Raw genomic sequence first — 144,179 nt, forward strand, 5'->3', positions numbered from 1 at the left:
TAGGGTGTGACAAACCCCCAACCAATGTGAGAAGTCTGCTCAAAAGCAATCAGGTCAGGAGACTATCTGAGAGCTTACCTGCAAGCGATGAAAACAAAAGAACATGGTGGCGGTTTTTCCCGATACTTCAGGCAATGGTTTAGCCTGCATTTAGTGCAAGACAGCTATCCTGATAGCGTGAAGTTGGGAGTGCCACTCAGAGGATCAGTAAGGGGCTGATAGGCAATGAAATCATCTGCTATTCCTCATTAAAGAGGGTGCACATCATTTTGGTCGGTAACGCATCATTTAACAAACTCTCCTAAACAAGCTGAACAGGAGGATTTCGAGCACTACGTACAGCACACACAGAGTATAAGGAGCAAATTGAATGAATTTCCGACACAAATTCAACTTTGAGGGTCCAGCATGGCGACAAGACAGAACTGGGAACTGAATATCCCAGGTTATAAGGACTACTGGAAGGACAGTGGGGAGGAGTAGCACTAATAATTAAGGATGAAATTATTTCTATGATGAGCTGGTGTAACAAGCAGGCAGTGGAGACTTCATGGGTAGAATAAAGAAATGGAAACGGTTTTAAAACTGTTATAGCAATTGCGTATGGGGGCACTGCTAACAGCTGCGAAGTGACAATGTAGTAATGCATAGCTTAAACAAGCATGTAGTAAAGACAGTGGTTTTAATGGGGGGATTTTAACTTCCAGATAGATTAGAATAAGACTACTAGCTCATGTCAGAAAGGGCGCATTTTTTGAGCATATTTAAGGGCAGTAATGAAACAAACTTAATTAACAGCCTAACGTTGTATAAACATTTAATAATGACCATAATACGATTGAGTTCAATGTTGTGTTTGAAAGGGAGAAACAAGAAACAGCTACTAAGGTCAGATTCTAGATTTATATAGGCAGTAAACTGGGCAAATATGTTAATGGGTAAAAGCACAGAAGATCAGTGAGAGGTGTCAAAAACTAATCTGACATGATACAGAACCTGTTTATATCCCTAAGGAACAAGAGCTCTCCTTGCCAATAAAAAGCCATGGACGACTATCAAAGAAGTAAAGTACAACAAAGGAAAGAAAAAAACATGACGAATGCAAAAAAAAACCCACAGATCTTGGCGAATGGGAGATCTCTTTGGTATTACTCCAATTCACCAGGATCTGTGCTACTTTTTGCAATCTTATATGCTTCTCCTGACAGAGAGAATCACATATTCATGTTTGCTAATGATACAAAGATAGGCAACAGTGTAAGCAGTGAAGATGGAAGCATAAAATGACAAGGGTATATTAATAGGTTGAGTAAATGGACAAAGCTGGAGCAAATGGATTTTAACAGAAGCAAGTGTGAAGTCATCCACTTTGGATCTAAAACTGGATCTGGTGAAAAGCCAGAAAGAAGAAGCAAAGGTCCAACGAGACTTAGGGGTCCAAGAACACAGAGAATTAAAATGTCAAACAGGTACAGAAAATAATCAAAAAGGCTAATGGAATGCTAGCCTTCAACTCTTACCACTACTAATTGTAATGAAGGGTTGCCAGTGCTAGTATTACTGAACTATGCTAGCTGTGAAATATATATGAAAGCACAGCTTGCCTAGGAGTAGCATGTATCACTTAATCCCGTTGTCCAACTTGGTTTAAAAGTCATATTTGGAAACCTCCGTGACTGTGAACCTATTTACATATCAATGGCATAAAATCATACAATCATTGAATGGTTACAGCACAGAAAGAAGCCATTCAGCCTGTTGTGTTTGTGCCGGCTCCCTGCAGGGGCAACTCAGTCAGCCCCACTCCCCTGCCCTTTTCCCCGTAGCCCTGCAAATTTCTTTCTCTTCAGGTGCTTATCCAATTCCCTTTTAAAAGCCACAACTGAATCTGCCTCCACCACACACACACACACACACAATCCTATCAAATCTCCTCTCAAACTTGTCTAAGGTGAAGAGGCATTTCCCTTTATAATTAGAGGAATAGAATACAAGGAGTTAGAAGTCATGCTACAACTACACAAAACTCTGGTTAGACCACACTATGTTCAGTTCTGGGCACCACATCTTAGGAAGGATATATTGGTCTTGGAGGGACTGCAGTATAGATAGACCTGGACTCCAAGGGTTAAATTATGAGAGATTACATGAACAAGTGTTGTATTCTATGGAATTTAAAAGATTAAAGGATGATTTGATCAAAGTTTTTGAAATATTAAGAGATCGGGTTGGTTGAAACTATTTCCACTGACTGGGGGAGTCTAGGACTAAGGAGCATGGTCTAAAAATTACAGCCAGACCCTTCAGGAGTGAAATTAAACACTCCTGATACACAAAGGGTGGTAGGAGTTTGGAACTCTCCTGCAAATGGCAGTTCATGCTGGGTCTGCCATTTTAAATCTGAAATTGATAGGTTTCTGTTAACCAAAGATGTGAAAGGACAAGGGGCAAAGGTGGTCTATGGAGCCGATCGCAGATTACCCATTGAATGGCTGAACAGGCTCAAGGGACACTTTGTCAAGACCTTCAGCAACACTTTCCTGGAAATTCTCTTAGCACTTAAGCTAAAAAGAGTAAATGCCATATTACTTTGAATTTTTAATAGAAGTCACCCAGGGAAAGGGAGTGCTATGCATGAGGAACTGGAGGAGGGGATGAGGCCAGGCAGAGCAGCACCAGCACCAGATGGACAAGAGAAACGGGGGGGCAAAGATGTCAGCAGGAGGGCTTATTCACCCAGGGTATTCAGAGATTACCGCTCCCACATTTACATGGCCCAAGACAAGTGCATGAAGAAACTGTGCTTTACTAAGGAGGTCATCACAGAAATCTGAGGTGTTCTCGACTGAAGACTCAGACATCACAACACAGCCAGGATGACATTGCCCCAGGCATATGTCACAATTGTCTCTGTACTTCTGCATAAGGGAGATCTCTGCAGCTCTACACGCTCTCAGGAATTACTATATATCATTCCCTATTGCCAGAGAAGACCAAAGGCAGAGTGCTCTAGGGTTCAACAGGATTGTGGGTGTCCCCATGGTCTAGGGAGCCATTGACTGTACACATGTGGCCATGTGAGCCCTTCATTTAAACTCGGAGCTGTTCAGGAACAGGAAGGGATTCCATTCTCTTAATGTGCAGCTTGTCTGCGACCACCAGCAGTGCATCATGCAGCTGAATACCTGCTATTCACGGAGATGCCATGATACTTTTATAATGAAACAGCCATCCGTCCCGCAGATCTTTGAACCCCAATGCAATGTGCCTTGTCACAAGGAGTACCATCTCATGCCACGACTCGAGTCCCCTGAGAAACCCTTAGACACCAGCTGAGCCCTCGTATAATGTGAGTCACTCAGCCACCAGAAATAGTATCAAGCAGTCCATTGTGTGGTCTTCCACCCATCTTGGTGTTTACTGCATGCTCCATAATGTGGCTATCAAGAGAGACCATTTGTTACCACCAGCAATAGTGCCAGAGGGTCAAGCTGAGAAGCCCCATGAGAAGGAGGAGAAAAAGGAAAAGGGAGGAGGGGGAACCAGGGGGAACACCAGAGGCTTTCAAGACACACATCACCATCTAACTGAACAATGCTTTAGAGATACGTACACCACTGCCACACTCCAGAGCACTGCTGCCACAATATGGACCTTCCACGACTTAGGATCCATCAAGAAGTCCATCACCTGCACTCAATCCTTTCAACCTCTTCACCATGAAGATCACCATAAAAAAACACTGATTCTCACCAATACCCATTACTATGATCACTCTTTATATACATTAAAAACAAGCCATATCGACAGCACTTACTAACATTAAACTATTCGCCCAGGGACTTACCCTTAGTGGCTATCTACATGCGCTCTTGCATTATTAATGCTTCTATGAAGTGAAACCCCAATGGTAGCAGCAGGTGAGGTGGATGCTGCTGAGAATCTGAATCTGGGATGACCTCGAGATGCAGTTGGCCTTGATGGCCCTGTCTCAAGATGGGCTTCAGCAATCTGGGCCACCTGAATGACAGACAGCGGAAATTGTGGAACAGCAGTGGGGAGGGAGCAGCAATGTTGGCATCAGGAGAAAGAGCCCAGTTGTTCCTGCTCCGTGATTCCCACATCACTACCTCAGGTTCTCCATCAGCCTGCCTGGTAATCTAGTGGCCATTGGAGACACTCCACAAGCTCCTTTCAACCAAGGAGCCCAAAGCCACCATGGTAGCTGCCTGAGCTTCCATTACAGCAATTTGCCATTCCATGGAAGGTGCAGGTGGTGCAATGGTAGCTCTTTGGGCTTCCATTGCAGTACTTTGTCACCATGGGAGCTGCAATGACTGCAGTGGAAGCTGTGACCTCAGTCATAAACTCTGCCTGCTGTCAGGCTCCACAGGTGGATGGCTGGAACTGAACAGCCTCTCCACCATGGAGACGATGTGCTCCAAGCTCTGAGCCAAGCCACGGACCAAGGTAGAGGCGGACTCTTCCACCGCCCCGACCCCCACCGCTAGCCATGAACCATAAGCTTTCAGGGAAGCTTTGTATTGCACCAAGCATTTGGTTTGTCAAACCCATCAGCCTTCTTCTGAAGCATGGCCAGCATTGCCTCCTTGAGGAGAGTGATCTCATGCAAACATGGTTGACTTTCTCCGGTCAGGTTCTGCTGCCGCCTGTTATGAGCTATCTTGTCCTGGAATAGAAAGAGTCGTGAATGAGTGGTGAATGGCAGGTATGTTTGTGTGCATGTGATGCCTCACATGGTTAAAATGCTGTGAGATGTATCTGAGGTGTGAGTAGTGCCTGTGAAGATGGTGCATGTTGAGGTTTGAGGCTGGTGGTGGTGCAATGGGAGCTTACCTTGACCATCCCATGTCAAGTTATTAAATTTCTGTGGCACTGCAGCCATGTCCTGGGGCCAATGCTCCTGGCTGCGACCTCCTAGGCGATCTCCTCCCCAATGCGCCGCATTAACTGCCTTTATGGCCTCCTTCTCCTCTGCGGGTAGCAGACATCCCTCCTCCTTGGTGCTTCCTCCAGGACCTCCAGTGCTGCATTGGAGAACCTGGGCACCCTCTCTCTAGGTCCATGAACCATCCTTTCATCTTTGCCTCTCGCCTAGCCAGCACACTCCACACCTTCAGTGGATGTGGGTGAGGAGAGGCTGGATGTGCATCTCCAGGAAAATTGGGTCTGATCAGCACTTGAGAGCTAAACCTGCAGTTGTCAGTTTCAGTGCCTGTCGTCACGATCAAATCATGATAACAATTAATTAGCCTGAAAATTGTGGGCTATTTCCAGATTTTCAAACAAGTATCTCTTAGTAGCACAACTCCCATTTAGTGCCTGCTGTCACTCTTTGGCCAAAGTAATGCCTATTGCATTTATATAGTGCATTTCACAACTTCAGGACAGCCACTGAAGTACAATTGCAATGTAGAAAAAGCAACCAATTTGTGCAGAGCAAGCTCCCACAGACAGCAATGTGACAAGTGAGCAAAGAATCTGTACTGCTGGTTGAGTCGAGGGATAAATGTTGGCCCAGGAAGTCAGAATAACTCTTCTGCTCGTTTTCAAATAGTGCCAGTGGATCTTTTACACCCACCTGAGAGGGCAGTCAGAGCCTCAGTTTAATGCATCATCTGATAGACAGCAGCTCTGACAGTGTAGCACTCCCTCAGTACTATAATGGAGTGTCAGCATGGATTATGGGCTTAAGTGTCTGGAGTGGAACATGAAGCCACAACCTTCTGACTCAGAGGCAGAGTACTACCAGTAAGGCCACAGCTGACCCCAATGAAGAATGAAGATGGACATTCAAGTGAACTGATGTCAAACGTCCAAGAAAGTCAACATTTTATGCTGTCAGCAAACTTTTGTGAATTGTTTTCAACATTGCAATCATTATGATAACTAAGAAACAGTCATAAAAATAATTGGATGATGAAAGGCACATGGATTTTGACACTGGCCCTTTTTAGCTCTGGGGCCTTTTCTGCTTATATGGCAGGATTCAATATAAGATTGTGCCGTCCTAAACGAGTGCTATACAAAGGTAAGTTGCTGTTGATCTCAGAATCTCCAGCCCTTACAACCTGCAACTGAATGAAGTGAGATTGTGTTACAAAAAAATAATAACTGAGCATCATAACGGTGGCTGGCTGACTGCCCCCAGGGACAGGCAGGCTGCAACCAGTCTGTTGAAAGCTTTCAATTATTCAGCACTAACTTATATCAGCTTTCTGAGGAGGAACAAGAGCAACATAAAAAATAAAAATCTCGCAAATGCATCACCACTAATCTGATCAGTAGATGTGCTTCAATAACCAGCAAGAAAGAGTGCCCATGGTAGCAGCTGCTGCAGCATTTGTCAGCTCGCTCGCTCAGATGGGCACAGGGCACATGGCAAACAGGAAAGATGGGTGCAGCAGGTGAGGCAAAGCCCACTTTGACAAGTCTCCAACCGATGCCTGCCCACGTCTGTTAAAGCGGGGAGGGGCGCGACATCTTCAGGGTATTGTGCTCTGGAAAGCAAATCCAAATAGGTCATGTTGTCGCCACGAAAGTTGTTGGGCAGGGTCTGTCTTTTTTTTCAGTTGTTCGTGGGATGTGGGCATCGCCACTTAGGCCAGCATTTATTGCCTCTCTCTAATTGCCCTTGAGAAGGTGTTGGTGAGCTGGCTTCTTGAACCGCTGCAGTCCATGTGAGGTAGGTACGCCCACAGTGCTGTTAGGAAGGGAGTTCCAGGATTTTGACCCAGCGACAGTGAAGGAACGGCAATATCGTCCAAATTGGGTGCCTCCGTAGGCCTGCCTACCTACCAAATCCATGGGGATAGTAGTGTACTTGTTAGTTACTGGACTTGTAATCCAGAGTACAAAAGCAAAATACTGCAGATGCTGGAGATCTGAAAGAAAATTCATTTTTTTATATTAGTAATCCACAGTCTTGGACTAATAATCCAGAAGACATGAGTTCAAATCTATCTTAAATGTAAATGGAATATAGGAGCAAATGGATTAGGGTTGGACGGTTGCTGGGTACAGATACACAAATCACTAAAAGTAGTGACAGGTTAATAAGGTCATTATCTAGAGGGATAGAACTAAAGAGCAGAGAAGTTACATTAAACAGGGGAAGAGTTATGGGGAAAATAGCACAAGTCTGAAGCAACAAAAAAGGAGAGTAAAGATTAGACCAAGGAAAGGAATGAGTACCAGAAACAGGTCAAGGAAGAAATGCAGCTAGGAGCATAGGAACATAGGAGCAGGAGTAGGCTATTCAGCCCATCGAGCCTGCTCCACCATTCAATTAGATCATTGCTGATCATCTACCTCACTTTCCTGCACTATCCCCATATCCCTTGATATCATTAGTATCCAGATATCTATCAATTTCTGTCTTGTACATTCTCAGTGATTGAGCTTCCATAGCTCTCTGGGGTAGAGAATTCCAAAGATTCACCACCCTCGAGTAAAGAAATTCCTCCTCATCTCAATCTTAAATGGCCTACCCCTTATTCTGGGACTATGCCCCTGGTTCTAGACTTACCAGCCAAGGAAACATCTTATCTGCATCCACCCTGTCATGCCCTGTAAGAATTGTGTACGTTTCGATGAAATCACCTCTCATTCTTTAAAACTCTAGAGAATACAGGCACAGTTTCCTCAATCTCTATTCATAAGACAATCCTGCCATCCCAGGGATTAGTCTGGTGAACCTCTGTTGCACTCCCTCTATGGCAAGTATATCCTTCCTTAGATGGGGAGATCAAAACTGCACACAATACTCCAGGTGTGGTCCCATCAAGGCTCTATACAATTGCAGCAAGACTTCTTTACTCCTGTACTCAAAACTCCTTGCGATGAAGGCCAACATACCATTTGCGTTCCTAATTGCTTGCTGCACCTGCCTGCTAAATTTTAGTGACTCATGAACAAGGACACCCAGGTCGCTTAGGACACCAATACTTCCCAACCTCTCACCATTTAAGAAATACTCTGTCCTCCTGTTTTTTCTACCAAAGTGAATCACTTCGCACTTCCCCACATTATATTACATCTGCCATGTTCTTGCCTATTCACTTTAACCTGTCCAGGTCCCCTTGAAGACTCCTTGCATCCTCCTTACAACTTACATTCCCACCTAGTTTTGTGTCATCAAAAGTTGGAAATATTATATTTTGTTCCAACATCCAAATCATTGATATAGGTTGTGAACAGCTGTGGGCCCAACACTGATCCTTGCGGTATCCCACTCATAACAGCCTGCCATCCTGAGAATGACCCGTTTATTCCTACTCTCTGCTTTCTCTCTGTTAACCAATTCTCAATCCATACTAGTACATTACCCCAAAACCCATGTGCTCTAACTTTGTTTCCTAACCTCCTGTATGGTACTTTATCAAAAGACCGCATTTGTTGACAACGCGAACGGTAGGTGGCGCTGTTTTGGCACATGCGCAAATACAGCATGTGCCACGAAAACGTCACAAATTGCGACTGTAGCAGCTGCCAGGACTAAAGATGGCGCTGCTCAAAGAATCACACAGAGACAACCTAACGAACACGTGGCAGTATACAATGGCTGGAGTGAGAGAGCAGCGCGGGGGCCGGGGAGAGCAGCGCGGGGGCCGGGGAGAGCAGCGTTGAGGGTGTCGGGGGGGGGGGGAAAGAGAGGGGGGGGAAAAGAGAGGAAGGAGGGGGGGAAAGAGAGGAGGGGGGGAAAGAGAGGAGGGGGAGAAAGAGAGGAAGGGGGGGAAGAGAGGAAGGAGGGGGGAAAGAGAGGAAGGAGGGGGGGAAAGAGAGGAAGGAGGGGGGGAAAGAGAGGAAGGAGGGGGGGAAAGAGAGGAAGGAGGGGGGGGAAGAGAGGAAGGAGAGGGGGGAAAGAGAGGAAGGAGGGGGGGAAAGAGAGGAAGGAGGGGGGGAAGAAAGGAAGGAGAGGGGAAGAGAGGAAGGAGGGGGGGGAAGAGAGGAAGGAGGGGGGGAAAGAGAGGAAGGAGGAGGGGGAAAGAGAGGAAGGGGGGGAAAAGAGAGGAAGGGGGGGGAAATAGAGGAAGGAGGGGGGGAAAGAGAGGAAGGAGGGGGGAAGAGAGGAAGGAGGGGGGGAAAGAGAGGAAGGAGGGGGGGGAAAGAGAGGAAGGAGGGGGGAAAGAGAGGAAGGGGGGGAAAGAGGAAGGGGGGGAAAGAGAGGAAGGGGGGGAAGAGAGGAAGGAGGGGGAGGAAAAGAGAGGAAGGAGGGGGGGAAGAGAGGAAGAAGGGGGGGGATAAAGAGAGGAAGGAGGGGGGGAAAGAGAGGAGGGGGGGGAAAAGAGAGGCAGGAGGGGGGGAAAAAGAGAGGAAGGAGGGGGGGAAAGAGAGGAAGGGGGGGGAAAGAGAGGCAGGAGGGGGGGAAAAAGAGAGGAAGGAGGGGGGGAAGAGAGGAAAGAGGGGGAGGGGAAAGAGGGGGAGGGGAAGAGGGGAGGGGAAAAGAGAGGAGGGAGGGGGAAAGAGAGGAGGGAGGGAGGGGGGTAAAGAGGAGGGAGGGGGGAAGAGAGGGAGGGGTGGGAGTGAAGGGCGGGAGTGGGGGGGTGGGGGAGAGTGGGGGGGGGGAGCAGCGGAGCGGAAGAGGAGTGCCTTTTTCTGTGCATGCGCCAGAAACACAACAGCAAAAGACTTACCGGCCAGTCCCTGGTCCCGGCGACACCGATGTCTTCGCACACTCGCTCCCCGCAGCTCTCTACGGCCTCTCGCTTCCGGCCTTCTCCATTCAGCCGTTCCCTCCAGCTGCGGATGCCCAATCCAGTTGCTTCTCCCCTACTTCTCCACAGTACTTCAGGCATTGCAACTGTCTGGTCCCTGCATTTTGCATGCTCCCTCTCCCCACCCCTCCCTGCTCTCCCCACCCCTCCCCCCTCTCCATCTACCCCCCTACCTTCACCCCTCCCTCCACCCCTCCCTCTACCCCCTACCTCCACCCCTCCACCACAGTTGAATATCTGAAGTGCAGTTGCAAAGTCGGGGAAATAGCATGCAAAACAAAACCTCAACAATTCTGGGGTTAATTATTGAGAAGTTTTATTAAGTTCATTAAGCATCCGAGGAACTGCTGTGCATGGATAAATGAGTGTTGTGTTCCCAGCATTCCTGTTAGACAGACAGGCCAAGTCTCTGCTATGCACAGCTAAAGAGATTGTTCCTGGAGAGCCCTGTGGTGAATGAACGCTTGGCTCTCTATTCCACTACTGTATTGTCCATGTGAAGAAGACAAAGTCACAAGAGTCTGAGCTCAGTCTATTCTTGTTGAATGTTCCCCAAACGCATCCCAATGTGCACTCCCAATTCATCCATAAATGCAATGTTCCTTTCCACATCGTGACCAGCTCCACAGCATGATCCAGTTGCCTTCGTTGCTTGAATGCTGACCTTAAGTCTCAAGGATTGTTTTCTTGACGGCATGTTTTACATGAAAAGAAATAAAGCAAATCAGAGTCAGAGCTTGCCTCCCTCCATCCACTGAAATTACTGTTGTGCACACCTTTTTAAGTTCTGCAGTGAAGGCACCAATTGATAACGTCGCCAATGAAGCACTTATTACCCACCTCAGATGCAGGAATCAGCGCATCCTTGCGTCCTCTCCTGCACTGCCTCCTTTGCTTGAATGCCGTCCTTAAGTGTCAAGGATTGTTTTCTCAAGGGCACGTTTTACATGAAAGGAAATAAGGAAAGAACATCAGAGTCAGAGCTTCCCTCCCTCCAATGGAATTACTGTTGAGCATGCTTTGTGTTCTGCGGTAAAGGCATGTACTGATAACACCGCCAATGAATCACTTAGTACCCTGCTCAGCTGTAGGAGGCAGGATGATGTTACTGCCCCTATCTCGTGATGGTTCAATGCTGCTCTCAGGGAAAACATGAATGATGTGAGGGTGCTGGAAAAGAAGCACATTTCTTTTGGGCTATGAACATAAAGCTGGCCATTAGCCCAGCAGTTCCCTACTAGTGGTTATGTTACTCGTGCGTCTTCCCATCTATTCCCATTTAATCCTGCCTATTACTATCACCAGTTGTGTTCACAGCAAGAGCATTCACATTTCTGCTACCACTGGACACGGCATGCTTGTTTCGTTTAGTGCTCAGTCTCTTCTTGCTGAATGTTCCCCAAGTGCTTGGCCCCTTTGGACGCCCTCTCTGCTTGACAGGCAGCAGCTGGCAATTGCGGAGTCTCACAAGGCTCTGCATGCTTGTTTCAAAGGCGGATGGGGAAACAGGTGGCTGTGTGCCCATGTGCGCTGCTCTGATGGGTGTAGGAGCAGGTAACTGTGTGCCCATGTGCACTGCTCTGATGGGTGTAGGAGCAGGTGACTGTGAGCCCATGTGCACTGCTCTGATGGGTGTAGGAGCAGGTAACTGTGTGCCCATGTGCACTGCTCTGATGGGTGTAGGAGCAGGTGACTGTGAGCCCATGTGCACTGCTCTGATGGGTGTAGGAGCAGGTGACTGTGTAACTGAGCAGCAAGGAGAGGGTACCGCAGGTAGGGGAAGTGGAGCTTTGAACAGGCAGGCATATGCATGGTCCATCAGATCATTAGGCCAGGGGGTGAGACGCTCAGGATCCAGGGTTTGTGATATGTGACTGATGTCCAGCGCGTGGCCACCTCCATCCGAAGGTGCTTCCGGGCAATTGTTGGGCATAGTAAATGGCTCCATCTCATCAGCCAGTCCTTGCTGCCAGCGGAGAATCTGTTGCCGCAGCCAGTCCAGTCTCCTCACAGGAAACATGAGATGAGATAAGAAATACAGAATGCACTCCATTAAAACGTTACAAAAACGAAAGTGACCGTTAAGACGGTAGGTTGCAGCACATGTACTGCCTGCACACAGCAACTCACAACAGGGACTGGAGAACATGCGGTGGCCCAGACAATGGAAATGTTTTCAAAGCAACTTACAAAGGCAGAGCAACTTACCTTGGAACAATCTCCTGTGTCTAATAAAAATGAAGCAAGTCTCCAAAACGAATAAATAATTCAGATAAAATGCGAGAAAATGCCCGACGAAACCTCTCCTCCTTCCACTTTCAAAAAGTCGCGCCGAAGCTTTGACGCATGCGCAGAGGCCAACCTGGCGCGTTGCCCGAGGAAGACGACGTAACGCGATGACGTCATCTGGCAAGCCGGACCGCAGCGCATGCGCAGAGATCAGGAGACCGTGTGCACATGTATGTACCGCGTCATCTGCGCATGCGCAACGCGGTCCTGGCAAGCCGGACCATAGCGCATGAGACCGTCTGCGCATGTGTGCACCACGGCGCATCCTGATGACGTCGGCGATGACGTAGCGTTGTCATGAATTACTTTGTTATCGTCAAAAGCCTTCTGAAAATCCAAATACACCACATCCACTGGTTCTCCTTTATCTATGCTACAAGTAACATCCTCAAAAAACTCCAATGGGTTTGTGAAAGATGATTTCCCTTTCATAAATACATGCTGACTCTGCCCAATCATATTATTTTCTAAGTGTCTAGTTATCACATCCTTTATAATAGATTCTAACATTTTCCTTACTACTGAGCATTAAACTAAAGGTCTGTGGTACCCTGTTTTCTCGCTCCCTCCTTTCTTAAATAATGGGTAGGAACCAATCTGTAGGAACCTTTCCAGAATCTATAGAATTTTGAAAGATAACTACCAATGGATCCACTATCTCTATAGCCACCTCCTTCAATACTTTGGGATGTAGCTCATCTGGTCCAGGGGATTTATTAATTTTCAATCCAGTTAATTTTTTGAGTACTACCTCTTTATTAATACTAATTTCTTTCAGTTCCTCATTTTCACATCCCTTGGTTCTCTAGTATTTCTGGGAGACTTTCTGCATCTTCCTCCGTGAAGACAGACCTGAAGTAATTGTTTAATTTCTCCGCCATTTCTCTATTCTCCATTATAAAGTCTCTTGTCTATGCCTGTACTGGACCCATATTTGTTCCTGCTAATCTTTTCCTTTTCACATACCTAAAAAAGTTTTTGCAGTCCACCTTTATGTTCTTCGCTAGTTTGCATTCATATTCTCTTTTCCCTTTCTTGATCAGTTTCTTGGTTATCCTTTGCTGGACTCTAAATTGCTCCCAATACTTGGGCTTACCACTTTTTCTGGCAACCTTATAAGCCACTTCCTTTGATCGAATACAACCTTTAATTTGTTTTGTTAGCCACAGTTAATTCATCTTTCCTGATTTTTTTTGTATCTTACTGGAATGTATATTTGTTGTGGACCATATTATACTTCTTTAAATACTAGCCATTGCTTGTTTACTGTCAAATTTTTTAACGTATTTTCCCAATCCACCATAGCCAACATGCCCCTCATACTTTCATAGTTTCCTTTGTTCAGATTGAACAGCCTAGTTTCAGAATGAATTATATCACTTTCAAACTTAATGTAAAATTCTATAATATTATGGTCACTATTTCCCAAAGCTCTTTTACAACAGCTTACCAATTATCCCTTTCTCATTACATAATACTAAATCTAAAATAGCCTGATCCCTAGTTGGTTCTTCAGTGTACTGCTCCAGAAACCCATCTCGTATAGATTCCAGGAATTCATCTTCCACAGCATTAGTGCTGATAAAGTTTATCCAGTCTATATGTAAATTGAAGTTGCCCATTATTATTGTATTGCCCATGTTCCAGGCACATCTAATTTCCTGATTTATATCATGCCTAACATTACCACTAATATTTGGTGGCCTATAAACAACTCTCACCAATGTTTGCTGCCCCTGCTGTTTCTTTGCTCCACACAAATTGATTCTACATCTGGATCCTTTGATCTAAGATCCGCTCTCACTAATATACTGATCTCATTCCTTATTAAGAATGCTATTCCACCTCCTTTTCCTTTTTGCCTATCCTTCCTAAATGATTAATGTCCTTAAATATTCAGTTCCCAGTCTTGGTCACCCTCCAATAATGGCAATTATAACATACTCATTTACTTCTATTTGTGCTTTCAAATCATATACCTTGTCATGAATTCTGCGTATATTCAGATAGAGTGCCCTTAACTTTGTCTTTTTAACATTATTCTGCATTCTTATCCTATTTGATGCTTGCCTTTGCTTTGTCTGTCTTCCAATTTTGCTTACTACTTTTCTACTTCCTGTTACCAGATATCCTTCCCTCCAATCTTCCCATCCTGCCACATTCAGATTATCAATTCCCTATTGCTACTTTGCTCTCTTGCCTTGTCCTCTCTCTTTAAATTATCACATCTTCCCTCACTTGATTCCTCGCCCCCACAATTTAATTTAAAGTCCTCTCTACCACCCTAGTTATACGACTTGCCAGAACACTGGTCCCAGCACAGTTCAGGTGAAAACTGTCCCAACGGTACAGCTCCCACTTTCCCCAATACTGATGCCAATGCCCCATGAATCAAATCCCATTTCTCCCACACCAATCTTTGAGCCACGCATTTAACTCTGTAATCTTATTTACCCTACTCAAAATTACTTGTGGCTCAGAGATAATCTTTGAGGATCTGCTTTTTAATTTATTCCCTAGCTTCTCACACTCTCTATGCAAAACCTCTTTCCTCGTCCTATCGATGTCATTCGTACCGACGTGGATGGTGACCAATTGGATCCTCCCCCTCCCACTGCATGTTCCTCTCCAACCCTGAGCAAATGTTCCAAACCCTGGCACTGAGCAAGCAATACAGCCTTCTGGACTCTCGTTCTTGGCTGCAGAGAACTGTGTCTATTCCCCTGACTGTACTGTCCACTACTTCCATTACATTTCTATTTACTCCCCCTGCTTGAATGTCTTCCTGTACGCATGGTGCCATGGTCAGTTTGCTCATCCACCCTGCAGCCCTCACTCTCATCTATGCAAGCTGAAAGAACAATTGCAAGGGCTGAGGCTCCGCTACATCTTCCTTCTGGATCCCCTTTCTTGCCTCACTTGCAGTCACACCCTTACTGTCCCTGGCCACTGACCAAATCAGATGACCCTATCCTAAGGGGTGTGACTGCCTTCTGGAATGAAGTGTCCAAGTAACTTTCCCCCTCCCTGATGCATCGCAGTGTCTGTAGCTCAGCCTCCAGCTCATTGACTCTGAGCCGAAGCTCCTCTGGCCGCAGACACTTACTGCAGCTCCTACATGCTACAGCCACAACACATCACCTGCCCTGCCATCTTGATTGTGTTTTAATTAACTATTTGATTAATTAATTTATAATTAATAAACCTCACTACTGCTAAGCCTCACTCCTAATAAGCTTTACTACTGCTGGTAAATCAAGCTGTTACAAATAAAACCTTACTAATAAATTATCTGAGTCTCAGTAGATTCTTATTATTTCAGTTAATGTTACACTAATTCCAATTAAAATTCCTTAGTTTAGATAACTATAAAACTTATACTTATGAAACTTAAGTATAAAATGGCAGTTAAAAATAAATTGAGCTGAACAATTAATAAAAACAAATTAAATTGCCAGTACAGCAATGTGCACAGTATTTTTACCCATTTCTAATTGCCCTTGAAAAGCTGGTGATGAGCTGTCTTCTTGAACTGCAGGATTTTGGCCCATCAACAGTGAAGGAACGGCGGTATAGTTCCAACTCAGGATGCTGTGTGTCTTGGAGGGGAACTTGCAGGTGGTGTTCATATATGTCTGCTGCCTTGTCCTTCTAGATGGTAGAGGTTGCGGGTTTGGAAGGTGCTGTCAAAGGAGGCGTGGTGAGTTGCTACGGTGCATCTTGTAGATGGTACACACTGCTATCACTGTGTGTCAGTGATGGAGGGAATAAATGCTTAAGGTGGTGCTGATCAAGCAGGCTGTTTTGTTCTGGATGGTGTCCAGCTTCTTGAGTGTTGTTGAAGGTGCTCTCATCCAGGCAAGTGGAGAGTATTCCATTAGACTCCTGATTTGTAGATGGTGGACAGGCTTTGGGGAGTCAGCAGGTGAGTTACTCACTGCAGAATTCCCAGCCTCTGACCTGCTCTTGTAGCCACAGTATTTATATGGCTGGTCCAGTTAAGTTTCTGGTCAATGGTAACCCCCCCAGGATGTTAATAATGGGGGATTCACCGATGGCAACGCCATCGATTGTCAAGGGAAGATGGTTAGATTCTCTCTTGTTGCAGATGGTCATTATCTGGCACAATTCTTACTTATTACTTATCAGCCCAAGCAGAAAGTTGTCCAGGTCTTGCTGCATGTGGGCACGGTCTCCGTCAGTATCTGAGAAGTTGCGAATGGTACTGAACGCTGTGCAAGCATCAGTGAGCTTCCCCACTTCTGACCTTACGTTGGAGGGAACACCATTGATGAAGCAGCTGAAGAGGTTGGGCCGAGGACACCACCCTGAGGAACTCCTGCAGTGATGTCCTGGGGCTGAGATAATTGGTCTCCAACAACCATAGCCATCTGCCTTTGTGTTTGGTATGACACTAACCAGTGGAAATTTTTTCCCCTGATTCCCATTAACTTCAGTTTTGACAGGGCTTCTTGATGTCACACTCGGTCAAATGCTACCTTGATGCCAAGGGCAGCCACTCTCACCTAACCTTTGGAATTCAGCTCTTTTGCCCATGTTTAGACCAAGTCTGTAATGAAATCAGGAGCTGAGCAGCCCTGGCAGAACAAAAATTGAGCTTCAGTGACTAGTGGTGAGTAAGTGCTGCTTGACAGCACAATTCCGTCACTTTGCCGATTTTTAGTTTTATTCCTTCATGTGATGTGGGCCTCGCTGGCTATGCCAGCATTTATTGCCCGTCCCTAATTGTCCTTGACAAGATGGTGGTGAGCCGCCTTCTTGAACTGCTATTGATTTTGAAGCGGTTGGATATAACTGAGTGGCTTGCTGGGCCATTTCAGAGGGCATGTAAGAGTCACCACATCGCTGAGTCTGGAGCCACATGTAGACCAGACCAGGTAAGGACATCAGATTTCCTTCTCCATAGGACATTAGTGAACCAGATGGGTTTTTATGACAATCGGCAATGGTATCATGGCCATCTTTAGACTAGCTTTTAATTCCAGATTGAGAGTAGATTGATGGGGCAGTTGTTGCAGCTCTCCCATTGAAATCAAGCAATCAAACGGATGAAAAACAACAAAGCCTGTGGCCCCGATGGTATTCCAGCTAAGGTCTTCAAAGCTGGTGGGCTTTTGCTCACTTCAAGACTCCATGCACTCATCCTATGGATTTGGGAAGAAAAGAACTACCAACCCCCACCCCCACCGATTTCAGGAATGCGACAACTGTAACTATCTTCAAGACGGGAGATAAATCATGCTGTGGGATCTATCGAGGTATTTCCCCCTTGTCCATAACAGGAAAATCCTGACACGCACTCTCCTGAATCGCCTACATCCTGTGACTGAGGAAATCCTCCCAGAGACAGTGTGGCTTTAGACCTTCCAGGGGAACCTCCGACATGGTCTCTGTTGCCCGACAAATCCAGGAAAAATGCTGAGAACACCAGGAACTCTTCATTGTATTCATCGACCTGACCAAAGCATTTGACTCAGTAAATCTCGAGGCTCTGTGGATTGTGCTCCAAAGATTTGGATGTCCAAGAAACTTCATCACAATCCTGCGATTACTCCATGATAATATGACTGCAACTGTCTTGAGTGGGCAGACACCTGCAAAATCGGGACCGGGGTCAAGCAAGGCTATGTGATAACCCCCGTACTATTTACAATCTACCTGACAGTGGCTATTCACCTCATCAAAGACCAGCTGCCCTCTGGTGTCAGTATTATAGAGATACATGATCTGCAGTTTGCGGATCACTGCAGTGTTGTTGTCCACTCTGCACCAGATTTGCAAGGTGCTCTCAATCTCTTCAACTCTGCATACAAGAGACACGGCCTGTCCTTCAATGTTGCCAAAACAAAACTCATATATTAACCCACACCTGGTCAGCCATATATATGCTGAAGGAGTTTGGAATATGTTGAGCACTTCCCATACCTTGGAAGCCACCACTCCCAAAAGGCCACCATTGATGAGGAGATCCAATACCAAATCAACTGCGCCAGCTCAGCCTTCTACAAACACAAGCGAGTGTTTGACAAAGACAACAAAACAAGTCAACAAAAGTCCTATGTGCAGAGCAGTTGTCGTCACCACACTCCTGTACTGCAATGAGACCTGGACTGGGTACCAATGACACATAAGGAGCTTAATTTTAATGGGGCTCTGCCGTCCGCGGCAACGCCCTTTGAACTCAGCGTGGCGCCCGCATTTAGCTGCCGCCGCAGAGGCCCCGCAATATTACGTGCGGGGCTCATTAGCATCACTGTGCCGAGCCTCTCCCCCCATATTATATGGGGAGAGGTGGGACATTCGGTGCAGTGAGGAACCCTTTGACAGTTGTGCAGCAGGTGTTGGGGCCCTATTTTAAGCGCCCCAGCACCTGCTTCCTGACAGCTGTCAAAGAAATACTTACCTGACGGCTGAAGAGTGGGGCGGCTGTCAATCGGCAGCAAAGCAGAAAGTGCTGCAGAAATCCAGCAAGTCAGGCAGCATCTGGGAGAGAGAAATAGAGTTAACTTGTCCAACTTCACAGACCTGAAAGTTAACTCTGCTTCTCTCTCCACAGATGCTGCCTGACCTCCTGAGTGACCCCAACACTTTCTGCTTTGCTGCCAAATACTTACCCTGCTGTGTCCCCAGTGTCCTGTGAAGTTTCAATCCTCTTCTCCCACTCAAGTGTAACATTCCTTCTTGTAGGCGTGCTGCACCTGGGTGAATAATCTTAAATTTGCACATTCCAGGACGTGAGCCTTAAATACACCATAAAAGGTATTACAGAGGTTTACAGAGAACTTTTATTTCTTTCTTTGGCCTCCTTGTCTCGAGAGGCAATGCTTAAGCACCTGGAGGTGGTCAGTGGTGTGTGGAGCAGCGCCTGGAGTGGCTATAAAGGCCAATTCTAGAGTGACTGACTCTTCCACATGTGCTGCAGATAAAATTGGTTGTCGGGGCTGTTACACAGTTGGCTCTCTCCTTGCGCTTCTGTCTTTTTTCCTGCCAACTGCTAAGTCTCTTCGACTTGCCACTCTTTAGCCCCGCCTTTATGGCTGTCTGCCAGCTCTGGCGATCACTGGCAACTGACTCCCACAACTTGTGATCAACATCACAGGACTTCATGTCGCATTTGCAGACATCTTTAAAGCGGAGACATGGACGGCCGGCGGGTCTGATACCAGTGACGAGCTCGCTGTACAATGTGTCCTTGGGGATCTTGTCATCTTTTATGCGGCTCACATGGCCAAGCCATCTCAAGCGCCGCTGACTCAGTAGGCTGTATATACTGGGGATGTTGGCCGCCTCGAGGACTTCGGTGTTGGAAGATGGTGCCAAGGATTCTCCGGAGGCAGCGAAGATGGAATGAATTGAGACTTCGCTCTTGGCTGACATACGTTGTCCAGGCCTCACTGCCGTAGAGCAAGGTACTAAGGACACAGGCTTGATACACTGGCAACACGCTGACACAAATGGGAATGCACGGGTGTCACAGCAATGTAAATACGTCTTTCACTAAATGTTCCTCACCAACATGTGTGTCCTTTTCTCTGTGTGAATAATGTGTGCCAGCATGTAGCGTCAATGTCCCATCCCTTTGCACCGTTGGCCCTTCAGGAGAGCCAACGTATGCAATAACATCATTGCCATGCCATCATTACTGATGAGCGTCTCCACGGATGCAGTGACTTGGACATTGCCTCAGTCAGCTGCTTCCTCTAATGGTTTACACAGGGATGCTGCAGATGTGGACTGGTGCACAGCAGGTGAGCGAGGGTGGTGTTTGGCTTGCAGAGCTCATGTCGGTTCCTATGGAGCAGACAGCCTTTGTCCGATAAGCCACTTCCGTACATCCCTACCTCACTATTAGCCCTGCGTGCAGAGCCTGGGTGCCATATGCCCTCCCATGCATCTTTCATATTGTAGGTCCTCAGTGTCGTCATAGTCCGAGGAGGAATCCTGTTGACATCTCTCCTCATCATGTCAGGCCTATAGGGTGCGTTGTTGTGCAGAGCAGCAAAGAAAGGAGCTGATCTTTTCAGCCTGTAGTACAGGGCATCACACTTTCCATGTAAGCACTGGAGGCACTCGTTCAGCGTGCCGATCTCCTGCTCAATGGTGGCTCATGTAGCTCAGTGGCTGGCGTTGTATCTCTCCTCTGCAGCAGTGGTGGGGTCTCTCACTGGTGTCGGGAACTATGTTTGCGAAGGATAGACATTATCACCAAGAAGACACCCTCCATCTGAGCCAGTTCAGTAAATAGCGGTGGCAGCCGTGACTGGCGCAAGACCCAGGTGTCATGGCAGCTGTCTGAGAAGAGGTCACGGATTTGCTGCAAGCATCTGCGGTGTTCACATACCAGCTTCACCTAGATTGAGAGTGCTCCTTTAATGGTGATGTCTGCAGGTGGTAGCCTGGCAGTAGGCCTGATGGCCACATGAGTGCAGTCTATGAACATTACAACCTATGGTTCTCCGGCAATGGTGCCAGACCCACTGACCCTCTGGGCCTGGCTGTGAGAGTCCGTCCTGAAGCGGACGCACTCACTGGCCCTCCGGTGCAGGGCATTGGTGACCTCCCTGATGCAGCAGTGCACTGCTGATTGTGTGACCCCTCAAAGGTCTCTGGTGGGCCCCTAAAAGGCTGCAGATGCGTCAGGCTTGAGAACCGCTGTCACTATGAGGAACAAAGGTATGGGATGTCCACTGAAGCCCATGGGCTGCAGTCATCCTTGAGCAGGGCACAGAGACGTGTCACCACCCTCTCTATATGAGCAATCCCCTCTGACACTGGTGCTCTGACATCCAATGGCATGTCATGTGGGGCCTGTAGGTGCACAGCAACCATAATGGCGGGCTCCCCTTGGGGGCTGCTGCTCACATCCAGGGCCCTCTACGTGAATCACACCTGCCTGTTGATATTGCCTCTGGCGCATACAGATCCTCATGTGCAGAGGATTACACAATGTAGGATGAGCCACACCTATTTCCATGTGATAAATAAAGTTGAATCCTGCATGTATACGAAGGTTCCGAACAGGGCATGGATTGGTGTTGACGGGTATATCAGCTACTTTCCTGGATCAACAATGTGGCGTGCCTTGGCATTGCACATCTTGGCCAACACTCAGAGTGGCACAGCATGACAATATCAAGATCCTACCAGCTGAATTGATTGCCCCCATCATTTATAAAACCTTAATACTCCTTCCCTTTCTGGCACCCTCCCCATACACAGGGTGCCTAGTGTGCAATTGCCCCCTCACAAACACAGAGCGTAAACTGTTAACGGAGGGATGGTACACGGTACCTCCCTTCATGCCAGCATAGCTTTCCCTCCAGTAATCCCAGACCCCCTCCCTTTCAGAATGCAGAGTGCGACCCCTGTGTCTCCCCCCCCCCACCCATCCTCCCTTCAAGAATGCAGAGAGAGGACCCTCCGGCTTTTCAGATCGTGAACGAGGCGGCATGTGACGGCTGCCCGTTCAACAAAATATTTGGCAGTGTCGGTAGAGAGGCGAAGGGCTGCATAATCAGCATTGGTAAGTAATCATTACCAAATGTTGATAGTGGTGCCGCCGCCATGTGGCAGGGGGCTGCCCCAAGGTCCCGCCACCGCCGGTAAAATGTGGTGGGCCCATCTCAACATCGCGGGTTGAGATGGGCCTCTCCCCGCAGCATTTTACCGCTCCCTGTGCCGCGATATGCTGTATTGAGGGGCTGGTAAAACTGAGCCCAAGAGGACTAGAGAAATTCCATCAGCAATGCCTCTGCCACATCCTCCAGATTCAATGGGAGAACTGCCGAACAAATGCGAGTGTCCTTCTTGAAACCAGCTCTACAAACATTCAGACAAAACTCCTGCAAAACAAACTTTGATGGATTGGACACTGAATCCAGATGGCCAAAAACCATCTCCTTCCGCCAGGTCCTGTTTTCTCAACTCTCAAATGGCCAGCATTCCAGGGGTGGCAAAGAAAATGCTTCAAAGACACTCTGAAGCTCTCTTTGAAGCACGGCAGCACTGACATTGATGACTGGGAGAAGCTTTCTACCAATCATTCAAAATGGCGACAACTTGTCCATCAAGCTGTATCATGCTTTTAGTCCAAACGCCTTAATGATGAGGCAGAGAAGGAAAGAAAAGAAAGCAAATCCTGCACTCCGGATCCCACTACCTTGTGGGATATCCTGCCCCATGTTCCCAAAGATCTGCAGGTCGAGAATCAGCCTGTTCAAACACCTGAAGACCCATGGCAGAAACTGGTGACCTTGAGCAGACGTCATCCTCGAATCGAGGGACAGCTGATGACACGACGATGACGATGGGGCAATAATTGGCCGGGTTGGATTCGTCCTGCTTTTTGTGGACAGGACATACCTGGGTAATTTTCCACATTTCCGGGTAGATGTCAGTGTTGTAGCTGTACTGGAACAGCTTGGCTAGGGGGTGTGCCTTGTTCTGGAGCACAAGTCTTCAGTACTATTGCCAAAATGTTGTCAGGACTGGCATCTATCCGGCAATGTGGAAAATTGTCCAGGTATGTCCTGTACACAAAAAGCAAGACAAGCCCAACCTGACCAATTACCGCCCCATCAGTCTACTCTCGATCATCAGCAAAGTGATGGAAGGTGTCATTGACAGTGCTATCAAGCAGCACTTGCTTAGCAATAACCTGCTCAGTGATGCTCAGTCTGGGTTCCGCCAGTGCTACTCAGCTCCTGATTTCATTACAGCCTTGGTTCAAACATGGACAAAAGAGCTGAACTCAAGAGGTGAGGTCAGAGTTACTGCCCTTGACATCAAGGTAGCATTTGACTGAGTGTGGCATCAAGGAGCCCCAGCAAAACTGGAGTCAATGGGAAGCAGGAGGAAAACTCTCCGCTGGTTGGAATCGTACCTAATGAAAAGGAAGATGGTTGTGGTTGTTGCAGGTCAATTTTCTCAGCTCCAGGACATCACTGCAGGAGTTCCTCAGGGTAGCATCCTAGGCCCAACCATCTTCAGCTGCTTTATCAATGACCTTCCTTCAATCATAAGGTAAGAAGTGGGGATGTTCACTGATGATTACACAATGTTCAGCACCATTCGTGACTCCTCAGATACTGAAGCAGTCTGTGTAGAAATGCAGCAAGACGTGGACAATATCCAGACTTGGGATGATAAGTAGCAAGTGACATTTGCACCACACAGGTACCAGGCAATGACCATCTCAAACAAGAGAGAATCTAACCAACATCCCTTGATGTTCAATGGCATTACAATCGCTGAATCCCCCACTATCAACATCCTGGGAGTTACCATTGACCAGAAACTGAACTGGAGTAGCCATATAAATACCGTGGCTACAAGACGAGGTCAGAGGCTAGGAATGCTGCGGCGAGTAACTCACCTCCTGACTCCCCAAAGCCTGTCCATCGTCTACAAGGCACAAATCAGGAGTGTGATGGAATACTTTCCACTTGCCTGGATGGGTGCCTCTCCAACAATACTCATGAAGAATGACACGATCCAGGAGAAAGCAGCCTGCTTGATTGGCACCCCATCCACAAACATTCACTCCCTCCACCACTGATGCACAGTGGCAGCAGTGTGTACCATCTACAAGATGCACTGCAGCAATGCACCAAGGCTACTCAGGCAGTACCTTCCAAACCCGTGAGCTCTACCACCTGGAACGACAAGGGCAGCAAATGCATGGAAACACCACCACCTGCAAGCTCCCCTTCAAGCCACACACCATCCTGACTTGGAACGTTATCGCCGTTTCTTCACTGTCGCTGCGTCAAAATCCTAGAACTCCCTTCCTAACAGCATTGTGGGTGTACCTACTTCACATGGACTGCAGCGGTTCAAGAAGGCAGCTCACCACCACCTTCTCAAGGGCAATTAGGGATGGGCAATAAATGCTGGCCTGGCCAGCGATGCCCACATCCCATGAAAAGAATTTTTATAAAAGGACCCATAGTCTTTGTTGTACACAGTGCCTTCAGCTGTTTCTTGATATCATTTGGAGTGAATTGAATTGACTGAAGACTGGCATCTGTGATGCTGGGGACCTCAGGAGGAGGCCGAGATAGATCATCCACTCAGCACTTCTGACTGAAGATGGTTGCAAGTACTTCAGCCTTCTCTTTTGCACACTGATTTGCTGGGCATCCCCATCATTGAGAATGAGGATATTTGTGGACCCTTCTGCTCTGGTTTGTTGTTTCATTGTCCACTACCATACATGAGTGGATGTGGCAGGACTGCAGAGCTTTGATCTGATGTGTTGGTTATGGGATTACTTAGCTCTTGTCTATAGCATGCTGCCTCCACTTTTTAGCAAACATGTAGACCTGTGTTGCAGCTTCACCAGGTTGTAATCTCATTTTTAGGTATGTCTGGTGCTGCTGCTGGCATGCTCTCCTGCACTCTTCACTGAACCTGATTTGATCCCCTGGTTTGATGGTAATACCAGAGTATGGGATATGCCGAACCATGAGAGTACAAATTGTGGTTGAATACAATTCTGCTGCTGCTGATGGCCCACAGCGCCTCATGGATGCCCAGTTTTGAGTTGCTAGATCTATTCTGAGTCTATACCATTTAACGGAGTTGTAGTGCTACACAACACGATGTTGTAAGGATAGCTGAAACATGGTTATATAAAGAGCATGGCAGTTAAATATTGCAGGATATAATGTATTTAGAAAGGATAGAGAAGGAAGAAGGGGGTGGGGTAGCTGTACTAATCTGAGTTAAAATAATGGCAGCAAAAAAGGGAACATAACTCACATTAAATACAAATAGAATCAATATGGATTAAGATAAAGGAGAAGAAAGGATTGCTAACATAAATAGGGTATTCTACAAGACCATCTAATAGTAGAAGGGAAGTGAAGGGAGAAATATGTAGGTAAATCTATGAAATGAGTAAATTTCATTGGATAATAATCAGGTGAGATTTCAAATAAACTGGTGGGAAGAGGTAGAGAAAAGGGAAAAATCAGGTTTTTACAGTGTGCTCAGGGCTCCTTTCTTACACACTACATAAGAAGCCCAACCAGAGAGGAATCACCGCTGGACGGATCTCATAATTGGAAATGAATCAGAGTAGATAAGAAGATTAAGCTTAGGGGAACATCTAGGCAGTTGCAATCAGAAACAAACAAAGTTTAAAATAATGATGGCGAAAGTTGTAAGTAAAAAGATCAAAGTACTAGTTGGAAAAAATTCTAATTTTAACGGGATGAGGTTGGAACTAGGAAAGGTAAATTGGAAAATAAATTGACAAAGAGAAATATTTCAATCAATGATCAATAGAGTTTAGGAGAAATATATTTTTCTAAAAAACAAGAACAAACTAGCCAATAATGAAATACTTTGGATGAATAAAGATGTTTTCAGTTGGTGTCACCAAGGGGCAGCATGTAGATGAGAAATAGGAGAGGATCAAGGATAGATTCTTGGGGGACACCGGATGTAACAGTGCAGGAAGAGAAGTCATTGCAAGTTATACTCTGGCTACGATTAGATAGATAAGAATAGAGCCAGGTTAGAGCAGTCCCACCCAGCTGGACAACAGCGGAGAGGCTTTGAAGGAGGATGGTGTAGTCAACCGCGTCAAAGACTGCAGGTCGAGAAAGACAAGGAGGGATAGTTTACCTTTATCACAGTCACAGTCATTTGTGACATTGATAAGAGCAGCTTCGGTACTGTGGTGGGGCAGATTGGGTGATTCACTCCTTCTGGTAGCGAGTTCCATATTCTCACCACTCTCTGGGTAAAGAAGTTTCCTCTGAATTCCCTATTTGATTTCTTGGGGACTATCTTATATTGATAGCCTCTAGTTTTGTTCTTCCCCACGTGGAAATATTCTCTCTGTTTCTACTCTATCAAAACTGTTCGGTCACCCCTTAGACTTCTTCTTACAAGATAAAAGGTACCGTGCCTTTTCATCCTCACCCAATAGGTATACCCCCACATTTCTGGTATCATCCTTGTAAATCTTCTCTGCACCCTCTCCAGTGGCTCTGTATCTTTTTTTACAGTATGGCTGACAAGGCCAGCATTTTATTGCCCATCCCTAATTGCCCTTGAACTGAGTGGTTTGCTAGGCTATTTCAGAGGGCATTTAAGAGTCAACCACCTTGCTGTGGGTCTGGAGTCACATGAAGGCCAGACCAGGTGAGGACAGAAGATTTTCTTCCCTAAAGGACATTAGTGAACTTTCCTACTTTTATACTCAACTGCCCTTGCAATAAATGACAACATTTCATTTGCCTTCCTAATCACTTGCTGTACCTGCATACTAACTTTCTGATTCATGTACTGGGACACCAAGATCCTTCTGTAACACAGAGTTCTGCAGACTCTCGCTATTTAAATAATATAATTCTTTTCTATTCTTCTTGCCAAAGTAGGCAAGTTTGCATTTTCCCACATTATACTCCATCTGCCAAATTTATGCCCACTCACTTAACCTATCTCTATCCCTTCGCAGACTCCTTATGTCCTCTTCACAACTTACTCTCCTACCTATCTTTGTGTCATCAGCAAATTTAGCAAACCATACAATCAGTCCCTTCATCCAAGTCATTGATGTAGATTGCAAATAGTTGACGCCCCAGCACTGATCCCTGTGGCACTCCACTAGTTACAGCTTGCCAACCTGAAAATGACTCATTTATCCCTACTCTCTGCTTCCTGTTAGCTAACCAATCTTCTTTTCATGCTAATATGTTACCCCTACACCATGAACTCTTACTTTGTGTAGTAGCTTTTGATGTGGTACCTTATCAAATGCCTTTTGGAAATCCAAGTATACCACATCTACAGGTTCCCCTTTATCCACCTTGCTTGTTATTTTCTCAAAGAACTCTAATAAATTAGTTAAACACAATACCCCCTTCACAAAAGCATGTTGACTCTACCTGATGGCATTAACATTTTCTAAGTGCCCTGCTATCACCTCTTTAATAATACATTCTAGCATTATCCCTATGACAGATGTTAGGCTAACTGGTCTGTAGTTTCTTGCTTTCTGTCTTGCTCCTTTTTGAATAGAGGAATTGCATTCGCTATTTTCCAATCTGATGGGACCTTTCCAGAATCTAGCGAATTTTGGAAAGTTATAACCAATGCATCCACTATGTCCGCAGCCACTTCTTTTAAGACCTCTGGATGCAGGCCATCAGGTCTTGGGAACTTGTCAGCCTTTAATTCTAATAGTTTTTTCAGTACCCTTTCTCTGGTAAATGTAATTGTATTAAGTTCTTCCCTCCCTTTCACCTCATGATTTACATGTATTTCTGGGATGTTATTTGTGTCTTCTTCAGTGAAGACACACACAAGGGGCTGGATTTTAAAGCTCCTCCGCTGTCTGGAAAAGTGACGGGGGGCAATGAAGATCGGTATGGCGGAGGCACGCCATCGACCCCGATGGCAGCAGGCCCCTTGCCCATCTCGGCGTCGGCTGCCCCACCACTCAGCGACAGGACCCCCATTTCAACAATGTAAACTAATTTATATATCTGATTTAATGAGGATCCTGTCGCCTCCTTAATCACCGTACCGATTTTCATTTGGGGGGCTGACAATGCCGTGCTTTCGAATCCCCGTTCGGGGAAACATGACACAACACCTGTGGGGAGGGGGGAGGAGGGTTTTTTCTCCATGCGGGAGGGAGGGAGTGGGGTAACATCGCTGCGGATTGGTCTGGGGGGTGATGGGAAGGGGTGAAGGGCAAAGGTGTTGAACTTTTTTGGGGGAAAGGTCAAATTCTTAATAAACGAATTCTAGGGGGAAAAGGGTAGGAATGTTTGGAGATGCCTTTGGGGGGGTGGGGGGTGGGTGGGAAAAGGAATTTAAAGGTAATTTATTTCTGATTTTTGGTAATTCAACTGACCTGGCCCTTAAATCTCCATTAAGGGCTGCAAGCGCTTTAAAAATGGCGCCGGCGCCTGTGACAGCTCACCTGCCCCCTCCACGTCATTGCGGGGGGCGGGCGCCACACCCATCCAAATGAGCCACTGCGTTTGAAATCGCAGCGGCTCTGTGACGCGGTGCCCGTGAGGGTGCGGCGCATTTTTTTACGTCTGCTGCCAACTTGGGCAGCGGACTCTTAAAATGTAGCCCATAATATCTGTTCAACACTTCTACCATTTCCTTATTTCCCATTATTAATTCCCCAGTGTCACCCTCTAAGGGACCAGGCTCATTTTAGTTACTCTTTTCCTTGTTAAATACTTGTAGAAACTCTTACTGCTTTTATATTTCTAGCTAGCTTTCTCTAATACTCTAATTTCTCCCTCCTTATATTTTTAGTCATTCTTTGCTGATTTTTAAATCACTAATCTTAGCAGAATTGTACGCTTTTTCTTTCAATTTGATACTACCTTTCACTTCCTTAGTTCAAAGTGAGAGAAGAGATAGCCAAGGCACTATTACATATATAGTTATGATGTATGAAAATTCATTAGAAAAGGGAACAGTGCCAGAGAATTGGTGGACAGCTAAAATGATTCCTATATTTAAAAATGGTGACAGAACAAGTCCAGGGAATGATAGACCAGTTAGCTTAACATCAATGATAAGAAAGGTAATGAAAGGTAATTGAAAAACATCTAAAAACCAAAAATATAACAAAGAGTAATTAGCATGGTTTTTAAAACAAAAGGTTATGTTTGACCAACCTTATTGAATGAAGAATTAGCAGAAAGTATGGACAAGAGTAACATAGTAGATGGAAAATATTTTGATTTTCAAAAGGCCTTTAGACTCTCAGCTGTCAGAGCATGTGGAGTCAGGGGAAAGGTATCAGAATGTATAGAAAGCTGGTTTTAACACTCAAAACAGAGAGTAAGGTCTATGGGTAGCCATTTAGATTGGTAAGACGTGGGATGTAGTGTCCCACAGGGATCAGTGCTGGGACCACTGTTGTTCATATTTACATTAATGATTTGAACTCGGGAATTGGAAATACAATTTCAGGATTCGCGGACACCACCAAATTGGGAGGTATAGTTAAGACACAGGAAGAATGCAACAAAATACAAGAAGACATTAGTAAACTTGCAGAATGGGCATGTAATTGGCAAATTCACTTCAAAATTTATAATTGCAATTTGGTAGGAAAAATAAAAAGGCCCCATACTACCTGGATTATAAGGATCTAAATAGGATACAGGAGCAAAGGGGCACATATTTTTGAATCACTAAAAATTTCATTGCAGGTTAATAAGGCCATAAGAAAAGCAAACCAAACACTCAAAGTACTGTGCACATATTGGGCTCCATATTACAAAAAGGATATGGAGGCACTAGTTAGTACATGCAAAAGAAATTACAAGTATGATTTACAAGTATGACTAGAACTGAGGGGATACACCTATCAGGAAATATTGAACAAGCTGAGATTCTATTCTTGAGAAAGGAGAAGGCTGACAGATGCCCTAACAGAAGTCATTTAGATGATGAAAGGGTTTGATAGGATAGACATAGAAAAGTTGTTTTCACTTGTAGGGCAGACTGAAACCCAGGGCCATAATCATAAGATAGTCACTACTAAATCCAATAAGGAACTCAGGAAAAACTTAGTTACTCAACGAGTGGTAAGAATGTGGAACTTGTTACCTCAAGGGATATTTGAAGTGAATAGCATAGGTGTATTTAAGAGGAGGCTGGACAAACACATGAGGGATAAAGGAATAGAAGGTTATGCTAAAAGAGTTTGATGAAGAGGGATAGGAGGACGCTGGTGTGAACCATAAACACGGGCATAGCCCAGTTGGGCCGAATTACCTCTTTTCACACATTCTGTGTAAAATCCCACTGTGGCAGTTTGTGAATTTGAATTCAGTTCGAGTATATCTGGAAATAAAAAGTTGGTATCAATAAAAGCCATCAAGAAGCTGTCAGACTGTTGAAAACCCAACTCATTCACTAATGTCCCTTTAGGGAAGGAAACCTGCGATCTTTAACTGTTCTGGGCCTATGTGTGACTCCACTCCCACAACTGACTCAAATGTCCTCTGTTATGGGCAAGCAAGACCCTCATGTATCAAACCTATGAGGTATTATTGGATGAGAGAGAGAAAAGAGACTGAGGAGTTGAACAACCAAAATGATTCTGGGAATTAGGAATCAAAGTTACGGTAGAAAATTAAGGAAAGTTTGAGAGGATTTAAATGGAATTTCTAGATTATGAAGGGAACCAAGGAAAACAGTTGCTCACCACAGTGCAGAGTTCAAACAGCAGGGAACATTGGTTTAAAATAAGCAATAAAATAAAAGCAAAATACTGCCGATGCTGGAAAACTGAAATAAAAACAGAAAGTGCTGGAAATACTCAGCGGGTCTGGCAGCATCTGTGGCGAGAGAAACTGAGTCAATGTTTCAGGTCAGTGACCTTCCATCAGAACTGGCAAAGGTTAGAAATGTAATGGATTTTGAGCAAGTGAAAGGGGGCGCGGGGTGGTGGGGGGAGAGAACAAAAGGGACGGACGGGCATAAATTTATATAGCACCTTTTTAATGACCTCAGGATGTCCCATAGCACTTTACAGTTAATGAACTAATTTTAAAATGTAGTCACTACTGTAGGCAGTACAGCAGCCAAATTGTGCACAGCAAGCTCCCACTAACAACAATAAGATATTCACATAAAATTTTACAGCATAGAATTAGACCATTCAGTCTAGTAGGTCTGTGTGGTGTTTATGCTCCAAAACAGCCTCTGCCCACCTTACGTGATTTCACCCTATCAACATATTCTTCTGTTCCTTTCTCCCTCATTGCACCTATTTAGCTTCCCAGTCTATGTCAGGTGTTAAATATTAGCACTATACACATAGAAAAGAAGAAAACAATACATCTAATGCTGCTACAATATCATAATTTAAACAGAGTCAACAATCATACAAATATAATTAATGGGCACAGGAAACTAAATTTATGACAAGGTTATCTGTTTTAGTGAAGTCCTTTGAGGGATAAATATTGGCCAAGACACGAGGAGGATTCCCTTGCTCTTCCACAAAATAGGAACATAGTTTCATAGGAGCAGGAGTAGGCCATTCAGCCCATCGAGCCTGCTCTGCCATTCAATACAATCATGGTTGATAATCCACTTCAATGCCTTTTTCCCACGCTATCCCCATATCGCTTTATGTCATTGGTATTTAGAAATCTGTCAATCTCTACTTTAAACATACTCAGTGACTGAGCTTCCACAGCCCTCTGGGGTAGAGAATTCCAAATTTTCACAATCCTCTAAGTAAAGAAATTTCTCCTCATCCCTGTCCTAAGTGGCTTCCCCCTTATTTTGAAACAGTGTCCCCTGGTTCTAGACTTCCCAACCGGGGAAACATCTTACCTTCAGGTAATAGTACTGCGGGATCATATATATATTCAACTGTGAGGGAAGATGGAGCCTTGGTTTACCATCTCATCTGAAAGACGACACCTCAGACAGTGCAGCATGCCTTCAGGCTTGGCACCGGGAGTGTCAGGCTGGATTACGTGCTCTAATCTGAGCAACTGCACAAATTCCAGAAGAAAGCCTCTGGAAATTTGGGATTGTGCAGAACCGATGCTGTAGCACCATCTGCTGGAGTCAGGCCAGACTAACGCAGATCACCAGACCTGTATTACACCACTGGAATGTTCACAACAACTTGCATTTATATAGCATGACTTTAACACGGCAAAACATTCCAAACTGTCAAACACTTTGCTCTTGCACCAAGAATGCATCGGCAGATCAACAGAGGAACAGATAGATGGGATGTGATCACAGCAAATACTGATTGAGCGAGCTGCCACTAGTAAATCCTTCCACTCAACAGCATATCTGATAACAATCAAATTTCTTTCATTTACAGCAATAACTTGTATTTATTTAGCACTTATAATTCAGGAAAATGTCCCAAAGTACTTCACTGGAGCATAATCCGCCAAAAAAGAGATATTAGGAAGGGTGATTAAAAGCTTAGTCAAAAAGGTAGCTAGACAGCTGTACATAGATTTAAGGTGGTATAGTCAAAGTGAGAGGAGAATTACTGGAGTGGTACCAGGGGGGAGTGACTTCAGTTCTGCGGAGAGACTCGAGAAGCTGGGATTGTTCTCTTTAGAGCAGAGAAGGTTAAGGAGAGTGTTACTACAGGCATTCTAAATTATGGGGGGAGAGGGCGGGGGAGGGGGTTGGATAGAGGAAATAGGAAGGAACTATTTCCACTGGCAGGAAGGTCAGTAACAAAAGGATACAGACTTATGCTAATTGACAAAAGAATCAGGAGAGAGATGAGGAGAAATGTTTTTACGTAACGAGTTGCTACGAGCTAGAATGCACTGCCTGAAAGAGGGGAAACAGATTCAATAATAACTTCCAAATGGGAATCAGTTTTATACTGAAAATGGAAAGTTTTGCTAGGCTATGGGATAAGAGCTAGGTAGTGGGACTAACTATATAGCTCTTTCAAAGCGCCAGCACAGGCACGATGGGACGAATGGACTCCTGCTGTGCTGTATAACTTTATGATTCAATTTCTGAGATGAGGGTGAGGAAGGCTTCACCATGTAGTTGTAGGGATTTGGAGCCATCTGCAAACATCAAATAACAACTTAGATAGATCAGAAGTAACGATCCATGTTGTCCTCTTTCATTTGAGTTTAGCATACTGCCAGCAGCCTGTGGATCTGATTTGTGAGTTTTACTCCAAAGCAATATACTGTATATATTCACAAAACATGCTGCTCATCATCAGTTCCAATTGGTTAGTGGCCTCAGAGTTAGAGGGCTTCCACTTACATCAGTATCTGCCAACTCCTACCGGAAAGTGTAGATTGTAACGAAGGCAGGATCAGGCTCAGCCGTGATGCCTCTGTGGTTGAACTGCTTGCCAATGCGTATGAAGAATAAGTTTCACCTGCTATGGCTTCTCTTCCCACTCCCGCACTGTTATATCTGGTGCCTCCCAAGCATCTATCATTATCCTCCTCATATTTCCCCTCTAACTCTGCCCTTCAGTGACATCATCTGACACAGTGTCAGTTTGCAGACTTAAGCCCAGCTCTACCTCTACGCAGCGAGGCCTGGACAACGTATGCCAGCCAAGAGCGACGTCTCAATTCATTTCATCTTCGCTGCCTTCGGAGAATACTTGGCATCAGGTGGCAGGACTATATCTCCAACACAGAAGTCCTTGAAGCGGCCAACATCCCCAGCTTATACACACTACTGAGTCAGCGGCGCTTGAGATGGCTTGGCCATGTGAGCCGCATGGAAGATGGCAGGATCCCCAAAGACACATTGTACAGCGAGCTCGCCACTGGTATCAGACCCACCGGCCGTCCATGTCTCCGTTATAAAGACGTCTGCAAACGCGACATGAAATCGTGTGACGTTGATCACAAGTCGTGGGAGTCAGTTGCCAGCATTCGCCAGAGCTGGCGGGCAGCCATAAAGACAGGGCTAAATTGTGGCGAGTCGAAGAGACTTAGTAGTTGGCAGGAAAAAAGACAGAGGCGCAAGGGGAGAGCCAACTGTGCAACAGCCCCAACAAACAAATTTCTCTGCAGCACCTGTGGAAGAGCCTGTCACTCCAGAATTGGCCTTTATAGCCACTCCAGGCGCTGCTTCACAAACCACTGACCACCTCCAGGCGCGTATCCATTGTCTCTCGAGATAAGGAGGCCCAAAAGGAAGGATTTCCCCTCTAACTCTGCCCTTCAGTGACATCATCTGACACAGTGTCAGTTTGCAGACTTAAGCCCAGCTCTACCTCGCCAGCAACTCCCTCAACCCCTCCACTGTCTCTAAATTATCAGACTGCTTGCCCATCATCCAGTACTGGATGAGCAGAAGTTGCCTCCAATTAAATATTGGGATGATCAATGCCATTGTCTTTGGACCCTGCTACAAACTCTGTTCCCTAGCTACCAACTCCATCCCTCTCCTTGGCAAAAGCCTGAGGCTGAATCGGACAGTTCACAATCTTGGCTTCATATTTGCTCTCAAGATTATCTTCTGAGTATATATTCACCACTAAGATTGCCTATTTCCAACCCTGTAACATCGCCCAACTCTACCCCTGCCTCAGCTCATCTGCTGCTGAAATCCTCATCCATGCCTTTGTTACTGTCAGATTTGACTATTCCACACACTCCTGGCTGGTCTCCCACATTCTACCCTCTGTCAACTTGAGGCCATCAAAAACTCTGCTGCCCTTATCCTAACTTGGATCAAGTTCTGTTCACCCATCAATCCTGTGCTCACAGACCTACATTGGCTCCCAGTTAGGTAACATGTTGATTTTAAAAGACCGCATTTGTTGACAACGCGAACGGTAGGTGGCGCTGTTTTGGCACATGCGCAAATACAGCATGTGTCACGAAAACGTCACAGATTGCGACTGTAGCAGCTGCCAGGACTAAAGATGGCGCTGCTCAAAGAATCACACAGAGGCAACCTAACGAACACGTGGCAGCATACAATGGCTGGAGTGAGAGAGCAGCGCGGGGGCTGGGGAGATCAGCGTTGAGGGTGTCAGGGGGGGGGGAAGAGAGGAGGGAGGGAGGGGGGGAAAAGAGAGGAGGGAGGGAGGGGGGGAAAAGAGAGGAGAGAGGGAGGGGGGAAAAGAGAGGAGGGAGGGAGGGGGAAAAGAGAGGAAGGAGGGAGGGAGGGGGAAAAGAGAGGAAGGAGGGAGGGAGGGGGGGAAAAGAGAGGAGGGATAGAGGGAGGGGGGGGAAAGAGAGGGGGCGGGAAAGAGAGGAGGGAGGGAGAGGGGGAAAATAGAGGTGGGAGGGAGGGACAGGGGGAAAAGAGAGGAGGAAGGGAGGGAGGGGGGAAGAGAGGTGGGAGGGAGGAGGGGGGAAAGAGGAGGGAGGGAGGGGGGAAAAGAGAGGAGGGAGGGAGGGGGGGAAAGAGAGGAGGGAGGGAGGGGGGGAAGAGGAGGGAGGGAGGGGGAAAAGAGAGGAGGGGGGGAAGAGAGGGAGGGGGAAAAGAGAGGAGGAAAGAGAGGAGGGAGGGGGAAAAGAGAGGAGGGAGGGAGGGGGAAAAGAGAGGAGGGGGGGAAAGAGAGGAGGGAGGGAGGGGGGGAAAAGAGAGGAGGGATAGAGGGAGGGGGGAAAAGAGAGGAGGGATAGAGGTGGGGGGGGAAGAGAGGGGGGAAAGAGAGGAGGGAGGGGGCGGGAAAGAGAGAAGGGGGAAAGAGAGGAGGGAGGGGGGGAAGAGAGGAGGGAGGGGGGAAAGAGAGGAGGGAGGGAGGGAGGGGGAAAAGAGAGGAGGGAGGGAGGGGGAAAAGAGAGGAGGGAGGGAGTGAGGGAGGGGGGAAAGAGAGGAGGGAGGGAGGGAGGGGGAAAAGAGAGGAGGGAGGGAGGGAGGGGGAAAAAAGAGGAGGAAAAGAGAGGAGGGAGGGAGTGAGGGAGGGGGAAAAGAGAGGAGGGAGGGGGGAAAGAGAGGAGGGAGGGGGGGAAAAGAGAGGAGGGAGGGAGGGGGGAAAGAGAGGAGGGATAGAGGGAGGGGGGAAAAGGGAGGAGGGATAGAGGGAAGGGGGGAAAAGAGAGGGGGGGGGAAGAGAGGAGGGAGGGGGCGGGAAAGAGAGGAGGGGGGGAAAGAGAGGAGGGAGGGGGGTGGAAAGAGAGGGAGGAGGGGGGGAAAGAGAGGAGGGGGAAAAGAGAGGAGGGATAGAGGGAGGGGGGAAAAGAGAGGAGGGATAGAGGGAGGGGGGGAAAAGAGAGGGGGGAAAAGAGAGGAGGGAGGGGGCGGGAAAGAGAGGAGGGGGGAAAGAGAGGAGGGAGGGGGGGGGAAAGAGAGGAGGGAGGGAGGGAGGGGGAAAAGAGAGGAGGGAGGGAGGGGGAAAAGAGAGGAGGGAGGGAGTGAGGGAGGGGGGAAAATAGAGGAGGGAGGGAGGGGGGGAAAAGAGAGGAGGGAGTGAGGGGGGGAAAGAGAGGAGGGAGGGGGGGAAAGAGAGGGAGGGGTGGGGGTGAAGGGCGGGAGTGGGGGGGTGGGGGAGAGTGGGGGGGGGAGCAGCGGAGCGGAAGAGGAATGCCTTTTTCTGTGCATGTGCCAGAAACACAACAGCAAAAGACTTACCGGCCAGTCCCTGGACCCGGCGACGCCAAGGTCTTCGCACACTCGCTCCCCGCAGCTCTCTACGGCCTCTCGCATCCGGCTCTCTCCATTCAGCCGTTCCCTCCAGCTGCGGATGCCCAATCCAGTTGCTTCGCCCCTACTTCTCCACAGTACTTCAGGCATTGCAACTGTCTGGTCCCTGCATTTTGCATGCTCCCTCTCCCCACCCCTCCCTGCTCTCCCCACCCCTCCCCCCTCTCCATCTACTCCCCTACCTCCACCCCTCCCTCTACCCCCGTACCTCCATCCCTCCCTCTACCCCCCTACCTCCACCCCTCCCTCTACCCCCGTACCTCCACACCTCCCTCTACCCCCTACCTCCACCCCTCCCTCTACCCCCCTACCTCCACCCCTCCACCACAGTTGAATATCTGAAGTGCAGTTGCAAAGTCGGGGAAATAGCATGCAAAACAAAACCTCAACAATTCTGAGTTTAATTATTGAGAAGTTTTATTAAGTTCAGTAAGCATCCGAGGAACTGCTGTGCATGGATAAATGAGTGTTGTGTTTCCAGCATTCCTGTTAGACAGACAGGCCAAGTCTCTGCTATGCACAGCTAAAGAGATTGTTCCTGGAGAGCCTTGTGGTGAATGAACGCTTGGCTCTCTATTCCACTACTGTATTGTCCATGTGAAGAAGACAAAGTCACAAGAGTCTGAGCTCAGTCTATTCTTGTTGAATGTTCCCCAAACGCATCCCAATGTGCACTCCCAATTCATCCATAAATGCAATGTTCCTTTCCACATCGTGACCAGCTCCGCAGCATGATCCAGTTGCTTCGTTGCTTGAATGCTGACCTTAAGTCTCAAGGATTGTTTTCTTGACGGCATGTTTTACATGAAAAAAAATAAAGCAAATCAGAGTCAGAGCTTGCCTCCCTCCAGTGAAATTACTGTTGAGCATGCTTTGTGTTCTGCGGTAAAGGCATGTATTGATAACACCGCCAATGAATCACTTAGTACCCACCTCAGCTGTAGGAGGCAGGATGATGTTACTGCCCCTATCTCGTGATGGTTCAATGTTGCTCTCAGGGAAAACATGAATGATGTGAGGGTGCTGGAAAAGAAGCATATTTCTTTTGGGCTATGAACATAAAGCTGGCCATTTAGCCCAGCAGTTCCCTGCTAGTGGTTATGTTACTCGTGCGTCTTCCCATCTATTCCCATTTAATCCTGCCTACTACTATCACCAGTTGTGTACGCAGCAAGAGCATTCACATTTCTGCTACCACTGGACACGGCATGCTTGTTTCGTTTAGTGCTCAGTCTCTTCTTGCTGAATGTTCCCCAAGTGCTTGGCCCCTTTGGACGCCCTCTCTGCTTGACAGGCAGCAGCTGGCAATTGCGGAGTCTCACAAGGCTCTTCATGGTTGTTTCAAAGGCGGATGGGGAAACAGGTGGCTGTGTGCCCATGTGCACTGCTCTGATGGGTGTAGGAGCAGGTAACTGTGTGCCCATGTGCACTGCTCTGATGGGTGTAGGAACAGGTGGCTGTATGCCCATGTGCACTGCTCTGATGGGTGTAGGAAGAGGTGGCTGTATGCCCATGTGCACTGCTCTGATGGGTGTAGGAGCAGGTAACTGTGTGTCCATGTGCACTGCCCTGATGGGTGCAGGAACAGGTGACTGTGTAACTGAGCAGCAAGGAGAGGGTACCGCAGGTAGGGGAAGTGGAGCTTTGAACAGGCAGGCATTTGTATGGTCCATCAGATCATTCGGCCAGGGGGTGAGACGCTCAGGATCCAGGGTTTGTGACACGTGACTGATGTCCAGCGCGTGGCCACCTCCATCTGAAGGTGCTTCCGGGCAATTGTTGGGCTTAGTAAATGGCTGCATCTCATCAGCCAGTCCTTGCTGCCAGCGGAGAGTCTGTTGCCGCAGCCAGTCCAGTCTCCTCACGGGAAACATGAGATGAGATAAGAAATACAGAATGCACTCCATTAAAACGTTACAAAAACGAAAGTGACCGTTAAGACGGTAGGTTGCAGCACATGTACTGCCTGCACACAGCAACTCACAACAAGGACTGGAGAACATGCGGTGGCCCAGACAATGGAAATGTTTTCAAAGCAACTTACAAAGGCAGAGCAACTTACCTTGGAACAATCTCCTGTGTCAAATAAAAATGAAGCAAGTCTCCGAAACGAATAAATAATTCAGATAAATGCGAGAAAATGCCCGACGAAACCTCTCCTCCTTCCACTTTCAAAAAGTCGCGCCGAAGCTTTGACGCATGCGCAGAGGGCAACCTGGCGCGTTGCCCGAGGAAGACGACGTAACGCGATGACGTCATCTGCGCATGCGCACAACGGTCCTGGCAAGCCGGACCGCAGCGCATGCGCAGAGGGCATGAGACCGTCTGCGCATGTGCGCACTGCGGCGCATCCTGATGACGTCGGCGATGAAGTAGCGTTGTCATGAATTACTTTGATTTTAAAATTCTCATCCTTGTTTCCAAATCCTTCAATGGCCTTGCCATCTGTGATATCTGTGCTCCACTCTGCAGTACCGGCAGTCGCCATGGCTCCTGGTGGCTCTGCTGATACTGTTGAGCTGCCGGCCCTGTGATTGACCAGCAGCTCTTGGAGGCGGGATCCCCATCTTTAAAGAGATGGAGATCCCGGCGCCAGAAACTTCACTTCCGGAACAATGGAGGATTGCGCCAGGGGGACTCGAAAAGGCTGAGGCGGGGCCTCCCCGTCTTTTCAGCCTAGCCAGCTACACAAAATCCAGCCCTTGGTGGCTGTGCTTTCAGCTTCCAAAGCCCTAAGCTCTGGAATTCCATCTCTAAACCTCTTTGCCTCTCTATGCGCCTTTAAAACCCACCTCTTTGACCAAGCTTTTGGTCACCTGCCCGAATATCTCCTTACATGGTTCAGTGCCAACGTTTTCTTTATAACACTCTCCTGTGAGGTGCCTTGGGACATTTTATTATGTCAAAGCTGCTATATAAATATAAGTTGTTGTTGCTTATTCATTTTCAGGACGTGAGCATCACTGGCAAGGCCAGTATTTACTGCCCATCTATACTTGCCCTTAGAAGGTGGAGGTGGAGGTGCTTCTTGAACTGCCAGTAGTGAGTTTCATACAATTGAGTGGCCACATCAGAATCAGAGTCAACCACATTCAGTGGAGGGACTGGAGTCACATATAGGCCAGGCACAACAGGTTTCCTTCTCTAAAGGGCATTAGTGAACCAGCTGTTTTAAAAAAAAAATTACAGTCAGACACCTTCAGGTCACTTTTTCTGATATTAGTAATTCTCACTGCCGTGGTGGGGTGTGAACTCTCATTCTCTGTGTTAGAAGTCCATTATGCTACCCTGCCCTGGTTAATACAATGAAGTTTGAGGGCATCAGATCTCTCTTCCCTCATTCTCCTGCTTACACGTAAATTAGCAAAGCTACATGTATTGCACAAAACTCTCTGATTGAAAGATGTATACCTTGGAATTTTGATCAGGTCTAAACAAGCTCTCAGCGACATCAGTATTATTCGCATACCATTAGGAGTCACCTGACCTGAGTTTAAAGAGCCTTTTATGACATCTATAAACATAACATGCCCAGTGACGCCCAGAGAGATTTGTTATTACACACAGTGAGAGGGATTCACAGTTCCAGTTTCACTCTATGAACAGGCCTGTCTCATTATTTTTAACAAGGCAGTACAGCTCCTCACCATTACCCCCAGTGCTAACACATCTTTGGATCTGCTGCAGTTTGACCCAAACCACCTAGCTCCATGAGCTTTAGCTCATCTGCCTTAATATCGCCTTGTGTGGCTTGGTGTCAAATTTTGTTTGATAATGCTCCTGTGAAGCACCTGGGAACATTTTACTACAATAAAGGTGCTGTATAAATGCAAGATGTTGTTGTGACCAGCGTGAGTGTCAGTTTGCACACTGATCCCTGAGACCAGCCTGAGTGTGAGGTCGCACACTAATCCCTGAGACCAGCCTGAGTGTGAGGTTGCACACTGATCCCTGAGACCAGCCTGAGTGTGAGGTCGCACACTGATCCCTGAGACCAGCCTGAGTGTGAGTTCCCACACTGATCCCTGAGACCAGCCTGAGTGTGAGGTCCCACACTGATCCCTGAGACCAGCCTGAGTGTGAGGTCGCACACTGATCCCTGAGACCAGCCTGAGTGTGAGTTCGCACACTGATCCCTGAGACCAGCCTGAGTGAGTTTGCACACTGATCCCTGAGACCAGCCTGAGTGCGAGTTCCCACACTGATCCCGGAGACCAGCCTGAGTGTGAGGTCGCACACTGATCCCTGAGACCAGCCTGAGTGTGAGGTCGCACACTGATCCCTGAGACCAGCCTGAGTGTGAGGTCCCACACTGATCCCTGAGACCAGCCTGAGTGTGAGGTCGCACACTGATCCCTGAGACCAGCCTGAGTGTGAGTTCGCACACTGATCCCTGAGACCAGCCTGAGTGAGTTTGCACACTGATCCCTGAGACCAGCCTGAGTGCGAGTTCCCACACTGATCCCGGAGACCAGCCTGAGTGTGAGTTCCCACACTGATCCCTGAGACCAGCCTGAGTGTGAGGTCGCACACTGATCCCTGAGACCAGCCTGAGTGTGAGTTCGCACACTGATCCCTGAGACCAGCCTGAGTGAGTTTGCACACTGATCCCTGAGACCAGCCTGAGTGCGAGTTCCCACACTGATCCCGGAGACCAGCCTGAGTGTGAGTTCCCACACTGATCCCTGAGACCAGCCTGAGTGTGAGGTCGCACACTGATCCCTGAGACCAGCCTGAGTGTGAGGTCGCACACTGATCCCTGAGACCAGCCTGAGTGTGAGTTCGCACACTGATCCCTGAGACCAGCCTGAGTGTGAGTTCGCACACTGATCCCTGAGACCAGCCTGAGTGCGAGTTCCCACACTGATCCCGGAGACCAGCCTGAGTGTGAGTTCCCACACTGATCCCTGAGACCAGCCTGAGTGTGAGGTCGCACACTGATCCCTGAGACCAGCCTGAGTGCGAGTTCCCACACTGATCCCTGAGACCAGCCTGAGTGTGAGTTCCCACACTGATCCCGGAGACCAGCCTGAGTGTGACATTACACATTTTTTTTTATTCTTTCATGGGATGCGGGCATTGATGGCAAGGCCAACATTTGTTACCCATCCCTAATTGCCCTTGTCAACTGAGTGGCTTGCTAGGCCATTTCAGAGGGCAGTAAAGAGTCAATCATGTTTCTGTGGGTCTGGAGTCACATGTCGACCAGACCAGGTAAGGACAGCAGATTTTCTTCCCTGAAGGGGATTAGTGAAACAAATGGATTTTTATGACAATCGGTAAGAGTCTTGTGGAACCATTACGGAGACTAGCTCTAGATTTTTAAAAATTAACTAATTAATTAAATTCCAACAGATGTTGTGGTGGGATTTGAAGCCATGTCACCAGGGTCTCTGGATTACTAGTTCAGTGACATTACCACTACACCACCATCTCACACTGTACTCTCTTTGACCAACCTGAGTGTGAACTCACACAAAGTTCCCTGTGATCACTTCATCTGTGATTTGACATGACGCTAACTTAGTCCAGTTAGGTTTTAATTCAGTTTCTGGAATCAAATCTGACTTTGTTGCTCCATTTTCAAATCCCTCCATGGCCTTGCCCCCGCCCTATTTCTGTAACCTCCTCCAGCCCTACAACTCTGCGAGAGCTCTGTGCTTTCCAATTCTGGCCTCTTGTGCATCCCCAACTTTAATCGCTCCAACATTGGTGGCAGTAGTTTCAGCTGCCTAGGCCCCCAGCTCTGGAATTCCCTCCCTACACTTCTCCATCTCTCTATCTCCCTCTCCTCCTTTAAGACACTCCTTAAAAGCTACCTTACTAATCTTTTGGTTCCCTGTTCTCATCTGTCCTCATGTGGTCAATTTTTGATAGTTGCTCCTGTGAAGCACCTTGGGATATTTTACTGCATTAAAGATGCTATAGAAATGCAAGTTGCAGCTGTTGTTGTCATCATCAGAGTCAATGTGAATTCCCACACAGCAGCCCATGATCATTCTGCTGCTGGTGCTCCTGTTACACGGTGTAGAAGGGACTTCCACCTTCCATCATAAAGCCATCTAGTTCAATGTGGATAGTGTACATTATATTTCAAGGAAGAAAGAACTTTGATTTCGATTGGGACTTCCCTGACCTCAGGATAACCTAAAATGCTTTTTCAGCCCATGGAGAACTTTTGAAGTGCAGCCACAGTTGTATGTAAGGAAATGTGGAAAGCAATTTGCGCATAGCAAGCTCTCACAAACAGCAATGTGATAATGATTGCAGATAATCTGTTTTAGTGATTTTGGTTGCAGGATAAATATTGGCCAGGACACTGGGGAAAAGTCCCCTGCTCTTCTTTGAAATAGTTCCATGGGATCTTTTATATCCATCTGAGAGAATATCCAGAAGCTGGGTTTAACATGTCATCTAAGAGATGGCACCTCCAACTCTGCAGAATTCCTTCAGTGCTGCACTGGGAGAATCAGCCTGGAATATGGGCTCAAGTCTCTGGAATAGCACTTGAACCCATGCCTCAGAGATATGAATAGTACCATGGGCAGACACCAGGTACCGCGCTATGGCTCACTATCAGAATCTCCCAGGCATTTATGTGCTTGCGGCTGCAGAGCAGGTGATGGACAGTGATGTTAGTGGCCGGCCTCAGAGCTGCCACTTGCAACATCTCCTCTGGGCAGACCTATGGAACCAGGAGAGCCACAGTTTTACAATGCCAGCAGCCTTTGAAGCAGAGCTCGCGTATGGGCCAGAATTTGCTGACAGAATAAAGGCAAGTTTAATGGCACTTGCCGTTATTAATGTGTAAGTCATCCAGCAAGGAAGAGATAGCCTGTGAATTTTGAGTTGCCAGTTGTTGCTGGACAGTTTGCAATGCTGTACCATGAGCTTAACGAAAATGGCATCTTGTCCTCAACCATCCTGTGAGTTTCATGAAATTGCTCCATTTTCACATTGCTTGCCAATCAGTCAGCGCAGCAAGTTAGAATGTCAGCTCATTTCATTGGTGGGCACCGGTACCAGTATGATCACATCTCGGGCACTGGCTGAGGGAGGGGTAGGTGGGAGGTTCAATGTCAGCTGACTGTTTTGGAGGGGCCACTGGCAGGCTCATCCAGAAGTAAAGGCAAAAAAGGCATTTGGCCCCAGCCCCTCGCCTTTATGAATCACTGATCCAAACAGGCTACTGTAGGAATTCCAGCATTTCTCAAGTCATCGTTCCAGCCTGGTGGGTCCCATTTCCTCTCCATCAGTAACTTTGTATGAAATACCCAGTGTGGCAAATCCATCCCTATTCCTGAGGTTGAGTTCACACTCCTGTTCTCTCCTTTCATACCATATATTCTCTCTCATGATAAGCAGTGATGTCCTGAGAACAAGAGAATTTGTATGACCAGCAAGACCAGTGAGAACCAACTGAACACCCTGCAATCGAAAAGTGAGTGGTCACATATTAATTATGTAGTGTCTTTCACAACCACAGGATGTCCCAAAGCGCTTTTCAGCCAATGAAGTACTTTCGAAGTGTAGTCACCATTGCAATGTAGGAAACACAACCAATTTGCACACAGCAAGATCCCACTCTGAGTCAAGTGGTTGTAGGGTGCTGAGGGTGATTCTGTGCTCTTGTTCCTTGATTCGCTAGTTCCTAAGTGTGAGTTTACATTGTTCACTGCGATCAGCCTGAGTGTTGAGCTCACACTGATGTTCCCTATGTTTAGCCCGTTCTCAAGTGTGAGTTCCCACTCTTCCGTGTGATCAACCAATTTGAGAGTGTGTTCATACTCTGCCCTCAATGACCTGCCCATTCTGCAGTGTGAGTTCACATCCTCGCTCCATGATCAGCGTTTTACTGATTGTGAATTCCCGCTCGAGCTGTGATCAGCCTGTTCCTGGTATACACACAGGAAATTCTGGAAATACTCAGTCGGTCAGGCAGCTTGTGTGGAGACAGAAACAGAATTAACATTTCAGATAGGTGACCTTCCATCAGGACTGGAAAAGGTTTCTGAGTGTCAGTTCACACTGTTCCCCAAAATTAGCCCATTGCTGAGCGTGAGCTCTTGCTCATTGCCTGTAATCAACCTGAGGTTGAATTTCTATTCACTGTGATCAGCTTGTTTTTTAGAAAAAATTTTCATGGGATGTGAGCATCACTGGCATGGCCAGCATTTACCGCCCTCCTCTAATTGCCCTTGAGAAAGTGGTGGTGAGCTGCCTTCTTGAACTGTTGCAGTCCATGTAGTTTATTTAGGTACACCTACAGTGCTGCTAGGAAGGGAGTTCCAGGATTTTGACCCAGCGACAGTGAAGGAACAGCGATATAGTTCCCAGTTAGGGTGCTGTGTGTGGCTTGGAGGGGAACTTGGTGTCCCCATGTGTCATCTGCCCTCATCCTTCTAGGTGGTAGAGGTCACGGGTTTGCAAGATACTATTGACGGATGCTTGGTGAGTTGCTGCAGTGCATCTTGTACTTAGTACACACTGCAGCTACTGCGTGCTGGTGGTGAAGGGAGTGAATGTTTAAGGTGGTGGATGGGGTGCCGATCAATTAATTGCTTTGTCCTGGATAGTGTCCAACATCTTGAGTGTTGTTGGAGCTGTGTTCATCCAGGCAAGTGGAGAGTATTCCATCACACTCCTGACTTAGAACACAGAACATTACAGCGCAGTACAGGCCCTTCGGCCCTCGATGTTGCGCCGACCTGTGAAACCATCTGACCTACACTATTCCATTTTCATCCATATGTCTATCCAATGACCACTTAAATGCCCTTAAAGTTGGCGAGTCTACTACTGTTGCAGGCAGGGCGTTCCACGCCCCTACTACTCTCTGAGTAAAGAAACTACCTCTCACATCTGTCCTATATCTATCACCCCTCAACTTAAAGCTATGTCCCCTCGTGTTTGCCATCACCATCCGAGGAAAAAGACTCTCACTATCCACCCTATCTAACCCTCTGATTATCTTATATGTCTCTATTAAGTCACCTCTCCTCCTCCTTCTCTCTAACAAAAACAACCTCAAGTCCCTCAGCCTTTCCTCGTAAGACCTTCCCTCCATACCAGGCAACATCCTAGTAAATCTCCTCTGCACCCTTTCCAAAGCTTCCACATCCTTCCTATAATGCGGTGACCAGAACTGCACGCAATACTCCAGGTGCGGCCGCACCAGAGTTTTGTACAGCTGCATCATGACCTCGTGGCTCCGAAACTCGATCCCCTTACTAATAAAAGCTAACACACCATATGCCTTCTTAACAGCCCTATTAACCTGGGTAGCAACTTTCAGGGATTTATGTACCTGGACACCAAGATCTCTCTGCTCATCTACACTACCAAGAATCTTCCCATTCGCCCAGTACTCTGCATTCCTGTTACTCCTTCCAAAGTGAATCACCTCACACTTTTCCGCATTAAACTCCATTTGCCATCTCTCAGCCCAGCTCTGCAGCCTATCTATGTCCCTCTGTAACCTACAACATCCTTCGGCACTATCCACAACTCCACCGACCTTCGTGTCATCCGCAAATTTACTAACCCACCCTTCTACACCCTCATCCAGGTCATTTATAAAAATGACAAACAGCAGTGGCCCCAAAACAGATCCTTGCGGTACACCACTAGTAACTAAACTCCAGGATGAACATTTGCCATCAACCACCACCCTCTGTCTTCTTTCAGCTAGCCAATTTCTGATCCAAAGCTCTAAATCACCTTCAATCCCATACTTCCGTATTTTCTGCAATAGCCTACCGTGGGGAACCTTATCAAACGCCTGACTGAAATCCATATACATCACATCCACGGCTTTACCCTTATCCACCTGTTTGGTCACCTTCTCAAAAAACTCAATAAGGTTTGTGAGGCACGACCTACCCTTCACAAAACCGTGCTGACTATCGCTAATGAACTTATTCTTTTCAAGGTGATTATAAATCCTGTCTCTTATAACCTTTTCCAACATTTTACCCACAACCGAAGTAAGGCTCACAGGTCTATAATTACCAGGGCTGTCTCTACTCCCCTCCTTGAACAAGGGGACAACATTTGCTATCCTCCAGTCTTCCGGCACTATTCCTGTCGACAATGACGACATAAAGATCAAGGACAAAGGCTCTGCAATCTCCTCCCTGGCTTCCCAGAGAATCCTAGGATAAATCCCATCTGGCCCAGGGGACTTACCTATTTTCACACTTTCCAAAATTGCTAACACCTCCTCCTTGTGAACCTCAATCCCATCTAGCCTAGTAGTCTGTATCTCAGTATTCTCCTCGACAACATTTTCTATCTCTACTGTAAATACTGATGAAAAATATTCATTTAACGCTTCTCCTATCTCCTCTGATTCCACACACAACTTCCCACTACTATCCTTGATTGGCCCTAATCTAACTCTAGTCATTCTTTTATTCCTGATATACCTATAGAAAGCCTTAGGGTTTTCCTTGATCCTATCCGCCAATGACTTCTCGTGTCCTTTCCTCGCTCTTCTTAGCTCTCCCTTTAGATCCTTCCTGGCTAGCTTGTAACTCTCAAGCGCCCTAACTGAGCCTTCACGTCTCATCCTAACATAAGCCTTCTTCTTCCTCTTGACAGGCGCTTCAACTTCTTTAGTAAACCACGGCTCCCTCGCTCGACAACTTCCTCCCTGCCTGACAGGTACATACTTATCAAGGACACGCAGTATCTGCTCCTTGAATAAGCTCCACATTTCGATTGTTCCCATCCCCTGCAGTTTCCTTCCCCATCCTACGCATCCTAAATCTTGCCTAATCGCATCATAATTTCCTTTCCCCCAGCTATAATTCTTGCCCTGCGGTATATACCTGTCCCTGCCCATCGCTAAGGTAAACCTAACCGAATTGTGATCACTATCACCAAAGTGCTCACCTACATCTAAATCTAACACCTGGCCGGGTTCATTACCCAGTACCAAATCCAATGTGGCATCGCCCCTGGTTGGCCTGTCTACATACTGTGTCAGAAAACCCTCCTGCACACACTGGACAAAAACTGACCCATCTAAAGTACTCGAACTATAGTATTTCCAGTCAATATTTGGAAAGTTAAAGTCCCCCATAACAACTACCCTATTACTCTCGCTCCTGTCGAGAATCATCTTCGATATCCTTTTCTCTACATCTCTGGAACTATTCGGAGGTCTATAGAAAACTCCCAACAGAGTGACCTCTCTCTCCTGTTTCTAACCTCGGTCCATACTACCTCAGTAGACGAGTCCTCAAACGTCCTTTCTGCCGCCGTAATACTCTCCTTGATTAACAATGCCACACCCCCCCCTCTTTTACCATCTTCTCTGTTCTTACTGAAACATCTAAATCCCGGAACCTGCAACATCCATTCCTGTCCCTGCTCTACCCATGTCTCCGAAATGGCCACAACATCGAGACTTGTGTCTTGTAGATGGTGGACAGGCTTCGGGGAGTCAGGAGGTGAGTTACTTGCCGCAGGATTCCTAGCCTCTAACCTGCTCTTGTAGCCACTGTATTTCTGTGGCTTCTCCCGTTAGGTCTCTGGCCAAGGTAACCCCCAGGATGTTGACAGTGGAGGATTCAGTGATGGTAATTCCACTGAAATTCAAGGGGAGATGGTTAGATTCTCCCTTGTTGGAGATGGTCATTTCCTGGCACGTGTGTCGCGCAAATGTTACTTGTCATTTATCAGCCCAAGCCTGGATGCCTTGCTGCACATGGGCGCAGACTGTGTCATTATCTGAGGAGATACGAATGGAATTGAGCAGTATGCAATCATCAGCAAACATTACCATTTCTGACATGATGGAAGGAAGGTCATTGATGAAACAGCTGAAGATGGTTGGGCCTAGGACACTACCTAAGAAACTCCTGCAGTGATGTCCTGGTACTGAGTCGATTGGTCTCCATATTCCTTTGTGCTAGGTGTGATTCCAACCAGCAGAGAGTTTTCCCCTTGATTCCTATTGACTTCAGTTTTCCTGAGGCTCCTTGATGCCACACTCAGTCAAATGCTGCCTTGATGTCAAAAGCAGTCAGTTTCACCCCACCTCTGGAATTCAGCTCTTTTGTCCATGTTTGGGCCAAGGCAGTAATGAGGTCAGGAGCTGAGTGGCCCTCACAGAACCCAAACTGAGCATCAGTGAGCAGGTTATTGCTGTGTAAGTGCCACTTGAGAGCACTGTCGAGAACATCTTCCATCACTTTGTTGATGATCAAGAGTAGACTGATGGGGCGGTAATTGGATGGATTGAATTTGTCTGCTTTTTGTGGATAGGAAATACCTGAGCAATTTTCTGCATTGTCAGGTAGATGCCAGTGTTATAGCTGTATTGGAACAACTTGGCTGGCCAGGATGTTGTTGGGGCCCATAGCCTTTGCAGTATCCAGTGCCTTCAGCTTCTGCTTGATATTTGGTGGAGTGAATCCAATTGGCTGAAGACTGGTATCTGTGATGCTGGGGACCTCAGGAGGAGACTGAGATGGATCACTCAGCACTTCTGGCTGAAGATGGCTGCAAATACTTCAGCCTTCTCTTTTGCACTGATGTGCTGGGCTCCCCAACCATTGAGGATGGGGATGTGTGTAGTCCCTCCTCCTCTGGTTAATTGTTGAATTATCCACCACCACTCATGACAGGATGTGGCAGGACTGCAGAGCTTTGATGTGATCCGTTGGTTCTGGGATCACTTAGCTCTGACTGTCGTATGCTTCTTCTGCTGTTTAACATGTATCTAGCTCTGTGTTGTCGCTTCACCAGGTTGGCACCTCATTTGTAGGTATACCTGGTGCTGCTTCTGGCATGCTATCCTGCACTCCTCGTTGAACCACGGTTGATCCCTTGGTTTGATGGTAATGGTAGAGTGAGGGATATGGCTGGGCCATGAGGTTACAGATTGTGGTGGAATTCAATTCTACTGCTGCTGATGATGACCAGTTTTGAGCTGTTACATCTGTCCACCATCTACAAGACACAAGTCAGGAGTGTGATGGAACACTCTCCACTTGCCTGGATGTGTGCAGCTCCAACAACACTCTTGATACCTGACACCATCCAGGACAAAGCAGCCACTTGATTGGCACCCCATCGACCACCTTAAACAGTCACTCCCTCCACCACAGTGGCAGCAGTCTGTGCCATCTACAAGATGCACTGCAACAACTCACCATGCCTCCTTTGACAGCACTTTCCAAACCCGCGACCTCTACCACCTAGAAGGACAAGGGCAGCAGATGCATGGGAACACCACCACCTGCAAGTTCCCTCCAAGCCACACACCATCCTGACTTGGAACTATATCGCCGTTCCTTCACTGTCGCTGGGTCAAAATCCTGGAACTCCCTCCCTAACAGCACTGTGGGTGTACCTACCCCACATGGACTGCAACATTTGAAGAACGCAGTTCGCCACCACCTTCTCAAGGGCCATTAGGGATGGGCAATAAATTCTGGCCTTGCCAGTGATGCTCACATCCCAGGAACAAATGAAAAAAACCTGTTCTGAATCTATCCCATTTAGCACAGCGGTCATGCCACCCAACACAATGGAGGGTATCTGAGTGTGAAGATGGGACTTCGTCTCCACAAGGACTGTGTGGTGGTCAATCCTATCAATTTTTTTTTTCATCAGCTCTCCCTCAAATCAAGGACATCGTCTACTCAGGGTTGCGATTTTCTGCCATGGGTCATTACGTGAATGAGCAAACTGATTTTTGACCCGCAGATCAGAGGTACTTGGAGCAGGACATCCCAGGAGGCAATGCAATCCGGAGGGCAGGATTTACTTCCTTTTTGTTCCTTCTCTATCGCTCTGCCTCATCATTAAGGAGTTGGGACGTGAAGCGTGATCCAGCTTGGTGGACAAGTTGTCACCACTCAGTGACCGGTAGTAAGCTCCTCCCAGTTGTTAAGGGCAATGCAGCTGCGCTTCAATGAGAGCTTCAGAGTGTCTTTGAAGTGTTTTCTTTGTCCTCCCCTGGAACATTGGCTATTTGAGAGTTGTGAGAACAGCACCTAGTGGGGGAGACAATTTTTAACCATGTGGACTCATTGGCCTGTACATCTGAGTTGCAGGAGCAATGCTTGTGGATCTGGGTTCAAAAAGGACACTAGGGTTTATTCGATGTTCCTCTCATTGAATCTGGAGGATGTGGCAGAGACATAATCCTACTGGTATTATCATGGACAGATGCATCTGTGACGGATAGGTGATGAGCGTGAGGTCAAGTAGGTTTTTCCACTACCCAGCCACTCTTGGTGATGGACATTGAAGTTCCCCACCCATAGTACATCCTGTGCCCTTGCTTGTTACCCTCAGCACTTCTTCTAAGTGGTGTTCCACATGGAGGAGGGCTGATTCATGAGTCGTGGGGGGTTTCCTTGCCGATACTTGACTTGATGCCATGAGACTTGATGGGGGTGTCAATGTTGAGGACTCCCAGGGCAGGGCACCTCCATCCCGACTGTATACCACTGTGCCACCAGGGTGGCGGTGGTGGAAGATTCTGAGACATTGGCGGCACGGTGTGATTCGACAAGTATGGCAGCTCTGCCAATTTTGGCAGGAAGCCCCCAGATGCTGGTGATCGATGTTGGAGACCGACTGGGTCGGGTGCGCCTTTGTCGCTTCCGGTGCCTGGGTGAACGCCAGGCTCGTTCGTATTCAACGTAGCTGTAGGCGGTTTGGCGCAGCTGAGCGGCTGGCTCGGCCACCTCAGAGGGCAGTGAAGATTCAGCCATGTTGCCCGTGGGGCCGGAGTCACCTGCAGGTCTTCAGATGGGTTTGACTGAGACTCACCTTGAAAAGAAAAACACCTCCATCTTAATTAGCTGAACTTTAAATTCCCCAGCTGCCTTGGTGGGATTTGAACTCCAGCCACTGGAGCTGTAACTAGTCCAGTATGATGATGACTGCTGGATTTTTGAGCAGCCTGTTGTTGCAGGGGTTGGATTGCATTTCCTGTTGTGCAGGTGAGCAGTGTTTGCCTATCTCTCTGGCTGGGTGTGGAGCACACAGGCTGAGCCAGCTTCCGCATTCACCTGGTGCCGTGCAGCCAGCGCCCCGTTCAGTTTCAGCCCTCGGGAGCCCAGCTTCACAGCCGCGATAATGTGCTCTCAGCGCCCGGCGCTTCTCGCCCTCCTGCCCTGCCTCCTCCACCTGCTGCAGGGGAGCCGGGGCACCGAGCCCAGCCAGTGCCTGAGCGGCTACACCCTGGGCCGCGACGACTTCGTGCTGGACACGGACGACTCGGTGGCGGCCGGAGCCACCTTCCTGGCCGCTCCCAATGTCAGCCGTGCCCGCGACTGCGTGCGGATGTGCTGCCGCAGCAGCCGCTGCAACGTGGTGCTGCTGGAGGACCACATCCCCCAGGCACAGGGCGATCCCATGCTGAGGGTGGTCAGTGGCTGCTTCCTCTTCAACTGCCTCTACAACCAGGTGTACGTCTGCAAGTTCTTCAGGAGGGAAGGCTTCAGCAACTTCATCCTGGACACCGTCTACCAGGCTTACCTCAAGCCCAGGGAACCCGGTGCAGGTAATGGACTCCTTCAACCCCCCCTTCTCTCCATCCACACCCTCCCCGCTTTCCCTTTACCCCAGGGGGGCAGATAATTGCCACCGTCCCTCACCCTTTCCCCCTGCTGTGCTCCTTGCCCCTCCCTGCCCTCCAAGCTCTTCACCCACCTTTGCACCTTCTTCACTGCTGGTACTTTCAGTTTGTTGATATCCAACGTATCATTGGGTTAAATGTTGGTGGCGTCCCAATAAATACTTGACATCCTTGCCGGCCTGTGGCCAAGTTCATTGTGTCCTGACTGGGTAATCTGGGCAAATGGAAATCCTACTTTCGCTTCGGTTGGAGGCTCTCGAGTACAATGTTAGTTTTCTGAACCTGTCGAATGTCCTGTGAAAAACAGGCAATTGTGTCCCTCGCGAAGGACAGTCTTCCAGATGATATTGTTGTCTCGCCCCCCCCCCCTCTCTAAAATTCAACAACCTCAGACCTAGAAAAGAAAGAACAAACTTGCATTCCTATTGGACTTTTCACAAGCTCAGGATTTACAGTCATTTTTGAAGCGTAATCTCTGTTGTAATGTGGAGAACTCTGTCGGCCATCTTGCTCATAGTAAGCTCCCATAAACACCAATGTGATGATGACCAGATAATCTGTTTTTAGTGATGTTCGTTGAGGGCTAAATATTGGCCAGGATATCAGGGAGAGCTCCCCTACTGTTTTTGAAACAATAGTATGGGTTCTTTTATGCCCACCTGAGATGGCAGACCGACATAGCCATGGTTTTTAATGTCACATTCAAAAGGACTGGATTTTGTGCTCAAGTCTCTAGTGTGGGACTTGAACCAATGTCCTTCTGACTCACAGCTGAGAGTACAACCCACTGAGGTAAAGCCTGGCTCGGGTATGAAATTAAAACCTGACCTAGGCCCGACCTGACAACAGCCGACCTGGGCCCGAATTCTTTAATTTTTTTAAATGCCCGACCCGACACGTAGTTGGGTTTGGTCAGGTAGCCAGGCTTCACTGCAGAGTATGGAGTCCGGAGTGCACGTTTCCCGCTTTGACGTCCTGAATGTTAATTTGAAGATTACTTCCCGGAGCAAGGCAGCACGGTTCACGTCCAGCCTGAGCCGAGCCGAGCCTGAATGCTGGACCCGGAAGAGAGACCCGACCCGAACCCGACACATGTCGTCAGGTCTGGTTGGGGTCGGGTCCGGGTCGGGTAGCCACGCTTTACACTGAGGCACAGCTGATACTCATTTCTTAATGTGTTTATCCTACATTTTTGCTTTTGCGCTTGAACCATATCCGCACCGTCCCATTGACTTGCACCAGATGCATGAAGGAAACTGTAGTGTTTTTACCCTTGAGTGGATTGTCTCTCGGGCACTGATGTTTGGACTGATGAATAATGGTTAGTTGGCCAGTTACTAAGGGTGCTGCTGGTCTTTGTGGAACTGCACCTCAGTCTGAGTGCAAAGCTCCAAGAGCAGAGTGGAAGAACCAAGCGTGTTGAGGTGATATATTGATAACATTTCCAGCTTGCAAATCAAATGATTACTGAATAATCACAGCTTATTAGAACTTTCTCTTGTGCCTTTTGCATCTTCAGGGTGTCCCAAAGAGCTTTACAATTATTGAAGTATTTTTTAATGTAGTCACTCTTGTGGGAAATGTGGTAGCCAGTTTGTGCACAGCAAGATCCCACAATGTTGATGCGAGTGGAGGGATAACAATGTCAGCATAGATCATATGCTGAAGCCTGACTTTTTTTTGTGGAATCATTTCAGAAATTCAGAACTCTAGCTGAAATGATTCATGAATCTGGGTCCTACAAAGATCCTGTGAGTCCATTACCATTCCTGTATAATTTGTGTCTTGCTGCAGTCATTTTGGTTTCTACCTTCTTCCTTGTGTGATTGCTCTGTGGTGAAAATTCCTCCAGTACATTTTCACTGTTTTTGTGTCTGGTTGCACTTCCTGCCTGATTCCCACGAAACTGCATGCTTCTAATCTTGTAGCAATATTCTAACGTATGGCCTCACTCATCTCAGTGTGAGTCAGTGTCATATTAATCACCCAGGAAGTTATGTAATGATTCATTTCATTTTTTTTGTTAACTTTTCTGGTCTTTCAGAATGCACTGACTTGAGTTATGTTATGTTATGGGCGGCACAGTGGCGCAGTGGTTAGCACCGCAGCCTCACCGCTCCAGGGACCCGCGTTCGATTCTGGTTACTGACTGTGCGGAGTTTGCAAGTTCTCCCTGTGACCGTGTCGGTTTCCTCCCACAGCCAAAGACTTGCAGGTGATAGGTAAATTGGCTGTTGTAAATTGCCCCTAGTGTAGGTAGGTGGTAGGGAATATGAGATTACTGTAGGGTTAGTATGAATGGGTGGTTGTTGGTCGGCACAGACCCGGTGGGCCGAAGGGCCTGTTTCAGTGCTGTATCTCTAAATAAATAAAAATAAAATAAAATTATTCCATGGTTATGGAAGCCCTCCAGTTACTTTGATCATGGTGGCAAGTATTGGCAAACTATTTGACTGTGAAGGCATTATGATTGCTGAATCCCCCGCTATCAACATCCTGGGGGGTTACCATTGACCAGAAACTGAACTGGTCCAGCCACATAAATACTGTGGCTACAAGAGCAGGTCAGAGGCTAGGAATCCTGAGGTGAGTAACTCATGTCCTGACTCCCCAAAGCCTGTCCACCATCTACAAGGCACAAGTCAGGAGAGTGATGGAGTACCCTCCACTTGCCTGGATGGGTGCAGCTCCAACAACACTCAAGAAGCTCGACACCATCCAGGACAGAGCAGCCTGCTTGATTGGCACACCATCCACAAACATTCACTCCCCCCACCACCGACGCACAGTGGCAGCACTGTGTACCATCTACAAGATGCACTGCGGCAATGCACCAAGGCTCTTTAGACAGCACCTTCCAAACCCGTGACCTCTACCACCTAGAAGGACAGGGGCCGCAATTGCATGGGAACATAACCACCTGCAAGTTCCCTTCCAAGTCACTGGGTCAAAATCCTGGAACTCCCTTCCTAACAGCACTGTGGGTGTACCTACCCCACATGGACTGTAGCGGTTCAAGAAGGCGGCCCATCACCACCTTCTCATGGGCAGTAAATGCAGTCCTAGCCAGCGACGCCCACATCCCATGAATGATGTAAAATAAAAAGTCAAATCCTATTCTTCCCCCAGCATGCACATACATGCACTTCCAGCAGGAGTTAATGGATAGTTTGGTCTGGTTAGCTATTATATGGTTATAATTCATTTTGGCATGTCTGGGCTAAGGAGATGCAGATGTAACCTGGCATTACATACTCAGTTATATCAAACTGCAGCCAACAGTTCATCTGCTCAGTGCAACAAGGGATGGGCAATAAATAAAAGCAAAATACTGCGGATGCTGGAAATCTGAAACAAAAACAAGAAATGCTGGATTCACTCAGCAGGTCTGGCAGCATCTGTGGAAAGAGAAGCAGAGTTAACGTTTCGGGTCAGTGACCCTTCTTCGGAACTGACAAATATTAGAAAAGTCACAGATTATAAACAAGCGAGGTGGGGGTGGGGCAAGAGATAACAAAGGAGAAGGTGCAGATTGGACCAGGCCACATAGCTGACCAAAAGGTCACGGAGAACAGGCAAACAATATGTTAATGGTGTGTTGAAAGACAAAGCATTAGTACAGATTATATTGAACAGCAGCAAGTGCAAACCTGAAGAAAAACAACCTGAAAAAAATGCTGGCCTTACCAGCGATGCCCATATCCTGAGAATGATTTTTAAAAATCATAGTGGTGAAGAAGCCCATATTCAAATAGCAATGTATAATTCTAGAGGAATAGAATTAAAAAGCAGAATATTTATGTTAAACTTGTATAGAACCTTGGTTACACCATACTTAAGAGTATGTGCTCAGTTCTGGTTTTCATATTGCAATAAAGGATGAAGAGGCTCTGCAGTATTTGCAAAAAATGATTCACAAGAGTGAAACCAGAACTGAGAATGTACAAAATATATTGCACAGGCTGGAACTCTTTTCTTTAGAAGAAAGAAGACTGAGAGAGATGGCGTGTTCGAGGACATTAAAATTATGAAGGGGCTTGATAGGGTAGAGGTAGAGAAAATGTTTCCACTTATAGGTGAGACCAAAACTGGGGACCATAAATATAAGATAGTCATTAACAGATCCAAGGAACAATTCAGGAGAAACTTCTTTGCCCAGAGATTGATTGGAATATCACTCTACCACATGATGTCATTGAGGTGAATAGCCTGTAAGGGACTGCTACATAAGTACATGAGGGAAAAAGGAGTAGAAAGAAAGACTTGCATTTTTATAGCGCCTTTCATGACCTCAGGCCATCTCTAAGCTCTTTACAGCCAATGAAATACACTTGAAGAGGAGCAAGGCCCCAAAAAAGTGAGACGTGATCAGATAATCTGTTTTAGGGATAAAAGCAAAATACTGCGGATGCTGGAAATCTGAAATAAAAACAAGAAATGCTGGAACCACTCAGCAGGTCTGGCAGCATCTGTGAAAAGCGAAGCAGAGTTAACGTTTCGGGTCAGTGACCATAGTTCCGAAGAAGGGTCACTGACCCGAAACGTTAACTCTGCTTCTCTGTTTTAGGGATGTTGTTTGTGGGATAAATATTGGCCAGGACACTGGGGATATCTCTCCTCTTCTTTGAAACAGCGTTGTAGGGTCTTTTATATCCATCTAAGAGGGCAGGTGGGGCCTCGTTTAACTAGCGATACAATGTTTGGCTTGAACTGTACTTGACCTGTATTTTGAGATTGCAGCTAGCAAAAGCCCATTTTAAATTTACAATATTTTGCCCGGCTGAAGCTATGTATAAAGAAACTGTACAGAGCCTTTTTTTTTCTGTTTGTGACTTGACCTGATCCCGCCAGAGTTGTCTCCCATTCCACCAACCCCAAATCCTTTTATTTCCCGCAACTCCGTGTTTGAATCCCTTACTGACTTACATAGGCTCCAGATCCGGCAATTTCTCGATCTTAAAATCCTCATCTTTGTTTTCAAAACCCTCCCTCACCCTTTCCCTATCTGTATAATCTTCTCCAGCCCTACAATCCTCCGATTCTGGCTTCTTGGGCATCTCCATTGGTGGCTGTGCTTTGGCTGTCTAGGCCCTAAGTACTGGAATTTCTCTCCTAAACCTCTCCACCTCAATACCAATATCCTCCTTTTAAGACGTTGCTTAAAACCTACCTCATCTGCCCTAATATCTCTTTATGTGGCCCAGTGTCAAATTTATTTTGCAGATGCTCCTGTGAAGGACATTGGGACATTTTACTACATTAAAGGTGCTATATAAATGCAATTTGTTGCTTTCCTGTGGAATAGTACGCAGAGGGCCTATGGTTTTTAGGTGAGGTGTGGTGAGAGTGCTGGGGATAATTGGGCCAAAGCACAGAGTGGAGATACCTTCCCTTCTGATACATGGGGAGTAGAAAGAAGGGACCATGTCTCTGTGTTTGATGATGAGTAAAAGACGCCAATACTTTCTCTTACCTGTTCACAAAATTTGTGACCCCAAAATGAGCTTTCAACCACACATCCGTGCCATCACTAAGACTGTCTATTTGCACCTCCGTGACATCTCCAGTCTCTGCCCCTTCTTCAACTCTTCTGCTGCTGAAACCCTCCTTCATGCCTTTGTTACCTCGAGACTTCATTATTCCAATGCAGTCCTGGTCGACCTCCCACATTCTACCCTCCATAAACTTGAGGTCCTCCAAAGCTCTGGTGCCCGTGTCCTAACTTGCATCAAATGTCATTCACCCGTTGCCCCTATGCTCGCTGACCTAAACTGGATCCCGGTTGAGCAACGCCTCGATTTAAAAATTCTCCAACCTTGTTTTCGAATCCCTCCATGGCCTCGCCCCTCCCTATCTCTGTAATCGCTTCCAGCCCCACAACCTTCCACGATATCTGCACTCCTTTAATTCCAGCCTCTTGAGCATTCCCGATTTTAATCCCTCCGCCGCTGGTGGCCATACCTTCAGCTGCCTGGGCCTGAAGCTCTGGAATTCCATCCCTACACCTTTCCGTCTCTCTACTTTCCTCCTTTTAAGACACTTCTTAAAATATACCTCTTTGACCAAGCTTTTGGTCATCTGACCTAATATCTCCACACATGGCTCGGTATCATATTTTGTTTTATAATGCCTCTGTAAAGCACCTTGGAATGTTTTATTGCAGTAAAGGCGTTATAGGCGTACAAGTTGTTGTTTCTGTCAAATTCTTCCTTTCCTCCCCCTGCCCCCCTTCCCCCTCCTTAAGTCTCTGTGTCTTGCTCTCCTTTTTTTTCTCTCATTTAGTCCCCAGTTTCCTCCATCTCCCTCCCCTGAACCTGGCTCCTTGCCTCAGGCACCACAATGCCTAAATTGAATGTGAGCTCTTCCTGTAATTTTCTGATTCACTAGCCGGTTGAGTCACTGAGGAATTCCCGCAGCCTATGCTGATGTTCCCTCTGAGCTTTGAATGATTAGCTGCGTTCTCTCGCTGTTGAAACTCTCGATTGCCAATGGCGCAACCTCCAATGTCGTGTACGATTGGAAACCGGCTCTTTTATAGCTCTCCCAAGCTGCCATTGGGATTTGTGTGCTTTGTGATTTCCACCAGGCTTCCCCGCATCAGTCTCGAGATTATGGGGAGAAGCTCTCCCGAGACTGGGCACCAAAGTTAATAGGTGCCTGAGCAAACACTGTCTCACTCCATTTAGACACTGTTCAAATTTTAGCTGTCAGCTGTAGCTCATTGGGTAGCAATCTTTCCTGAGCCAAAAGGTGCTGCGTTCCTGGATTCAGGCTGACAGTAAACACGAGTCTTTCTTTTCCCCTCCCCTCCCAGCATTATAAAGGGACTGCTCTCTCCATGACACCCTGGTCCACTCCTCAACCACCCCCAACACTCCCTCCCTTCCCACGCAAGTGCAGGAGATGCAAAACCTGCCCTTTTGCCTCCTTACCACTCAAGACTGCAGACACTCGAGGATTCAAGTGTTATGGGGGGAGACAGGCAGGAAAGTGGAGTTGAGACCACAACCAGAACTTCCAGGCGCTTGTCATTTTAATTCTCTGCCCCCCTCCCTCCCTGCCACTCTGACCGTTCTGTCCTCGGTCCCCTACACTGTTCTAATGAAGCTGAATGGAAGCTGGGGGACCTTCTTTCAGATAGGCACTTCACAGCCTTCAGCTCAACAATTTCAGATCTCCTGCAGAACTACCACAGATGAGAATGATGAGTATGCATGATGGCCTAAGCAAATGTAGCCAGTTTAGAGCACAAGCAACAGCTGTGGACAACATCCCAGTCAACTCTGTGCCTGAGGATCCAGGCAAAAATACCTTCAGCCCCATGCTCAACCCTGTAACACAAGCACCTGAGAGTGCTCCTCCTGCATCTCAGCAACCACCAGAGAAGCTAGACGAGGAGCTGGATTTTTTACTTCAATTAGAAATGCCTGTTTAGCAAAAGTAATGATATTTTCTTAAAGGGAGCTCAGGATGTAGAAGTTCTCTGTGACCCTGGAACAGCTAATACTTCAGCTGACTCGTCTGGTGCCGACATGACAGACAGTACAAATTCACAAGCAGCCGAAACAGTTAAGAAGCTTAACCCTGAGGAGGAACTGGAAGATTGGTTAGATAGCATGATATCATAATGTTACCATGACAATCTTGCAAGTGTAGAAATGAAGACTAAAAGACTGTAAACAACAGTGGCATCACATCCTGCAAACAGTTGGGTAATTGTTAGGACATGTTTCTTTTTGAATTCATTGCTGCTATAGCATGTATTTCAATAGTATTCCATTGCTGGCCAGTTAAGTAGATATTAACAAGAGTGTCTAATGGTGTAAATTTGGGCGGCACAGTGGCGCAGTGATTAGCACCGCAGCCTCACAGCTCCGGCGACCCGGGTTCAGTTCTAGGTATTGCCCGTGTGGAGTTTGCAAGTTCTCCCTGCGACCGCGTGGGTTTCCGCCGGGTGCTCCTGTTTCCTCCCACCGCCAAAGACTTGCAGGTTGATAGGTAAATTGGCCATTGTAAATTGCCTCTAGTGTAGGTAGGTGGTGGGAATATGGGATTAATGTAGGATTAGTATAAATGGGTGGTTGATGGTCGGCACAGACCCGGTGGGCCGAAGGGCCTGTTTCAGTGCTGTATCTTTCTATGATTCTATAACCAGTGCTCCCATTTTGGTTTTGGCGCACCTGTTGGTGATGATTCTGCTATTCCCTTTTGCACCATCTCTAGGCATATCTTTTGTTTCTTTACTTGTCCCATTGCCATCTAGTTTTCCTTGCAACATCATCTCTTCTGTCAGTCAATCTCCCCTGCCTTCAGATGTATTTTATTCCACCTCCGCCCCCCCCCCGCCAAATACCTTTCCCTGCCTCTGTGCTTGCTACAAACCTGTTACATCCCCAAGAACTCACAGTTCTGACAAAAGGTTTCTGACCTGAAACATTAACTTTGTTTCTCTGCCAGACCTGCTGAGTGTTTTCAGAATTTTGTATTTTTATTGCAAATTTTTCTTTCCTCCTTACGATCTGCATTGCTTAATACACCACATAGTCAGAATGGCACAGAAGGAGGCCATTCTGTCCATTGAGTCCATGCTAGCTCTCTGCAGTGCAATCCAATCAGTCCCATTCCCTGCCTCTATCTGCGTAGCCCTGTGAGTTTATTTCCCTCAATTGCCCATCCAATCTCTTTGAAATCATTCATCGTCTCCACTTCCACCACCCTCATAGGCAACGAGTTCCAGGTCATTACCACCTGCTGTGTAAAAAAAAAAAGTTCTTCCTCACATCCCCCCCTGCATCTCTTGCCCAAAACCTTAAATCTGTGTCCCCTAATCCTTGTGCCATCAGATAATAGGAACATCGTTTTTCTCTATCCTATCCAAACCTGTCAGAATCTTGCACACATGGTGCATTCCCAAATCAGAAATTGGGGGACAACTTAGGGAGCAAGCTTATTGGGTGCAAATGGCCTTCTCTATTTCCCAAGTATCGTTGAGTTCTGTCTTCAAATGTCTTGAGAACCCAAGAAACTTCCAGGGGAGTTCTGCCTGGTGCCCTAGCCAATATTCATCCCTCAACCAACCTCACTGAACGAGATTATCTGGTTATTACCACATTGCTTTTGTGGGAGCTTGCTGTGTGCAAATTGGCTGCTGTGTTTCCTACGTTACAACGGTGACTGCACATCGAAGGTACTTCGTTGCCTATAAAGCTCTTTGGGATGTCCTGGGGTTATGTTTAGTTTAGGTTAGAGATACAGCACTGAAACAGGCCCTTCGGCCCACCGAGTCTATGCCGACCATCAACCACCCATTTATACTAATCGTACACTAATTCCATATTCCTACCACATCCCCACCTGTCCCTATATTTCCCTACCACCTACCTATACTAGGGGCAATTTATAATGGTCAATTTACCTATCAACCTGCAAGTCTTTTGGCATGTGGGAGGAAACCGGAGCACCCGGAGGAAACCCACGCAGACGCAGGGAGAACTTGCAAACTCCACACAGGCAGTACCCAGAATTGAACCCGGGTCGCTGGAGCTGTGAGGCTGCGGTGCTAACCACTGCGCCGCAGTGTGAAAGGGTCTGTATAAATGTGTTTTTATTGTATAAAGCTGTTATTAAATGTTCTCTCTGTTTTTAAAAAAAAATTAACAGTGCTTTTAATAAGAACAAAATATATCAATGGGCACGTGAGCCTTAAAGAACTTGAGAGTCCAGGCAGTAGTTTGCGGTGCCCCATTTTGGAGGTAGGAAGTGGTGGGACAAGCTTGATGGATCAGTTGATCTTTTCCTGCCATCATTTCCATATGTTTTCTGATCCTGACGCCTCTGATATCAAGGGATGCACTCTAAATTATAGATCTAGTTCCACTTAATAAACAAAGATCCTTACAAGACCTGTTACTAAATCCTTCTTTTATTCAAGTAATTAATGGTTGGGTCAGACTTGAAATCCAACCCACAGCTGCATTCCAGGAATTAAGTACACAGCTTTGTCCTGGACTTGAGGGAAACCCATCTCAGTAAAAGATGCACTCAAATTGCAAGTTGATAGAATGTAAGGTCATAATACTATCATTAGAATGAGTGTCGTTCACTCACACCTTCAGACTCGCTTTTTCTAGGATGTGTGTGCTTTTGGTAGATATGTGAGAGAATTGAATATTAGTTGTAATGCTCAGTGACCTACATTGGCCCCTGGCCCAATGACATCTCAAATTTAAAATTCTCACCCTTGTTTTCAGATCCCTCCGTGACCTCATCCTTCCCCATCTCTGTAACGTCCTCTAGTCCAACGACTCTCTGAGAACTCGGCGTTTCTCCAATTCTGGCCACGGAGTATCACTGATTTTCATTGCTCCGCCTTTGGCAGCTGTCCCTTCTGCTGCTGAGATCCCAAACTCTAGAATTCCCTTCCTAACTCTCTTTGCCCCTTTAAGACACTCCTTAAAATCTACCTCTTTGACCAAACGTTTGGTCATCTGACCTAATATTTCCTTTTGTGGCTCGGTGCCAAATTGTGATTGGCCACACTCCTGTGAAACACCTTGGAATGTTTTATTATGTTACTGGCACGACATAAATTCAAGTTTTTATGCAAAAGTCCTGGTGAAGTCTTTAACACAACGTTGCCTTGAGGTCCGTCAATCTAAGTGGCCAAAAACCACTCTTCAGACCAGCTATGGCATGATCAGCCTCTGAACCAATATTGCTTTCTAACTTCAAAATGGAGGCCTTGAGGCAGAATGGTGGAATATTTAAAGGAGTATGGCTGTCAAAATGAAATGGCAGGTCAATCTTGATTTCTGAAACAGCAGCATAAATAATTCTGAACGACTCTGGGCAAAAGTGATGGCGGCACAAAGGGTTTTTGGAGTTTGGCGAATGTCTGCTTCTGTTTAAAAGTAGGGTGCTGATATCAAGCAGCATTTAGGAAGGTTAAATTTGTTGAAATGCGAAGACCCAGTAGGCTACAGGACCAGATATTATAGGGAAGAGCAAGAGTAGCCCCTAGAGCCTGTTCCGTCATTCAATTAGATTGTGGCCAATCTGTTCTTCAATTTTATTTAAATACCTTGGTTCCTTAATCATTAATAACCTTGCCTGATAAAAATCCATCAATCTCAGCTTTGAAATTTTCTATTGATGCCTCCCAACACTGCACCACCCCTCACCTCCTCCTGCCTGGCCGCCCTCCAGCCTCAACAGCTTTTTGGAGGAGAGAGTTCCAGATTTCCACTGCCCTTTGTATGAAGAAGAGCTTCCTGACATCAGCCCTGAATAACCTAGCTTTAATTTTAAAGCCCTTTTCTTCTGGGCTCTTCCACCTCGGGAAATGGTTTCTCTCTATCTACCTTTTCAGCTCCTATAATCATCTTAAACACCTTCATTATATCACCTCTTAATCTTCCGATAGACCAGAGAATACAAGCTCAGTTTATGCAACCTGTACTCATAACTTTAACTCTTTTAGCCTTGGTGAATCTGTGCTGCACTCCTTCCAGGCCAATATATCTTTCCTGAGGAATGATACCTAGAATGGAACACAGTACTCCAGATGGGGTCTAACCAGAGCTTATACAACTATAGCATAATTTCCACCCCTTTATATTCCAACCCCCTTGAGATAACGGCCAACATTCTATTGGCCTTTTTAATTATTTATTGTACCCGTCCGCTAGCTTTCAGAAATGTTCACTTCAGTTACACCACAAAAGTTGCGCTGTCCTCTGGCCCAGCATCACTTTGTTATTGCAATACTTGTCCTGTTGTCGGGTCTTCATCTGTAAAGTATTTGGAGCCAAACTCGGATTTTTTTTTTTCGGACTCCGTTGTTAGGCGACGTGATCACCTCAGCTCTGATTCAATCAGGAAAGATTGGAGCTGGTGCTTAGTTCATTCCTCGCAAAAAAGCAAGTGCAAGCTTTTTTTGTGCATGGAGGATACCAGAAGTGAGAAGTCTTGAGAGGTGACCTGATAGAGGTCTTAAAAATTATCTGAGTTTTGCGGGTTAGACATTGAGACGAGATTGCCACTTGTGGGAGAATCCAAAACTAGGGTCCGTAAATATAAGATGGACACTAACAAACCCAATAAGGAATTTGGAAGAAGCTTTTTTACTCAAAGTCATGAGAATATGGAAGTGGCGACCACATGGAGTAGTTGAAGTGAATTGCATAGAAGCATCTAAGGTGGCATTAGCGAAGTACAAGGGCAAAAGGAATAGTATGATATGCAGATAGGGTTAGATAAAATAGCACTCTCACCTTGGAGTCAGAAGCACTGTGGGAGGTGCCCTGTCTTGGCCAGGATGTCTTGGTGATTGAGATGGATGTCTGTGATTCTTTGGGCACGAATCAATGAAGAACAGTGGAACTTCTCTCCAGTGCCCTGACGAACATTCCTCCCTCAACAAACACCGATGAAAAGCAGTCCGCCTTGTCGTCCATCTTGCCGCTTTTACAGGAGGTTACTGACACAGGGTGGTTAACCACACCAAGTAATTGTGTGAATCATCCAAAATCCTGATGCCCGTATTCTAACGTGCATCAAGTCCTGTTCACCCGTCACCCCCGTGCTCGCTGACCTCCACTGGCTCCTTGTCTGGCAACCTCTTAAATTTAAAAATCTGATCCTTGTGTTCAAGTTCCTCCATGGCCTCGCCCTCCCTATTTTCATATCCTCCTACAACCCAACCCTACGAGATCTCTGCCCTCCTCCAACTCTGGCCTCTTGCACATCCCCCATTTCCATCACTACCCCATTGGTGGCCATGGCTTCAGCTGACTCGGCCCTAAGCTCTGAATTCCCTCCCTAAACCTATCTTCTCCTCTCCCACTTTTAAGATGCTCCTTTGACAAATCTTTGGGTCACCTGTCCTAGTATCTCTGTGTTTAATAGTCGCCACTGTGAAGTGTTTCTGGACGTTTTACTATGTAAAGTCACTGTATAAACGGAAGTTTTCATTTGTTGTTGAAATTGTGCTGCCCTAGCGAGAATGTTGGACAGAGTGTTTTCTCATTCACCTTTTATTTAAAGTAGCCTTGTTGTCATGCCAACTTGAGGGTGTGGTATGGAAATATACCCATTCATTACTCAGAACCTGTTCCAATGACATAAGACAGTATTAAAATTAAGTACTTTCAGGCTGCTAAGAATGTGGAGTGAATGACTGGAGAGCATTACCTTCAGAGACAGGGGTTCAGGGCAGCCAGGTAATATGTCCCGATAGAACATGCCCCATGTGGCTACTGTTTTTCTCCATCATTCTGCATGTAACTACCTCCACCACCGCCATCTCCCCCCCCCCCCCCCACCCTGACCAATCTAATTGTAGCATTACTGTGGATGAGGGTATTTTTCTACTGACGAAATCAACAGCCTTGGAGAGCCATACAGTCCGGAGCCAAATTCCTCCCTTCCCACTCCCCCCACCTCTATTTATAGCAGTGGGAGTCACGGGGTTTGGGGTATGATGAGGAGTAGGTGGCAGAAAGGAAATAGTGGAGGGCAGCACAGAGGCCAGTAACACACCCTGGGCCAACTTTCCATTGTTTTACATATGCCTTTTGGGAACAGTAACCATTTGGAAAGGGTTGGAAGAGAGATTCAGCTGTCAGATGGAACTTATTAAAACAAAAGGAATAAACTCTGGCATCTTTCACAAAACTCAGGGTGTCCAAAGTCCAAATACTTCTGATGTGTAGTCACTGTTGCAGTGAATTAGCACCGACCTATTTTTGCACAGCAAGCTCCCATAAACAGCAATGTGATAATGACCAGATCATTGTTTGTGTTGTTGGTTGAAGGATAAATATTGGTTAGGACACCGGGATAACAGTGGTATCTACTGCATTTACCTGAGAGTGGAAACGGGGCCTTGGTTTAATGTTACATCCATTGCCAATGAAAGGGAGATATGCCGTGTGACATACAGTTGAGAGCTTTCATTCTAACTATCTTTTGAAGTGTGTGACATGGCGACATCTCCATTGTAGTAAATGCCCACTTGCGATAAGGGCAGCCATGCTTGTTTATGCTTCAGAGATACCCTTGCTTAGTGCTGCAAATGCTTAAAGTAGATGATGATGATGGGATGAAAGATTATGCCTCTGGGAAAGAGTATGAAAAGTGCTCAATTTATAAGCACTTTGTTTGAGTTGTTATGGTGATTATTAAGATCTTCCCCCTATACTGGTGAAGGATATTTGAAATTAAATATTTAGTTGAGTGAAGCTGACTGAGATCTGCATTGGCTCCCAGTCAAGCAACAGCTCGTTTTTTTTTTTACTTCTCATCCTTGTTTTCAAATCCCTCCACAGCCTCCCCTCCCCCCATCTCTGTAACTTCTCCAGGCCTACAACCCTCCGAGGTCTCGGCGTTCTTCCAACTCTGACCTCTTGTGTATTCCCAATTTCATTCATTCCCACCATTGACAGCTGTGCCTTCAGCTGCCTGGGCCATACGCTCTGGAATTCCCTCTGTAAACCTCTGCCTCTCCTCCTTTGAGACGCTCCTTAAACCCTATCTTTTTTATCCACCTGCCCTAAGATCTCCTGTGGCCGCTGTCAAATGAAGTCTGATTACATTCCTGTGAAGCACCTTGGGACTATGTTAAAGGCTGTGTCAATGGAGGTTGTTAATGAAATGAGTGTTGATTGTAAATACAACTTTCTCCTGCTATTGGCGATAATTGCAAAGCTTAGCCAGGTATGGATTTTCGTGGGTCCTGTCATGCAGGGAAAAGTCTTCCTTGCCTTTAATCTTAAAATTCGTGCCTTTTTCATGCAAAACTTTAGTTAGGGAGCAAAATATTGTAATAGACCTGGCTGTATTCTTGTGAATTTCTTTGTGGAGAGGCAAACCAATACAGGAGGATGAATAGTTTCAGAGGGTGGTGACTAGTTTCCTGGAGGGATGTAATTACATGTACTCCTGAGTTAACTCTATCAGAAAATCCTTCACTATTTTAAAGTGCATGAGAAACCTTCAGGTGTTTCATGGTTGTGCTTGGGTTATTTTTGATACCAAGCTGCTTGATGGGTAAATCAGATGTCAAAACAAAACTAAGGGCTGCTATTACCTTCTATTTACCTGGATGGCAAAATAGCTTGCATGTCTAATCGTGAAGTTTTGCTGTTGAGTTTTTTTTTCAAAGAAACTGCTTTGCACTTCAGTCGAAGCCGCAAGTACGACAGCAGACTCTTAGATATTTGGTTCCCAATTACGTGCTTGCTTGCCTTCATCATAAGGTTAGAAAGAAACGCTATGGGTTTAGACTATTCATTCCTGGTTTGGAAAAGTTACAGTATTACATAAATTGAGCGTCGTATTGCAAGATTCTTTAGAATCTGTATAATTTACCTTGTAATAAATCTTAACTAGTAGATTGTACCTTTCTGGTTAAAACTAACAGGGTGGTGTTTTCCACCTTTTTGAAGTGGATATGGGTGGGTGGTGGTGTGCTCAAACTCTGCTGCCAACATACATTCGCACTCACTGCACACAAGGTTATAAGCGCCAAAGGATACATGGGTCTGCTGAAAGAAATTAGTCCATGTGGAAAAAGAGAATTGTTTTTTCCGCACACTTGTGTGGCGCAATGACATCGTTCGCTGCTCCATTTTGATTGGAGCCTTATGATTCAGTAGCTATGGATGTCGTGGTGACGGGCACACTATTCCGTCTCTGAGTTCAGTTTGGTCAAAAGTAGAGGCACTGAGATTCACTGAAAAATATGGCAACAGGGTGCCTTATTTTTCAATCACTTCATACCTAGAAGCAAAACTGCACATTGGCTGCTGGCTGTACCCTTCATAGCCTAAAGCGCCTTGGAGTCTTGACTCTCTTGAACATCTACCAATGATGTCGGGTTTAGATGCTTAACATCCCTTTGAGTTTTTGAGCCCGGGAGAGCAATGCGAGTCTGGGTGCTAGATAGTGAGACGTCTTTATATGGTTTTAAAATGGCCCTTGGTTTATGATGATCCCACATACACACACAGCTGACTCTTGATAAAACACTGCATTCCGCTGCCAAGAACTGTTTTTTTTTCTACTAGGAGCCAACAGCTATATAAACTGAGATAAGGAGCTATTAATTTGTAGACATCTATTCAATTAGTTACTCAGTCATTGACCTGGTCTCTCATACACAGCTGTTCAAAGTTTGCCTCTTCTCCACTGAAGGTGATGATTCATACTGCTCTGGTATATCAGCCCAGTGCTAATTCTCGACTAATGAGGGTGAACGACAACACCAGCTTGCTTTTTATATGGAGCCTTTAACATAATGAAATGTCCGAAGGGGTTTCACAAGAGCATAATCAGACCGAATTTGATATCGAGCCTTGCAAGGAGATGTTTGAAGGTGATCAAAAGCTTAGTCAAAGTGATTGGTTTTAAAGAATGTCTTAAAGGAGGTGAAGAGGTTTAGGGAGGGAATTCCAGAGCTTAGGGCCTCGACAGCTGAAGCTACAGCTGCCACTGGTGGAGTGAAGAAAATCAGTGGCATGAGAGGCAGAGGAACTCCGAATTCATGGAGACTTGTAGGGTTGGAGCGGGTTACAGCGATGGGGAGGGGTGAGGGCACAAGAATGAAAATGTTAAAATTGGAGCCAGTGTCAACAATTGAGCAGGCAGGTGGGTGAATGGGACATGGTGCAAGTTAGGATACGAGAGTTGTGGATGAGCTGAAGTTTACAAAGGTTGGGAGATGGAAGATCAGCCAGGAGAATGTTGGAACAGTCAAACCTGGAGTTAACGAAAAGCACAGATGAAGGTTGCAGCTGCAGCTCGGCTTTCTGTAGTATTGAGTTCTTAGTATTGGACATAAGCTTTCCTTTTCTGCCTTATCTTGTCCTGTAAGCTCCTTGACATCCATGGACCTCTAGATTTGACTGTCCCACCCTTTTCCTTTTGTGGGAATATGTTTACTCTGAACTCCTTGAATCTCCCCTTTTAATGCCTCCCGCTGCTCTGACTGTAGCTGTTTCCAGTCCACTTTCACTAAATCACTTCTCAGTTTAGTAAAATTGGCCTTTCCCCAATTGAGAACTCTAATTCCTGTTCTATCTTTGTCCTTTTCCATAATTATGTTAAAAGTAACTGAATTATGATCACTACCACCAAAATGCTCTCCCACTGCCACTCCTTCCACCTACCCATCTTCATTTCCTAAAACTCAGTCCAAAACTGTGCCCTGTCTTGTTGGACTTGCTATGTACTGGCCAAAAAAGATCTCCTGAATGCACCTCAAGAATTCTGCTCCCTCAATTCCTTTCACACTCAAACTATCCCAGTAAATATTGGGGTAGTTAAAATCCCCGACTATTACTACCTATAGATTTCGCACTTCACAGAGATTTGCCTACATATCTGCTGTTCTAACTCCGCTGACTGTTTGTTTGGTGGGGGTGGGGGGTCTATATTACACTCCCAGCAGTGTGGTTGACTTTTTTTTTGTTCCTTAGCTCAATCCGTATGACCTCATTTGATAAATCTTCTAACATATCATCCCTCCTCACAGCTGTAATTGTTTCTTTGGCCAAAATTGCCACCCCTTCCTTTTTTATCCCCCTCTCCATCGCCTTGAAAGCCCTGTAACCAGGAATGTTGAGATGCCATTCCCGACCCTCCTTAAGCCATGTTTCTGTAATAGCTATGATACCATACTGCCACATGTCTATCTGTGCCCTCAGCTCGTCTGCTTTATTTGCTATACTCCTTGCATTGAAGTTGATACCTTTTGAGCACTGCCGAACCTTTTAAAAATTTTCTAACCTTTGTTTCGTCTGTCTTCCAGACTCATCCACTAATTTTCTGCCTTCAATTTTCATTTCTGATTTTGTCCCAACTGAGTCTACCCTGAGGTCCCCATCCCCCTGCCAAACTAGTTTAAACCTTTCCCAACAGCACCAGCAAAACGTCCCGCAAGGAACTCAATCCCAGCTCTTTTCAGGTGCAACCCATCTGGCCTGTACAGGTCCCATCTCCCCCAGAGCCGGTCCCAATGTCCCAAGAATCTAAAGCCCTCCCTTCTGCACCAACTTTCCAGCCATGCATTCATCTGTCTTATCTTTCTATTCCAGTACTCACTTGTGCGTGGCACTGGGAGTAATCTGGAGATTACTACTTTTGAGGTCCTGCTTGCTAATTTCTTACCTAGCTCGGTAAACTCTTTCTGCAGGACCACATCCCTCTTTCTACCTATGTCGTCGGTATCCATGTGGTCCATGGCTGCTGGCTGTTCACCCTCCCCACTCAGGATGCTCTGCAGCAGCTCAGTGACATCCTGTCCCTTGCACCAGGGAGGCAACACACCATCCTGGATTCATGTCTGCGGCCACAGAAGCACTTGTCTGTTCTCCTGACTATCAAACTCCCTATCACTATCGCTCTTCCAGTCTTCTTTGTGTCCCCTCTGCAGCTGAGCCACCCGTGGTGCCATTGCCTTGGCTCTGACTGCACTCCCCTGATGAACTTTTCCAACCTAACCTTGTAACTAAAATCCCCATCCCTGGAACAAAAGGGCATAAGAAATAGCAATAGGAGGAGGCCATTCAGCCCTTCGAGCCTCTCGGCCATTCAATGAGATCATGGCTGATCTTCTATTTCAACACCATTTTCCTGCACTATCCCTATATCCCTTGATGTTTTTAATATGTAGAAATCTATCGCTCTCAGTCTTGGACAGACTCAACGACTGAGCCTCCACAGCCCTTTAGGTTAGAGAATTCCAAAGATTTGCCATCCTCTGAGTGAAGAAATTCCTCCTCATCTCAGTCCTAAATGGCCTGCCCCTTATTCTGAGACTGTGTCCCCTGGTTCTGGACTCCCCAGCCGGGGGAAAGATCCTTCCTGTGTCCACCTTGTCGAGCCCTGTAAGAATTTTGTATGTTTGAATGAGCTCACCTCTCATTCTTCTAAACTCCAGAGAATAAAGGCCCAATCTATTTATTCTTTGCTCATAGGACAATTCCTCAATTCCAGGAATTAGTTTGGCGAACCTTCATTGCATTCTCTATGGTAAATATATTTTTCCTTAGGTAAGGAGACCTTAACTGCGCACAATACTCCAGGTGCAGTCTCACCAAGGCTCTATAATTGCAGTAAGACATCTTTACTTCTTTACTCAAATTCTCTTGTAATAAAGACCAACCTACCATTTGCCTTCATAATTGCTTGCTGTACCTGCATGTTAACTTTCAGTGACTCATGAACAAGGACACCCAAGTCCCTTTGAAGTTCAACACTTCCCAGCCCCTCTCCATTTAAGAAATACTCTGTATTTCTGTTTTTCCTACCAAAGTGGATAACTTCACATTTCTCTACATTGTATTCCTTCTGCCAAATTTTTACCCACTCACTTAGCCTCTCCAAATCCCTTTGAAACTTCCTTACATCCTCCTCACAATTCGCACATCCACCTAGTTTTGTGTTAGCTGCAAACTTCGAAATATTACATTTAATTCCCACATCCAAATCATTGATATAGATTCTGAATAATTGGAGCCCAAGCACTGATCCTTGTGGTATCCCACTAGTCACAGCCTGCCAACCTGAAAATGACCCATTTATTCGTACTCTCTGTTTCATGTTTGCTAACCAGTTCTCAATCCATGCCAGTATATTTCTCCCAATTCCATGTGCTGTAATTTTGTTTACTAACCTCTTGTGTGGGACCTTATCAAAAGCTTCTAAAAATCTAACCATACCACATCCAGCGGCTCCCCCTTATCTATTCAGCTAGTTACATCCTCAAAAATACCCAACAGGTTTGTTAAACATGATTTGCCTTTCATAAATCCATGTTGACACTGCCCAATCCTATGGTTATTTTCAAAGTGTCCAGTTATCCATCCTTCATTATAGATTGTAGCATTTTCCCTACGACTGATGTTCGACTAAGAGGTCTGTAGTTCCCGATTTTCTCTCTCTCCTTTCGTAAATAGTGGGGTTACATTTGCCACCTTCCAATCGGCAAGAACCATTCCAAAGTCTTTAGAATTTTGAAAGATGATCATCTCTACAGCCACCCCTTTCAGCACTCTGGGATGTAGATCATCAGGTCAAGGGAATTTATCTACTTTACTTTAAGTCCCATTAGTTTCTCTTTTTTTCTAATAATATCTTGCCATTCCTCATTTACACTAGTCCTTTGATTCTCCATTATTTTTGGGAGGTTTTTAGTATTTTCCTCAATGAAGACACAAAGTATTTGTTTTGTTTCTTTGCCATTTCCTTATTCCCTTTTATAAATTCTCCACACTCTGCTTCTAATGAACCCACATTTGTTTTTACTAATATTTTCCCTTTTACATTCCATTTTTATGTTTCTCACTAGTTTCTCTCATATTCTATTTTCCCTTTCTTAGTCTTTTTCTTGGTCCTTCTTTGCAGGTTTCGAAAATGCTCCCAATCTTCAGGCTTACTATTTTTTAGGCAACTTTACGCCTCTTCCTTTGATCTAATACAATCCTTGATTTCTTTCATTAGCCACAGTTGGAGGACATTCCTTGCTGGATTTTTGTGCATTAAAGGAGTGTATTTTTGTTGTAAACCATGTATTAATTCTTTAAATGCTAGCCATTGCCTGTCCACCGTCATACCTTTTAATGTAGTTTCCCAATCTACCATAGCCAATTTACCCTTCAAACCTTCATAGTTTTTCCTTTGTGTAGATTTAAGACCCTAGTTTCTGATTGAACTATATCACTTTCAAAATTAATGTAAAATTCTATCATATTGTCATTCTTTCCTAAAGGTTCCTTTACAACAAGATTATTCATTATCCCTTTTTCATTGCACAATACTAGATCTAAAATAACCCATTCCCTAGTTAGTTCCTCAACTTACTGCTCTCGAAAACCGTCTTGCATACATTCCAAGAATTCGGCCTAGTCCACAACATTAGTACTGATTAGGTTTACCAGTCTATATGTAGATTGAGATCCCCCATGATTACCGTCCTTATTACACACACCTCTAATTTCCTGATTTATACTGTGACTTCCATCACCACTGCTGTTTGGTGGCCTGTAAACAATTCCCACCAATGTTTTCTGCCCTTGCTGTTTCTTTGTTCCACTCAAACTGATTCTACCTCTTGATCTTTAGAACTGTCATCTCTCACTACGGTACTAAAACTCTCTTTAATGAACAGAGCTACCCCATCACCTTTTCCCAGTTTCCTGTCCTTCCTGAATGTTATGTACCCTTGGATATTCAGGTCCCAGCTTTGGTTTCCTTGTAGCCATGTCTCTGTAATGGCTATCTATTTTGTTGTGAAGCTGCGAGCATTCAGATACAGAGCCCTTAATTCAGTTTTTTTTTTTACTGCCTTTGTGTCGGCAAATAAAGTCAGACTTTACATTCAAGTTTGCAATCACTGTCCCTTCCTGCCATGCTCTCATCGTCATTACCTCTATTGCCTTGTCATTTCCCTTTAATTTACTCAATCTTCCCTGACACTATCCCTTCCCCACTCTATTTAGTTTAAAGCCCTCTCTACTTCCCTAGTTATATGACTCACTAGAACTATGGTCCCAGCACGGTTCAGGTAAAGTCCGTTCCAACGGTACAGCCCCCACTTTCCCCAGTACTGATGCCAGTGCCCCACGAACCAGAAACCACTTCTCCCACACCAGTTTTTGAGCCCCGCATTCATCCCTCTAGTCTTATTTATCCTATGCTAATTTGCATGTGGCTCAGTTTTAATCCAGAGATTATTACCTTTTGAGGTTCTGCTTTTTAATTTAGTGCCTAGCTCCTCATACTCCCTGTACAGAACCTCTTTCCTAGTCCTATCTATGTTGTTGGTACTTACATGGACCATGACAACTGTATCCTCCCCCTCACAATGCAAGTTCCTCTCTAGCCCTGAGCAGATGTCCTGAACCCTGGCACCAGGCAGGCAACACAGACTTCTGGACTCTCGCTCTCAGCTGCAAGGAACAGTGTCCATCTCCCTGACTATACTGTCCCGTACTACTACTATATTGCTTTTACTCCCCCCGCTTGAATGGCTTCCTGTACCTTGGTGCCATGGTCAGTCTGCTCATCCACACTACAGCCCTCGCTCTTGCCTATACAAGTTGCAAGGACCTCGATCTTGTTGCACAATTGCAAGGACTGAGGCTCCTTCATTCCCACCTTCTTGATCCCCTTACCTGCCTGATGTGCAGTCACACCCTCCTTTACCTGATCCCCACTAACCAAATCAGATGACCCTATCCTAAGGGGTGTGACTGCCTTCTGGAACAAAGTGTCCAGGTAACTTAACCCCTCCCTGATGTGTCGCAGTGTCTGCAGCTCGGCCTCCAGCTCACTTATCCTGAGCCGAAGCTCCTCAAGCCGCAGACACTCACTGCAGATGTGTTTGCTGTGGATCACAATGGTATCCACCAGCTCCCACATACTGCAGCCGCAATACATCACCTATCCTGCCATCTTTATAATGTGTTAATTTATTTTTCTTAATTTCTAATTAATAAACCCCACTACTACTAAGCCACACTTCTAGTAAGCTTTACTACTGCTGGTAAACCTTACTACAACTAATGAAACCTTACTAATAATTCACCTGAGTCTCAGAAGATTCTTATGGTTATTGTTCCAATTAATATCATACTAAACCCAATTATAATTCCTTAGTTTAGATAAGAGAAAAAGAGAAAATGTTCACTGAATCGCTGACCTTCTGTGCTGGAACGTCACATGTCCATTCCTCTTTTCCCCTCTGCACCGAATTCCCACGTGAACCAAATTCTCACCTGCACACTCTGACTATGTCTCACTCAGGTGAGGTCTTCACTCCATGCTCCCCTCGTCATTCTTGTAAATCTTCTCTGCACCCTCTCAAGGACCCTCACGTCCTTCCTAAAGTGTGGTGACCAGAACTGGATGCAAAACTCCAGTTGGGGCCGACCTAGAGCTTTCTAAAGGTTCAGCATAACTTCCATGCTTTTGTACTCTATGCCTCTATTTATGAAGCTCAAGATCCCATATGCTTTACTAACCACTCTCTCAATATGTCCTGCCACCTTCAAAGATCGATGCACATGCACCCCCAGGTCCCTCTGTTCCTGCACACTCTTTTTAGAACTGTGCCATTAAGTATATATTGCCTCTCCTTATTCCTTCTGCCAAAATGCATCACCTCACATTTGTTGGTATTAAATTCTGTCTGTCACCTTTCTGCCCATTCTGTTAGCCTATCCATGTTCCTGTTGCAGGTGGTTCATATCATGCTCCCTGTTTTTCACTTCTCCAAGTTTGGTGTCATCGGCAAGTTTTGAGGTTCTACTCTGTATTCCAAGATCCAAGTCATTTATATATAGCCAAAAAAGCAGTGGTCCAGCACTGACCCTTGGGGAACACCATCCTCTTCCAGTCTGAAAAACAACCATTTCCTGTGACGCGCTGTTTTCTGTCCTTAAGCCAATTTTTTTTATCCAGTTGACACTGACCTTCGTATTCCATGAACCTCAATTTTGCTTAGCAGCCTTTTATGTGGTACCTTATTGAATGCTTTCTTAAAATTCATCTAAACAACATCCACTGCATTCCTTTCATCAACCTTTCTGTTATTTCATCAAAAAATTCAATTAGATTAGACAAGCATGATCTGTCTTTTACAAATCCATGCTGGCTATTCTTAATTAAACCGAACCTCTCCGAGTGTCTGATTTTTTTTCCCCCTGATTATTTCTAAAACCTTACCCAACATTGATGTTAACCTAATTGGCCTGTAGTTGCTTGGACTGTCCTTACACCCTTTCTTGAATAAGGATGCCACATTTACTACTCTCCAGTCCTCTGGCACCTCCCCCATATCCAGGGAAGACTGAAAGATTACGGCAAGCCCTTCCACTATCTCCATCTGCACTTTCTTTAGCAAACTGGGATGCAAACCATCTAGACCAGGTGACTTATCTACCCTAAGCATAGCCAGCCTTTGCAGTCTGTTCCCTCCCCTCAGTTTTTACCCTTTCCATTGTCTCTACTCTTTCTGCTGCGACCGATATTTTGTCAGATTCCACTCCCTTAGTAAACACTGATATAAAGTACTCATTAAGTATATTAGCCTTGTCCTGCGCCTCAAAACATATATTGCCCGCTCTGTCGCTAAAAGGCCCCACTCCTCCTGTTACTACCTGCTTACTATTTACATGCCGGTAGAAGATCTTTGGGTTCCCTTTTATGTTGTCTGCCATTCTATTCTCATATCTCTCTTTGCCAGTTTTTTCCTCTTCACCTCCCCTTTCAACTTATTGTATATGACCTGGTTCTCACTTGAAGAATTCACCTGACATACATCATACATCCTCTTTTTTTTTTGTTTAAGCATAATCTTTATCTCCTATGTCATCCAAAGAGCCCCGTTATTGGTTCCCTTACCTTTCGCTCTTGTTGGAATGTTCCTAGCCTGTACCTGAAACACCTGTTCCTTAAAGATGTTCCGATACAGCTCTTCCTGTCAGTCGGTTCTATTCAACCCTGGCTAGATCCCTTCTCATTGCGCTGAAATTAGCTCTCCTCCAACCTAGACGTTCTACCTTATTTGTGTCCTTGCTTTTCAGCATTATTAGTCTAAATATTATGATGCAATGATCACTCTTGCCCAAGTGCTCCCTGACAGATACTTGGCCCACCTCATTTCCCAGCGACAGACTTCCAGAAAACTCCTCATTGTTTCTGCCCCTTGGTAATTTTCCTGATTAATTTGGATTTCCAGAAAAGCAGCGGAATGACGGGTAGAGAATTGATGGACAGTTTTATACAATAAAGAACTTGCATTTATATACCGCCTTTTACAACCTCAATATGTCCCAAAGCACTTTACAATGATGTACTTTTTCAAGTATAGTCACTGTCGTAATGTAGGACATTTTTCACCCAACAGCTCCCACAAACAATACTGAGATAAATGACACAATAATCTGTTTTAGTGATGTTGATGGAAAGATAAATAATGGTCAATGCATCGAGCCAACTTCCCTGCTCTTCTTCCAAAAGAACCATGGAATAGTTTACATCCATCTGAGAAGATGTTGGTTTAACATCTCATCCAAAAGATGGCCCATCTGACAGTGCAGTATTCCCTGCGTACTGCACTGGAGTGTCAGTCTGGATTATGTCCTCAAGCCTCTGGGGTAGGACTTCAACCCACAACCTTCTGATTCTGAGACGAGAGTTCTACCAGCTGAACCACAGCTGGTAATGTTAACGGCCTTCAAATCATATTACTGACAGATTTATGAGTATTTCTGTTAACTTGACAGAAGTGTACACTCCGTCACTGTAAGGATGGAGTGATGTGGGAGCGCCAATCCTTGGAGCAGTTTCAGGTACCCCTTCCCTCCTATGTTTACTGCCTATTGTTTGGGTGAGTTTCCTGTACATCATTGACGTCTCTTTTAAGGAAACTGAATGTGAAGAGCTCACATCTTCCTGCAGTCCTAGGTTTGTTGACTCTGCTGGAAAAACACTGGTGTTAGAGGTTCTTGGTGTGGCTATCTAAGTACAGAATTCTTTCAGAATAAACAGCAGTAATGCCAGACCAAGATTTCAACACTGTAGTTTTATAATCCATTGGCTTTTTTTCAACGTTATTATTTGAGACACTTGAATGAAGGTGATAGTGCAGTGAGCCGAAAACGGCGATTAGTAAGCTCGGGTTGTGTAGATTATAGGAGGAAAGCCAGCCCGAGGGAGATGTAAGCTGTTGTGTGCTTTTGAGGTTCGGAGAAAAAAGATTTGGAGTAGAAGACTGAGTGATGGGTCTTGATTATGGTACTGTATGTATAGAGAGACAGAGTGCAGGACAGTATGTTTGCAGTTTGGGACAAGCAGGAGAGGAAAGTTAACAGGAGCGTTGCCCATAATAATACCTGTGAAACATAATCCAAAAAGTTTGGAGACTATAGGCGAGAGGGGAGACCCACATTGGGCAACAAGCTAAATTGAGATTCCTGTTTTACATGGAAGAAGAAAAACTCCAACCAAAAAGCCAGTTTAGCCCAACAAGCCCATTCTGTCTATAGAACATGTCCAATGAACTGTATACCAGGGAGTGAGCTATCTCCCAATCATCAGCGGAAATGATCAAATGTCACAAAATACTGTTATCAAGCATTGTATTTGAGAATGCAAGATTGTTTTTTTTGAAGACTTAAATGTAATGTGGTCCAGTGTGACTAAACTGTGTTCTGCTCCAGTTCACCATGTTCTACCAGCCCTCATGTTCTTTATCTTTCCTTCTGCTGTAGGTGACAAACTGCCAGTGGCGAATGCAGGAAGGGACCGAATTGTGCAGCCAAATGAGGAAGTAATCCTAAGTGGGTTGCAGAGCAGAGATGACTTTAGAATTGTCAACTTTGATTGGGCTCTCGTTTTTGGAGATTCCTCTGTGAAGTTAAAGGTATGTATGCACTGAGAGAGGGGCAACAACTCTTCAATAAATAGAACAAGCCGTCCAAGGTTCAGTTGCAATTTCTTCAGTTACAGCCAATGGGAGGGGTCCTTTTCAGATTCTAAAATGCTGAATCTGCTTCGGTGGATCTTGATTCATATGTCAAACCTTCATTAAACCTTCTAGGCAGGTATTATCACTGTGGTTTATATCTGTTTTACTCGTGTCTACCTGGTCGAAATGCAGTTAATGGCTCCCAGAACAGATGGGGGAGACAAAGGATCACCCCGAAATGTGACATGGAATACAAATGAACATCCAGACTCCTGCTGTTCAACAAGCAAGGTCCACCAAGACCCCAAGCTCCATCTACCCTTCCCATTCTTTGTAGTTAAACCCCCCGTGGTGTCTCTCTCTCTCTCTCTCTCTCTTGCTCTGTATAGGAACACGATCAGATAAAGATGGAAGGTTTGCTTCCCTCGAGAGCACCAGTGAACCACTCAAGTTTTTATGACAATTGTGGTCACTTTTATTCATTTCTAGATTTTTTTAAAAATGAATTCAAACTGCTATGTTTGCATTTGAACTTGTTTTCGCTGGATTAATAGCCTAGGCCTCTGCATTACAACTCCAATAACATAACCACTACACCACTGTTCCCTTGACTGTCTGATGTGTTTGAATCAGAAAATATTATATCACTGGAACAAACAGCTCAGCTGGGTTTTTTCCCTCCACATGAACCACCTACTCTAATCCCACTCTCCTGCCCTCTCAATCCCTGTCATAGTCCTCAATTTTCTAGCAACAAATTAAAAGAAGTAATAAATTTTGCTTCGGCAAGATTTTGTCGGGTAATTCTAGACTCTCTTTTTAAAAAGAAAAAACATTTTTTTTCAAAAACCCCCATTTTAATTCTTTTTGTGTTTATCTTAAAATTTTCTGTACTGTAGTGTTCTATCTGGGCAAATTCTATTGCATTTTTCCCTGTCGTAATCCTTCATAATTTAGGAGATATTATTAGGTCACCTTTAACCTCCTCCGATGCAGTGGAAACAAACTCAACTTTTCTCAGTTATAACCCCCCGCCTTGATCCCTGCTAACATCCTAGTGAAACTGCTACACCTTTCCCATTGCTTCTACGTTCTCTCTATAATGGGTTTCTCATAACTGCATCCAATATGTCAGCTGCAATAATACCATAAAATGCTGGAAATACTCTGGCAGCATCTGTGGTGAGACAAACAGCACTAACGTTTCAGGTCGATGACCTTTTGTCAGAACTCAACTGCAGCCTAACTAAGGTCTTGTCTTGTACAAGTTGACCATCGCCTTACTCTTGCATTCTATTCCGCCACATGCAGAAGCAAGGATTTTGTTGGCCCTTTTTGTGGCCTTATGTGCTGCATCTTCAATGGCCTGTGCATCTGCACATCAAGGTCTCTCTGCCCTTTTGACTACATTTCAAATCTTATCCTTTATGGTGCATTTTCTCTTGCTAGTCTCACTTCAAGACCTGGATGAGCTGAAACTACTTGCAACCAGATATTGGTAAACAGGCTGTTCTGTTTGCTCCTGTCCACCAATGTCTCCAGGTGCCACCTCTGGCTGCGTCAAAAAGCGTGGAATGTTAACATCTTGCTCAGTCCCATGGCTTTGTTCCATCAGCAAAAACTGTTTCCGCTAAAATTGCCTGCCTCTGTCCCACCACAAAACCCTAGCTTCTCCCGCCTTCACATAGACGCTGAACCTCAGCAGGTCCCCCTGTGGCTGGTCTCCATGAGCTTCAACTCATCCAGCCTTCATGTTGCCCCAAGGCCCATCACAGGCCACCTCCTCTCCTGTATTCTTAGCTCTGTGCACACAGAGCAGGCTGAGTGTTGGGGGAATCTGCTAAACAGAGTGACAACAGGAATTTGGTAAGAGTGGGAATTTGGGGCAGAGGGAAAAGGAGGTGCAAGGTAACTTAAACCAAGGGGCAAGTAAGTAAACATATATAAATAAACAATCAGGGTAATTAATTAGATAAAAGGGGATCAAATTAAAATTAACAATATTGAGCTTACCAACATTAAAGGGATCCAAATTGCATTAAATAAATACCTGATATACATAAATAATAAGCAGAAGGTAGAGGACATTGAAATAAGAAGGTTAATAAGCAAAAAAAAAAATCCTAAACAGTTAAATTAAGCTGAAATCAAGCTAAATCCATCGACTAAACATAAACTGGCTCTCCAGCAATTTAATATATCAAGAATTAAATTGCTATCAGCAAATGAATAAAAACTAGAAATGGCAGAAATGTGTCGGGAATGCGATATGTGGAATTTGTAGACAGGGAGACGGTCCAGATCGCTCACACATTGGCATCTGTGCCTTCAGACATCTAGGCCTTAAACTCTGGAATTCCCTCCCTAAACCTCTGTGCCTTGGCTACCTCTCTCCTCCTTTAAGTCACTCCTTAAAGCCTCCCTCTTAGACCAAGCTTTTGGTTACCTGTCCTCGTATCTCTATGTGGCTTGGTGTCAAATTTTGTTTGATAATAGCTCCTGTGAAGCGCCCTTGGATATTAGTAATACATTCAAGGCACTACATAAATGTTGTATATGGATTAGTGGGTATCTGGAAGTGAGTTACAGACTGCAAGCTCATCCGAGTATTGAGACTTAGCCTAGTTCGACTTGGAAACATGCTGGATATTCCAGAAGTGTAACACAGAAAATGGATGTTGATTCATTAGATTATGGTGAACTCGTATGTGCAAAACGGAGGCTGCTCGGATTTAGAGTGAATGCAAATATTGATCAAGTTACATTAACGTATTGTAAGATGGTCCATTTATCTCTGCTCTTTTGGTCAGGTTTAGCGACTGTTTGTTTATTTTTTGTGTTTTCCCCACCATGGTGCCCTGGCAACACCACAGTGTAACGTGATGCTAAGAAGGCAGTAAAGGCAACATTTTTGCATCTCTTCAACCTCTGCCCCACTCTCCGTCTCCCCTACCATCTTCAACCCCCCCCCCACCCTATTCCTTCTCCAGCCCCTTCCTCTCTCCCTCCCCCTTCATCCCCCCCTCTTAATCTCCCCCCTCTTAATCTCCCCCCCTCTTAATCTCCCCCCTCTTGATCTCCCCCCCTCTTAATCTCCCCCCCTCTTGATCTCCCCCCCCCCCTTGATCTCCCCCCCCCCTTGATCTCCCCCCCCCCCCTTGATCTCCCCCCCCCCTTGATCTCCCCCCCCCCCCTTGATCTCCCCCCCCCCCCTTGATCTCCCCCCCCCCTTGATCTCCCCCCCCCCCCTTGATCTCCCCCCCCCCCTTGATCTCCCCCCCCCCTTGATCTCCCCCCCCTTGATCTCCCCCCCCCTTGATCTCCCCCCCCCCTTGATCTCCCCCCCCCTTGATCTCCCCCCCCCCCCCTTGATCTCCCCCCCCCCTTGATCTCCCCCCCCCCTGATCTCCCCCCCCCCCTTGATCTCCCCCCCCCCTTGATCTCCCCCCCCCTTGATCTCCCCCCCCCCCCTTGATCTCCTCCCCCCCTGATCTCCTCCCCCCCCCTTGATCTCCTCCCCCCCCCTTGATCTCCTCCCCCCCCCCTTGATCTCCTCCCCCCCCCCTTGATCTCCCCCCCCCCCTTGATCTCCCCCCCCCCTTGATCTCCCCCCCCCCCTTGATCTCCCCCCCCCCCTTGATCTCCCCCCCCCCTTGATCTCCCCCCCCCTTGATCTCCCCCCCCCTTGATCTCCCCCCCCCCCTTGATCTCCCCCCCCCCCTTGATCTCCCCCCCCCCTTGATCTCCCCCCCCCTTGATCTCCCCCCCCCTTGATCTCCCCCCCCCTTGATCTCCCCCCCCCCTTTGATCTCCCCCCCCCCTTGATCTCCCCCCCCCTTGATCTCCCCCCCCCCCTTGATCTCCCCCCCCCTTGATCTCCCCCCCCCCTTGATCTCCCCCCCCCTTGATCTCCCCCCCCTTGATCTCCCCCCCCCTTGATCTCCCCCCCCCTTGATCTCCCCCCCCCCTTGATCTCCCCCCCCCCTTGATCTCCCCCCCCCCTTGATCTCCCCCCCCCTTGATCTCCCCCCCCCTTGATCTCCCCCCCCTTGATCTCCCCCCCCCTTGATCTCCCCCCCCCCTTGATCTCCCCCCCCCCTTGATCTCCCCCCCCCCTTGATCTCCCCCCCCTTGATCTCCCCCCCCCCTTGATCTCCCCCCCCCCCTTGATCTCCCCCCCCCCCTTGATCTCCCCCCCCCCTTGATCTCCCCCCCCCCTTGATCTCCCCCCCCCCCTTGATCTCCCCCCCCCCTTGATCTCCCCCCCCCCCTTGATCTCTCCCCCCCCTTGATCTCTCCCCCCCCTTGATCTCCCCCCCCCCCTTGATCTCCCCCCCCCCCTTGATCTCCCCCCCCCCCTTGATCTCCCCCCCCCCTTGATCTCCCCCCCCCTTGATCTCCCCCCCCCCCTTGATCTCCCCCCCCCCTTGATCTCCCCCCCCCCTTGATCTCCCCCCCCCCCCCTTGATCTCCCCCCCCCCCTTGATCTCCCCCCCCCCCTGATCTCCCCCCCCCCCCCTTGATCTCCCCCCCCCCCTTGATCTCCCCCCCCCCCTTGATCTCCCCCCCCCCCTTGATCTCCCCCCCCCCCTTGATCTCCCCCCCCCCCCTTGATCTCCCCCCCCCCCTTGATCTCCCCCCCCCCCTTGATCTCCCCCCCCCCCTTGATCTCCCCCCCCCTTGATCTCCCCCCCCCCTTGATCTCCCCCCCCCCTTGATCTCCCCCCCCCCTTGATCTCCCCCCCCCCCTTGATCTCCCCCCCCCCCCTTGATCTCCCCCCCCCCCCTTGATCTCCCCCCCCCCCTTGATCTCCCCCCCCCCCTTGATCTCCCCCCCCCCTTGATCTCCCCCCCCCTTGATCTCCCCCCCCCTTGATCTCCCCCCCCCTTGATCTCCCCCCCCCCCTTGATCTCCCCCCCCCCTTGATCTCCCCCCCCCCTTGATCTCCCCCCCCCCCTTGATCTCCCCCCCCCCTTGATCTCCCCCCCCCTTGATCTCCCCCCCCCCCTTGATCTCCCCCCCCCCTTGATCTCCCCCCCCCCCTTGATCTCCCCCCCCCTTGATCTCCCCCCCCCCTTGATCTCTCCCCCCCCCCCCTTGATCTCCCCCCCCCTATCTCCTCCTCCGCCCCCCCCATCTCCTCCCTCCGCCCCCCCCTATCTCCTCCCTCCGCCCCCCCTATCTTCTCCTCCCCCCTCCCCCTATCTTCTCCCCCCCCCCCCCCCCCCCCCTATCTTCTCCCCCCCCCCCTCCTTGATCTCTCCCCCCCCCCCCCCCACTTCTTCCAGGACTGACTGGAAACTGGGTATAATAGTGAACACATTTTACAGTTCAATTGAAGCAGTGGGTGGCTCACATGATTCCTGCGAAAAGGGTGTGTGTGGTTTGGGTCTTGTGGTGTGGTGCTTGTCTTTCGTTGGTGTGAGAAACCAAACCAGCCAGTCCAACCAGCACGGGGTGAAAACAGCTTGTGGTGTGCTCTAACTTGAGTGGATCCTGCCTGTGTCTCGCAGTGTCTGACTAAATCCCCAACAATGTTTTGTATTTATAGTGTTTCCTCAAAGTACACATTGATTTCAGTTGGCTGTAATATAAACCAATCCTTCACAAGGGCAGGAGCTGGGGTGGCAGCGTGAAAAATTCTTAAACGGGGAACCTTGTCCCCAGCCTGCCGTGTACGAGCCTGCCACTAATTTGTAGCATGTCGGATTTCAAGCTGTGCTCGTGTCCCACCTTGGGGTGGTGGGTGACCGCATTAACATATTTAAATCAGGCTCCCACAGTGCAGTTAGGAACCTGATTTTAAATTTTGTCGGTGCTGACTGGGTTTCCCAGGGCTCAGGAAACCTGACAATAAAAGGGAGACGAGAGCTGCCGGCTCCAGAAGATTAGAGCTTTTTAACAGCACGCTCTGTGGGCCAGGAGGAGTGGGAGAGTGTCCCTCGTCCCCGGCCCCTTCGAGAAGACTTCGGCCTCCCCTCAGGCAATCGCACCCAGTCATTCTGCCCCTTGGCGTGATTGGTGTCCTCCCCCACCAAGTCCGACCTCTCACTTCCTCACTGCTTCCAGGGACTGTCCCCAAGGACCTCCAGCTGCTGGTTCTGCCGCAGGCAGCTGGGAAATGAAGAAAATATTGTGAGGTCCTTCTATATTTAGGCAGGTCCGCCATGTCTCCAGCCATTTTGGGTGCTCCCTGCGCGCACCCCACCTCACTGTAAACATTGGGGGCATTGGGACTTCATCTTGGATGATTGGTGTCTATGTTGGCCCGAGCGGGAAAACTGGGAAGGCAGAATTAGCACCAAACCAGAAAGTAGATAAAAGTCATAAACTGTGGGTGTTTAACACAGTCCCAAATGAGTTCAATAGCTCTTTCATATTCTTGGCTTTCCGTTCTTGCAGGGCTATTGTTCTAGTGTTACATGTTCCATTGTATCCTGCAATGATCTCTCCTCCCAGCATGCCTGGCCACCTCGGGGACTGTTCCCAGGTGCATCTTTGCTCTGCTCCTACACTTTGTGTACATTAGAAGTTGCCCCTTGACAACATTACTCATTGCAGCGGAATTGACTTCCATGCAGACATTTTATTTTTCCCGCCACCTTTGACTACATTGTGCAGTGGGACGTACTATCTTTTGGATGAGGTGTTAAACGAAGGCCCTGTCTTCCCTCTTAGGTGGATCTAAAAGATGCACACTGCTATTCTAAGACAAGCAGGAGAGTTCTCCCTGGTGTCCTAGCCCAATATTTACCCCTCAACCAACATCCTAAATACAGATTATCTAGTCGCTGGTGTGGGATTTTGCAGTGTACATTTTCTACATTACAACAGTGACTGCATTTCAAAAGAGCTTCATTGGCTGTAAAGCGTCATGGGATGTCGTGATGTTATGAAAAGTCTTCAATTTTTTTTTCCCCACCTTAAACACCTTTAGCCTTCCTACCTTTATCGACGATCCGTCCCATTCTGTCCTAACTGCACCATTGATGCTCCAAACCTATTTTTCCCCCCTGTTGCACTGCATAAATCCAAATAGTTCTATTGTTTAGCTGAACTCTGAAAGGTGATTTCCATCATTTGAGATCCTACCATTGCCCTAAAAATTTAAAATTCTATCCTCGTTTTCAATCCCTCTCTCTGTAACCTCCTCCAGCCCTACAACTCTCTGAGATCTCTGCACTCTTCCATTCAGTCCCCTTGACTATCCCCTAATTCCTTCTGCCACCATTGGTGACTGTGCCTGCAGCTGCTGAGGCCCTAAGTTCTGCAATTCCCTCACTGAATCTCTCCGCCTCGCCATCTCAATCACTTCTTTAAGATGCTCCTAAAACTTACCTCTTTGACCAAGCGCTTGTCACATCTCCTAATTCCTCCTTTTGTGGCAGAGTGTCAGTTGTTGTTTGATAAGGCTCCTATCAAGTGCCCTGGGATATTTTGCTACTTTCTAGGCACTACATAAATGCAGGTTGTTGTTTGGTGACTCTGTACAACATGGTTGTATAAAGGTTGTTGGCTCAGCTTTCTCTGCTCTCTCCTCAGCCAACTGAAAATCAGGATGAGGTGGTGGCGTCGAATCTCCAGGTGGGACATTATATCTTTCAGCTGACCGTCCAGGACACAGCTGGTCAGAGGACTGTGGACAACATGACTATCACTGTCCTCTCGTCTGAGCAGTCGAAAGGTGAGCGAGTTTTCCATACCGAGTGAGGCCTGATCGAGAGGGAATCAGTTCACTCCTTCCAAGTACCTCCTTCATAATTGAAAAGCAAAGAATTGGATAGAACCTTAGTTAGACCACACAAGGGGCTGGATTTTACTGGGCCCCCGATGTCAGGCTCCGGGGTGGGGGGTGCTGGAAGATTGTTCCGACAGAGGCCTGCCAAGGAGCCTGACGCCAGGAGGGCTGGGCCCGATCTTCCCAACTGTGAGGCTCCTTGGCGGCCCCTCTGCTGCTGGGCGACAAGACCTGAATTTAAATATTTAAACTAATAAAATGAATATATTTAAATAAACTTACCCGGGATCTAACGGCCCTGCCGCGATCTTTGGAGGTGGGTGCCGGCACTCCCACACCATCAATTCCCCGTCTGGGGAAAGCAGGCGTGACACAGGTTGGGGATGGGGGAGGTTTAAGGGTGACGGGGTCAAATAATCGTAATGAGTGTAGGGGATGGTGGGAAGGGGTGAACTTTAAACTTTGTAGAGTCTGGGATGGGTGGGGAAGGTCAGATTGCAAAGGTAAGTGTTTTAGTGGGGGGGAAGGGCAAATACATAATATCATTGGTATTGGGGGGGTGGGAAAGGGACGTTAGAATTTTTATTACAACAGTGGGTGGGGGGGTGTAGCTTTAATAACTTAATTATGTTGGCAGGCTGGCTGCCCTTCAAAAATGGCATCAGCGCCTGCGTAATTGCAGCTGACGCCATTGCTGACATCGGACAGCCCGCCCCCTCCACATGATTGGGGGAGGGGGTGGGCCAACCCGGCTATTTAATGAACCGCCGCGCAGGAGATCTCAGCAGTGGGGGCCGCCTGTTTTTTTTGCCCGGCAGCGGGCTCATCAAATCCAGCCCTAGGATTACAGGGCACAGTTCTGGTCTCCGTATTATGAAAAGGATATCGAGCCACTGGAGAAAGACCAAAAACAAATTCACAAGAGTGATACCAGACTGTGAGGTTATACCCATCAGGAAAGACTGAATAGGCTGGGGGTTCTTTTCTGTCGAAAAGAGAAGCTTGAAAGGTGCCTGACAGAGGTCTTTAAAATTACGATGGGGTTTGATAGGATAGGCATAGAGAAGACATTTCCACTTGTGGAGGAGACCAAAACTAGGGGTCATAATATCAGATGGTCGCTAGTAAATCCAACAGGGAACTCAGGAGAAACTTCTTTATCCTGAGAGTGGTTGGAATGTGGAACTCTCTACCACATGAAATAGTTGAGGCGAATAGCATTGATGCATTTAAGGAGAAGATAACTAAACACGAGGGAGAAAGGAAGAAGGAACGTGAATGAGGTCAGATGAAGTAGGGCGGGAGGAGGCTGTTTGGAGCATAAACAGTGGCATTGACAAGTTGGGCTGAATGGCCTGTTTCTGTGCTATATATTCTATGTAATTCCCCACTGTGGTTCACTCTCAGTTTTGACCTCTGCTGTTTCTCCACCCCTTTAGAGTATTGCATGGCGGATAAGAAAGTGGGGCCTTGTCGCGGGTCTTTCCCCCGCTGGCGCTACGCCGCCGACAAGGGGGCCTGCGAGGCCTTCACCTACGGTGGCTGCAAGGGCAACAAGAACAACTTTGTGGATGAGAAGGAATGCAAGCAAGCGTGCAGTGGGTCAAAGGTCAGTGGCCGTGTGGGAGGGCGAGTGAATGGTGTCGCAGTATCCTGCAACTCTCAGGACCCCTTGAGCTTGTGCTGAGGGGTAAATTTGGAATATGATGGTACAGACAGAATGCTGGTTCTCTGCTCACCACCCCCCCCACCTTACCACCCCCCCCCCCCCACACTTCATGGCACTTGAGGCAATTATGTTGGATGGTGTGAGGGCTGTATCTTGCCGCACAAGCCAGTGTGGCCCCAGGCTCCATCTCTGGCTTCTGCCCATCCAGCTGGATGACTAGATAAAGTCCTGCGATTAGTCTTGGAAGGGGGCAAAGTTAGACAGTATTTCCTGCTTCAGCACCCCTCGCTAGGAAGAGTGCTTTTGTGGATCATCAGATGTGGAAGGGTTTGGGGGCAGCTGTGATGCCCCCGCAGTTGAATAGCTCACTGTCATTTGTGGAGCTTGGCTCATTGGATGAAGTAGAGGAGTGGGCTGTGTGTGCATATGATCCAATACCCAGCAACAAGTCACAGAGTTTAGAAATGTGAAGGAAATTGCGGGATGAGAAATGTTAATTGGAGTCAACAAACGATGATGATGGGACTCATGTATCTGACTTTCATTAACCAGTATTGAGGAGTCGCTATGGTGACCGTTCATCATTAAGATGAACTGCATTAACAACATGGCAAACAGAATGTCACTTTGTTGCACCTTGGCTACGCCATGTGAGCATTCAGTTCTGGTGTGAGATACCTCATGTCAACCTGGAGGTACTCAGGGCAATTACCCGAGGAACCCTGACTGGAACTCACTTGGAGCTGTGTGAAGTGAGGAGCAACCAGTACTGTTCTCTTGCAACATCCCTTCCAAACCTCTCAGTGCCCACAAGGCCATACTTACTTCCAGATAGTGTAGCCAGCTCACGTGACTGGGGTTGCATCTGTGCCACGGACTTAATGCAACCAAGTGTGCAACTAGTCAAAGTCCCTTGACAACGTGCCGAGGGCTTGTATTGAGTTATGTAATGGTTGTACCATATTTAACAACCTCCCAATCGTAAGTGGAGGAGAACCACTCTATAAAGAAGGAACTAACTGACTTTATCATCTCTTCCAGCTGACACCAAGTCTTCAGGCAGATCAGGCTTGCCACGTGAGTACCCCTTCAATGTATATGGCGCCTCCCCCCAACTTGCATTAATATATTGCCTTTCATTACCTCAGGATGCCACAAAGTACTTCAAAGGCAATAAATCCCTTTAAAGAGTAGTCGCTGTTGTAATGTAGGAAATTTGCACACAGCAGGCCCTCAAAACAGAACTAAGAAAAATGAGAGAATTCCCAGTTCCTCTGTAAAAAGTGCCATGTAGATCATGGACTTCAGTAAGGCTTTTGATAAAGTCCTGCATGGGAGATTGGTTAAGAAGGTAAGAGCCATGGGATCCAGGGCAAATTGGATCCAAAAATTGGCTTAGTGGCAGGAGAAAGAGGTGATGGTTGAGGGTTGTTTTTGCGAGTGGAGGCCTTTGACCAGTGGTGTACCGCAGGGATCGGTGCTGGGCCTTTGCTGTTTGTAGTATACATTAATGATTTAGACATGAATATAGGAGGTATGATCAGTAGGTTCGCAGATGACACGAAAATTGGTGGTGTCGTAAATAGTGAGGAGGAAAGCCTTAGATTACAGGACGATATAGATGGGCTGGTAGGGTGGGCGGAGCAGTGGCAAATGAAATTTAATCCTAAGAATTGTGAGGTGATGCATTTTAGGAGGACCAACAAGGCAAGGGAATATACAATGGATGGTAGGACCCTAGTGAGTACAGAGGGTCAGAAGGACCTTGGTGTACTTGTCCATAGATCACTGAAGGCAGCAGCACAGGTAGATAAGGTGGTTAGGAAGGCATATGGGATACTTGCCTTTATTAGCCGAGGCATAGAATATAAGAGCAGGGAGGTTGTGATGTAGCTGTATAAAACGCTAGTTAGGCCACAGTTGGAGTACTGTGTAGAGTTCTGGTCACCACACTATAGGAAGGATGTGATTGCATTGGAGAGGGTGCAGAGGAGATTCACCAGGATGTTGCCTGGGCTGGAGCATTTCAGCTATGAAGAGAGACTGGATAGACTAGGGTTGATTTCCTTAGAGCATAGAAGGCTGAGGGGGGACCTGATTGAGGTGTGCAAAATTATGAAGGGCATTGATAGGTGAGATAGGAAGAAACTTTTTCCCTTAGCGGGGTGGGGGGTGTGGGGGTGGTCAGTAACCAGGGGACATGGATCTAAGCTAAGGGGCAGGAGGTTTAGAGTGGATTATAGGAAAAAAAATTTCACCAGAGGGTGGTTGGAATCTGGAACACACTGCCTGAAGGGGTGGTAGAGGCAGGCACCCTCACAACATTTAAGAAGTATTTAGATGAGCACTTGAAATTCCGTAGCATACAAGGCTATGGACCAAGTGCTGGAAAATGGGATTAGAATACATAGGTGCTTGATGGTCGGCACAGACACGATGGGCCGAAGGGCCTGTTTCTGTGCTGTATAACTCTATGGCTCTATGTCTATGTCCAGGGTAGACTGGGACAGGGCCTCAGGTTAACATCTCGTCCGATAGACGACACCTCTGACAGTTCAGCAGTCCCTCTGTACTGCACTGGGAGCATCAGCATGGACGTTGGGCTCAAACTCACAACCTTCTAGCTCCTTAAAACCTGCCTCTTTGGCCAAGTGTTTCTGCTCATCTGCCCTGATAGCTCCTGCTGAGGCTCGGTCAAAAATGTTTTTGTTGGGATCAGTCTTGTCGGGCACCTTGGGACGTTTTGCTACATTAAAGGCGCTATATAAATGCAAGTTGCTGTTGGATGACCTCATAGTTAAGGTGTCCTTAGGTAGCAGCAATCATAATATGATTGAATTTTACATTCAGTTTGAGGGAGAGAAGAATGGGTCTAAGACTAGTATTTTAAACTTAAATAAGGGTAATTATGAGGGCATGAAAGCAGAGCTAGCTGAAGTGAACTGGCAAATTAGGTTAAGGGCTAGGTCAATAGAGATGCAGTGGCGGACATTTAAGGAGATATTTCAGAATATTGCGTGCAATTCTGGTCGCCACACTACCAGAAGGACGTGGAGGCTTTGGAGAGGGTACAGAGGAGGTTTACCAGGATGTTGCCTGGTCTGGAGGGCATTAGCTATGAGGAGAGGTTGGATAAACTCAGATTGTTTTCACTGGAAAGACGGAGGTGGAGGAGTGACATGATAGTGGTTTACAAAGTTGTAAGCGGCATGGACAGAGTGGATAGTCAGAAGCTTTTTCCCAAGCTGGAAGAGTCAGTTACCAGGGGACATAGGTTTAAGGTACAAGGGGCAAAGTTTAGAGGGGATGTGCGAGGCAAGCTCTTTACACAGAGGGTGGTGAGTGCCCAGAACTTGCTGCCAGGGGAGGTGGTGGAAGCAGATACGATAGCGACGTTTAAGAGACATCTTGACAAATATATGAATAGGAAGGGAATAGAGGGATATGGGCCCCGGAAGTGCAGAAGGTGTTAGTTTAGGCAGGCATCAAGATCGGCACAGGCTTGGAGGGCCGAATGGCCTGTTCCTGTGCAGTCCTGTTCTTTGTTCTTTGTTCTTGTTCTAATACACAGAATGGATACATTTCAATGAGAAAGAAAAATTCCAAAGGTGGGACCCGCCATCCGTGGTTAACTAAAACAGTTAAAGATAGTATCAAACTTAAAGAAAAAGCATATAATTGCGTAAAGATGGGAGGCAGGTCAGAAGATTGGACAGAATATAATAACAGCAAAGAATGACTAAAAGATTGATAAGGAAGGTAAAATTAGAGTTTGAGAGAAAGCTAGCTGGAAATATAAAGACAGATAGCAAGAGTTTCGATAGATATTTAAAAAAGAAGAGTTAACAAAGTGAACGTTGATCCTATAGAAAGTGAGTCTGGGGAATTAATAATGGATAATAAGGAGATGGCAGATGAATTGAACAGGTATTTTGCATCGATCTTCACTATTGAGGATACAAGCAACATCCCAGAATTAGCTGTAAGTCAGGAAATGGAAGGGAGGGAGGAACTCAAGAAAATGACAATCACCAGGGAAGTGGTACTGAACAAATTGTTGGAGCTGTGGGCTGACAAGTCCCCTGGTCCTGATGGACTTCATCCTAGGATGTTACAAGAAGTGGCTAGTGAGATAGTCGATGCATTAGTTTTAATTTTCCAAAATTCCCTGGATTCGGTCAAGGTTCCGTTAGATTGGAAAATAGCGAATGTATCTCCTTTATTCAAAAAGGGAGGGAGACAGAAAGCAGGAAACTACAGGCCAGTTAGCTTAACATCTGTCTTAGGGGAAAATGTTAGACGCTATTATTCAAGATGTTATAGCAGGGTATTTAGAAAAATTTAAGGTAATCGGGCAGAGTCAACATGATTTTGTGAAAGGGAAATCATGTTTAACCAATTTATTGGAGTTCTTTGTGGGACTTACATGTGTTGTGCTTTAAGGGAAACCGGTGGATGTATTGTACTTAGATTTCCAGAAGGCATTTGATAAGGTGCCACGTCAAAGGTTATTGCAGAAAATAAAAGCTCATGGTGTAAGGGGTAACATATTGGCATGGATAGAAGATTGACTAGCTAACAGGAAACAGAGAGTAGGCATAAATGGGTCATATCCTGGTTGGCCTACTCCTGCTCCTAATTTGTATGTTCGTATAATCTGATCAATGGTAGGCTGCTTTTGCTGCAGTTGGACATAGAGTTGCCTTTGACTCTCGGGTGATGGTGGGGAAGGCAGGTGATTGCTCTCCCACTTCTGCTGGAAACTATGGATATCGGGTGGAGATAAGATTCCACTGAGGTGTATTCAAAAAGAGATGTGTAACTACAAATTCAATAGACTTACTTCCATTCCATGTAAAGTATTGGAATTGGTTAGTAGGAGGTTCATCTGTATTGCAATAGCCTAGCAAACTATAATCACCATGGATTCAGAGGAAGAATTCCTGTCTGACCAGCCTCCATTACCTCACGAACCATCAAGATGACCCAAATACACTGTGGAATGTCCATTAATGAGGTGACATCCAAAAGACATTTAGGAAAAGCTATAGGGTGAACTGAAAGTGTTCAGGACTCAGGGTAAACCTTGGAAATGGATGAGAAATTGGCTGAAGGGTAGTAAAATTCTCTTTCGAGGCGTCAAGTCAGAGTGAGGAGTGGGATGAGTAGCGAGTGAGGTGTTCCAGGGCTTGGTGCTGGGACAACCACGGTTTCCAATTTACATAAGTGATCTGGATTCAGAAACTCAATGCTAAGTGTTCAAATTTGCAGATAATACCCAATGAAAAGAGCATTGGAGTTGTAGATGGCAGCTCAGGAATTAGGACAGGATGAGTTGATTAAAATGTTTGAGTGGCCAGTACACTGGCAGATTGAATTCAATGCAGACAAGTGCAAAGTTTTGCACCTAAGAAGGGAAAATAATGGCCAATACACACCATGATTGGTGTTGAGATAGCTGAGAATGAAGTTGAAAGAATCTTGGTAGACTCAACATGTCCGACCAAAGGAGCGACATGGATTATTCGGCCATTTTTTTTTAAAAAAAGGGAATTCAAGCCCTGGGGTCCATTTCTAAAGAAGTAGAATTGAAAGGCAGAAGCTGGGTAATAACCTTGGTTAGACCACACTTGGTGTACTGTGTACAATTCTGGTCTCTTATTTTATACAACAAATAGTGATACTAGAGAAGGTGCAAAAAAGATTTACAAGGCTTATACCAGGAGTGAGAGGTTATACTATTCAGGAAAGACTGAACAGGCTGAGCCTCTTTTTATAAAAGAGGGAAGTCTAAGGGGTGACCTAATAGAGGTCTTTAATTCGTGGTTTGATAAGGTAGACATAGAGAAGATGTTTCCATCTGTTGAGGAGAACAAACTCGGGACGTTACTCACTAATAAATACAATAACGTATTCTGAAAAAATCTTTTTACCCAGAGAATGGCACGAATGTGGAATCCACTACCACAGGGAAGAGTTGAGGCAAATAGTATAGATGCATTTAAAGGGAAACTTGAGGGAGAAAGAAATAGAAGGATATGCAGTTAGGAATAGATAAATAGAGGAGGCTCAGGTGGAGCATAAATGCCAGCATAGGCCAGCTATGGGAAATAGCCCATTTCTGTGGCGTAGACTCTCTGCTGCTCTGCATTACATAGAATTTAAATCAGCAAAACCATTAAGATGTTGAACAACTATCAAGTACAAGTCAGAGGAAGTCATGATCAGAGGTGCCCTGGTCAGACTGCACTTTGAGTACTGTGTCCGCTTCTGGTCACTGAGACACAAGGGGACCGATTCAAGGATTGGAGGCAGTTCACCTCCATCTGATTCTTCATCTGAAAAGCCTGAGATACAAGGAAACACTGGACAAGCTTGTGCTTTGCTATCTGGGTATCTTAGAAGTGATCTTGTCGAGGTCTGTTAGATAGTAAACAAATATGGAAAAGGTGATACCAAATTAAATTGCAGGAGGAGAACAGGGGGATACAAATTCAAGCTAGTAAAAGGTAAATTTAGCACTAATCTCTCTCTCTCTCTCGCTCGCACACACACGCGCTCGCACACACACGCGCTCACACACACACTAACAACATATGGAATAGACTTCCAGATAGAGTAGTGAAGGCTTCATTTAAGAAACAGTTGGATGCTATAATGGGGGATAATTTAGGGCCTCTATCAAAGGTCACTGACCTGAAACGTTAACTCTGCATCTCTCTGCACAGATGCTGCCAGACCTGCTGAGTATTTCCAGCATTTCTTGTTTTTATTTCATCTGAAATTACCTTGTGCTGCTTTCCAAAGTGGATTACCCGGCCATTGGTTCAAGCTCACATAGAGTGACCTCTTGGATAAGGTACTGAGGGTTTCTTGCCAAACCGTATGGCAGGATGAATCAGTCCAGTCAAGGCAGGGAGTGGAGAGAGAACAAATGGTTTTTTCCGTTGAAGATACAGTATCTAACGGGCATAGCCTCAATATGTTTATGACCTTACTGCTGCTTTGCAGTGATTGAACAAGTGCTGGAATCCTTCCCACTCCATCACGCACTTGATACTCGCTCTCACCGTGTTTGTTGCTCTCGGCTCTCTGTCATTCTTACCTGTTCACTCCCCCACAGACTGCTCAGGGGACTGCACTGAACAGCAGTTCAAGTGCAAGGACAACTGTTGCATCGATGGCAACCTGGAGTGTGATGAAACTCCCCATTGCAAAGATCAATCGGATGAGGCCAGCTGCAAACACTGTGAGTACAGCCCTCCACCTGCCTGTGCACTAATGGGCGAGATGGGGAGTAATCTCTCTTCTGTCGCGTGCTACTCCTTTCTAGACAAGGGTACAGAATCCGAGAATGTTCACAGCACAGATGGAGGCCACTCAACCAACCATGTCAGTGCCAGCTCTCTGAAAGACCTTTTCTACTTGAATTCCCTGCTCTTTTTCCATGTCACAGAATCTTATAGCACTAAAGGAGGCCATTCAACCCATCACACCTGTTTTGGCTCTTTGAAAGAGCTATCCAATTATCCCCACTTCCCTGCCCTCGCCCTTGCATTCTTTGTTGAACAATTATCCACTGCCATTTTCAAAAGCTATCAATGGGTTCTGCTTCCAGCTCTTGTTTCTGATGGGCATTCACTGTCATAATATCTGTCAAGTAAAAAGAAAAAAAGACCCTTGCAGGGAGAAAGGGCAAACTGGGATGAGAGTGCAAAAACACATTCAAAGAAGATGGAAGGGCTAAAGAGAGAATTTAAGAATAAGCGGAGCAGAAGAGCCAGCATAACAGTAAAAGAAACATTTTCAGTGTCTGTGCAACAGGCAAGAGAATGGTCCACAAATGTAGACAACCAGATGTTGCCCTGAGTGCTGACAGTCCTGTCAAATGTGGCTGGTGTGCATGCAATTGGTGCCAAATAAATGGCACCTTTATTCTATAAACTCAGGCTTCACAAGGAACTGACTGCCTGTGCACTTCATCTTGGACTCTTATTCTGACAGAGAGTGGAGGCATTTATCCTATTAGTCTGTCTTAGATCTGCCCCCCTCTCACCCCAACTCCCTCCCCCCTCAAAGTCCGGGAAGTGAAAAGCCAGTGTTTATATTCCTCCCTTCTCTCTCCGCTTTCTGCTTCAGTTTATCTGCTGTAACTCTGACCAGCATTGGGTCATCCTGGAGTCGTTTGGGTTCTGCTCCTCTTGGTATTTCTTTGTGTTTGGTGTTATGGGGAGGGGTTGGAAAGATTTTATTGTAACTAGCTCTCCTTTGACTTTTGTTTTTCAGTTAGTGACCGATTCAATAAACTTCTGGACATAGACATCCCCAAGGAGAAAGGTAAACTTTTCAATGGAGGATTCAAAGGTAGGAGGGTAGATATTCAGCTCCAGGTTCCTAATTGGATTGCCAAGTCTATTGAAAGTACATGAGGAGTTCCTGAGTCTGTTCTCTTATCCAATGATATGACTATATATGCCGCAAATGAGACTCCAGGATGGTATGTTGCCTCCCTGGTGCTAGGGTCAAGGATGTCCTGGAGCGGCTGCAGGACATTCTGAAAGGGGAGGGTGAGCAACTAGTGGTCGTGATCCATATTGGTACTAATGACATAGGCAGGAAAAGAGATGAGGTCCTGCAAAGTGAATATAGGGAGTGAGGCAGAAGGTTAAAAAGCAGGACCTCTAGGGTTGTAATCTCAGGATTACTCCCTGTGCCACATGCTAGTGAGGGTAGGAATAGGAGGATTAGGCAAATGAATGTGTGGCTGAAGAGCTGGTGTAGGCGGAAGGGCTTCAGCTACTTGGATCATTGGGATCTCTTCTGGTGCAGAGATGACCTGTACAAGAAGGATGGGTTGCATCTAAACTGGAGGGGGACCAATATCCTTGTGGAGGTTTGCTAGCACTACTCAGGAGGGTTTAAACTAGTTTTGCAGGGGGGTGGGACCCAAAGTAGTAGTCTCTCAGATGAGATAGTTGAGGCAAATGTAGAGGTTAACGCAAGCAAGTTCAGTAGGCAGGCCGGGCAGGGGCAGGACAGGGAGCGTGGAAGGTCTGATAGGCTAAACTGCATTTACTTTAATGCAAGAAGCCTTACAGATAAGGCAGATGAACTCAGCTTGGATCGGTACATGGGATTGTGATATTATTGCTATTATGAAAACGTGGTTGAGGGATGGGCAGGACTGGCAGCTCAATGTTCCAGGGTACTGAACTTTCCGGCGTGACAGAGGTGGAGGTAAGAGAGGAGGGGGAGTTGCACTATTGATTAGGGAGGACATCACGGCAGTACTTAGAGAGGATATCCCGGGGAGAATGTCCAGCGAGGCCATATGGGTAGAACTTAGAAATAAGAAAGGGGTGATCACTTTGATGGGATTATACTATAGGCCCCCCAATAGTCAGAGGGAAGTGGAGGAGCATATATGTAGGGAAATCACAGATAGGTGTAGGAATTATAGGGTTGTAGTAGTAGGTGATTTTAACTTCCCTAATATTGACTGGGACTGCCTTAGTGCTAAGGGATCAGATGGGGAAGAATTTGTTAAGTGTGTCCAGGATAGTTTTCTGAAGCAGTATGTGGATAGCCCTACTAGAGAAGGGGCTACACTCAACCTGCTCTTAGAAAATCAGGATTCGCAGTTGGTTGATGTGTCAGTGGGGGAGCACTTTGGAACCAGTGACCTTAACTCTATTAGCTTCAAGATAGTTATGGAAAAGGATAGGACTGGTCCTCAGGTTGAAGTCCTAAATTGGGGGAAGGCTAATTTCGATGGCATCAGACAGGAACTCTCAAAAGTTGAATGCCAGAGGCTGTTTACAGGCAAAGGGACGTCTGGCAAGTGGGAGGCTTTTAAAAGTGAGATAGGAAGCGTTCAGGGCTGGAATGTTCCTGTTAGATGGAAGGGCAAGGTTGGCAAGTTTAGGGAACCTTGGTTGACAAGGGATATTGAGGGTCTGGTCAGGACAAAGAAGGAGGCATATATCAGGTGTAGGCAGCTGGGATTGAGCGAGTCCCTCGAGGAGTATAGGGGATGTAGGACTACACTTAAGAAGGAAGTTAGGAGGGCAAAAAGGGGCCATGAGATTTCGCTGGCAGATAAGATAAAGGAGAATCCTAAAAGATTCTGTAAGTATATTAAGAGTAAAAGGGTAGCTAGGGAGAGAGTAGGTTTCCTTAAGGATCAGTGTGGTAATCTATATTTGGAGCCACAGGAAATGGGTGAGCTCTTAAATGAATATTTCTCGTCCATATTTACCGTGGAGAAGGTCATGGAAGCTAGTGAGGTCAAGGGAGGGAACACCGATATCCTGGAGCATATCAACATTACAAAGGAGGAGGTGTTGGAGGTTTTGAAGTGCATTAAGGTGGATAAATCCCCAGGGCCTGACCAGGTGTATCCTAGGATGCTATGGGAAGCAAGGGAGGAGATTGCTGGGGCCCTGGCAGAGATTTTTGTATCATCGTTAGCCACGAGTGAGGTACCGGAAGACTGGAGGATAGCTAATGTTGTGCCTTTATTTAAGAAGGGCAGCAGGGATAAGCCACGGAACTACAGGCCGGTGAGCCTTTCATCAGTGGTGGGAAAGTTATTGGAAGGGATTCTGAGAGACGGGATTTATATGCATCTGGAAAGGCATGGTCTGATTAGGGATAGTCAGCATGACTTTGTGCGTGGGAAATCATGTCTCACGAATTTGATTGAGTTTTTCGAGGAGGGGACCAAAAGGATTGACAAGGGCAGGGCGATGGACGTTGTCTACATGGACTTTAGCAAGGCCTTTGACAAGGTCCCGCATGGTAGGCTGGTCCAGAAGGTTCGAGCACATGGGATCCAGGGTGAGCTAGCAAATTGGATACAAAATTGGCTTGGTGATAGGAGGTAGAGGGTGGTAGTGGAGGGTTGTTTTTCAGATTGGAGGCCGGTGACCAGTGGTGTGCTGCAGGGATCAGTGCTGGGCCCTTTGTTGTTTGTCATATATATTAATGACTTTGATGTGAATGTTAGGGGCAAGATTAGTAAGTTTGCAGATGACACCAAAATTGGTGGTATAGTGGACAGTGAAGAAGGTTGTCTAAGGTTACAACAGGATATAGATCAACTGGGAAAGTGGGCAAGGGATTGGCAAATGGAATTTAACGCAGACAAGTGTGAAGTGATGCATTTTGGGAAGTTAAACCAGGACAGGACATATACAGTGAATGGCAGGGCCCTGGGGAGTGTTGTTGAGCAGAGAGACCTTGGGGTGCAAGTACATAGTTCCCTGAAAGTGGCAACACAGGTAGACAGGGTGGTGAAGAAGGCATATGGCATGCTTGCCTTCATTGGCCGAGGCATTGAGTACAAGAGTTGGGACGTCATGTTACAGTTGTACATGACATTGGTTAGGCCGCATTTGGAGTACTGTGTGCAGTTCTGGTCGCCGCACTACAGGAAAGATGTGATTAAGCTAGAGAGGGTGCAGAAAAGATTCACAAGGATGTTGCCTGGTTTGGAGGGCTTAAGTTATGAAGAGAGATTGGATAGGCTGGGTCTGTTTTCCCTGAAGCGAAGGAGGCTGAGAGGGGACATGATAGAAGTATATAAAATGATGAGAGGCATAGATAGGGTAAATAGCCAGAGTTTGTTTCCCATAGTAGATTAAAACTAGAGGGCATAGATTTAAGGTGAGAGGGACGAGTTTTAAAGGGGATCAAAGGGGTAAATTTTTCACACAAAGAATAGTGGGTATCTGGAATGAGCTGCCTGAGGAGGTGGTGGAGGCAGGGACAGTAGCAACATTTAAGAGGCATCTGGACAAGTACTTGAATGATCAAGGCATAGAGGGATATGGAATTAATGCAGGCAGATGGGATTAGTATAGATAGGCATTATGGTCGGCCTGGACGCGGTGGGCCGAAGGGCCTGTTTCTATGCTGTACGACTCTATGACACTATGACTTTGATTTCAATGAAGTGTAATGTTAGGCAGACGAATTACTGGACCATATCCACGTGAACTATGAACTCAATAATAAATTTTTGTAGGGGGTGGGTGTGGGGAGAGAGAGAGAGAGAGAGAAAAGACACATTACTGCAAAATGCGGTGATATATAGAATTACGTAGGATATACAGCACAGAAACAAGCCATTGGGCCCAACCAGTCCATGCTAGTGTTAATGCTCCACGCGAGTCTCCTCCCATCCTAGCTCATCAAACTCTATCAGCATAACTCTCTCTTCCCTTCTACCTCATATGCTTATCAAGCTTCCCCTTAAATGCATCTATGCCATTCGCTTCATCCACTCCCTGTGGTAGTGAGTTCCACATTCTTGCCACTCTTTGGGTAAAGAAGTTTCTTCTGAATTCCCTATCGGATTTCTTGGTGACTATCTTATATTGACGGCCTCTAGTTATGCTCTTCCCCACAAGTGGAAACATTAACATTATCAACCTTTCTAATTTAAAGACTTCTATTAGGCCACTCCTCAGCCTTTGGTTATGAATGCTGGACTTTGTAGCATGATTATGTTTTAAAAATTGTAATATTTATAAAAGTTTAAGATGGAGTCTGGAAGTTCAGGTGACCTCACATCCACTCTGCTACAGGACAAGACAGATCAAAGACTGCAAGGGTAGCACCTGAGGAACAATGGGTTTCATCCTCCCAGACTTTCGGGTCCTAAAACTCGGGGTCAGTGATTTTGAAGATACAAATGTACCAAAGAGCTGTTAATACTTGGGAACAATGGAAGGCCCACGTGGCTCTGTGAAACCAGACTTCTGGACTTTACATATTGGAATCGGACCATAAGCTACTGACTTTTGAGTCCAGATAGGGCAGCACAGTGGTGCAGTGGTTAGCACCGCAGCCTCACAGCTCCAGCGACCCGGGTTCAATTCCGGGTACTGCCTGTGTGGAGTTTGCAAGTTCTCCCTGTGTCTGCGTGGGTTTCCTCCGGGTGCTCCGGTTTCCTCCCACATGCCAAAGACTTGCAGGTTGATGGGTAAATTGGCCATTATAAATTGCCCCTAGTATAGGTAGGTGGTAGGGAAATATAGGGACAGGTGGGGATGTGGTAGGAATATGGAATTAGTGTACGATTAGTATTAAATGGGTGGTTGATGGTCGGCACAGACTCGGTGGGCCGAAGGGCCTGTTTTAGTGCTGTATCTCTAAACTAAACTAAACTAAATAAGTTTAACAGAAGGCAGCAGGCTGTAAGGGAAGAAACCAGTGGTTGCTCCCTCAAATCAGGCTGTAAGAAGGTAACACAGTGGTTGCAGCCAGAGAGAGAGAGGGAACACCTGCTCTCAGAAGTCTGATACAGTAAAAGGTTTTGAAAGTTGAAGCTTTCGGAAAAGTAGAAGACCAGCAAGATCACCTTGAATCATATTTATTTATGAACATCCGTTTGAAAGTGCTCAGAGAAGTGAGCGAAGAGGACATTGATTTTTGAAAAGGTCTGAGATCCAACCCATTGCAACTGGGAGGAGTTTGGGACTTTTAACCACAAGGATTTCGTCATCAAGGAAAACTGTGTAACGTTTACGTGATGTTTTCAAGTATTTTAATAAGTAAAGATTGTTGTGGAGGACAGTAGCAGGCTTTGTGATGGAGAATATGTGTTGTCAGAAGCTCAGCTCTGACAGTGGCTTGGGAGGGGGGTGGGATCTGTGATGAGGGAGCAGAATTTCTGCCCACAGCCAATGACGATGCCTTTGATCTTAGTATTTAACTGGAGGAAACTATGGCTCATCCAAGACTGAGGGCAGAATTTTCGTCCCGATGTGAGGACAGGAAAGGAGGTGGGCGAGCGGGACATAATTTCATGCCACTGGCCAACGTATTGGTTTGCAGGCACCATCCCACCCCCGAGCGGTTTTGCTGGCGTCTGGTTCCGGGATGGAAAGGTTAACCACCCACAAGCAGAAGAAGGTTGTTAGGATAGTTTAAAGGCCGATTCAGGTTTTGGGAGCATGGCGACTGCCTTCTGGTGACAGACCGGGGGGCCAGTACTCCAGAATGTCTTTGAGACCACTGTACCTCCCCTCCACCCTCACCCTTGTTCATGCCCGCTATCTGCCTCTCATCTCATTATCTCTGTCTCTTGCTCACTCTTTTGTGCACTCTCTTGCTTGCGTTCACTCATGCATCTTATTCTTACTCACGTACTCTCTCGCTCCCTCTGTCTCTCACTCTGTCTCTGTTTACCATTGAATGAGTTGTAACCCACCACCCTGCCTCCCTCACACCCTCACCCCGGCTCTCCCCGTTCTCTCTGCAAGTTTTATTCCGAGCATAAGGTTTCTCTAAACAAGCAGCAGTCACGGTGGCTGTGACCAGAGTTTCGGAGAGTTAACCCAAGTTGTTGTTGTCTCACGTTGCCAGCACGCTGCACGTACCCGCCCGTGACTGGCCAGTGCCGAGCCGACTTCAGCCGCTTCTACTACAATCCCTTCTCCAAGTCTTGTGAGCGCTTCACGTATGGAGGCTGCAATGGCAATGCGAACCGCTTTGAAAAGGAGGAGGAATGTATGCGAGCCTGCAGAGGAGTGACAGGTAGAGCCACATCTTCTGACCCTTGTAGGTCGTAGTACTTCAACTGTTAACTATACACAGACAACCCTGCCTCCCCACCCCACCACTGAGCGTGGGGCCAGAATCTCAATGGATCAGACCCTTTGGTCAGGCAGCATGTGTGCCCACCCAGGAAGCCTGAAGCTGGCCCAAGTTTGGGCCTTGGGCTTCATTTCGATAGTTTTGGTGCCTGTTAAACTCCACAGGCAGCTCAACCATCTCCGAAAACGCATTCTAGGCAACTTTCCTTGTCGGCAATGGTCCTTGCGTAACTGGCAAGAAAGTGGGTGGAGGGAGCTGGGAGGAGCACTGCTCCATGTCAATTTGAAATAAAAAATGTTACCTTTTCAGTGGGGCCTATTGCCTACAACAACAACTTGCATTCATATAAGCACCTTTTAATGTAGCACAAAGTCCCCAAGGCACTTAACAGGACCTTTATCAAACAAAATTTGACACCGAGCCACATAAGGAGATATTAGTTGACCAAAAGCTTGGTCAAAGAGGTAGGCTTTAAGAAGCATCTTAAAGTAGAAGAGGGAAGTAGAGAGATGAAGAGGGTGGGCATTCTAGAGCTAGGGGAGTCTCAGCAGCTGAAGGCATGGGCGCCAATGGTACAGCAATTAAAATCAGGGATGCGCAATGGAATGTCAGTGAGCACAGGATGAACGGGATTATGTGTGCATTAGGATACAGGTAGCAGAGCTTTGGATGAGATTGAGTTTATGGACTACACTGCATGCCATACTTGGAAAGCCTGAGCGAATCAGGCCCGATGCCTGCTGCTCTTGGGGCAGCCTGATTTCCCTGAGGGCTCTGAAAGCAGACATTAGGCCCTTCATTAGCACATACAAGTGACCTAGGGTTTGTTTCAGGTTCTCACCCCGGACGCCTGAAAAATTCCCAATTTTGGCTTGCACATTTTTCATCTGTAATTGAGGTGCAGGGCAATGGTCCCTGAAATTGGGCCTTGTTGCTCCGATTGTTCAGCCAATATGAGCTTGACTTTCTACCGCTATATGTCTTCAAGCCAAGGGAGAAGGAAAGCCCTTGAGTGCATTGATGCCTTCCTGGTGTCGACTGTGGCTTAGTGTTAGCACACTTGCCTCTGGGTTAGAAGGTTGTGGGATCAAATCTCACACCAGTGACTTGTGCAAACGATCCAGGATGACAATTCATTACTGTACTGAGGAGAGTGCTGGATTGTGTTTGGAATGAGATGTTAAACTGAGGTCCTGTCTACCCTCTCAGGTACATGTATTCAAGGAAGAGTTTGGGAGGTCCCCCCAGCGTCCTGGGCAATGTTTATCCCTCAACCAACATCACAAAAATGGATATTCTTGTCATTATTGAATTGCTGTTTGTGCAATCTCACTGTGTGCAAATTGGCTGCCATATTTCCTACTTTACAACAGTAACTACACTTCAAAAGTGCTTCATAGGCTGTAAAGTACTTTCAGATGTCCTAAGGTAGTGAAAGGTGCTCTATAAATGCAAGTTTGTTCTTTCTTTCTAGGTCGTCTCAGGGTCTTGAGTCTAACAGGTTATTTTAAATGAGCAGAGCTTGACATGGAACAGGAAGAAGGCCATCTAGCCCCTCCAGGTTAAATAAACCCTAGAGGCTGAATGACCCACTCCCGAGGCCCCGAGTACAAAAAACAGTGCATTCTCATAGTGTTTATTTAATCATGTGGCTGCTGAGGTTTCAGTTGCTATTGCAGTAGTTCTGTTACTGAAATAGTAATCCAGGGCCTAATAATCCAGAGATCGTGAGTTCAAATCCAACCATTTTTAAATGGAAATAAAGAGCTTTTATTAGTGAAAGTGTTGGATTGTTGTAAAAACCCAATAGTTCATTAATGTCTTTAAGGGGAGACAGCCTTCCATCCTTACCCATCTTGGCCTGTATGTGACTCCAGAGCCACACCAACATAATTGACTGCCCTCTAAAATGGCCTAGCAAGAGGCTTGGCTGCATCAAACCCACCACCAGTTCTTCATGAAGAAGGCCAGTCACCACCACCTTGGAAATTAGGAATGGCAAATTCCAGCATTGCCAGCGGCACCCCATCACGAGGATTAATTAAATAACAATAGTAGTGGGAGTTAAGACAACCAGAAGGCTTGGGTCCCCAATCTGTACTGAATTGCCGGGAATGCTACAGTCAGGGAGGGTTCCACTCCTCACAGTCCATTGATTCTGTGGAAAAGTGTTGCCTGTGTCTGTGAGCCTGTATGTTAGTGTGGGGGTCAGGGTCAGCACTGATGACTCATCTCCTCCCGTTGCCCCGGGCATTTGAATATCCCGCTATATCCCCACGCGCGTTTGTACCTGTAAATGTTGAGGATTTCACACTGCATGCTTTACTCTGAATCAACCCGGTATTGTTCTAACCTTGCTTCATTTGTTTTTTTTTTTTAGAAAAGGATGTATTTTCCCGAGGCCTCTTTGAAAAGCAACAGCAACCGGGGTCTTCAAATGGTAGGTATTTGATGAATGGAAGGGATTAGGGGAGGGGACAGCAGGGAGGGATTAAGAGTGGGATTAATGGAGGGGAGGATGGAGAGGGTTTAAAGGAAGAGAGGGATTAAAAAGGGAGTGACCATGGGAAGGGTTTAGGGAGAGTGTGACGGTGGGGAGAGCAGGGAGGGTTTAGGGAGGGAGTGACAGTGGGGAGGGTAGGAAGGGATTAGGCAGGGAGTGATGGTGGGTAGGGTAGGAAAGGAGTAATGAGGATGGTAGGGAGGGAACGACAGTGGGGAGAGTAGGGAGGGTTTAGGGACAGAGTGACAATGGAGAGGGTGGGGGGCAGTGTGTGAAGTATGTCTCACTTTCTCCTGACCCCCCCTCTCTCTTTCTCTCTCTCTCTCTCCCTGTTCAGCTGGCATTGCCATTGCAGTGGTCCTGGCTATCTCTATCGCCGCAGTTCTTGCCCTCCTGGTTTACTTCCTGCTGAGGATGAAGAAGCAGAACCGGAGGCAAGCGAGCCCATCCAGTTCCACTGGCTCCAGCACAGACGAAGTGAAGAAGCTGGTAGCCTTGCACTCGAAGCCCATCTGAGGCAGGCGGAAGGGATTATCTCCCATTTCAGACTGCGGATGGGGGAGGGGGAGGGAGGGAATGGTCTGGGTAGAAACTGTTGTGTTCCTGTTTATAGATTATAAAATAATAGCGTTTTTTGAGTGCCCGGATTTTGGCGGATGAGGCTCCAATGATGTGTTGGCATACTATTTGTTTAGTTTGTACTGGTGCTGATCCAGTAATCCAATTGTTGTAGATGGTCCATTGGGGTACTAAATGCCTCTCTTTCATTCATCTGTGGGAGCTGCTGGTCACTCGCTGTCCTCAATATCTCACTGGACCGTGAAATCTATAAGCCTGATACGCAGTGGACTCACACTTGACCCCTGTCATTTTCTTCTGGTTGATGGGGCTTGAGAAGATGGATTCGGAGTGTCAGCTTTGGGACAGTAGATACTATTTGGGGCAGTGGGGAGTAATGTTAATATTGGGATTGAAAGGTGATTGGCTCCCACTCTGTTTCTCTAGGGGGTCTGTGCATTATCTTGGCCCCGAATGCAGGTGTCCCGCCTTCAGACAAGGTGATGAACTGGAGCCCCTCATCGCACAAAGATTGTATCCTAAAATAAACATGGAACAGGCCTGGGATCTAACACATTTTGAACAATCCTTCCCAATGACTCACAACTGCTGAATATCTGCCAAACTGTTCAGGGGTTGACCAGTTATTTTTTTTTACTGCCAGTAAACAGGTTCCATCTGATCTGAACAATGGGGCGAAGTTCAAACTAGAACAAAACAAAAACAGTTGGGAGTATTTCCTTCATTTCTGTTTTAGCTTTCCCATCGTTTGCACTTTCCCTCTCTTCCCCCTCAATCGCTCGCTTCGCTCTCGCACTCTCTCTTTATTGCTCTCGCGCTCTCTCTAGCACTCTTTTCTCCCCCCCCCCCCCCCCCCCGACCCCACTCCCTTCCCCCCTCCCCCCTCCCCACAACCCATGTATTGGGGCTCCTGATCTCTGGAGTGGCTGTCTCTCACTCGTCCCTCTCTCTCTATCTCTTTGTCCCTGCCTCTCCCTCCCTCCCCTCTTTCCCCCCCCCCCCCACCCCCCTCCTCGTTTCTGTAGCTCCTTTTGCACAAATTCTATAGTTTGTATTCCAGGGCTCAGTTCCTGACACTTTGCTGCGTAAATCGTGCTGCTGGGATCAGTGTGTTCCATTGGTCATGTGTATGCTGCCGGGATGAGGGAGCTGGCATTTGGTTCCATAAACAGTAGCTCACACAGGCTGGTCTCTGAGAATCCAAATCAGTGGCCATATAGAAGTGGCTCGAGAGAGATTGAGAGACCAGTTTGGGACGGATGGACGTATCTGATTGAATGTGTATTTATTTTGTTCTCTGGCTGAAAGAGTTGTTAGTTGAATGGGAGGAGACACTCAAGATCAGTCTGAGGGTTTCCCATATGAGAGTACTGGAGTCGAACAAGCCCACTCCCTCATCAAGAATGGAAGAACACGATGGCGAAGGGGGTGGGGGCGGGGTAAATGATTAGATCTGTACAGATCCAGGTTCATCTGTGTGTGGTTGTAACCTCTTGGGGTGCAGATGGGAGAGCACATTGTGGTGCCCATCCTTGGTGCCAGTCAGAGTCACAGGCCCAACATTGTAGTGTTTCTGGTCGTCATTCGGTGAATGCCTTTTAATGGCAAGTTCACTGCCTCTGGTTAAGGCTTCACTGTCACTGTTGGTCTTAGGGCACTTAGCTAATCAAGGATAAAACTACATTTTTTTTTAAGGTTTCCGTTTTATTTTTTGTAAAGATGTTTTATATTGAACTTCCTTAAAATTATTCCACAATCTCCAATGCCATTTAAAGGGACATGAATCTGTGGCCCCAAAACAGTATCTATAATCCCTTTCCATCCTAAATGTTAGGTCCAGGGATACTACAGATCTGATAATATCTCTGTTTTTATTGAGAAGTCCAGCTTGTGGACATGTAGTTGCCATGTCAACTAGACAAATGTGACGTGTTGATTGTTACCCTACAGCCTTGCTATTCCCATGACATTTTTTTAGCCACAATTTTAACTTTGATTTCTTGCCAAATTTCTCCTCTCCTTCTGTCTCTGGCCACTTAAGTGACCATGATTTCGGTGCGAGCCTTGGCAGCATCTGCTGGTGGGCTATTCATCTGTGAGGGGACTCACAGGAGAGCCTGAGCCTGTCTATATGTGACTGTGAGCAGCATCGGCCACTGGATGGCGATCGGGGGCAGGGAAAGCCTGACTCTGCAATTTCTTTAATCCAGGGGCGCTGCGGTGAAATATGATACTTCACGCCACTCCAGCTAACTCAGCAAGGACTGGGGATCGCACCTCAATCCTTCCAGCTGAACCATTCAGCAATCAGCTGCATTTAGATTCACGGCCAAATGCTCCACATCAGCAGTTGATGGTCAAACAGGGGCCTCGTCCCTTGTCAGGCATGGCTCAGTGGAAGTGCTGTGAGTCACAGGTTGTGGGTTCAAGTCCCACTCCAGACACTCAAGCACACAATCCAGGCTGACCTGCCCAGTGCAGCAGTGAGGGATTGCTGTCTTTCGAGTGAGACCAAGTCTGCCTCTCGGGTAAATGTAAGAGATCCCATGACACTATTTGAAGAAGAGCAGGGGAGTTCTCCCCAGTGTCCTGACCAGTAATTGTTCCTTAACCAACATCATGGGAAACAGTTTATCTGATCATTCATCACATTGCTATTTGTGGGATTTTGCTGTGTGAAAATTGGCTGCTGTAGTCCCTGCATTACAACAGTGATGACATCAAAAAGTACTTCATTGGCTGTGAAGGCCTTTGGGCTGGGCACGATAGGAAATAGAAGTTATATTGTCAAAGCACGTCAGAACATTTGCAACGAGAAAATGCCTGCCCTGTGAAACTTAACATAGAAAATAGGAGTAGGCCATTCGGCCCTTTCAGCCTGCTCCGCCATTCATTATGACCATGACTGATCATCCAACTCATCTAACTTGGACTGCTTTAAATTAGAAGAGTCCTCTTGAGTGACATGGGTCTTAATGGACTTCAGTTTGATGAATGTTTGTAACAAAGCCACTGGGTTGACTCATGGTGTGAACAGCTAAGGGCAGGGGGTGAAAACCGGAGTGCATGGAGCGAAGGCAGCAGGTAATGTGAGCTGAAATGCCTGCAGTTTTGAATCTGAGCATTCCAGCACGAGATTCTAGTTACATCACTGTTGTCAGCCAATGAGTTGGGAGACATGGTGGTACTCACAGAAAACAGTATATTTTACAGTAAAGTCTGCTCAGCAAACAGTCTGTTTAAACAGCGCAGTGCAGCAAACAGTCTACAGAGTCTATGTAAAAAAACAATCTCTATGAGCTACAGCAAACAACTCTTGACCCAAACTGCCACAACTTCACCTGATAAAAGCAGGGTGATTTCTCCAGCAAATGCAATGAGTGGAGAATAGGTATACCATACAAATTATGTGTAAAATCAGTTACAGCAGGCGTGATTGATGATGAAATTCCCCTATTATCTCCATTCTGGCCGGGTCTTATGATGTCTCTATGTAGTCATGTTGCACTTGGGTATACTCTGCCTCAGAAATGTACATTATAAAGTGTCCCAAAGCTTTCATTTACAAAAGAAAGAAATGCACCTTCCCTTTAACAACTTTGGCACAGCATCAGTACACACACACACAGGGGCCTTTAGTTGTATTGTATCTGGAAGTCATAACAGTTTTGTCTTTCTTTTGTAAAGGTTATTATTCTTCTAAGCATCAAGTATCCTGTTTTTGTTTCAGCACAATCTTTCCAGACATGAATTTGTATTTTATTTTTTCTTCCAACTTTAATGTTTTAATTTGTATATTAAAGTATGTATTTCTAGACTAAGGATCTAAATGCAAACAGTTTGTGTTTTTTTAGCAAGCCTTTGATACCAAGTCAAAGTGTAGGGGTCAGTCCTGGCTCAATGGCAGCACTAATGGGAACAGCTTTTCCTTGTCTAACTTGTCTAAGCCTGTCATAATCTTGTACACTTATATCAAATCTCCCCTCAATTTCATTTGTTCTAAGAAGAACAAGCCCAGCTGTTATAACCTAACTTTGTAACTAAGATCCTCCATCCCTGGAACTATTCTGGTAAATCTCCTCTGCACCCTCTCAAGGACCCCCACATCCTTCCTGGAGTGTGGTGACCAGAACTGGATGCAATACTCCAGTTGTGGTCTTATCAGAGCTTTATAAAGGTTCAGCATAACTTCCATGCTTTTGTACTCAATGCTTCTATTTATGAAGCCCAAGATCCCATATGCTTTACTAACCACTCTCGCAGTATGTCCTACCACCTTCAAAGATCGATCCACATGCACCCCCAGGTCCATCTGTTCCTGCACACTCTTTAGAACTGTGCCATTAAGTAGAGATTGCCTCTCCCTATTCCTTCTGTCAAAATGCATCACCTCACACTTGTCAGTATTAAATTCCATCTGCCCATTCTGCTAGCCTATCTATGTCCTGTTGCAAGAGTTCATATCATCCTCACTGTTTGTCACACCTCCATGTTTGGTGTTGTCAGCAAATTTTGAGATTCTACTCTGTATTCCAAAATTCAAGTCATTTATATATATATATATATATATCAAAAAAAAGCAGTGGTCCCAGCACTGGCCCTTGGGGAACACCGTTGTCTACCATCCTCCAGTCTGAAAAACAACTAGCTGTTTACTGTCCATAGGTCAATATTTTATCCAATTGGACACTGACCCTCCCATTACATAGGCTTCAATTTTCCTAACCAACCTTTTATGTGGAATCTTATCAAATGCTTTCTTAAAATTCATCTAAACAACATCCACCATATTCCCTTCATCAACCTTCTCTGTTACTTCATCAAAAAATTCAATTAGATTAGTCAAGCATGATCTGCCTTTTGCAAATCCATGCTGGCTATCCTTAATTAACTCAAACCTCTCTAAGTGTCCATTGATATTTCCCCTGATTATTGTTTCTAAAACCTTACCCAAAAGTGATGTTAAACTAACTGGTCTGTAGTTGCCAGGACTGTCCTTACACCCTTTCTTGAATAAGGGTGTCACATTTGCCATTCTCCTATCCTCTGGCACCTCCTCCATACTAGGGAAAATTGGAAGATTATGGCAAGCCCTTCTGCTATCTTCAACCCCACTTCCTTTGGCAATCTGGATGCAAACCATCTGGACCAGGAGACTTATCTACTCTAAGCATAGCCAGCCTTTTTAGTACCTGTCTTCACAGTAGAAGACACAAGTTCCATACCAGAAATGGGCAGTAATTTAGGGGCTTAAAAGACTGAGGAAATTAAGGAAATTCATATCAGCAGAGAAAAGTATTGGAGAAACTTAAGGTACTAAAATTTGACAAATCTCCAGGACCTGATGGCCTACATCCTATCTAAAAGAGATAGCTGCAGATATAGTGAATGCGCTAGCTACGATTTTCCAAAATTCCTTAGATTCAGGAACAGTCCCATCAGATTGGAAGTTAGCAAATGTTACACTGCTTTTCAAGAAAGAAGGGAGAGCGAAAACAGGGAACTTCAGGCCAGTTAGCCGAACATCAGTTGTTGGGAACATGCTGGAATCTATTATTCAGGAAGTCTAATGCACTTAGAAAAGCACAGTATGATCAGAACAAGTCAACTTGGTTTTACTAAAGGGAAATCTGTTTGACAAATTTATTCGAATTTTTTGAGGATGTAACTAGTAGGGTAGATAAAGGGGAACCAGTAGATGTAGTATACGTGGATTTCCAAAAGGCATTCGACAAGGTGCCACACAAAAGGTTAATGGGCAAGATAAGGGGTCATGGAATGGGGGTAATATATTAGTGTGGATAAGTGATTGCTTCTTGTCTGTTAACCAATGAGTGGGCATAAACGGGGCATTTTCAAGTTGGCAGGCAGTAAATAGTGGAGTGCCGCAAGGATCAGTGCTGGGGCCTCAGCTATTTACAATCTATATTAATGACTTAGATGAAGAGACAGAGAGTAATTTATCTAAGTTTGCTGATGATACAAAGGTAGGTGGAAAGGTAAGCTGTGGGGAGGACACAGGCTGCAAAGAGATATAGACAGGTTAAGTGAGTGGGCAACAAGATGGCAGATGGAGTATAATGTAGGGAAGTGTGAAATTATGCATTTTGTTCGTAAGAATAGAAAAGCAGAATATTTTAAAAGGTGTGCAACTTGTAAATGTTGATGTTCAGAGAGACTTGGGTGTGCTTGTACAAGAATGCAGAAAGTTAACATGCAGGTACAACAAGCAATTAGGAAGGCACATGCATGTTGGCCTTTATTGCAAGGGGATTGGAGTACAGGAACAAGGAAGTATTGCCACAACTGTACAGGGTTTTGGTGAGACCACATCTGGAGTACTGTGTGCAGTTTTGGTCTCCACATTTAAGAAAGGATATACTTGCATTGGAGGCAGTGCAGCGAAGATTCACTAGATTGGTCCCTGGGATGAGGGGATTTTCTTATGAGGAGAGACTAAGTAAATTGGGCCTATATTCTCTGGAGTTTAGAAGAATGAGAGCTGATCTCATTGAAACAGTTAAGATTCTAACGGGGCTGGATAGGGTAGACGCTGAGAGATCGTTTCCGCTGGTTGGGGAATCTAAAACATGGGGGCACAGTCTCAGGATAAGAGGCCAATCATTTAGGACTGAGATAAGGAGAAATTACTTCACTCAAAGGGTTGTGAATCTTTGGAATTCTCTACCCCCAGAGGGTTGTGGATATTCCATCGTTGAATACATTTAAGGCTGTGATAGACAAATTTTTGGTCTCTCGGAATCCAGGAGTAAGGTAAGCGGGTGGGAAAGTGGCGTTGAATCCTAAGATCAGCCATGATTGTTCTGAATGGCGGAGCAGGCTCGATGGGCCATATGGTCAACTTCTGCTCCTATTTCTTGTGTACCTTCCTCCTCTCAATTTTTATCCTATCCATTGTATCTACTCTGCTTCTACTGATGTTTTGTGAGTCTCCATTTCCTTAGTGAACACTGATACAATGTAATCATTAAATATATTAATCTTGCCCTGTGCCTCTAAGCATATGTTACCCACTCTGTCCCTAATAGGCCCCACTCCTCTACCTCTTACTTTTTACATGCCAGTAAGATCTTTGGGTTCCCTTTTATGTTGACTGCCATTCTATTTTCATGTTCTCTCTTTGCCAGACTTATTTTCCTCTTCACCTCCCCTCTCAACTTATTGTATATGGCCTGGTTCTCACTTTTTGAGTTCAGCTGACAGCATTATACACCCTCCTTTTTGTTTCATCAACATCTCTATCTCTCTCATCATGCAAGGAGCCCTGTTCTTGGTTCCCCTACCTTTCACCCTTGTTGAAATGCTCCTAGCCTGTACCTGACGCATCTCTTCCTTAAAGATAACCCAATAAAGGAGAGGTATTTAACAGGCTGGCAGTCCTCAAGGTAGAAAAAATCACCTGGTCCAGATGGAATATATCCTAGGTTGCTCAGGAAAGTAAAGATGTAAATTGCAGAATCTTTGGCCATAATGTTCCAACTGGGGCGACACAGTGGCGCAGTGGTTAGCACCGCAGCCTCACCGCTCCAGAGACCCAGGTTCAGTTCTGGGTACTGCCTGTGCGGAGTTTGCAAGTTCTCCCTGTGACCGCGTGGGCTTCCGCCAGGTGCTCCGGTTTCTTCCCACAGCCAAAGACTTACAGGTTGATAGGTAAATTGGCCATTGTAAATTGTCCCTAGTGTAGGTAGGTGGTGGGGATGTGGTAGGGAATATGGGATCGATGGAGGATTAGTATAAATGGGTGGTTGTTGGTCGGCACAGACTCTGTGGGCCGAAGGGCCTGTATCTCTCTATGACTCTATGACTCTCCTTCGATATGGGGCTAGTACCAAAGGACTGGAGGACTGCAAATGTTACACCCCTGTTTAAAAAAGGTATAAGCCTGGCAACCCAATTGTGGGGGTGGGGGGGCGGGGAGCTGTCAGCCTAATGGTAGTGGTGGGAAATGTTTAGAGACAATAATCTGAGACAAAATTAATTAGCACTTGTAAAAGTAAGAACTAATAAATGAAAGTCAATGCAGATCTGTAAAATGAAAATCGTGTTTGATGAACTTGATTGAGTTCTTTTAAGTAATGGGGAGGGTTGATGAGGGAGCGCTGTTGATCTGTATGAATTTTAAAATGTGTTTGATATAGTACCACATAATAGACTTGTTAGGAAAATTAACATAGATGTCATTAAAGGGACAGTAAAAATGTGGGTACAAAATTGGCTATGGGACAGAAAGCAAGATTACTGTTGAATGGTTTTTCACACAGGAGGGAAATATATAGTAGTGTTGGAAGCTATATTCTTTTCGAAACGTATTAACGTCTGAACATAAATAGGAGCAGGAGTAGGCCATACTGCCCCTCGAGCCTGCTCCAACCATGATCTTATTGAATGGCGATCTGATCTTGGCCTCAACTCCACTTTCCTGCCTGGTCCCCATAACCTTTGACTGCTCTATAGAATCATAAAAAGTTTACAGCACAGAAAGAGGTCACTTGGCCCATCATGTCTGCACCCAGCCTAATCCACTTTCCAGCATTTGGTCTGTGGCCCTGCAGGTTACGGCACTTCAGCTGCATATCCAGACACCATTTAAATGAGTTGAGGGTTTCTGCCACTACCATCCTTTCAGGTAGTGAGTTCCACACCCCCACTACCCTCTGGGTGAAAAACGTTTACTCATCCCCCCTCTAATCTCTCGACAAATCACTTTAAATCTATGCTCCATAATCACTGACCTCTCTGCTAAGGTGAATAGACCCTTCACATCCACTCTATCCAGGTTCCCTTCCGCCTCCTCTGTTCCAAGGAGAACAACCCCAGCCTATCTAATCTTTCCTCGTGGCTGTATTTTTCCAATCCTGGCAATATCCTCATAAATCTCTTCTGTACCCTCTCTAGTGCAATTACATCCTTTCTGTAATGAGGTGACCAGAACTGCACAAAGTACTCAAGCAGTGGCATAACTAATGATTTATACAGTTCCATTATAACCTCCCTGCTCTTATATTCTATACTTCAGCTAATAAAGGAAACCTTCTTAACCACCTTATCGACATGTTCTGCTACCTTCAGAGATCTGTGGACATACACTCTAAGGTCCCTCACTTCCTCCATCTCTCAGTATTTCCCCATTAATCATGTATTCCTTTGCCATGTTTGACATCCCCAAACGCATCACCTTGCACTTCTCCAAGTTGAATTCCATTTGCCACTTTTCTGCCCATCTGACCAGTCTTTTGATATCTTCCTGCAGCTTACAGCTATCCTCCACACTATCTACCACACAGCCAATTTTTGTCATCAGCAACCTTCTTGATCATTCCCCTTACATTTACGTCCAAATTGTTAATATATACCACAAAAAGCAGGGGACCCAGTACTGAGCCCTGCGGAATCCACTGGAAACATCTTTCCAGTCGCAAAACCACCCGTCAACAATTACCTTTTGTTTCCTGCCAATTTTGTTTCTAACTTGCTACATTTCCATGGATCCCATGGGCTTTGTTTTTAAACAGTCAGTCATGATGGACCTTGTCAAAATCCTTGCTAAAATCCAGGTAGACCACATCAACTGCACTACCCTCATCAAACCTTCTTGTTACTTCTTCAAAAAATTCAATCAAGTTAGTCAGACAAGATCTTCCCTTAACAAATCCATGTGGACTATGCTTGACTAATCCATGCCCTTCTAAGTGACAGTTTGTCCTGTCTCTCAGAATTGACTCCAATAATTTGCTCATTACTGAGGTTTGATTTACTGACCTGTAATTATTTGGTCTATCCCTTGCTTCCTTTTTAAACAAAGGTACGTTAGCAGTCCTCCAATCCTCCGGCACCACACCTGTATCCAGTGAGGACTGGAAAATGATGGACCGACACTCTGCTATTTCCTTCCTCGCTTCTTTTAATAGCCTGGGGTACATTTCATCCATCTCTGATGATTTATCCACTTTCAAGGATGCTAATCCCATTAATACTTCCTCTCTCCCTTATGTTTATCGCATCCAATACTTCACACCCCTCTTCCTTAACTACAATATCTGCATCGTCCCTCTCTTTTGTGAAGACAGATGCAAAATATTCATTAAGAACCATACCAACATCTTCCTCCCCTACACATAGGTTACCTTTTAGGTCTTTTATGGCCCTACTCGTTCCTTAGTTATTCTCTCTATCTTAATGTATTGATAAAACATCTTTGGATTCACCTTGATTTTGCTTCCCAATATTCTTTCATGCCCTCTCTTTGCTTTCCTAATTTCCTTTTTGATTTCACCCCTCCACTTTCTATACTCCTCACGGCTTTCTGCAGTATTGAGTTCTCGGTGTTGAACATAAGCTTTCCTTTTCTGCCTTATCTTACCCTGTGAGCTGCTTGACATCCATGGGGCTCTAGATTTGGCTGTCCCACCCTTTTTCTTTGTGGGAACATGTTTACTCTGAACACCTTGAATCTCCCCTTTGAATGCCCAGTAGCTGTTTCCAGTCCACTTTTGCTAAATCACTCTTCAGCTTAGTAAAATTGGCCTTGCCCCAGTTGAGAACTCTAATTCCTGTTCTATCCTTGTCCTTTTCCATAATTATGTTAAAACTGACTGAATTATGATCAGTAGCACCAAAATGCTTTTCCACTGCCACTCCTTCCACCTGCCCATCTTCATTTCCTAAAACCAAGTCTAAAACTGTGCCCTCTCTTGGACTTCAAGAATTCTGTTTCCTCAATTCCTTTCACACTAAAACTATCCCAGTTAATATTGGGGTACTTAAAATCCCCAATTATTACTACCTATTGTTTTCAGAGATTTGTCTACATATTTGCTCTTCTATCTCCCTCTGACTGTTTGGGGGTCTATAAGTACACTCCCAACATTGTGACTGCCCCTTTTTTGTTCCCTAGCTCAATCTATATGGCGTCATTTGATGATCCTTCTAATGTATCAGCCCTCCTCACAGCTGTAATTGTTTCTTTGACCAGAATTGCCACCCTCCCTATCGCATCTGAAGTCCCTGTAACCAGGAACATTGAGCTGCCATTCCAGTCCCTCATTAAGCCCTGTTTCTGTAATAGCTATAATATTATACTGCCACGTGTCTATCTGTGGTCTCAGCTCATCTGCTTTATTTGCTCTTCTTGCATTGAAGTAGATACCCTTGAGCACTGCCAAACTTATTTTTTATTTTCTAGCCTTTATTTTCTCTGCCGTGCAGACTCATCCACTAATTTTCTGCCTTCCATTTTCATTGGTCCCCGTCCCCCTGCCCAACTAGTTTATACCCTCCCCAACAGCACTAGCAAAACGTCCCACAAGGAGCTCAGTCCCAGCTCTGTTCAGATGCAGCCCGTCTGGCTTGTACAGATCCCCCAGAGTCAGTTGCAATGTCCCAAGAATCTAAAGCCCTCCCTTCTGCACTGACTTTCCAGCCACGCATTTATCTGTCTTATCCTTCAATTTCTATACTCACTTGCCTGTGGTACTATGTGTAATCCAGAGATAACTACCTTTGAGGTCCTCTTTGCTGATTTCCTATCTAGCTCCCTAAATTATGACTGCAGGACCACATCCCTCTTTCTACCTATGTTGTTGGTTCCAATGTGGACTATGACTGCTTGTTGTTCAACCTCCTCCCTCATGATGCTCTGCAGCCACTCAGTGACATCCTTGATCCTGGCACCAGGGAGGCAACACACCATCCTGTATCACGTTTGCAGCCACAGAAACACTTATCTGCTCCTCTAGCTATCAAATCATGTATCACTACAGCTCTTCCAGTCTTCATTGTAATCCTTTGTGCAGCTGAGCCAAACCATGATGCCATGGATTTGGCTCTGGCTGCACTCCCCAGATGAACCATCACTTTCATCAGTACTCAGAACTGAATACTGTTTGGAGAGCGGGAAACACTTGGGGGGTCTCCTGTACTACCTGCCTGGTTCTTTTTGACTGTCTGGTGGTCACCCATTCCCTCTCTCCCGGCATACACTTAAGCTGTGGGGTGACCACATCTATAAACGTACTATCCATGAAGTTCCAATCCTCACGGATGCGCTGCGGTGTAGCCAGCTGCTGCTCCCATTCCGAAACCCGGAGCTCGAGCTGTTGCAACTGATGACACTTCCTGCACAAATGATCATCCAGGACATGGGAGGCGTCCTGGAACTCCCACATAGCATAGGAGGTGCACTCTCAAGGTTGAAGCAACCCTGCCATTCCTTTATTTATTCGTTGACCCTTTGCTACAGCTAAAAAAGAAACTTTACCAATAGTAAGGCACCTTACAATGATCAATAAAACATTACTAGTACTACTAATCAACACAGTTCACGAGTTAAAATAAACCTTACTTAAAAAAAATAAGATAATACTCACCAGCTACTCATTTCTTCCTTATTAATACTTAATTTTTTTCTCATTTTTAGTCTGCCCGTTGTTGAGAGCAGTCCCTGAGCTGCAAAAGTCACCTGCTTCCCTGTGACATCACACCTCTGTTTTCTCTTTCTGAATGTGGGCTCCGACTGGCTACAGGTGACAGCGAACCCCACTGGTCTTGCTGATTCGGATGCTCTGACTGAACTCTCTCCTTCCTTCTCCTCACTGTTCATAGCCCCACTGGTCTCACTGATTTGGCTGCTCTGACTGAACTCTCTCCTTCCTTCTCACTGTTCATAGCCCCACTGGTCTCACTGATTCGGATGCTCTGACTGAACTCTCTCCTTCCTTCTCACTGTTCATAGCCCCACTGGTCTCACTGATTCGGCTGCTCTGACTGAACTCTCTCCTTCCTTCTCACTGTTCATAGCCCCACTGGTCTCACTGATTCGGATGCTCTGACTGAACTCTCTCCTTCCTTCTCACTGTTCATAGCCCCACTGGTCTCACTGATTCGGCTGCTCTGACTGAACTCTCTCCTTCCTTCTCACTGTTCATAGCCCCACTGGTCTCACTGATTCGGCTGCTCTGACTGAACTCTCTCCTTCCTTCTCCTCACTGTTCATAGCCCCACTGGTCTCACTGATGCACACTGCTCCAACTGAACTCTTGCCTTCTTTCAAGAATCCATCCATCTCAGCCTTTAATATATTCATTGACCCAACCTCAACAGCTCTCCGGGGTAGAGAATTCCACAGATTCACAAACCTCAGAGAAGAAATTTCTCCTTGTCTTCATCTTAAATGGGTGGCCCCTTAACCTGAAACTGTACCCCCTGGTTATGAAGATAGATTGGAGAAGTTGGGACTGTTTTCCTTGGAGAAGAGAAGGTTGAGAGGAGATTTGATAGAGGCATTCAAAGTCATGAAGGGTCTGGACAGAGTGGATAGGGAAAAACTGTTCCCCCTTATGAAAGGATCGAAAACGAGAGGGCACAGATTTAAATTGATTGGCAAAAGAAACAAAAGTGACATGAAAAACATTTTCACACAGTGAGTGGTTAGTATCTGAAATGTGCTGCCTGAGACTGTGATGAAGGCAGGTTCAATCGAGGCCTTCAAAAGGGAATTAGACTGTTATCTGAAAAGGAAGAATGTGCAGGGTTATGGGGAGAAGGCAGGGGAATGGCACTAAGTGAATTGCTCATTTGGAGAGCTGGTGCACACACAATGGGCTGAATGGCCTCCTTTTAGGCTGTAACAATTCTGTGATTCTGTAGTTCTAGATTCCTCTATGAGGGGAAATATCGTCTCAGCATCTACCCTATCAAGCCCACTCAAAATCTTATGTTTCAATAAGTTTAGTTTAGTTTAGAGATACAGCACTTTAACAGGCCCTTCGGCCCACCGAGTCTGTGCCGACCATCAACCACCCATTTATACTAATCCTACACTAATCCCGTATTCCTATCACATCCCCACCTGTCCCTATATTTCCCTACCACCTACCTATACTAGGGGAAATTTATGATGGCCAATTTAACCTATCAACCTGCAAGTCTTTGGCATGTGGGAGGAAACCGGAGCACCCGGAGGAAACCCACGCAGACACAGAGAGAACTTGCAAACTCCGCACAGGCAGTACCCAGAATCGAACCCGGGTCCCTGGAGCTGTGAGGCTGCAGTGCTAACCACTGCGCCACTGTGCCACCCAGGGGTCACCTTTCATTCTTCTAAATTCCAATGAGTCTAGGCCCAACCTGCTCAACATGGTGAACCTTCTCAGAACTGCTTCCTATGCAAACATATCCATCCTTAAATAAGGAGACCAGAACTGTATGCAGTTGCCTAGACTTTGTATCTGGACTTAATTTCAAAGTGTGTAGATAACACAATTCTCAGAAATGCAGCAAACAATGAGGTGAATAATAACAGACTTAAGGAGGATGTAAACTGATGAAATAGGTAGAGACATGGCAGATGAAATTTAACACTGAGAAGTGATAAGTGATACATTTTGGTAGGAAGAATGAGGAGAGGCAATATTAACCAAATAGTATAATTTTACAGGGGTGCAGGAACAGATAGACCTGTGGGTGGCAGGACAACTTGAGAAGGTGGTTCGGACAAGCTGAGAAGGCAGTTGAAAAAACATACGAGATCCTTGGCTTTATCAATAGAGATATAGAGTACAAAAGCAAGAAAATGATGCTAAACCTTTATAAAATACTGGCTGTCAAGGCTTATACGGTGCAGAAGAGATTTACTAGAATGGTACCAGTGATGAAGGACTTCAGTTATGTGGAGAGACTGGAGAAGCTGGTGTTATTCTCAGAGGAGATGTTAAGAAGAGATTTAATAGGTTCAAAATTACGAACAATTTTGACAGGGTAAATAAAGAGAAAATGTTTCCACTGGCAGGAGGTTCGGTATCCAAAGGGCATAGAGTTAAGGTAAATGTATAAAGAATTCGGGGTGACATGAGGAAAACAAATGCAGCAATTTGTCATGATCTAGAATGCACAGCCTGAAATGGTGGTGGAACCGGATTGAATACATACTTTCAAAAGGGTAATGGATTACTTGAAAAGGAAAATTATCAAGGCAATTGGGAACTGGTAGGGGGTGTGGGACTATTTGGATAGCTCTCTCAAAGAGCTGGTACAGGCAAGATGGGCTGAATGGCTACCTCCTGCACTGTATTATTCTATGGTAGGTTGTTTGACAGTGGAAGGCATCACAGCTGAGTTGAAGGAGCTCAATGTGTGTGATTAAATATGTTGGTGTCTCCCGTAGTGGCTCATTTTTAGTTCTCTTGCCCCTGAGCATTCAAATGTCATTCAAGTCCTGCTCCAGAGGTTTGAGCACACCTAGGCTGATACTCCACTTCAATACTAAGGGAGTCCTGCACTGTCAGAGGTGCCGTCTTGCAGGTGAGATGTTAAACTGAGGCCCTCTTGGATAGATGTAAAAAAATCCCATTGAGCTATTTCAAAGAAGAGCAGGGGAGATCTCCCTGTTGTCTTGGCCAATATTCATCCCTCAGTCAACATCACAAAAACAGATTGTCTGGTTGCTAAATATTGCTGTTTGTGGGAGCTTGCTGTGCACAAATTGGCTGCCATGTTTCCTTCATTACAACAGTGACTACATTTCAAAAGTACTTCATTGGCCGTAGAGCACTTTGGGTCGACCTGAGGTTGCGAAAGCGGTTAAATAAATGCAAGTCTTTCTTTTCAATGGAATTCTTTCAATGGTGCCTTTCAAGGAATGGTTAGATGGTGTGATGAGGGAGCTGGTAAGCTTAACTCTTGTGAGTATGGATAAGCTGGGATACGGGTCACGGCCTCCCTTATCCGTATTTATGCTGTGAAATAATTTCTCAATATGAAGTATCCGCCCCGTTACTGATCCTGGTCCCAGTGATTTTCCCCTCTGCTGTCAATAGATGGAGCTGATGGTACATTGTCCTCCTGTGGAGTTTCGACGGGAAAATATTTATTTCTGTGCTGGGAGATGGTCAAGTAAGGTTTGCATGCTGGCTTTTAAAGAATCTTTGTGGAAGAAATGGTTGGTTTGTTAACGTTGATTAAAATTCTTATGTTGCTACGTAGTGAAAAACAGAGTAAGTTGGGCTTGTATTTTTAAAAAGACTACATGTTTGATTATCCAGACACATCCCAGTGAGAAGACAGAGCTCCCGACCTGACCTGTAGCAATACAGGTCAACCTCATTATTAATGGTAGCAGAGTTTACCCATACTCCCGAGCGAGTGTGAAACCACTCCACGGTTCTAATATATATATATATATATAGATAGATAGAGTGGTTTCACTCTCGCTTAGGTATATGGGTAAGATGACCGCCATTAGCATGAATCCCCTTTTTAACTAAAAGCAAAATACTGCAGATGCTGGAAATCTGAAACAAAAACAAGAAATGCTGGAATCACTCAGCAGGTCTGGCAGCATCTGTGGAAAGAGAAGCAGAGTTAACGTTTCGGGTCAGCGACCCTTCTTCGGAACCCTTCAGTTCCGAAGAAGGGTCGCTGACCCGAAACGTTAACTCTGCTTCTCTTTCCACAGATGCTGCCAGACCTGCTGAGTGATTCCAGCATTTCTTGTTTTTGTCCCCTTTTTAACTAGTTACTCTTTAACCACTGGTCTATACATTTAAGAATCGGTTTAAAGCGCTTTTTAAATGTTTCGAAATGTGTGTTTCAGTGTATTTTGTTTCCGCGGAGGTGAAGATGTTAGGATTTTGGAGGCGCTAACGCTGATTAAGTGCCGTACAGCTCTGTTCCTTCAGTAACATTTGTCTGATAAATTCTCTGGTCTCCGGGTCAGAAGCTTGTGGGGTCCAGCCCCACATCAGTCCAAGAGCATTCTTCCTAAGGTACGCTTTGCAGAACAGAACATAATACTCCAGATGGTGTCTGACCAAAGTTCTGTATGTAGTATGGCTACTGTGTTTCCCTACATAACACTCACTGCACTTCAAAGCAATTCATTTGTGTGAAGTGCTTTCATTGTGAGAAAGTGCTACATCAATGGAAGTTGGACTTCTCTCTGGACAAGCATAACTAACATTAAAAAAAGTAACTATTTACTGAGTAAACCTCGGTTTTTGCCCACCAGTGGGGTCTGCTTTTAATTAGTTGAAAAAGGAACACATTTTTTACCAAGTCAAAAACTAGATTGGACTGCAATTGTTAATTGTCACTCATCACGCCTCCTTCCACAGCACCTTGCAAATCCACAACCAAGAAGGACAAGGGCAGCAGATGCATGGGAACACCCACCTCCTGCAAATTCCACCCCCCCCAAAGCCACACACCATCCTGTCTTGGAACTATATCACCGTTCCTTCACTGTCGCTGGGTCAAAATCCTGGAACTCCCTAATAGCATTGTGGGTGTACCTACACCATACAGACTACAGCGGTTCATGAGGACAGCTCACCACCACCTTCTCAAGGGCAATTAGGGATGGGCAATAAATGCTGGCCTTGCCAGCAAAGTCCACATCCAGGGAAAGAATTTAAAAAAAACAGGGTTTTGTTTTCCTTTTGCTTATCAAAAGTTCATTTCTCCAGATCCTGAAACTCAACAGAAAGTATATTTTACATGGCCCACGAAAAGCAGATTATCTGGTCATTATCTCATTGCTGTTTGGGGGAGCTTGCTGTGCACAAACTGGCATCTTACATTACAACAATAACAGCACTTAAAAAGTGTTTCATTGGCCGCAAATGGACTTCAGATGGGCTGAGATTGTGAAAGGCTCTATATAAATACGGGTTGGGGTGGGCAATAAATGCTCACCTTGCCAGTGACGCCCACACCCCGTGAAAAAAAAACATTTTAAAACCCACCCCAGGTTAAGTTCAGGCATGGAGGGATGAAGGGCCCTTTGGATTGTAGACTGAACATTAAAAGAAGTTGAACTATGTTGGGGATAGGCTTTCAGTGTATCTGGAAGATGCATATACTTCATTCATAACTTCAAATTCTCAGTTGCCAGATTCCAACCATTTGTGTAGCATTCAAAGGACGCGCGTAAAACATTGCCCAATCAGAAGCAAATTGCGGTTCAATAATGACCTCACCTTTATTCGAAACCGTGTACACATACACTCGGCACGTTATTGCATACAGAACCCACACTCGACTAAAGATTTTTAAGTGGACAAATGACATCCCTTTTCCACTCTGTTAAAAGAAGAACGTTTTAAAACTCTGTTGTAGTTGCTGTTCGTGGAATTGTTTTGGAAATGGTGTTTAAATTGACCAATGAAAACTATCTCTTCTTTTAAATTCTATTTTAGTGTCTTTTTTTTATAACATGTGTATTTTGAAAGTTCCTTTTCAAAGGTGCAATGTCCTATCAGAGGACCGGTCGAGAGAGAGAAAAGAGGATTTGAGGATCGATGAGGCCAGGGCGGGGAAGGGAAAACTTTTTGAAAGTTTTGGGAAAGGCCTGGCGCATGCGCAGTGCGCGGTTGAAACTGACAAGCGCAGGCGGCCGCGGCGAATTTGTCGGTTTCACGGAAACCGAAAGGAGAGAGGAAAAGAACTGCGGAAGAGAAAGGCGGAAAAGTAGGAAGGAGGAGTGTTGCAGATCCCCACAGGGGTTCCCGGAGCTCCTGTCTGCGGAGTAACGAGCGGCTGCCCACCCTCGGGAAGATTCCCGGTAAGTTGCAACTTCTGCCGCCCGCCAGCTTCTCGCTGGTCACAAGTTTGCAGGATTTGTGGATTTCAGATCTGTTGGGGACGTGTTGGAACTTGCTTTGCGTTACATCGAAAGAAATAAGCCTCAAGGGTGTGGGATGTGAGTGTGTCGCAGGGTGCGAGATGGGTGACGATGCAGACACAGAATGAGGGATCGGTGCAGTTAGAGAGAACTTGATGGGGGCGGGGCAGGGCACGGAGAGGGTGGGCGATGGGGGCGGGGCACGAAGAATGTGGGCGATGGGGTGGGGCACAGAGCGACGATGATGGGGCAGGCATGGAGATGGCGATGGGGGTGGGGCAGGGGACGGAAAAGGTGGGTGATGGAGCACGGAGAGGGTGGATGAGTGGGGCAGGGCACGGTGAGGGTGGGCGATGGAGCACGGAGAGGGTGGGTGAGTGGGGCAGAGCATGGAGAGGGTGGGTGGGTGAGTGGGGCGGGGCACGGAGAGTGTGGGCAATGGGGGCGGAGCACGGAGAGGGTGGGCGATGGGGGTGGGACACGGAGAGTGTGGGCGATAGGGTGGGTGATGGGGCAGGGCACGGGCAGGGTGGGCAATGGGGTGGGGCACAGAGCGACGACAATGGGGCAGGCATGGCGATGGCGGTGGAGCATGGAGAGGGTGGGCGATGGAACATGGTGAGGGTGGGTGATGGGGCAGGTGACGGAAAAGGTGGGTGATGGAGCACGGAGAGGGTGGACGAGTGGGGCAGGGTTCGGTGAGGGTGGGCGATGGAGCACGGAGAGGGTGGGTGAGTGGGGCAGAGCACGGAGAGGGTGGGTGAGTGGGGCAGAGCACGGAGAGGGTGGGTGAGTGGGACGGGGCATGGAGAGGGTGGGCGATGGGGGCGGGGCACGGAGAGGGTGGGCGATGGAGCACGGAGAGGGTGGGTGAGTGTGGCAGAGCATGGAGAGGGTGGGTGATGGGGGTGGGGCATGGAGAGGGTGGGTGATGGGGTGGGGCACGGAGAGGGTGGGTGATGGGGGTGGGGCACGGAGAGGGTGGGCGATGGGGTGGGGCACGGAGAGGGTGGGCGATGGGGGTGGGGCACGGAGAGGGTGGGCGATGGGGGCGGGACACGGAAAGGGTGTGCGATGGGGCAGGGCACGGGCAGGGTGGGCAATGGGTTGGGCACAGACCGACGACGATGGGGCAGGCATGGCGATGGGGGTGGAGCATGGAGAGGGTGGGCGATGGAGCATGGTGAGGGTAGTTGATGGGGCAGGGCACGGAAAAGGTGGGCGATGGTGGACGAGTGGGGCAGGGCACAGTGAGGGTGGGCAATGGAGCACGGAGAGGGTGGGTGAGTGGGGCGGAGCACGGAGAGGGTGGTTGAGGGGGCGGAGCACAGAGAGGGTGATTGAGGGGGGCAGGGCGCAGGGTGGTTGGGGCTGAATGCTTGTGGTTTGGTTCAGTGATTGAAAGGAGTCCTACATTTACTGAAATACTGTTATTACTGTTAATACAACAGCAATGACACCGACATAAGCATTCCACTTAGTCCTCTGCCTCCACTGTTAATTAGCCTTAGTAATTGAATGGTTGACAGTCAGACTGATACGGCTGTGCTGACAGATACATGTGGTCAGCTTGCTTCTTATCCTCAAAAGCCACAATTAATTGTGCAGTGAAAAGGGGATTTCTTTTTTTTGAAAAAAAAAGGAATGGCTGAGGGGTAACCTAATAGAAATCTTTAAAATTATCAAAGGGTTTGATTGGGAAGATGTTTCCACTTGTGAAAGAGCCTAAAACTCGGGGGGGCATAAATACAAGACTGTTGCTAATAAATCCAGTAGGAAATTCAGGAGGAACTACTTTTATTTAGAGAGTGGTGAGGATGTGGATTTCGTCACCGCATGCAGTAGTTGAAGTGAATAGCATGGATGCATTTAAGGGGAAGCTAGGTAAATGCCTGAGGGAGAATGGAATAGAAGGATATGCTTACAGGAATTGATGAAGTACAGTGGAACATAAGTGTGGAGCATAAACACTGGCATAGACCAGTTGGGCCAAATGACCTGTTACGGTGCTGTAAGTTCTTTGTAAGGGAGAGCTAAGCTATCTGTGCTTCAACCCAGAGCTCTCTGCCCTATGATCTATTACTCACTAGAGCGCAGTTACCGTGACCACTTACAATCACCTTTGACCAATAGTTTTAGTTTAGAATTTACATAGCGACATCAGGGAGTCGGAATACCAACTAAAGCTGGCTACAGTTATAACAGTAAAGTGGGTCTGTATGTGTGAACTTTTCATGCTAATATTATGACAGATTGAAAACACCAAGCAGATTTTGACCTTCTAAGCTTGAACAATGTCTGGAGAGAGCAGTTTTAACACTGGAGTGACATATTGACTGTGAAAAATCTAGTCTATCTTCTGTATATTACGGAACTGCTTCCAGTGAAATTGAGCTGGGCTGCTCAGTGCTCTGCAGTTCAGAAAGATAAAGAACTTGCATTTATATAACGCCTTTCACAATCTCAGGATATCCCAAAGTACCTTACAGCCAATTAAGTACTTTTGGATTGTAGTTACTGGTATAATGTAGAAAATATGACAGCCAGTTTGTGCTCCCACAATTAAGTCAATTGGGGGATAAATATTGACTATGTTATAGGGGCGAACCTTCCTGCTTTTTGTCAGACAGAGCCTGGGGATCTATTACATCCACCGGAAAGGGCAGATGGAGCTCTGTTTGACATCTCATCCTAAAAGACGGCACGTCTGACAACACTTAAGTATTGCTTTGGGAATGTCAGCTTAGATTATGTCCTCCGTTCTCTGCACTGGGAGTTGAATCCACAATCTTCTGACTTGGAAGCAAGAGGGCTACCACTGACACATGGCTGACATAAGAAGTAGCACTGAGGAGTGTTTTAGCAATCCTGTCACTATCCCCAAACCATGGCTTGAAGGACGCAGTATAAAAGCAAGTTATTTCAATGTGCTGTCATCACCCACCTCCTCACAAAACCAACCCTTGACTCCTCCGTTTCTGAAAACTACTACACCATCTCCAATCTTCCTTTCCTCTCCAAAGTCGTTGAATGTGTTGTCACTTCCCAAGTCTGTGCCCATTTTTCCTGGAACTCCATGTTTAAATCCCTCCAATCAGATTTCCGCCCCTGCTCTCATCAAAGTCACAAATGACATCCTATGTGACTGTGACAAAGGTAAACTTTCCCTCATTATCCTTCGCTACCTGTCTACAGCCTTTGACAGAGTTGACCACACCATCCTCCTCCAACGAGTCCACTGTTATCCAGTTGGTGGGACTGCTCTCACCTGGTTCCATTTTTACCTATCTAATTGTAGCTGGAGTATAACTTGCAATGGCTTATCTTCCTGCTCTCTCACTGTTGGCGACGTCATCGGAAAACATAGTATCATTTTCACATCCGACACTGACGACACCCAGCTCGACCTCACCTACCACCTCTCTCAACCCCGTCGCTGTCTCTGAATTGTCAGACTGCTTGTCGAACATCCTTGCATTCAAATTCTTCCTTAACTTCATCCCTCTCTATCTCCATAAACTTCGCTAGCTCCACAACCCTCCCAGGTATCTATGCTCCTCTAATTCCGATCTCCTGAGTACCCTTGATTTTAATTGCTCAACCGTTGGGGGCCATGCCTTTAGCTGCCTAGCCCCTAAACTTTGGAATTCCTTCCCTATCTCTACCTTCCTTTTCTCCTTTAAGACACTCCTTAAAATCTACCTCTTTGACCAAGTTTTGGTCATCTACCTAATAACTCCTTATTTGGCTCAGTATCAAATTTTGCTTTACAGTGTTCCTGTGAAGTGCCTTGGGATGTTTTATTACATTAAAGGTGCTATATAAATACAAGTTGTTGTTGTTAGATAAGAATAAAGGAAGGCAAAAATCAGCCAAAGTTCCTGCTCCTTTTCACTGTTTGGATTTGTGCTCATTGGGTGAGGGCAGGGTTCAAACACAGCTGTGATCCTCTCTCCACCCTCGCCACACCCAGCCCCCCCACCACTTCCCTGACCTTTTCCTTGGCTTCCACTCTGATTCGTTAACTAGTTGTTGACACTAACTGTGTCTAAAGATGTGAAATATGGTGATTTGAGTGAGAGATTGCAGATGTACCAGGGCTGGAAACAGTACCCAACAAAAGGAAGGACACAAATATAACACCTTATCATGACATTCCAAAGCCCTTCTCTTACAAGCGACTGCTTTTGAAGTGCACTCACTATTACATTGCCAAACACGGCAGCCAATTTGCACACAGAAGGGTTCCACAAAGGAGATAAATGATGAGTTAATTCTGCTTTACTGATGTCGATTGAGGGATAAGTGTCAGCCAGAATACTGGGGACTCTCCTGCTCTTTTTTGAATAGTGCTGTGGGATTTTATACGTCCAGCTGAGAGAGCAGACAGGTCCCTTGATTTAATGTCTCATCCAAAAGATGGCACATCTGACAGTGCAGCACACCCACAGCATTGCACTGGTGAAATGTTAACAATTTCAGGGGTGAAAACTGGCAAAAAAAATTATATTTCCTTTTCGAAGTATTTATTTCCAGCTAGCGAATTCTGAGGGTCTTACAGTTCACAGTCACAAAACTTCCAGGAACTGACACTAATAGGATGCTGTCCATGTTGTATGAGCACTTCAAGAGTGATGCCCCTTTAAGAACTCAGTATATCAATGAACTAAGTACCAGGACATAGTCATGTGACTAGAAGCCATAGTTGCTCTGTAACTGTAACACCCTAGACAAAGGTTCTGTACATAGTTTGTATTGTATATATTAGTTTAACTGTTAATAAACCTGTTGGAGATCTTCAAGGCACTAGAATCCACGTACCTCACTGTGTTGCTTAACGTCACACAAAGAACAGTCCATTTTGGTTTACTTTTATATGGATCTATTGCTTCCTAATCCAGACATTCTTGACTTAAGCAGCCAACAACAATCTCAATGTAAACTGACCCAATAAAGGCATCGGAATACTTTCTTAATGGCAAAAGACAAGCAGTGTGGAGGAGCAATGGGATTGAGGTGTCCAGGCATGCAAGTCACTAAAACCTAATGCACAGGTATAAATGTAATCAAAAAAGCTAATGGAATGTCGGCCTTTATTGCAACAGGCCTGGAATGCAAAGTGGAGAAAGTGATGCTTCTTGTATGGAGCCTTGATTGGACCCCCATCTAGAGTTTTGCTTTCTGCATTCAGTTCTGGAGACCACACCTCAGGAGGGATATATTGGTCTTGGAGGGGTAGCAGTGATGGAATATCTATTCACCCCACTTCAGGCCAAACCTGCTAGAAGGGGAATTGTGGACCAGAGAGAATCTAGCAGGTAAATTTTACATGTTGTTTTAGCTGTCCTTCTGGGCATTGTGCACATTTTATTCTTTCCTTCTATTTTTAGTTAAGCGTGAAGTGCTGGGCTGTTATTGGCTTGATGAGGATACAGTGGATGATCATAGGAGATGAAGGATTGAGTGTTGCACAAGAAGTGACTTGTAACGGTGACCCCACCATCCCACACTCCCACCATCCTCCATTTCTCTGGGGAATCCATGTTGTTGCCCCAGATTCTTTGATCTGTACTCCCATGAGAGTGAGGTGCGCCTGCTGTGAGTGGGGGGTTATGGAATCTGACCTTATGATTTCTCCCAATAGTGAATTGGTATCAAACTGAGCTATGTGCCAAAGCATTGGTCCAACAAGAAGTGCATTTACATCGCGCCTTTAACATAGTAAGCTATCCCAAGGCACTTCACAGGACTATAATCAGACAGAATTTGACACTGAGCCAAGAAGGATAAGTGATCCAAAGCGTAGTCAGAGGTAGGCTTCAAGGGGCATTTTAAAGGAGGAGAGGTGGAAAGATTAAGCTCTTGAATTCCTTCCCTAAGTCTCTTTGAGTCTAAATGGCTGAAGGTACAGCCACCTTTGAGGTGATGAGAGTAAGGCATAATTAAGACCAGAGTTGGAGAAACACAGAGATCTCAGGCAGTTGCAGGGCTGGAGGAGGTTACAGAGATAGGGAGAGGTTGAAGTCGTGGCTGATATCACACACATTGGGCTAGACTTCCATTCATTCCACAGGTAGAGGCAGAGATGGGCCAACTTTTGATTAGATAAAATACTTACAGGTCTGGAGCAAAAACTGGCAGCTTCTCTGAGGGTTAAGGGGGTGTGCATAGCCACACCACTGGGTATATGAGTTGAATGGAATGTTCTTAAAAGAGTCATCTGAAGAGCAAATGGTTTTCATTGACTTGTGCTGCTTTTATTGACCATGTATATATCTCTCCCCACTTCAGAAACACTCCTCAAAACCTACCTCTTCAACTTCGCTCTCAGTCACCTCCCCTAAGTCCTGCTGTATATCAGGTACCTCCCCTTGGTGAGACACCTTGGAATGATTTGTTATTGTGGAAGGGCTATATAAGGCTGAGCCATTGTTGACACTTGCCATGGTTCCTATGGCACCCAGTGTCTTAATCGCTGGCCTCCCTTTGATCACTGTTTGCTTGAAGGGCGATTGCACTTTGTGCCTCTGAAAGAAGGAGCCTGAATCTCCAGTTCTTTCTGCAAATACCAAGGGTTAAAGGTTAATGACAGAAATGTACAGATCACAGCATCTGCATAGGAGCACCATGGTTTAGCTTGTTCCTGCTAAAAAAAAGCCTCCTGAATTCAACAACAATAACTTGCATTTATATAGCACCTTTAATGTAATAAAATGTCTCAAGGTGCTTCACAGTAACATTTATCAGACAAAATTTGACACCGAGCCACATAAGATGACATCCAGACAAATGGCCAAGAGCTTGCTCAAAGAGGTAGGTTTTAAGGAGCATCTTTAGGGAGGAGCAATAGGTAGAGCAGTGGAGGTGATTAGGGAGGGAATTCCAGAGTTTACGCACAGCTGCCAAAGGTGGATCGATTACACAGGAGGCAAGAATTGGAGGAGTGCAGAGATTTCAGGTTTGTAGAGCTGGTGGTTACTGAGATGTGTGTTGACTGGGGGCGGGGAGGGGGTGGTGGTGTGCGGCAGGCACAAAGCCAGGAAAGGACTTTGAACACAAGGATGAGAATTTTAAAATTGAGGTATTGCCAGACCAGGAGCCAGCATAGGTCAGCGAGCACAGTGGTGATGGGTGAGAGGGTCGATGTGGATTAGAATAAGGGGCAACAAAGTTTGGAGCTGAGAAAGGCATGCATGAGGGTTTCAGCAGCAGGTGAGCTGAGGTAGGGGTGGAGATAGCTGATGTTATGGAGGTGGAACTGGGTAGTCTTGGTGATGCAGAGGATGTCTGGGTTGGAAGCTCAGCTTGTGGTCAAATGGGGCACCAAGTTTGCAAGCTGTCTCAAACAGGCCATTCAGCCCATTAGGTCTACGCTGTTGTTTATACTCTAGACAAGCCTCCTCCTTTAGTTCATCTGACCTGATCAACATATCCTATTTTCTTCTTCAAGCAGTCACCTACCTTCCTCTTAAATGCATCCATGCTATTTGCCTCAACTACTCCATGTGGTAGCATGTTCCACATTCTTACCACTCTCTGAGCAAAGATGCTTCTCCTGATCAGATTTATTACTGACTATCTTATATTTATGACCCCTAGTTTTGGACTCTCCCACAAGTTTAGAGATACAGCACTGAAACAGGCCCTTCGGCCCACCGAGTCTGTGCCGACCATCAACCACCCATTTATACTAATCCTACACTAATCCCATATCCCTACCACATCCCCACCTGCCCCTATATTTCCCTACCACCTACCTATACTAGGGGCAATTTATAATGGCCAATTTACCTATCAACCTGCAAGTCTTTGGCATGTGGGAGGAAACCGGAGCACCCGGAGGAAACCCACACAGACACAGGGAGAACTTGCAAACTCCACACAGGCAGTACCCAGAATTGAACCCGGGTCGCTGGAGCTGTGAGGCTGTGGTGCTAACCACTGCGCCACTGTGCCGCCCGTGAAAACATCTTCTCGACATCTATCCTAACCAGCAGTTCGTAATTTCAAAGGCCTCTGTCAGATCATCTTCTCTTTCCTAGAGAAAAGAGCCCCAGCCTGTTCAATCTTTCCTTATAGTTTTAACCTTCTAGTTCTGGTATTAGCCTTGTACATTTTTCCTTTGTGCTTTCTCCTGTGCCTGTATTAACAACAATTAGTAAAATGTCCCAATGCACTATATCCTTTTTGTAAGGAATAAACCTGGTGCCAGCTCCACATTCAGGTGGGCACAATTGGATGTGATAGTCCAATTACTGTTGAGTTGCCAGACTTGCCAGTCCCACTGCCCTGAGTGATTGGCATGTCCGTGGATCAGCAGGTGAAGGGCTCACCCGTGGCTCAGTGGCAGCACCCTTGCCTCTGAGTCAGGATGTTGTAGGTTTAAGTTCCACTCCTGAGACTTGTGCACATAATCAAAGCTGACGCTCCAGCACAGCACTGAGGGCGTCCTGCACTGTTGGAGGTGCTATCTTTCAGATGAAATTTTAGACTGAGGCCCCATCTTTCCTCTCAGGTGAGCAGGTCCCATGGCAATATTTTGAAGAACAAGAGAGTTCTTCCGGTGTCCTGAACAATATTTACTGCTCAACCAATGCTTAAAAAAAACAGATGATCTGATGTATCTCATTGCTGTTTGTGGGTGCATGCAAAAAGACTGTGACGTTTCCTACATTATAACAGTGACTATACTTCAAAAGTACTTCATTTGCTGTGAAGTACTTTGGGATGTTCTGAGGCCATGAAATGTGCTATATAAATATAAGTTCATTCTTGTTCTTTCCTTGTGCCCCCTCGACATTGCACAGACTGTGGAGCAGGAATGGTGCTGCTTGGTGCTGCCAACCATTACTGCCTTTGTATTGACGCAAGGCAACAAGGGGACCATTGTTTAAGAGGGAAGCTGCATGTGTGTATGTATATAAATATTATATATGGAATCAATGGGACCTGTGTTGAAATGAGGGATTGGGTAGAGTTTGCAAGAGCCGGGGCTGTTTGTTGACAGAACACTGGGAGGACGCACAGGAGGTTGGCATCCAGGCAGTGTGCCACAATGTAGGAGGACTGGATCTGGTTACCGTTCACTCTGAAAGCATTCCTGTGCGAAATCCCTGGCATCCAGTGGAGTGTCGGGGAAGCAGCTGATGTCCAGGGACTTCCTTGTGGTGGGAGAGAAGGAAATTGTTGGCACAGCGTCCAAACCGCCCCCCTACCTATTCCTAGGGTTTCAAATACACAAATAATTAAAACTAGTGATGCAGATTAACAATATCATTTTTGAAAAAAAGCACTGTGGTTCATCTGCAGGGGATAAAATTGAAAAGTAGAGGTGTTGTATTAAACTCTAATAAAACCTTGGTTAGACCAGACTTGTATAAGCACTGGAGAAGGTGCATAAAAGATTCTCAAGAATGATACCAGAACTGAGAGATTATAACTGTCTGGAAAAAATGGAACAAGCTGGGGGCAGGGTTGGGGTGGTGGTTTCTCTACAAAAGAGAAGGCTGAGGGGTGACCTGATAGAGGTCTTTAACATTATGAAAGATTTCATAGGGTAGATGTAGTTAGGATATTTTCACTTGTGGAGAGCTCCAAAACTAGGGGCCATAAATATAAGATAGTCACTAATAAATCCAATAGGGAATTCAAAAGACTCTTCTTTTAGATGCTGGCTAGAATGTGGAACTCACTACTACATAGGGTAGTTGAGGGAAATAGAAAAGATGCATTTAAGGGGAAGCTAGATGAGGGAGAAAAGAAAAGGATATGTTAATAAGATTAGATGAAGTAATGTAGGAAGAGGCTCATGTGATGCATAAATACCAGTCCAGATCTTTTGGGCCGAATGGCCTGTTTCCACGCTGTAAATTTGATATGATTCTTCATCATTCTCATCGACTCTCTTCGGCTATCATTGTCTGGAAATTAATGTGCTGTATGAGGAGAACTGAAGGACGGTTCCGAGTAATGGGGGTGATGCAGTTCTCCAATTTAACATGATGTTTGTTCTGGAAACATCTTTAACGTGCCAAGTTTTGAGGCGGTGGCTCCATATCTGGGAGCTGAGCATGCATTGGATTGGCTAATTTTCTCCCCTGGGACCAGCATTTAAATTCAGGCAGCTCCCCTTCCCACCCAGCCAATGGAATGAAAATCTTCTCTGCTGGCTGTAAGAAACCATGTGAAATACATCTGGGAAGTCTCAACTCAGTAACTATGTTTGCACAGCATTAAACTAACCACAATTCAGCATCACTAGGGGCTAATTTCCTACTCAGTGGGGGCTACAATGAGGGTTGCTGTGGGAAAGGCAAATAAGCAGTGAGGGGGTTAGTCTTCAGAGGTGGAGTATTGGGGCTGGGAATTAAGGCTTCTTGTTGGTTCAGTATTAGAGAAAGCCTTACTCTGTATCTAAACCGTGCTGTGCCTGTCCTGGAAATGTGTGATGGGACAGTGTAGAGGGAGCTTTACTGATAGGTACATAGAAACAGGAATAGGCTATCCAGCCTGTCGAGCTTGCTCCACCATTCAACTAGATCATGGCTGATCATCTACCTCAATGCCACTTTCCCATGCTATCCCCATATCCCTTGATGTCATTAGTATCCAGATATCTATCGATTTCTGTTTTGAACATGCTCAATGATTGAGCTTCCACAGCCCTCTAGGGTAGAGAATTCCAAAGATTCACTACCCTCTAAGTGAAGAAATCCCTCCTCATCTCAGTCTTAAATGGCCAGCCCCTTATTCTGAGACTGTGTCCCCTGGTTCTAGACTCACCAGCTATTGGCAACATCCTATCTACATCCACCCTGTCACACCCCGTAAGAATTTTGTAAGTTTCAATGAGATCACCTCTCATTCTTCAAAACTCTGGATAATACAGGCCCAGTTTCCTCAATCTCTCCTCATAAGACAATCCTGCCATCCCAGGGATTAGTCTGGTGAACTTCCTTTGCACTCCATCTGTGGCAAGTATATCTTTCCTTAGATGAGGAGACCAAAACTGAACACAATATTCCAGGTGTGGTCTCACCAAGGCTCTATACAATTGCAGCAAGTTTCCTTTACTCCTGTACTCAAAACCCTTTGCGATGAAGGCCAACATACCATTTGCCTTCTTAATTGCTTGCTACACTCTATATATCTAACCTGTGCTATACCTGCTGTGGGAGTGTTTGATGGGACAGTGTAGACCTTTGGGACCTTTATTCTGTATCTAACCCTTTTTTTTTAAAGTGACAGTATTTTATTCTTATACCCAATTATAAAATTTATGCCATCAATACACAGGCTCCACCAACTTCCTTGATTTTCTCTTCTGCTTTCCTGCTGAAGAACTTTGCATTGACAATGACTGGCTGTTTGGGCAACCTTCCTTTGCCCAGGACTTTATAGTAACCAGCATGCACAACATCAATAACAGGTGCTGGCCCTTCAGGTTTCTTGGCATATTTTAATCTGGTCTGTTCACTGACCAGCGTCCACAGCTTGTCCAGATTGATGGTCGGACAGAAGAACTGATTCTTCTTTAGATGAAAATGCCTCATGCCAACTGTTCCAAAGTAACCTGGGTGATATTTATCAAAGTTGATTCTGTGATGATGCATACCACCAGCATTGCCACGACCCCTGCCCCAGGAGAGTTTGCTGGGACAGTTATAGAGGGAGCTTTACTTCCTTACTTACAAACCCATTCCGTTCTTGAATTCATCACCAAATCAGGCACCAGCTGAGTTGCCGCCTGGTGTCTTGTCCCAATCTCCATTCTTCAACTTTGAGGCTCAATAATGAGTATTTGTAGACCAGGGTGGTCTGTATAACTTCCACTTCCACCATAAAAAGGAACATAGTGGGTGAAATTGGTTTTGGGCCAGCCAATGAAGTTCTTTCTAAAGTGTAGTCACTGTTGTAATGTACGAAATGCGACAGCCAGTTTTTGGGAGCTTGCTGTGCACAAACAGCAATGAAATGAACAACCTGACAATTTGTTTTCATGGTGTTGAATAAAGGATAAATATTGGCCAGGACACCGGGGAGAACACCCCTGCTCTTCTTCAAAATAGTGCCATGGGAGCTTTTACACCCATCTGAGAGGGCAGACGGGGCCTTGATTTAATGTCTCATCCAAAAGATGGCTTCTCTGACAATACAGCACTCCCTCAGTACTGCACTGGAGTGTCAGCCTTGAGTTTTGTGCTCAAGTCTCTGGAATGGGACTTGAACCCAGAACCTTCTGACTCGGAGGTGAGAGTGCTACCAATTGAGGCCAACCCAAAGGAAACTGAAGGGAGGAAGAGCAGAAACAGGCAATGTTACAACAACAAGGAACATAGATATTTTTTATGAGATTGAAAAGAAACTTGAATAGAAAGTATTCCCTCCAGATGTTCTTTCCCTGTAAATGGACAGCCAGCTGTCCAAGGCTGCCTTTAATGGTTGCACTGCGCCTCTGGAGAACATCCTTTCATGAGCTCAGTGTTCAACACCAGATGTTGCTTTGTGTCTTTGAGTGAAACAGCTGCCAGATGTTTTTGGACAGTTTTCTCAAACTACTTGAGTGCTGGATTAACAACTCAAACCGTTATTCTTGCCGCATCCTAAGATCCACTCAAACTGTGGGTGCTGGACTGTTCTCTTACTGTGTTTCTCCGCTCAAAACCTTCCTGTTGCTCTGCAACATCGCCTTTCACGGCCCCTGCCTCAGCTAATCTGCTGTTGAAACCCTCAGGCATTCCTCTGCTACCGCTAGAGGCGACTCTTCCAATGCCCTCATAATTGGCATCCCAGCTTGCACCCTCAATAAGCTTGATCTCATCCAAAATCCTGCTTCCTGTACCCTAACTCGCACCAAATCCTGATCACCCATCACCCCTGTGCTCGCTGACCTACATTGGTTCCCAGCCCACCAAAGTCTTGATTTTTAAAATACTCATTATGTTCAAACCCCGCCGTGGCCTTGTCCATCCCTATTTCTGTAACCATCTCAAGCCCTACTACCCTCTGAGAACTCTACGTTCCTCCAAATCTGGCATTTGGAGCATCTCTGATTTCCATTGCCCTGCCGTTGGCGACCGTGTTTTCATCTGTCTAGGCCCTAAGCTCTGGAATTCCTTCCCTAAACTCTTCCCCTGCATCCTCTCTCTCCTCCCTTAAGTTGCTCCTTAATACTTGCTTTGTCTAAGCTTTTCATCACTTGTCCTAATATCTCCCTCTGTGACTCAGTGTCAATTTTTGTTTGATAGCCCTCCTGTGAAGCACTTTGGGACTTTTTAAACATGTTACATAAATGGAAGGTGTTGTTGCTCTTTTGCATGCATGTTTTTATTTATCTCATTCCACTGTTTTCAAAATGACTCTCCCGGCATGGGTGAACCTTCAATTCAGTGAGTGGATGTTCCTTGTGGATCACTTAGCTTCCCTGGCTGAGTTAGCTTGTCTCGACAAGGCCCAGCAGCAGCGGAGGGGAGGGGAGACTGCAGTCACTTTTGTGGTTCCTGGGCTAGAGGAGGGAGAATGGATCATGATTCCTGCTTCCCACCTGCACCATCCCTGCAACATCATGTTGCCTGGTATGGAGGGAAGGTCTTACGAGGAAAGGCTGAGGGACTTGAGGTTGTTTTCGTTGGAGAGAAGGAGGAGGAGAGGTGACTTAATAGAGACATATAAGATAATCAGAGGGTTGGACAGGGTGGATAGTGAGAGCCTTTTTCCTCGGATGGTGATGGCAAACACGAGGGGACATAGCTTTAAGTTGAGGGGTGATAGATATAGGACAGATGTCAGAGGCAGTTTCTTTACACAGAGAGTAGTAGGGGCGTGGAACGCCCTGCCTGCAACAGTAGTAGACTCGCCAACTTTAAGGGCATTTAAGTGGTCATTGGATAGACATATGAATGAAAATGGAATAGTGTAGGTCAGATGGTTTCACAGGTCGGCGCAACATCGAGGGCTGAAGGACCTGTACTGCGCTGTAATGTTCTATGTTCTATCACCACTGCCCCCCACCCCCAACCATCCCTGCTGTAAAGTTCAGGTATGATGTTCATTGGTGATGTGATTGGAACACCACGACGCCCCTCATGACCAAACAGCTTGCCCGACTGTCACTGCTAAGAATCACACAATAAAATAACCTCTTTTACGAGGTACCAGAGCATGGCCCAGTGTCCACAGAGTCACACTTCAGCTGGGGAGGCAATTTCAAATAACAAAATCAAGACACAGGCAGCAATATAAAAGATGTTTGACTTCCAGGCTTCTGCTCCCTTGTACGTGCTCATATTCTCATCACTTGTGTTGTTTTGTTACTTTCTCACCTGTTTTCTCTCACTCCCCCAGTTCTACTTTCTCTCATCTCTTGTTCTCTTTCTGTCTCTCTTGCTTTCTCTCAGTTTCCCTCCTGCTCTAACATTCTCTGTCCCCATCACGACCCCATTCCCAACTTTCCCAGTCCATCTCTCTCTCTCGTTTGATTTCCTGATCTCATTCTCCTGTTTTCTCACTCTCCCACTCAAATGTCTATCTCTCTGACCTCCCCATTTCTCTCTGATCCCCGCCACCTTTGTTCCCACCTGCAACCCCACTCCCTCTCTTGGTCTGCACTTGACTGATCATCTTCTGCACCCTCTCTTTCCCTCTCTTACTCTATCTGTCTTTCTCTTCCACCACCACCACCCCCCCCCCCCCCCCAACTCTCTCTTGATCCTTTTGAATGTGCCTCTCTCTCTGTTCTACCCACTGGATGCATGCCTTCCCTCCTGCCTATTTGTGAGTGCCTGGCACACCGTAAGATGCCCTCCGTTGCTGTGGACAGTTTGCCGAACTCTCCCGGTCTCCTCTTCCCCGCGGGCCGAGGGGGCAGTACACCCATTGGCACAGGATGCTGGGGCCTAACATCGGGTACAGAGGACTCGGCCTGGCAATGGATTTTACCATGTTACCACAAGAACACTTGCTTCAGAGGAAATATTTTCATTTTTTTTTTCCTGCTCCCTGTTGAACTTTGAAGTGTGTTTTTACAAAATCAGTGTGAGCGGGGGAAAAAACATTCGGCATAGTTTTACCTTTTTTAGCCACTGAGTTTAGTTCTGATCATTCTGCTTCGTAACTGCATTCCGATCTCATGAAAGGCATGCTGCTGGCTTCTTGTGTTACAGATGTAAAGAAAGAACCTGCATTTGTATAGCACCTTTCATGTCCTCAAAGTGCTTCACAGCCAATGAGGTACTTTCGACGTGCAGTCACTGCTGCAATGTAGGAAATGCAGCAGCCAATTTGTGCACAGCAAGCTCCCACAAACAGTCATGTGATGATGACTAGATAATCTGTTTATGATGTTGATTGAGGGATAAATATTGGCCATGACAGCACGGATAACTTCCCTGATCTTCGTTGGAATAGTGCCATGATATCCTTTATGCCCACCTGAGAGAGCAGACAAGGCCTCAGTTTAATGCATCAGCCAAAAGATGGCACCTCTGTCAGGGCAACATTCCCTTAGTACCACACTGGAATGTCAGCCTGGATTATGTGCTTATGTTTCTAGAGTGAGACTGGAACCTACAACCACCTGACTCGGATGAGAGTGCTACAAACTGAGCCAAAATATCTCACCTTGTTTCTCTGCCTGTTTTCCCTTCCTTTATGCTGGAGCATGGTTTCCATGGTAACTGCCAGTACCTCACCCAACTAACCGTTCTTCCTAGGTAGTAAGTGTTGGTAGGATATTCAACTACAGAGTTATCACAGCCCAACCCAATCCTGTTCACACACGGCCCAAATACACACACACATGCACGCACCTTCCCAGGGTTACTGGGAAGAGATTAGGAGCGGCATTTTCCCTAAACTAACCCAGAGGTACTGAGAGCAACTGTACTACCCTACTGTCATCTTGTCTAACATGAGTCAATGTAGTACAGACCAGGGATTAATACTGGGACTTTCCTTAGTCAACCAGTATCTTATTCTGCTGAGCTACTGGGGGTGAAGGGGGGGAATTCATTAGCTCTCTTGCTGCCCCAGTTTTTGGTTTGTGTACGTGTGTGTGTGTACGTCTATGTATGTGTGTGTGCGTGCGTGGGGGACAGTTCGTGTATGTGTAAGCCAGTTTGGGACAGGATTGGGCTTGGCAGTGATGGCTTTCAAGTCAAATAGTCTACCAGCACTTGCTGTCCAGCCCTACAACCCTCCGAGATCTCTCCACTCCTCCAATTCTGGCCTCTTGCGAAACCCTGATTTCAAGGGGTCCTTAACTCGGAGGTTGTGAATCTTTGTAATTCTCTACTCCAGAGGGTTGTGGATGCTCCATCATTGAATATATTAAAGCCTGTGATAGACAGATTTTTGGTCTCTCAGGGAATCAAGGGATATGGGGAGCGGCCGGGAAAGTTGAGTTGAGACAGAAATCAGCCATGATCATATTGAATGGCGGAGCAGGCTCGAGGGATCGTATGGTCTACCTCTGCTTCTGTTTCCTGTGTTAATTGCTGCACCATTGGTGTCTGTGATTTCAGCAGTTTAGACTGTAAACTCTGGAATTCCCTCAATAAACCTCTCCGCCTCTCTTTCCTCTTTAAAACATTTATTTAAACCTACCTCTTTGACCGACCTATCCTAATATCTCCTTATGTGGTTCAGTGTCAAATTTTGTTTGATAACGCTGCTGTGAAGTACCTTGGGATGATTTACTACATTAAAGGCGCTATATAAACGCAAGTCGTGTCCGTATATGCTTGTGTGTGTTGTGTACGAGTGTGAGCGTCACCCATTGACATCTGTTACCCTATCTTTATCCCTTCCTGGTAATTGAGTGGGACTTGTTGGTCAAATTGCAGGTATGTGTGTGGTGTGCCAGCGTGCTCCGTGCCCCTCGCACTGCGGTGTGTGTAACGTGTATCTGGGTCGCCAGTGAACATTTAATATTTTTATTGCACCCCAGTTATTTGACTTATCAGCCAGTCTAACTAAGAGCTTCTGGTATGTGCTGCTGGGAACCTGGCAACAATGCGTCAATGAGTTGAACTTCCTATTAAGGTGAGGTCCAGGTTGGATTGGGATATAATGGCAGTTAATTCCCAAATCTCTGCCATTCCTAAATAGCAGATTACAATAAAAGCTGTATTCTGTCCCTTCCTAGCTGCTTCGGGGAAAGCTAAAGGTCGGTTGCCATGGTACAGTTTCAAAGTGCATGATTGCTTTTCTTGGCCTGCTTCCCTCCTCCTCATTTCCTGTCAAGTGCAGGTTGCTATGGATATAAATGTTTCTGCTGGCACTGGTGTGGGAATAGCCTGGGGATGGAAAGAGGCAGAACCTGTTGAACTGGAGAGCTGGAAAGGGAGGGTAAGAGGTCAAAGGTGGAGTAGGCCAGGTGTTTCCTGACGGTACTCAGAGGTATAGTCTTTCGGAGTGTTGTGATTCCAGTTCCCAAAGGCTTTACAATTGAAGGAAACATTAGGTATAGATCAGCCACAATCTAATTGCATGGCAGAGCAGACTCGAGGGGCTGAACGGCCTCCTCCTGTTCTGAAGTTCCTAAACAAATGTAAAGAAAGAAAATAACTTGCATTTATATAGCACCTTCGACAATCTCAGGATGTCCCAAAGCACTTCAAAGCTAATGAAGTGTAATCACTGTTGTAATGTCGGAAATCAGCAACCAATTTGCGCACAGCAAGGTCCCAGAAACAACCCACAATGAAATGAACGACCTAACGATCTGTTTTGGGCATAGATATTGGCCATAACTCCCCTGCTCTTCTTTGAATTAGTGCTATAAGATATTTTACGTCCAGCTGAGAGAGCAGTCAGGGCCTTGGCTTAATGTCTCCTCCAATAGATGGCACCTCCAACAGTGCAGCACTCCCTCAGTGCTGCACTGAGTGACGTGTGTGGCTATATAGACATTCCACACTGGCAATGTCCTAGGAAAAAAGCAAGATGAATGAGCAGTTAGTCTGTTCTTGGTGTTGTTAGATGAAAGAGGGAATGCTGGCCAAGACGCTGGGCTAATACCCGGCTATTCCTCCCAATAGTGCCTTGAGATCTTGAACGTCTGCCGGCACGGTCAGACAGGCCCTCTGACTGTGTAGTGTCCTCTCAGTACTCGATCATACATTGTGAGCAACAACCTTGCTCCAGGGCATGGACAGGGCTGGACCATCCCCACTGAAAGTGTGCGGGATGCTTTGGGATTCTCACAGAAAAAGTCAGGGCTGCGATAGTACATCCTTATGGAACCATTTACTTGGGGCATTCAAGAAATCTCCCGTAGGTCCAACCCTGCACCCAAACTCACTCCGCTGTATGCAAAGGACATAGAGATTTCTGGCAGTTGTTATCTCTGCCATCAATTGCTGGACAGAACCCAAATAAGATGGCAACACTTTCCCTATTCCTTCTTTCTGACACAGAAATACTGTGTTTAGTTCTGGGCATCCCACCTCAGGATATTGGCCTTGGGAGGGGGTGCAGTCCAGATCCACCAGAATGATATTGAGCACATTATAATTGAAGTGTTTACAATGAATAATGAGGTTGAAAGCTTGGATAGACAGAAACTATTTGCTCTGGTGGAGCAGTCCAGAGAAAGGTAGCATAACCTTAAAATTAGCGCTAGGTCATTCAGGGGTGATGTCCGGAAACACTTATTCACACAAAGTGGAAATCTGGAACACTCTTCTCCCCAATAAAAGCTGTTGAGGCTGGAGGTTGATTGCAAGTTTCAAGTAGGCCTGGGCCAAAGCCTCATCTCAGGCCGGACTCACCTCATTCACAGTTTTAACATCTGCCTGCTGTCCCCAAGGCTAGTTATGGGTAGGTGAGTAAAAACACACAGGAGGAAGTCTTAAAAGGGCAGACTTTTATCTGGTTTCCCTCCTATTTTCTCCTGAAGATGCTAATTCCTTTCTCAGTTACTGTTTCTCAGGCAACTGAGGCCCTTTGATCTCATCCAGTGATCATTGCTCACAAGAGGGTTAATGTTGATTGTCAGCAAACTATTCAACCATGGAGAGCATCGCAACCAAACTTAATTGGCACCAAAGGCTGATGCCGTGTTGGTGGATGAGGCTCAATGGATAGTACATTTTGTCCCTGAGTCAGACGACCATAGGTTCAAGCGCCACTCCAGAGACTTGAGCACATAATTCAGGCTGATATACCCATTGGAGTACTGAGGGAGTGCTACACTGTCAAAAGTGCCAGTTTTTGGATGAAACATTAAACCAAGGCTCTGTCTGTCCTCCGAAAAAAGAAAGCCTTGCATTTATACTGTGCCTTTCATGACCTCAGGACATCCCAAACCACTTTACAGCCAATGAATTGCTTTTGAAGTGCAGTACTCTTTATAATATAGGAACCACAGCAGTTAATTTGTGCACAGCAAGCTCCCTCAAACAGCAATGTGAAGATGGCCAGATAATCTGTTTAGTGACCTTGAACGAGCAATAAATATTGTCCAGGACACACATGATAACTCTCCTGCTCTTCTTTGATATAGTGCCATGGGATCTTTTACATCTGCTTGAGAGGGCGGACGGGGCCTTGGGCTTAACATCTCGTCCAAAAGACGGCTCCTCCGACAATGCAGCACTCCCTCGGTACTGCACTGGAGTGTCAGCCTGGATTTTTGTGCTCAAGTCTTGAATGGGACTTGAATCTTCTGACGCAAAGCCAAGAGTGCTACCCACTGAACCACGGCTGACAAAGTAATTAAGATACAGATTAGCCATAATCTATCAATGTTGGAACAGGTTCAAGGTGCCTATGTGAAAAAAAATTGTCAATAACTTTAATTTGCTTTACCCATAAGCTGAATTACATAGTGAGTTTACTTCAACATTGCTTAATGCGTCAGTTTTTAAAATGCTGCATTCCGTACAGTAATAACATAGTAACGCACTTTAGAATACAATAAACCAATTTTTTTTTTTTAGAGATACAGCACTGAAACAGGCCCTTCGGCCCACCGAGTCTGTGCCGACCATCAACCATCCATTTATACTAATCCTATACTAATTCCATATTCCTACCACATCCCCACCTGTCCCTATATTTTCTCTACCACCTACCTATACTAGGGGTAATTTATAATGGCCAATTTACCTATCAACCTGCAAGTCTTTTGGCATGTGGGAGGAAACCGGAGCACCCGGAGGAAACCCACGCAGACACAGGGAGAACTTGCA

General features: G+C 46.2%; 2 protein-coding genes across 2 annotated transcripts in view; both read left to right on the forward strand.

Annotated features, from left to right (window-relative positions):
* Window positions 1–51,126: 51,126 nt before the first annotated feature.
* On the forward strand, window positions 51,127–109,745 carry LOC137373934 (kunitz-type protease inhibitor 1-like). The gene is made up of 10 exons (XM_068039583.1): window positions 51,127–51,708; window positions 78,060–78,211; window positions 85,800–85,941; window positions 87,435–87,616; window positions 88,717–88,741; window positions 94,788–94,913; window positions 95,951–96,001; window positions 102,038–102,208; window positions 104,649–104,708; window positions 105,109–109,745. The coding sequence occupies exons 1-10, from the start codon at window positions 51,282–51,284 to the stop codon at window positions 105,285–105,287; spliced, it is 1,515 nt and encodes a 504-aa protein (XP_067895684.1). The 5' UTR covers window positions 51,127–51,281; the 3' UTR covers window positions 105,288–109,745.
* A 13,996-nt stretch (window positions 109,746–123,741) lies between these two features.
* The window catches only part of plekhg3 (pleckstrin homology and RhoGEF domain containing G3), a 196,450-nt gene continuing 176,012 nt past the window's right edge, over window positions 123,742–144,179 (forward strand). The window contains exon 1 of the mRNA XM_068039586.1: window positions 123,742–123,927. The gene's annotated coding sequence lies outside the window, so the exon portion shown is untranslated. The remainder of the gene's footprint in view (window positions 123,928–144,179) is intronic.

Source organism: Heterodontus francisci, chromosome 9, assembly GCF_036365525.1.
Source record: "Heterodontus francisci isolate sHetFra1 chromosome 9, sHetFra1.hap1, whole genome shotgun sequence".
Classification (NCBI taxonomy): domain Eukaryota; kingdom Metazoa; phylum Chordata; class Chondrichthyes; order Heterodontiformes; family Heterodontidae; genus Heterodontus; species Heterodontus francisci.

Coding starts and splice junctions, on each gene's coding strand:
- LOC137373934 (XM_068039583.1), top strand. CDS start 51,282: ATGTGCTCTCAGCGCCCGGCGCTTCTCGCCCTCCTGCCCTGCCTCCTC. Junction 88,742..94,787: donor AGGCAGATCAGGCTTGCCAC/GTGAGTACCCCT, acceptor ACTCCCCCACAG/ACTGCTCAGGGGACTGCACT. Junction 96,002..102,037: donor AGACATCCCCAAGGAGAAAG/GTAAACTTTTCA, acceptor TCACGTTGCCAG/CACGCTGCACGTACCCGCCC.